At 40.5% G+C, this 144,179-nt stretch overlaps 1 long non-coding RNA gene across 2 annotated transcripts in view; it reads left to right on the forward strand.

Annotated features, from left to right (window-relative positions):
* The first annotated feature begins 142,472 nt into the window (after positions 1 to 142,472).
* The window catches only part of LOC114313093 (uncharacterized), a 4,739-nt gene continuing 3,032 nt past the window's right edge, over positions 142,473 to 144,179 (forward strand). Inside the window, exon 1 of one of the 2 annotated variants that reach the window (XR_014335759.1) lies at positions 142,473 to 142,845. This is a non-coding gene — a long non-coding RNA (uncharacterized LOC114313093). The remainder of the gene's footprint in view (positions 142,846 to 144,179) is intronic. The other variant, XR_014335760.1, reaches the window with a different exon arrangement.

Raw genomic sequence — 144,179 nt, forward strand, 5'->3', positions numbered from 1 at the left:
GTGAAGACTGAAGAAATTGATATACTCAAAGATATTTTTCATTATATCAAATTTGAAGATACACATAGTATTTATTCAAGAAGCTTTATACACGCTCTCAACTATATCTAATATACACGTGCCTTCTAATAGACTAGCCTAACTAACTCACTCTAACAACGTCTTGTACAGCTGGACTAACAGTTACATGATCCTTCTCAGCATGCTCTGGACACATTGGACGAGTCCTACTGCTACAGCTTATGAACCCTGTGATCAACTCCTTATCATGCCCCTGTAAACTGATGGGGGAAGGAAAGACCAGCTATAACTTGAGCTAAAGACTGGTATTTGGCTTCAGTGGAGGAGCGAGCAACTGTAGGCTGTTTCTTGGCAGCCCAAGAAATAAGATTAGGACCCAGAAACACATAATACCCAGAAACAGACCGGCGATTAGAGGAATCACCAACCCAATCAGCATCGGAGAAAACTTGAAGATCAAAAGAACCAGGAGTAAAGCATAAGCCATGAGAAAGAGTGCCCTTAAGAAACCAAAGAAGCCTCTTAACAGCACAGAAATGACCATTAGTTGGATTATGCATATGTTGAAAACTTGATTAACAAAAATAGCAAGATCAGGTCGAGTAATAGTTAAGTATTGTAGAGCACCAACCAAACTCCGATAAAGAGAAGGATTAGAAAAGGGAAGAGAAGAATCAACAGTAGTAAAGGTTTTGAGTGACATAAGAGGAATAAGGTTTGCAGTCAAGCATGCTAGCTTTAGTAAGAATATCAGTAGCATACTTTTCCTGAGAAAGAAACAACCCAGAAGGAGTATGAGCAACCTGAATGCCAATAAAGTATGAAAGAGGGCCAAAATCTTTTAAAGTAAACATAGAATTGAGTTGATAAATCAAAGAGGTAATATGATAAGAGTATTTACCTGTGAGTAGAATATCATCAACATAAACTAAAAGAAAATAAAGAGAAGTGGAAGTATGTTGAATGAACAAAGAAGTATCACAAGCACTATTATGAAAACCAAGAGAAAGAATATGAGAAGAGAAAGTGTTATACCAAGCGCGAGGGGCCTGTTTAAGACCATAGAGGGCTTTATTAAGCTTGTAAACATAGGAAGGATGAATGGAATCCTCAAACCCAGGAGGTTGAGTCATATAGACTTCCTCAGATAAATGGCCATAAAGAAAGGCATTGGACACATCCAATTGACGAATAAGCCACTGAAAGTAAAGAGCAAGACATAACAAAATACAAACAGTGGGCTGTTAAGCCACGGGACTAAATGTTTCATGAAAATCAACACCCTCTTCCTGAAGATATCCTTTGGCCACAAGTCGAGCCTTAAACCGAGCAATGGAACCATCAGCATGCTTTTTAAGATGAAAGATCCATTTGCAGCGAATGACATGCTGAGAAAAAGAAGGAGGAACCAAAGTCCAAGTATGCTGACCCTGCAAAGCTGAAAACTCATTTGTCATAGCATGAAACCAGTCCTTAAAAAGAAGAACAGCTTTATAAGAAAAAGGCTGAGTAACAGTAGAAGAACAGGTAGTAGAAACAAGAGCAGGGAAGGAAGACTTAGACCTGGTAACCATAGGATGTGTATTGGAAGTAGAAGGAAGAGAAGGAAGGTGAATAGAAATGGAAGAGATAAGAATTAGAGAAGGAGAAGCAGAAAGAGAAGAAGAAGAAGCAACTGGAGGAGAGAGAGCTTCAGAAGGAAGAAATGATGGAGAAGGAGACAAAGTGGTAGAAGGAGATAGAGAAAGAGGTGAAGTTGTAGAAGGAGAGAAAGAATGACGTATAGAAGAAGAGCAAAAGAAAGAAGTCAGATCAGACATAGAGGTAGGAGGAGAGGAAGAAAATGGAGCAGCAACCAAAGGAAAAAGAGTCTCATCAAAGACAACATGCCAAGAAAGATATATCTTGTGAGTTACAAGATCAAGGCATCGATAGCCTTTGACAGAATGATGATAACCTAAGAAAATACAATGAAGAGATTTGGGTTGAAACTTGTGAATAGTGTAGGGCTTGAGCCAGGGATAGCATCGACAACCAATGGCTTTGAGAAAATAATAGTCAGGTGGAGTATGAAAAAGAATTTCATAAGGACTAAGAGGAAAGGTCCGATTGCCAGGAAGCCTATTAATGAGATAGGTAGGTATGGCAACTGCGTCAAACCAGTACTAAATAGATAGACCAGACTGTTGAAGCAAAGCAATAGTAGTATCCACAATATGCCTATGCTTCATTTCAGCAACACCATTCTGAGAGGGAGTGCGAGGGCAACTAATCTGATGTAAGATGCCATGAGTTTGAAAGAAATGAAACAACTTATGGGAGGAAAACTCACCATCACCATCACTGCAAAAAATTTGAAGTGTAGTACTGAACTGCTTTTCAACAAATGCTTTAAAGACAATAATTTTATCATAGACTTCACTTTTATAATGCAGTGGATATAGCCAGGTAAAACCACTAAAATCATCCACAAACAAAGCATAGTACTTAAATAGAGAAGAAACATGAGTAAATGAACCCCATACATCACTATGAACTAATGATAAGGGCCTATTAACAGTAGAATTAGAAAGAGAGAAAGGTAGACGATGACTCTTAGCAGTATAACAGTCTTTACACAAAGAAGAAGGAAAATGTGCAGCTACTAGAGACAAGTCTTTAGCTATAGGTGCAAACTTGGCAGCAGAGGGATGCCCTAGCCTTTGGTGCCATGTTTGGGAAAAAACAGACTGACTGAGGAGAGCATATGGAGAAAAACTTGAAGGAACCTAATAAAGACCATTCAGATAATAGCCTTTAGGATGGCTTTCAAAACTTTGTCCTGAACAACAAAGGAATCGCTATCAAACAACACACTACAATGATTATCCTTGGTTAATTGATGAACAAAAACAAGATTAGAAAATATGTGAGGAACATGAAGAAGATTTGTCAGTTCAAACTTAAAAGGAGTAGGAAGAATACCAGTCCTAGAGTTATGAATTGGGAGTGTACCGCCATTACCAACAACAACCTGATCAGTTCCATTATAAGGTTGATGAAGATGAAGATTATCAAGATCATTGGTGATATGTATGGTAGCAGCCGAATCAAGATATCAAGGACCAGGTGGAGATGCCTGAGTGACAGCATAGTAAGCAGGTTAAGGAGTAGAGTAACCACCACCACTGGTTGACAGAGTAGATGAACCAAAAGAAGGAGCACCAAATAAACAACTAGACATTGGTGGTTGATAGGAAGGATTCATCCTATTGCGACATTCCAAAGCTGTATGATTGCCTTTTCTACAAATCTAACAAAACACATAAAATCTGCCTCCTCTGCCACCTCTATTTCTAGAAAATCTTCACCACCTCTAAAACCAGAGTTATAAGATCGGCCTCGATAATTGGATTGATAACCACGATTACCAGATCCAGAACCAAAAGAAGTAGGAGAAGTATGTGTATGAGAAGAAGAAACTAATTCTTTTGTGGTTGCAAAAGCAACAGTTGAGTCAACTGAAAATGATGAATGAGATTGCTATTCAATATGAATCGCTTTAGAACTCAGTGATGAAGATAATTCTTCAAGAGCAAGGCCATCTGAGTGAGTTCTAATTGAAGTTTTAAAAGAATTATATTCATCCGGCAAATCATTCAAGATCATAAGAACCAAATCCTCATCATCAAGAGGATGAGAAACTAAAGCAATTTGATCTGAAGTTTCTTTAAACTGATGCAGATAAACCTCCATAGACTGTGATTTCTTTTGATTGCTTGAAGCTTGTTCTTAAGTTGAACATGAGATCTTGACAAAGCAGTAAATCGTTTTTCAAGAGCAAGCCATACCTCTGCACTTTGTTTCAAATGCAGAACAGATGAAAAAATAGAAGGACAAAGTGTTGCTGTTAAACAACTGAGGAGATGTGCATCTATAATCTTTCACTGACGAAAATCAGGATTCTCAATTGATCTGTTACTTGAATCAAGAATTGAGGCCAATGGATATGGAATTGATCCATCAATGTAACCAAGTAACTCTGTTGCCTGAAACAAATTCTGGATCTGATTCTTCCAAATAATGTAATTGGATGAATCAAGCTTTACAGTGACAAATGAGTTCAGATTTGTGATGAGAAAGGTTAGATTAGGTGGAAGAGATGATGATGAAGAAGAGACCACCATTGTTGCTCGTTGGAGCTTACAGCAGCTCTGATACTATGAAGAAACTGATATTCTCAAAGATATTTTTCATTACATCAAATCTGAAGATACACATAGTATTTATACAAGAAGCTTTATACACACTCTCAACTATATCTAATATGCACATGCCTTTTAACAACTAGCCTAACTAACTAACTCACTCTAACGGCATCTTGTACAGCTGGACTAACAGTTACATGATCCTTCTTAGCATGCTCTGGACACATTGGATGAGTCCTACTACTGCAGCTTATGGACCCTGTGATCAACTCCTTATCAAAGACAACTTTACATTGCTCTGCATCAACATTGCATTTTGGAGAGACAGACAGACAAATGCACGCGTGTACACACACAAACACATAGAGTTGACAATAATATCACTGATAATTTTTATTTTATTTTTTTGCTTCTATAATATAGCAGTTAAAACTCCAAAGCTAGATCAATTTTAACTGCGGCAGCTATCTTGGCCGGAAAACAAACACTCACAATAGACTGATAGATGGCTAGTTAAATGCTGGTGGTTGACTGTGATGCTCAGGATCGGGTCCTCCTGGTGCAACTCTATCAGAGTTTGCAGCAAGTGACAGCCTTTGATAATTCCCAATCCCTAGTTTAAATTTAGAGGGATCGAACCCTAGGTGGCGCAAAAGAAGCTCGTTGTTAATATTCTTCTGAGTAGTGAAATGTCGCTGGCGAAGAATTCGTGCCTCAGAAGTGATGAAGATGGCCAGGAGCAGCAGTACCAGTAGCTGTGCAACATTTGATTTAGCCATGGAATGAATTTAGTTCTAACCAAAGGGCGGTTTGATGGACACTAGATAGCTTGAGCTTGCATGGTAATAAGTTTCCCAATTTATAGGACCACACAAGAGAGAGAGAGAGAGAGAGAGAGAGAGAGAGCAGTGATAGTGGAGAGCATATGTAATTTGTAATTGTTTAAATATACAGACAAACCTTCCAACGTGGACCGGTGTTTTCCATTGCCATTAGCAGGTCCTCCATCCTAATCCTAAAAAGTCTTATCTCTCTCCCTCTCTCTCTCTCTCTCTCATGATTTGGAGGCCTACTGATGTTGTTTGTATCTGTGTTTAGGACATTATAGTAAATGGAAATGAAATTAGACAGTAGATTAAAACAGCAGTGCCATAAAATAGAAATTCATCTCACGATATTTAAATTAATTTTGTCGCCGAAAAAAAAAAAAAATTCTCTTTTTAAATGATCAGCAGCATCATATATCTTGTAGTTCGCGATTTGTATTACTTTGATTTCTGACCTTTCAATTATAATGCGTTTTCAATTGTAATGCGTTTAAACTTGAATTTTAAATCTCATTCCACATAAAGATAATTGAAGACATCGTTATCTTTGCAAATAAAAAATGCTCCATTTTAATGGCAAAATCGTCAATTTGATAAAATAAAAACTAAATTTGACAAAAATAAATATCAAAAAAATATTTTTGAGTTAAAAATTATTTCTATCTACCAAAGATAAAATTATATAAAAACAATAAATCTTATATATATATATATATATATTTTTAATACTTTTTTTATCAAATTAATTTATGGTATGTGTTTAAATGATAATCATATAATAAGCGATTGTTTTTGTTGACATTTTTTGATGGTTGTTTCTATTGATATTTTTTTATGGTTATCATATCATGGATGATTGTTTTCATTTTTAATAGATATTTTTGGATAGTTATCAAGTAATGCATGGTTATTATGCTTTTAATGTATAATCGATATGTTTAATATATGAAATATTTTGTAGTTTTGAATTTTTTCATTTAATGAATTTGTTTAATAATGACATCAAAATTATTGCCATATTTGACTTGAGTTTTTGAAACTATTTTTAGAATTTTTTTTTATGAAAAAATATAAACTAATTTAACTAAAATATATATATATATATAAAAATTAATTTTAAAAAAATATTTCTACCCTCTCAAAAGATAAAATTACATAAAAAATGATAAGTATTTTTATTTTTTTCACCAATTTAATTTTTATTTTTTAGAAAAAATTTCAAAAAGTAGATTATGAAAATCAAACTAAACAAAATTTTCTAACTAACAAAGTGCCAATATTGTTTATTAAAAAAAAAAGGTTATTACATTTCAAATGACATTTAAATTAATTAACACAAGATAAGTTACATGATGGATTTGCCCTTGAAATGGAGAATTTTCCGTTTGCAAAGGAAACGACGTTTTTAGTTATCCTTATTTTGAATAAAATTCAAAATTTAGAATCAAATATATCACAATTGAAAAATGATACAAGTCTCAAACTACAGGGACTGTTAGTGAATTCGCCCTACATTGTTTTAGGGAGATTTACGTGCAAGTCTCAATTGATAGACTTATTACCCAATATATCTTGTAATAGTTAGTGGTGTTTTTATTTATATAAAAAAAAAATATCACTAATTTTTAGTTTTTAGCAATAGTTTAAAAAATTCATCATAGAAAATGTCATTAATTGTCAGTTTTTAGCAACAGAATCAGAAAATCATTACAAATTTTTTTTTAGTGGCAATTCTGATAAGACCAATTTTCAATTGACGAATTGATAAAACTTAATGAGAATTAAAGCCTCGTTTGGGAACCCTCCCATTTAGTCAAAAAGTCAAAAAGTTATTAAAAATGTCAAAAAGTCAACAACTCATACCAAAAAGTCAAAGATTATCTTTTCTCTCTACTTTTTGCACATCTTTTCGAAAAAAGCCAAAAATTCATCCCAAACATACTAATTTTTTTTAGCTCATATTTTAGCCAAATATTTAAAAAGTTACTAAATTAGCCTGTTCCCAAACGAGGCCTAAATTTAACTATTATGACATGCTAATAATTTACCTATTTTCATTTTTATCCTCATGGGAATGTTTGAGAAGTCTCATCAGACATATAATTGATACATCACCAAAAATTTTAGAGGGAATTATTTAATAGTGGGGTAGAGAAAAAAATTGCAAAAATATAGAAGATGCAAGTAATTTTGTAGTAGGATGCACGTGAAAAATTGTGGAGGTGCAAGTCTCCCTTACACACCCCGCCATATTTATGTAATTTCATTTTTTCTATCCTACTGATAAGTAATTGTCCCGAATTTTTATACTAAGATATAGTTGGAAGCCAACTTAATAATATGGACATTGAGATTTTAAATTAGAGGAGCATAGTAAGCCGTAAGCTTTGTGTAAGGAGCTTCTATTTACAACAAATTTGACTCCACTCACCCTCATTTTGATTTTATTTTTTGAGTAAATCACATTAGCCTCTCTTAAAATTTAAAATAAAAATATAGTGAGCATAGTAATTTTGACATAATTATATTGAACTCATTTAAAATTTTGATTCACATAATATTTAGTCTTATTTTTATCAATAATTTATTAATTATATGAATGAAAAATATAATCATCTCTTTTATATGAAAATGCATATTTTACATTGTTTGTTTTTATGTTTTTCAAACCACTTGCATTAGCTTTGGTTTATTTAATCTTATTAAAGAGAAGGACGATAAAATTATGTCAAAATTATAAGATTTACTGTATTTTTTTTTCCAAAACTCACAAGTGGTCCATATAATTTACACTTATTTTGATTACATTTTTACCTTTTGTGAAAATTACTTTTAAGGATTAACCTCAAAATCATTCCTTTTACATTTCTCTATACACTTTTTTCCCCATTTTTTCCCATCACTCACCACCACCTTTCTTCTCCACCAAGCACCGGCACCTAGCCACCATCCCCTTTCCTTTTTCCTCTGCCAACCACTGCCACCTTCTCCTTTTTCTCTCCTTCTCCTTTTTCTCTCATTCTATTTGTCCCTCTGCAATTCCTAACACATCTATCATAAATAATATAAAAAAATTAACAAAAAAAGAAAGATAGAAAATTTATTGTTAAAATACGTACTCCTTCTGTCTCAAAATATTAGTCATTTTTAGAAATCTATCTTTTTCTGATAGTATAATTATACTTCAAAAATACTAAATTTCCAAAACTATCTTTTACTTGTTTTTGGAACATCAATGGGAAAATTGGCCTAAGGTCCCTCCTCTACTTTTGATAGGAGGAGAGGTCCAAAATAATATGTTTTGATGGCTAAGGTTCCTCAAATTTATTTTAGGTTATAAAGTACCTAAATTACCCTTCCTTTATAGCATAAATTTGTTTGAATATTATATTGTTGACTTAACTGATAGATTTTGGAAACCGAATTTGCAATGGAGATTTCGTCGGAGCTTTCGTCGGAGATTTCAGTGGAGATTTCATGGTGGAGATTTCGTCGGAGATTTCAGTGGAGTTGACGAGAAAGATTGCTATGATCATGTAGATTTCGTTGGAGATTTCGTCGGAGATTTCAGTGGTGTTACAGTGTGTTGATCGCGTAGATTTTCAGTGGAGTTGAATCAGGTTTGTTTTCGATGGAGATACTACATGCATTTTGATTTTTGTTTTGAATTTTTGTTTAGAGAGAGGCCAGTTTGATAGAGTTGATTTTTATTTTTGGAATTAATTTTTTATTATTTGTTTTTTAATCAATTTCAAAGAGTGTTGACTGTGTGTTGATCACGTAGGTTTTTTAGTGGAGTTGAATCATGTTTGTTTTCATTTAGATTCCACATGGATTTTGATTTTTGTTTTGAATTTTTGTTTAGAGAGAGGCCAGCTTGATAGAGTTGATTTTTATTTTTGGAATTAATTTTTCATTCTTTGTTTTTTAATCAATTTCAAATAGTGTTGACAGTGTAGGTGATTTTGATGTTTAGAGTTCATTTTTCGTGCTCTGTTTTTTATCAACATGCTGATCAATGATAAGTTTTGTTCTATGTTTTTTTAAAACCAGAGAAGTTTTATTTTTTGCACTTTTGTTTGTGTAGTCCAGAGGAAATTATAAGTGCATATGGACATATTATTAGAAGTTTCTAATGCAGATAGAATATGAGAAAGTGAATGTAAGTTCATAAATTTCTCTGGACTTGTATTTGTAGTTCAGAGAAAATTGTAAGTTTGTTACTCACTTTCAGTTTGTAGTTCAGAGAAAATTATATGTTTGTAGAAGATGAATAGAAGTTTTTGTTTCTCTAAGCAAAAGTTATTTTTTGTATTTTTTCTTTCAGTTTAGATGGACAATGCAGTGTTTTTTAATATCTTGAAGGTGTATATAAGTTTGTAAATTTCTCTGGATTTTTCTATGAGTGCAATATTACAGAATGACGCATAGAAAATTGTTAGCTTGTAGTGAGGTGAAAATCACGGAGAAGCCTATAATTTCATAACAGATATTCTGTGTGATTTTTTTCTACGATTGTGTTTAATAGTTACCAGTAAATTTCTCCGTGATTTATTAATTTTCTGTGATTTTGTTTTTTATCATCTTGAAGGTGAATATTAGTTTGTAGATGTCTTTGGACTTTTATTTTAAGTTCAGAGAAAATTATAATTTTTAGAAATTTCTCTAGACTTTTATATTGTTCTTGTGAAGTGTTTCTATGTTAAACAAATTATTTTTCTTGTTTTTTGTTTCAGTTTCAATAGACCGTGCAGTTTTGTTGCTGTGCAAATATGGGAATGATACTATTGTCATTAATGTTTCATGCGAATTGAATTTTGAGGAATTGGTTGACATTTTGTGTAAAACATGGGAGAATTTGAAACCTGAGACTATGAGTATGTCATATTCTATTTCGGGCCATCAGAATTGTATGGTTCGAAATAATATTGATTTTTTGAATATGTTGAGGGTTGTTTGTGCACGCGGTGTTGATATAGTTGATGTTTCAGTTACTAGATGTAGTACTTCTGATGAAGTGGGGTCTAATTGGGTAGATGTTGTAGATGGTGAGTGTGATAGGCTGGTGGATATTGAAAGGAATTCACTCTCTAAGTTTTGTTCTCACCAAGAAAAGGTGTTATTGTTGGCTAGTTGACGGAATAATATTACGAGTGTTGGACAAAAGTTTAAGGGTGGTGTGGTTGAGTTCCGTACTTTTTTATGCAAGTATGCCATTGAGGTTGGTTTTCAGTTTACGTATGTTAAAAATGACAAGCTGAGGGTTACGGCAGAATGTGCATATAAGGAATCAAGGGGATGTATGTGCCGTGTACATGCTTCTGTTGAAAAAACAAATGGGTTCTTCTACATAAGGACTTTGAACAATGAACATACGTGTGGTGTGGCGGAACATACGTGTGGTGTGGCGGTTCATACGAGTAAACATTCGAGGATGACTTCTAACTTAGTTTCTGGGCTGATCCTTGAAGAGGTAAGTGCAAAACCTTTAACTCGTCTAGTGGATGTTGTGAAAGATATGAAAGACAAGTATGGGGTCTCAATCAGTTATAACTGTGGTTGGTTGGGTGTTAAAAAAGCAAAATGTAGTACATATGGGGATTCTTGTTTGTCATTTGATCAATTACGATGGTATTTTGATGAGGCATTGAAGAACAATCCTATAGCGATCCCGGTTTTCCTTTTCTGTATCTGTTGTTTTCCGGACTTTGGTTCCGTGATGTTGGTGGTTGTATACCTTGTTGTCATCCTTTAATTCCGTTTAATTGAGTTCTAGGATGTATTGGGCAGAGTTGTTTCAGGTTGGTTAGACTTTGGTTTCAATTCATTGTTGCCCAGTTTTTAAGAGGTCCGCTCGAGCGGGTATTCTTGCGCTCGAGCGGAGAATGCACACTCCCAGTATTTTGGTGCTCGGCGAAACTTCTGCAAGCAAGTTTTTCATGCTCAAGCGGATTTCTTTACGTTCGAGTGGTCGCGCTCGAGCGGGTACTCTGGAGCTCAAGCAGGTAGTACATTTTTTTTGGTGTAAGTTTTGGGAGGGGGAAATCTACGCTCGAACGGACTGGTTTTCATGCTCGAGCGGATGTACTTTATTCTTGTATCTTGGCGCTCGAGCTGAATTTCTAAAGCTCGAGCGGACCTAGTTTTTTGTTCTTGACGCTTGAGCATTGTGTTTTCTGGTCGAGCGGGAATGTCGTATAATAGAGGGCAGCTGGACATTTTTGAATCATTTTTCTACACTTCCGCTCTCTCTCTTACTTTTCCAAATCGCCATTTGAGAGCTTCTCTCTCTAGAAACTCCCTTCTCTCTAGGGTTTGATCTAGTTAGAGTGCTTCCCTCCCCTTTGGCCTTTGTAAAAGTTGGATTGATCGTCGAGGGCTACATTTTAATCCGAGAAACTTGTGATTTGGAGCAACTTCGTTTTCGTCATCTTCTTCTTTGGGTGTCATCTTTTGAGGTGGGGATACCCTACTCCTCTTTATGAGCTTTGTCTTTGAATTTTAGCATTTTGATATGCTGGGGGTTGTTGGGTAATTTTGAGAAAGTTAGGGTCTTTGTGTAATTTTACAAATGATGGGATTTTGTTTATAATTAAACCTATAAGCATGTTTGGTATAGAGAAATGATATAGATGATGAACTATGGATAAAAGTGGAACCTTGGGGTTGTTATGTTAATTATGGCAAAATGCCCTAATTAGTTGGATAAATTAATTTGTATAATTAATCATCAGAAATGAAGAATTGAATTGAGAGTATTCAAATTGAAAATATTATGGGATTAACGGGTGTAGTTGGATTCATTTAATCGCTCACCCAAGTTGAATGTTAATAATATATCCATTTGGTGCATTTATTTCCTGTTTAGAAATAACTGCATTGGGCTATCGGTAGAGGATAGCCTTGATTGTTGTAGACAATGCATGATGATTAGGCAAACTAAAACTAATCGATTGAGTATGCTACCGATTATAGCGGTTGGAATAATGCACCGACTTTGTGTATTGATTCTTTATGTATATGATCTATGTTTATAAACATTGTGTGTGTGGGAGGAGATAAGGGATGCACTCCACGGTTTAGGGGAAGATAGGAGATGGACCTCTAAGCCGGGTTGTGTGTGACTTTGATACAGCACTACAATGTGTATCACGTGTTGATTATGGAAGTGTTTAGATTGATTTGATATCGCACTAAAATGTATATCGTTATCAATTGTGACGTATAGAAGTGTTTCTATGTCATGTTGATACAGCACCACGATGTGTATCGTTCGTACAATATGGGGGTTGGCTTATATGTTATTGATACAGTATCAAAATGTGTATTCACCATGAATTTCGAAGTATTTATAAGATGAGTCTTATTCTCATCAAGTTATTTGGCTAAGTCTTATGCCTTGTTTTCAAACTCAAGGTTGAAAAAGAAATGAGAAATGAAATGTAACATGGACTTAAATGTCATGAAACTGGAATGTGATATAAGTGAGTGTATCGCTGATGACCATCTATCAACTGCTAATCTTTTAGTCATTGTTCATAGCTGGTTTAGCGTATTTCTGCTGGGCTGTGGTTCACCCTTTATGGGACATCATTTTTAGGTACAGGTAGCGTGCCACCTCCAAGGACATAGCTTGGGAGGCTAGAGGCAGACAGACTGCTTTTGTTGTTTGCTTTCTTTTGATGTATTACATGTAAATTCAAGCCAAGAACTTTATATGTATTGAGTTAGTACTCTTCTTTTGTAATCAAGTGTTAACCTGGAAAGCTAGGCATTTGCTTTTGTTGTTAACATGTAATACTTTTGTAAAAACTACTCAGATTAATGGAAAGATGGTTGATTTCTTTTATATCATTGTATGTCTAAAGTGATGGGTCTCATGTATTCTTTTGAAGGCGTTACAACTTGGTATCAGAGCGTACCGGGTTCGAATACTTTGGGTACGTGGGAAGTGATTAATCTCACAATGGGTTTGTCTCGCTTGTTAGAGACGTATATGTGACATTATGTGTTTATTTGATAATATGTTTATGTGACTACTTGGGTATGGGATTTAGTTTCTAGGATGTTGATTGGATCCTTGGGTTTCTGTGAGTCTTGTTGGAAAAGCACTTGATTAATGCTGTTTCTAACCGGAACTCTAGTAATGCCTCGGGGCCATCATTATCCGGAAATGAAATTCGTAAGTGCTTTTGTGTTTATGTGCTGACGTGGAGTGAATTACAGTTGTCCATGTATTAGGACGCGAGTGTTTAGTTTTGGCACATTTATGAATGTGCTAACGTTCTTCGTTACCTTTATTAGGATGTCAGGACGAGGAAGAGGTGGTAGACATGGCAGGCATGGTAGGTAGGAGATGCCCTTACTGGATGATGTTCTAGCACAGCAGGAAGAGGTTGGCCAAGCCAATATGGCCGAGCCAGCAGGTCAGGAGGCTATGGGCGCTTTAGCCTAAGGGATAGCAGATGCTTTGAGGGAGTCTGTGGGTATTTTCAGAGTTGAGAATCCAGTTCAGGCTCTAGTGCAGGCCCAAGTTGTTGAGGCAAGGCCTTCCTTCTTGAAAAGGGAGTTCTTCCGTCTAACCCGAACGAGTTTATTAGGGATCCGAACGAGCCATTAAAGGCTGACGAGTGGCTAGAGCAAATGAGTAAGACGTTCGAGATGCTTGGCATCGAGGACGGAGTGTTGAAAGTGACCTTGGCATCCTTCCAACTAAAAGGGGGTGCAGGTCAGTGGTGGAAATACATGAGGGGCCGTATTGCTGGCACGTGGGAGGCTTTTATGGAGGCTTTTCAGGAGAAGTATTTATCTCCAGCAGTCAGGGAGAAGCTGAGAGACCAGTTCTGTCAGCTTTTGCAGTTGAGTTCTTCAGTAGCCGAGTATGATGCTTCTTTTACTAGCTTGTCCAGGTTCGCACCTGAACTTGTGGCATCCGAGGAACGCCGCTGTATCGAGTTCGAGAAGAGGTTGAGGCGCGGCCTCAAGATGAGGGTTGGAGGTTCGATGATCCGAGACTATGGGCGCTTGGTTGATGCTGCAGCCCATATGGAGATCATGATGCAGGAAAATGAGGGACAGAGAGGCTCCAAGAGGAGCCAGGATGGTCAGGGTGATGGCAGAAGACAGAGGAGTGTTAACCCTTAGCAGTCTCAGGGGGGTGTTGCTAGATCGACCTTTTCAGTGCCGAGTGCAGGCTCGGGGAGAGGTAATCAAGGAGATTTCACCTGTTACAAGTGTGGTAAGTTAGGCCACAAGGCTTCAGTTTGCCCATAGAGGGGAGGAGGTCAGAGAGCTGCTTCATCTTCAGCTTGACCGCAGAACCAGAGTCAAGGTAGGGGCCAGCCCTTGTCTTGTTATCAGTGTGGTCAGCCTGGGCACCTGAAGAGGTTTTACCCACAGTTGAGTGCCACTTCGGGCGCGTCTGGTTCTAGGCAGACGCAGGGTTTTCAGCCAGTTCAGTCTGTGCAGGCCTCGAGGGCCAATCCAAGAGCTTTGTTGTCCCAGTCAGTACAGCAGTAGTTTGCTCCGAGGGGTGAGCAGTTAGATCAGGGGCCTACAGGGCGCGTGTATGCTGTTACCGCGCAAGATCTTGTACCTACTTCATCAGTTGTGAGAGGTACCTTCTTGTTTTGCAACTCGGTTGCTATGTATTGATTGATACGGGTGCATCTCATTCCTTTGTATCTGCTGCATTCGCATCTGTGTTGGAGTTGGAGTTGGCACAGTTAGGATCTCCTATTTGTGTTGTATCACCTGTTGGGGGTGAATTGATTTTGAAACACAGATGTAGAGGTTGTGATATAGAGGTCGCCGACCATAGGCTTCCTTTTTTCTTTTGTTGTCATGCCCATGAAGGGTTTTGATGTTATTTTGGGTATGGACTGGCTATCATCGTACCGGGCTGTTATTGATTACTACCGCCAGAGAGTCACGGTATGTACCTTGAGCGGGGAGTGTTTCCATTTCTTGGGGGATCGGGTTGGTAGTGTGTTGCCATCGATGTATGATCCGCGAGGGCAGAATAAACTTAGTGGTCTACTTGCTAGCTTTGTGAGTGGTGAGTGTGATAAGACCCAGATTGTATTACTGAGGGTGGTTTGCGAGTATTCGGATATTTTTCCTGAGGATCTCGTCAGTTTGCCACCTCACCGAGAGATAGAGTTCTCTATTGATTTAGTGCCCGGCACAGCGCCGATTTCTATGGCACCTTATCATTTTGCCCCAGCCAAGTTGAGTGAGTTGAACATTCAGCTCTAGGAATAGCTAGATAAGGGTTTTGTCCGCCCTAGTGTTTCGCCCTGGGGAGCACCGGCCCTCTTTGTTAAAAAGAAAGATGGTGCCTTGAGATTGTATATCGACTACCGAAAGTTGAATCGGGCTACGGTTAAGAATAAGTATCCTATGCCCCGTATAGATGATTTGTTTGACCAGTTGAAGGGTTCCCACTGTTTCTCTAAGATAAACTTGAGATCGAGTTACCACCAGTTGAGGATCAGGGAGGAGGATATTCCTAAGACGGCATTCCGTACGCGGTATGGCCATTATGAGTTTCTGGTAATGCCATTCGGGCTTACCAATGCACCAGCAGTCTTTATGGACTTGATGAACCGGGAATTCCTAGATCGATTTGTGGTCGTTTTCGTGGACGGCATTCTTATCTATTTGCCTTCTGAGGAGGAGCATGAGGAACACTTGAGAGTGGTGCTTGAATTGCTTAGAGCCCATAAGCTATATGCCAAGTTTGGGAACTGTGAGTTCTAGCTAGGAGAGGTCAAATTCTTAGGCCATGTGGTGTCCGAGGAAGGGGTGTCAGTTGATACATCTAACGTAGATGCAGTGCAAGATTGGGCACAGCCTAAGAGTGTGTTTGAGATTCGCAATTTTCTGGGATTAGCTGGGTATTACCGTCGGTTTGTGAAAGATTTCTCCAGGCTAGCTTTGCTGTTGACTAGATTGACGCGGAAAGGGGTCAAGTTTGTGTGGAGTGAGACTTGCGAAAATTCGTTCCAGGAGTTGAAGGTTAGATTGACCACCGCTACAGTTTTGATTATTCCGGAGAGAGGGTTGGGTTATGCAGTTTATTGTGATGCCTCACGAGAGGGTTTGGGTTGTGTGTTGATGCAAGAGGGGAAAGTGGTAGCTTATGGCTCACGTCAGTTGAAAATACATGAGAAGAATTACCCTACACACGACCTAGAGTTAGCAGCAGTGATCTTCGCCTTGAAGATTTGGAGGCACTACCTTTATGGTGAGAGGTTCGAGGTGTTCTCGGACCACAAGAATTTGAAGTATCTTTTCACACAAAGAGACTTGAATCTGAGGCAGAGGAGTTGGATGGAGTTCATTGAGGACTATGATTTTGAGTTGCACTATCACCCGGGAAAGGCCAATGTTGTGGCCGATGCCCTTAGTAGGAAACCTATTAGTGATGTAGCTTGTATAGCCATCCGGGAATGGGAGGTGTTGGGTGCACTTGGCAAGTTTGATTTGCTTCTGGGCGAATCCGTTGAGGCTGCAGCCTTGTTTTCTAGTGTTGCACAGCCTACACTTGTGACCCGAGTATTAGAGGCACAGAGAGGTGACCTTGAGGTAGAATCCCTCCGAGAGAAGATCTCCAGTGGGAAGGTTGAGAAGGGTTTGACGGTGTATCCCGACCAGAGTGTGAGGCACCGAGACCGTGTGTTTGTGCCGGAGTCCTGCCGAGAGGAAGTACTCCGAGAGTTCCATCATTCACGCCTTACAGTGCATCCGGGAGGCACTAAGATGTATAGGGATTTGGGTCTCCAGTTTTGGTGGCAGGGTATGAAGAGAGATGTAGCTGTTTTCGTATCAAGGTGCCTTACTTGTCAACAAGTGAAGGCCAAGCATCAGAGGCCAGCGGGTTTGTTGCAACTCTTGCCTATTGCCGAGTGGAAGTGGGAGCATGTCACTATGGACAGCGTTGTAGGTCTTTCGAGGACTCAACGGGGTAGTGATGCCATTTGGGTGGTTGTAGACCGGTTGACTAAGTCGGCGCACTTCATTCCCATGCGCGTGAGAGATTCGGTAGACCATCTCACCGACTTGTATATTTGGGACACAGTGAGATTGCACCGGGTCCCAGTAACGATCGTCTCAGATAGAGATCCTCGTTTTACTGCTAGGTTGTGGCAGAGTTTGCAGAGTGCCTTGGGCACTAAGTTGACCTTTAGTACGGCTTATCATCCTCAGACTGACGGGCAGTCCGAGCGTACTATTCAGATCCTTGAGGATATGCTTCGAGGTTGTGTCCTTGACTTTAGTGGGACGTAGTAGAGGCACTTGCCCTTGGTGGAGTTTGCCTACAACAACAGTTTTCAGTCTAGCATCGGTATGGCACCGTTTGAGGCCTTGTATGGCCGACCGTGTTGGTCTCCAGTTTGCTGGGCCGAGGTGGGTGATGTACCTTTGTTGGGCCCGGAGTTGGTGAGAGAAACGACGAAGAAAGTTGAGCTTATCCGTAGGAGGCTTGTTACAGCCCAGAGTCGTCAGAAATCTTATGCCGACCGTAGGAGGCGACCTTTGGTGTTTGAGGTAGGTGATCATGTCTTCTTGAAAATATCACCTAGGCGAGGTTTGATGAGGTTCGGGAAGAGTGGGAAGTTGTCCCCTCGGTTTATCGGTCCCTTTGAGATCCTTGAGAGGATTGAGGAGGTTGCTTATCGTTTAGCCTTGCCACCACAGTTGTCCGGGGTACATGACGTGTTTCATGTGAGTATGCTTCGGAAGTATGAGCTGGATCCGTCCCATGTGTTAGATTGGACCGACTTAGAGGTAGATGAGGGTGCCTCGTATGAGGAGAGACAGGTTCGGGTCTTGGATAGATGGGATCAAGTCTTGCGAGGCAAGACCATTCCATTGGTAAAGGTTTTATGGAAACATCATGGAGTGGAGGAAGCCACTTGGAAATGTGAGTTAGAAGTCCGCGAGAAATATCCGGACATGTTTGTTGATGTGTAAGCATGCATTGGTAATTTTGTAATATCATTGAACTTTAAGAGCATTATATATGTCTTAAGTTGTAAAACATTGTGAATGTTTTGGTTAATGGAAATTTGTTATAACATTGCATATGTTTGATGTATTGGGGAAATGCAAGCATGATGTTAATGTTGCATGTATTATGGAATTGTGGAAAATGAGTTGAAATTGGTAAATTTCAAAAGAATGCATGTTGATAATGCAGGTTGTTATGTATAATGTGATTTGCCTCTTGAAAAGAGATGGGATTGGCCGGTAATGGGTCGGATTGTTTAACATTACGTTGTAAATATGTTGGGAATGGAGAAAACTTGTTTTTGATAAACTTATATTTAATTTCGGGGACGAAATTCTTTAAGGGGGGAAGGTTATAGCGATCCCGGTTTTCCCTTTCCGTATCAGTTGTTTTCCAGACTTTGGTTCCGTGATGTTGGTGGTTGTATACCTTGTTGTCATCCTTTAATTCCGCTTGATTGAGTTCTAGGATGTATTGGGCAGAGTTGTTTTAGGTTGGTTAGACTTTGGTTTCAATTCCTTGTTGCCCAGTTTTTAAGAGGTCCGCTCGAGCGGGTATTTTTTCGCTCGAGCGGAGAATGCACACTCCTAGTATTTTGGTGCTCTGCGAAACTTCTGCAAGCATGTTTTCACGCTCGAGCAGATTTCTTTACACTCGAGTGGTCGCGCTCGAGCAGGTACTCTGGAGCTCGAGCGGGTAGTACATTTTCTTTGGTGTAGGTTCTGGGAGGAGGAAATCTACGCTCGAGCGGACTGGTTTTCGTGCTCGAGAAGACTGGTTTTCGTGCTCGAGCGGATGTACTTTATTCTTGTGTCTTGGCGCTCGAGCTGGATTTCTAAAGCTCGAGCGGACCTAGTTTTTTGTTCTTGATGCTCGAGCGTTGTGTTTTCTACTCGAGCGGGAATGTCGTATAATAGAGGGCAGCTGGACATTTTTGAATCATTTTTCTACACTTCCTCTCTCTCTCTTACTTTTCCAAATCGCCATTTGAGAGCTTCTCTCTCTAGAAACACTCTTCTCTCTAGGGTTTGATCTAGTTAGAGTGTTTCCCTCCCCTTTGGCCTTTGTAAAAGTTGGGTTGATCGTCGAGGGCTATATTTTGATCTGAGAAACTTGTGATTTGGAGCAACTTCGTTTTCGTCATCTTCTTCTTTGGGTGTCATCTTTTGAGGTGGGGATACCCTACCCTCTTTATGAGCTTTGTCTTTGAATTTTAGCATTTTGATATGTTGGGGGTTGTTGGGTAATTTTGAAAAAGTTAGGGTCTTTGTGTAATTTTACAGAAGATGGGGTTTTATTTATAATTAAACCTATATATGCGTTTGGCATAGAGAAATGATATAGATGATGAACTATGGATAAAAGTGGAACCTTGGGGTTGTTATGTTAATTATGGAAAAATGCCCTAATTAGTTGGGTAAATTAATTTGTATAATTAATCTTGAGAAATGAAGAATTGAATTGAGAGTATTCAAATTGAAAAGATTATGGGAATAACAGGTGTAGTTGGATTCATTTAATCGCTCACCCAGGTTGAATGTTGATAATATATCCATTTGGTGCATTTATTTCCTGCTTAGAAATAACTGCATTGGGCTATCGGTGGAGGATAGCCCTGATTGTTGTAGACAATGCATGATGATTAGGCAAACTAAAACTAATCGATTGAGTATGCTATCGAATATAGCGGTTGGAATAATGCACCGACTTTGTGTATTGATTGTTTATGTATATGATCTATGTTTATAAACATTGTGTGTGTGGGAGGAGATAGGGGATGCACTCCACGGTTTAGGGGAAGATAGGGGATGGACCTCTAAGCCGGGTTGTGTGTGACATTGATACAGCACTACAATGTGTATCACGTGTTGATTATGAAAGTGTTTAGATTGATTTGATATAGCACTAAAATGTATATCATTATCAATTGTGAAGTATAGAAGTGTTTCTATGTCATGTTGATACAGCACCACGATGTGTATCGTTCATACAGTATGGGGGTTGGCTTATGTGTTATTGATACAGCATCAAAATGTGTATTCACCATGAATTTCGAAAGTATTTATAAGATGAGTCTTATTCTCATCAAGTTATTTGGCTAAGTCTTATGCCTTGTTTTCAAACTCAAGGTTGAAAAAGAAATGAGAAATGAAATGTAACATGGACTTAAATGTCATGAAATCGGAATGTGATATAAGTGAGTGTATCGGTGATGACCATCTATCAACTGCTAATCTTTTAGTCATTGTTCATAGCTGGTTTAGCGTATTTCTGCTGGGCTGTGGCTCACCCTTTATGGGACATCATTTTCAGGTACAGGTAGCGTGCCACCTCCAAGGACATAGCTTGGGAGGCTAGAGGCAGACAGACTGCTTTTGTTGTTTGCTTTCTTTTGATGTATTACATGTAAATTCAATCCAAGGGCTTTATATGTATTGAGTTAGTACTCTTCTTTTGTAACCAAGTGTTAACTTGGAAAGCTGTAAGCCCGTAAGGCATTTGTTTTTATTGTTAACATGTAATTCTTTTGTAAGAACTACTCAGATTAATGGAAAGATGGTTGATTTCTTTTATATCATTGTATGTCTAAAGTGATGGGTCTTATGTATTCTTTTGAGGGCGTTACAAATCCAGGTAGTCGCTTTGAGTTAGATTTTGAAGATAACAAGCATTTTAAAAGAGTGTTTGTGGCTTTTCATGCATGCATTGCTGGTTTCAAATATTGTCGGTCATTGCTTTTTCTTGATGGAACATTTTTGAAAGGACGATACAAAGGAGTTATGCTTGCTGCAACGGGAAAAGATGGGAATGAAGGTAATTGTAAATATATCTAATTTTATCTAAGTATGTGAATTTTCTATACATGTAGGAATTAAGTGAATGTGAATTTTCTCTGGTTTTGGCCATTGTGTGGATTTTCTATGGTTGTGGCCACTGTGAGAATTTTCACTGGATTTTGGTCAGTGTGTGAATTTTCTCTGGATGTTGTCATTGTGTGAATTGTATCTGTAGGTGGTCACTAAGTGAATTTTCTCTGGATATTATAATTGTGTGAATTTTCTCTGTAGTTGGTCACTAAGTCAATTTTCTCTAGATGTTGCCAATGTGTGAATTTTCTCTGGAGTTGGGCAATAATTGAATTTTCTCTTGATGTTGGTAGTGTCAAACTTCTCTGGTTGTTTATTGTTCTATTTTTCTCTGCATGTGTATATCTAATATGCTTGTTCCTATTTGTTTTGTAGGTTTTTTTCCTATAGCTTTTGCTGTTGTTGATGCTGACAATAAAGACAATTGGTGTTGGTTTCTTGAACATTTATGTGGAGTATTGGAATCAGAAAGGGTGATAAGTTTCATATCAGATCGACATTGTGGTATTGTGGAGGGAATTGCTAGGTTTTTCCCTAACTGCTCTCATGGATTTTGTCTGGAACATCTAAAGAGAAATTTGAGGGATAAGTTGTCATGTGGAAACACAAATTTGGTTAGGGAGACGATTGTGTCCAAATTTTCAGAATGTGGATATGCTCCAACATAGGCATCATTTCATTTCAAGTTAAATGAATTAAAAAGTGAGGGAGGAGACATTGTGAGTGTTTTCTTGAGAAGTTTACCATATGAAAATTGGAGTGATGCATATTTTGCGGGGAAACGTTATGGTGAGATGTATTCAAATGTTGCTGAGTCATTCAATTCATGGATACCAGAAGCTCGACACTTGCCAATAACAAATTTGGTGGACATGATACGGTTGCAAATCATGAATATGAGGTCTGATAGGAAGCTGCTCTCTAGTAAATGGAATAAAATTCTGTGTCCTCGTATGGATAGTGTGTTGGAGAAGTCTTTTTTGGATGGGAGGACATGGAATGTGAGTTTATCATCTGATAATGTCTTGGAAGTGCATTGTTTTCCTTCGGTTATGGTTGATCTTGGGTTGAGAACTTGTTCATGTCGAAAATGGGAAATAAATGGGTATCCATGTCAACATGTTGTTGCTGCAATTTTTAGGAGTGGAAAGAATTTGAATTCGTTTGTTGAAGCATTTTTTCATGCTGATATGTATCGTCAAGCATACTCATTTTCGATTGGCCCAGTTCCAACTGTTGAAAAACCTATGTGTAGATTAAAGATGCTATGATTTTACCTCCACTGAGCAAGAGACCCGGTGGGAGGCTAAAGAAGAACATAATTTCTTCTACTGGAGAGTTTAAAAGGGTGATTAAGTGTAGTCGTTGTGAGAGTATTAGTCACCATAATAAGAGGACATGTAAGGAACCTTTGTTAAATAGTTGAGGATTATACATTTTATTAATTGAATAATACATTTGATGATTACTTTGTGCATTTTGTTTTGTGAAATGTATTTTTTAGACAGTGTATATAATAATATCAATCAAATTCATCCAGAGAAATTTTCCAATATCAGTTAAAGTATGCATTGTGTTTGTTGATATATACTATAGGCAGTAGGTTTGTAATACTTGTCAAATTCATCCAGAGAAATTTTCCTATGGCAGAGAAACTTCTGTGTATTGTGTTTTGAAGCTTCATAGTCATCTACATAAATTTGACAATGGCAGAGAACAGTACTGTGTGGATTGTGTTTTTTGAATTTGATAATTGTTTTGTACTAACACAGTGCATTAGAGATTGAATGATCATATAGGCACCTTCTTTGGCGAGATATGAGTTAAATTTCTCTGTGAATTTCTGGTAGCTTCATATCAGTCATTTGAAAAAATGTGCACACCAGACAGAGCATACAAAAAATTATTGTACAACCAAGAAACAAAATTAAGCACTTTTGAAATTTTTCTGAGTTGAGAATTTCTCTAGACAAGGAAAGAATTTCTCTGGACTCACTTCAGCTCAGAAATTTGTGTCAAAGCTAGAGAAATTTTCCTCACCAACTCGGAGAAATTCCTCCTCTCCAAATCACTCAACCCAGAGAAATTCATAACTCAGAAATTCCATTTTCTGTCACCATTCGAATCCGTCAATTTCATCCAGAGAAATTTTCCACCATCAAAGAAAACTATCTGGGCATTGTGTTTTGAAATTTGAAATTCGTGTAGTGAAATTTTCCAGTGGCAGATAAAATTACTGTGCGCTTTGCGTTTTGTTGAGTTTGATGATTGTTTTGTACCAACACAAAGTATTACAGATTACATGATCATATAGGCATCCCCTTGGGACGATAGAAGTTAAATTTCTCTGTGAATTTCTGGTAGTTCATACTAGAGAAATTTTTGCAGACAGTTTTCTCTGGCAGACAATTTTCTCTGTGAATCACAATAAAAAAAAGTATATATATATATTTAACCATCGATAGGTATGAAATTTACATTAATCGAAATAAAAAAAAAATGAAATTTAGATTAGCCAAGAAAGGATATATACATATATGTCAAGGATCATCATTCCTTCAATGTATCAACAAAAAACTGAATGGTTAATACTGTATGGATATATACATATATGTGAGACAATTTTCTCTGTGTGGATATGTACATTGTCTTCCTTTTACTAGTTTCACTATTACATTTGCGGTTCTTTTGGAGGTATTTCAATTGGTTCAGTCCATGACCGGCCTACTTCGGTCACAAATCTCTCTATGAGTTCTGCCTTCATCAACCTTATCTCTTGTGTGGACAATTTGGAGCTGATAGGTTCATGCTTGCTATATTGTTTCATTGTATAGCAGACAAAGAGGCCACAATCCAGACTGCATACAAATTATAGGTATGGTTAGTTTTAAGAAACATGCAAATCAGATTATCTTATTTATAGATGTATGAAACTTACGAATCACTTTCTTGTTGTGGAGCATTGTTGACATACTCAAAGTCGTAACTTGTGTTTTGTGAGTTTATTAATTTGAAAGAGGGTTTTGATTGAGCGTCTCTTTCAAGGCAAGCTTTTAAAAAATTCTCCACATAATCTTGCTGCAAAAAAATAATTTTTAAATAACAGAGAAATTTACGGACAAATCAATGGGATTCTATGAAAATTATCATCACATAAAGATGATGATGGATCAGAGAAATTTGCACTCGTTACCAATTGTTTTGCATCTTTGACATAGTTGTCTTCTGCATCATCCCTCCTTGGCCTCAGTGAGTTGTAGAACCTCCATAAATTGTCTTGTTTGTCCAGGACAAGCAAGGTCCAGTGATTTCCATGTGTGGACTTCTCATTACCTCGAGTATTTATTGGGAAATGGAGGAACCTGTAGTTCCTCCATGCTGTTTCAATATGCTTGTCAAATAAGGATGCTCGAAAAGTTTGATTTTTTGTCATCTTAATGAAATTCTCTGTTCAGAGAAAATCAAAAAATGGTTTTGTTATGACTAGTGACACAACTGGCTTCAAGAAGTATCTTAAGAAGAGAAAGTAGTAAGTAAATTTCAGAGAAAATCAAATAAAATAGTAGTAACATACTAAGCTCATGGATGTGAAAAAAAAATGAGGTTGGTTGTTGTCTTTCTCTCATTTGGTCAGCCAAAAGGATCTCTCCATAGCCATCAATGACCTGAAAAATATGATTTATAATTGTAATATTGGTTTATAAAGGCTGATGGAACATTGCCGAGAAATTTTGATGGAAGGGAAAGACTTACATTGTTGGCAATTTCTTTTTGCTTTATTAGGTTTCCAATGTCTTCAAAGATAATGAGATTCAACTCACTTGTCCAAATTAAAGCCCTACAAGATGACAAAGAAGGGATTAAATTGTTGTTAATGCAATATAAGTCTGTAATTTGTTGTTTGTTATCTTCTATTTTGTTTGTTGTACTTACTCAAGCCCAGACACGTTTGATATGTGCTGCAAGATGTCTTTTACATGATCTTTTATCAACCTTGAAATCAGAAGAGTTTGTGGAAAGACCCAAGATTTTCTGATGTTTATAGGTTGAGGCAAGACGTACGCATCAGCATCAAGCACTTCTTTGTCCTTCGTGCTTTGCTCAGCTTGTTTTGCAGCTTGTTTTGAAGCTCTAGTCACTTTCGCAACTTTGGGATATTGGAATTCTGGATCATGCTGCTTTTCCTTCCTTTTTTTGCCTTTAAATTTTTTATCATTGATGTTGGATCTTTTTTGACTTAGACAGTGAAAATATTAGGAAAAGTGAAATTTCTCTGAAGTAACAGATGATATTTCAATATGTAAATTTATTTGATTCAATATTTTGCAGTTACCATAGACTTTTGTCTTTTGTTTCGGTTGTTCTTTGTGTGCCATTTATTCTTGTTGGGTTGTTGGTTGTTGTTCCACTTGCATTCCAACTATACACAGTGAAAATCAAACAAGGCCCAAAAATAGAATAAGAAAATATACAAGAAAATGAAATGAGCAGTAGAAATATAACTAATGTGTTCAGAGAAATATAACGTCCAGAGAAAATTACCATTGACAGAGAAAATTATAATAAATAGAAATTTCTCTGAGTTATGTTGACACAAGGACATAAGTTTTTGTGGCTCAAGATTTTCACTGACCTTGTGGTTGAAGTTGTGTTGGTGTTCGGTATGGTTGTGTTGCTAGTTGGACGGATAGTTCTTGAACTTGTTCATGCAATTTAGCATTTTCAGTTTCAAGCTCCGAATTAGAACACCTCAACTGTTGAATTGTTTTTGTATCGTTTGCTTTTTCAACCTCCAACATCCTTAGTTTCGTTTGGATTGTGCTTTCTTTTTCTTGAAGTTCTGAGTTAAGTGATGTCAGGATTCTTATTGAAATATCATTTTCAGCAAGTAATTCAATCAAATTTCTCTCTTCTTCTTTTTTAGATTGAGAAAGTGCCTTCAGTCTTTGACATAGATCAGCAATTTGGGCATCCTTTGATTTCTCAAATTCTTCAGGCTGATGCATTGTTGAGCCACAAATGCTATCACGTTGTTGGTCCACCGGCTCATTATGTTCTTCTTCATCACTTTCCTCCTTGTTTTCTTCTTGTTGTTCATCTTCTTCTTCATCTTCTTGCTCACTGTCTTCTTCTTTCTGTTCATTTTGTTCTTTGTCTTCTGCTTCTATTTCCTCACTTTCTTCTCTGGTTTCTTCTTCTCCGCTGCTTGCTTGATGTTCTTGTCCATTGTTGGCTTCGTATTCTTCTATGTTGCCTTCTGCTTGTTCATTTCCTCCATCTTCAGATGGATCTTGTAATGTCTCCTTGAATTTGACAATTGCCCTTTTTTGATTCTTTCTTCGTCTTTTTGCCAAGACAGAACTCCTCTGATGGGTTTTTGACTAGTTGCATGTTATCTATCTGTAACAGAAGACTCTTTTATTAGAGACATGTTACAAAATTCATTGAGAGAAAAAATTCAAATAAGGAAAATAAAATTCATCTAAATGATACTAATGGGAAACAAACTTCAGAGAAAATTGTATGGGCCAGAGAAAATTAGAGACAAGGAGTTAATTTTACAAGGCAGAGAAAATTATGAAACAAGCAACATAATTTAGATATCAGAGAAAATCAATCAAGGCATATAAGTTAATGTTTTACTATAATTGTGTCAGAGAAATTTGGATTCCAGAGAAAATTCATTAGAAGGATAGAAATAAAAAGTGTTTATCAAAGATGCAAGGCACATAAGTTATGGGCAGAGAAAATTACACACAAGGAGATAAAATTTTAAGGGCCAGAGAAAATTATGAAACAACCAACATAATTCAGATATTAGAGAAAATCAATCAGGGCATATAAGTTAATGTGTTACAATTATGGTCAGAGAAATTTGGATGGTAGAGAAAATTGATTACAATGGCAGAAATAGACCAGTGGTAACCAAAGAAGAAAACATAAATTGATAGTTCAAAGAAAATTGATCTTAATCAATCAATGCACAAGGAGGGAAACAAAGTAGTGGTTAGAGAAATTTTGGAATTTCACTGAGATTTCAGTAGCAATAGGAATCTAACCTGTGGAGGTGCAAGAGAGTGGACTGGTGTCTTCTACAACTGTTTCGTCAAGGTTTGTAGGTTCCACTTGGCACATCTTGGGAAGTCAGTTGTGTTACTATCTTCCGAGTCAATGATAGTTGCATGTTCACATAGCCAATACTGTGATGAAAATTAAAGTAAATATAATTTTTTAAATGCACAAATTTCTAAGTATGATAACTGCAAATTTGAATGGATATTATACTTACCAGCAATGCAATGACACACCCTGTAACTTTTTTTGGAGTTTTGTGCAATGCCATGATAGAATCAATCAATGTTGATGTGATTGCTTCCGGCCAATCATACTGTTTCATTGATTCAAGAGGTTCCACATACTTTATAAAAACCCAACCTATTGAATTCCCACTTGTTGCAAAAAAATAGGGTGAGACACAAGTACAATGTAACGATGATTGCTACATCTTTGAAGTCAGTTGGTTGCTTGCCTTTCATTGCTTTGACAAATGCATTTTTAAGAACAAGACCAGTGAGCCTTGTGTTCTTTTGGAATCTTCTCCTGAGGAATGCAGATTTTGGCTTTTTAGAGTATCTTAATGACATGGCTCCTTTACCTCCTTCCAAACCAAAAATTAAGGTCATGTCATTTGTCGTAAAGGTCAGGTTTTTCTTACCAACTGTGAATGCTTTTGTTTTTTCATTGTAACATTGGATTATGGCAACTACATCGTCATTGGATTTCCTAGATTTCTTTGGATCCATCCTTCCAGTGGTTAGAGCTTGGATCAAATACCAGAATGGGGTCTTTTGAAGCTCTAGAAGTTGTTTTGAATTGAATTTAAGTGTTTGAAAAAAGGAGACGACAGATGAGAGGTTGGATCGGAATTGAATGCTGTAGTGAGCTCTCTTTCTGTGGAGTTTAACAGGTTTTTCCCCCCTTGAGTTTGAGTCTTTTGAAGTTGGGGTGCTCATCTGGATGCTAGTTGCATCATCACCTTGGACTTGTGTGTTTTGCTGAGGAGTTTGTGGTGTTTTGCTGCTGGTTTTTGATCTTAGATGATAAGAAGACTGAGAGAGTGGTTCTTTCTTGCTTGGTGTTTCTAGTGTTTTGCTGCTGGTTTTTGATCTTAGCCCATAAGAAGACTGAGAGAGTTTCTGTTTTTTTTCTTGGTGTTTCCAGTTTCGTTCCTTTTACGCTTTGCCATTTCTAGACAATGATTAAAACACAAAGATGTCAACATTAAATCCCAGAGAAAATTGGACATGTCAGAAAAAATTACAGAAAAGAGAAAATTGGAGATGCCAGAGAAAATTTGACATGCCAGAGAAAATTGGACATTAAAAATTAAATGTCAGAGAAAATCAACACAGCATCATAAACATGGGAGAGATATTTTCAATAATTGTTAAAATTACATATAGAAGTAAGCATACCAAAGAAAATGAATGATAGAAAAAAGTAAACATGGCAAGCGAAAGAAAATTTCCATTCCACAATTAGCAAGATAAAATAAACAAAGTAATGTAAACATGCCACTGAGAATTACACCATATTGAAACCAAGAATTGAACAAAATAAACATACCAGAGAAAAATACACATTCTGGAGAAAATTACACATTCTTAAGGAAATTTCCATTCCAGAGATAATTTCAATTCATAATATTTAAATGCAAGAGAAATTTACATACACAGCCAGAGAAAATTAACCATGATAGAGACACTCAAGGGAGGAAAGTGGTGTGATGTGGTCAGAGAAAATTATAAATACCAGAGAAACTTAGACTGAGGCAAGAGAGTAATAGACATTGCAGAGAAAAATACATATTCCAGAGAAATTTACAAAGCAGAGAAATTCATAGACAAAATCACAGAAACATGTTCAAGAATAAGATCAAAATTCAGAGAAATAACTTTTTCTCAAAATAGACATGACAGAGAAAATTCAAAGAAGAAACATTCATTCCAGTCCATAATATTAAAATTCTAGAGAAAATTAAAAATGATAGAGACACGCAAGGGAGGAAAGTGATGCGATGTGGTCAGAGAAAATTATAAAAAGCAGAGAAACTTAGACAGGGGCAAGAGAGTAATAGACATTGCAGAGAAAAATACATATTACAGAGAAATTTACAGAGCAGGGACATTTATAGACAAAATTACAGAAACATGTTAAAGAATAAGATAAAAACACAGAAAATTGTTTTTGTGAAAATAAACATGCCAGAGAAAATTGAAAGAAGAAACATACATCAAACAAAAATCAGAGAAATTCAAATGCCAGCGAAATTTACAGATAAAATCACACAATCATGTTCAAGAATAAGTTCAAAACACACAGAAATAACTTTTTCCAAATTCAGGTAGCTTTTTATTACGAAATTGAAACCCTAATTTATGGAAGGTTAATATAAAATGCTATTAACTATGTTTCCAGAGAAAATCTAGTTGTATTGTAGAAAAACTGACCAGAGTTAGGATGAAACTTGAATGGCGAGCTGATATGGCCCGAGATGAAGATGCGACGTGACGAAGATGGACTGAGATGATGTTGAGCAGTGAAAACGAAGCTTTAACCTAGGTTAGAGAAATTTGTGAGGAAGGAATGGGAATGATTTTTGGAGAAGATAACGAAGCTCTAATGTCAATGGTGAAGATGATGTTGAAACCCTAATTCTGCTATTCTCCTGTTCGTGAAGATGCCGGATGTTTGGAATGGAACTCAGACGTCGGAATGAGTTTCGTTTCTGTGTTGATTTTGGCAAGGGTATTTTGGTCCACAAAATAATTAAAAACGCGCGCCAAGTTGTTCAGGGACCTGATGCATCACTATTTTTTTGGGTGTCCTTTATCCTCTAAATTATTATTATTAGGGACCTTAAAAAAAATTCCCCAACATCAATTGTCATAATTATACTTTTTGTATATGAATTTAAAAGAATAATAAAATAAAAAATTCATATTATTTTAGTTCTTGATTTGTTATGAGTGACTAATATTTTGGGAAAATAAAAAATAAAAAATAAAATAAGGTACTAATATTTTGGGACGGAGGGAGTACAAGATTTTAACTATGATCAATTCATATGTAGTTATATGCAAGATTTTTGTTTTTAATAGATGTTTGGGCATGATTTTTCATTATTTCGGTATAGTTTCACGCTATTTGAAAAAAATGAACTCGAAATTTCTCACAGTTCTGATTTGTTGAAGAAACTAAAATTGTTCAGCCTTCGGTAGTCGAACATTTTAAGAATGTTCAGACTTCTAAAGCTGAATGTGGCTAACGTAATCAATTCTGGTTCATTCGACTGGCTAGGGCTAAACAAACATGATTTGTTTGCTTGTTTGATTGGCAATGGCTAGACAAAACAAGTTTGTTCAGCCTTCGTTGGTCAAACAAAACTAAAATGCAGGAAAAATGAAGTCCTAAAAATGTCATTTTTACTTAATAGAAGGGTCAGAGATGGGCACCCAATGACGTTGGGAACCCCAATTTAATAATTTTTTTTAATTACCATGAAGTCCAGATTTAAAATGACCAAAAAATACGTGACATTGAAAAAAGTGAAAATCAAAGTATTTTGGACATTTCATTCTTCATCAGCTCAAATATTTCTTTTCTCTCTCTTCTCTTCTTACTCTCTCCACTTTGCATCTTTGTACCTAATTCTATTTGTTTCAATCCATCATTTTTGCATTATATTTCATATTGAAATCAATAATGTACAATAAAGAAGATGTTTCCAAGAAATTTTCTATTTATAAAGTAAGTTTTCAATTGATGCTTATCGTTTTTTGTTTTTTGGTTTACAGAATTAATTCAGAAATTCAGTATGGAACAAATTCCGTTTATTTGGAAACTTGTTTCCAAACAAAACTCATATATTTGGTAGTGTATTTCCGAAATAATGTTCATTGTTTAATATTTAATATTCGAACAAATCGTCTATATTCGACTCTATTTTTTCAAACATTTAATTTTCTAACTTCTTCACACTCCAATTTTGAACAAAAAATACTATTCGATATTATATCTCCAACCAAATTGCATATATTTGGAAACTTGTTTGGTATTGAGTATCCAAATAAAATTAAAATAAAAGGCTCTGTGCTTTTGTATTTTTCTTAAAATTTGGGCAAATCACACCAGTGGTCCTTACATTTTACCCATTGTGTTATTTTGGTTTTTACACTTTTAATGGGCTTAATTTTGACCCTCAATTTTAGATTTTGTATGAATTTAGTCCAATTGATAACGTTGTTAGTGTTTTTAACGGAAAATAATCACTGAATTAGTTGAGATAATGTTATTTTGGTCTTTACACTTTCAATTGGCGAATTTTTCTCGAGCTTTTTTTATGTTCATGACGGAGATTCGTGGTGGAGATGGCGTGGACACAACTAGCTTGAGAAAGGGACAGTCATCTTTGGTGAAGCAATCATCGACGGGGTAAGAAAAGTGGAGTTGTTGTTGTTGAGACTTTGATTTGGCGTCAACTTCGCTTATTCCTCTCTCTCAAATCTCTATAGTTTCACCATCATCGGATCCAATCTTGCTTTCATTTTCGTCAGCAAAACGTTTGTTGCAATGTTGGTCTTAATCTAAGAGGTTGGATCTACCACCGCTGCCATTGAAACCCCAACATTCGTCGCCGTCCTCTCCTTCAACTCCTCTGCTGCCCATGGATACATAACTCAAACCCAATCGAATCACTTCTCCTCCAGACTCGAAGACATTTCTTTTTGGTCATTCTTCCCAATATCCTCGATTAGACCACTGAATCTTTCTCTTTCAACTCCAAGGCCATGGACGCCTTGTAGACACCCCATTTGACCATCCCCAAGACTTTGGTGCTTTCTTTTGACTACGCGATGATGAAAAAAAGAATGTGTTTCTCACATAATTCTCGGTAAGAAAGATGAAATTTGTGCTTCATTTCTAAACTTAAGCCTATTTTGGCCAAGTGTTTAAATCCCATTCAAAACTCTCTTTCGAAACTTTCTTTCCGCGCTATGTTTCGAATATTTTTATAGTGTTTCGAGGCTCACTTTTAAACTTCAAAATAAAATATTTTCTCAAGAAATTGAGTAAAGAATAGTGTGGAATGAGAGGAAACGATGAAAATTAAGTTGAAAAATCCTGTTTCATGCAAAACAGTCAACCCTAGCCATTGTTTTGGCTGGCCAGCCAAGAAAGTGGCCATAAGACCAATGTTTTAACTAGGTGGATCATGTTTTGGCTGGGCAAGCTAGAAATTGATCAACCGGCTAATTTTTCCAGAAGCAGGGTAATTTCAGCAGAATTCTTGCCAAAAGAGTGTGGAACTTGCTATTCTAGGTATTTCTTGGTACATACATGCACGAGATACATCCTCCCTCACCCTCCATTATCTCCCTTTGGCCTCCATTGTTAAAAGGAGGTTTTTTCTCTTCCATAAGGTTGTATTTCTTTCAACCACCCATCAACCTTGTCCCCTCACCTTGTCTCCTACCTCTTTGACTTAGAAATCATCTCTAATTTCTTAAAGAGATAGAGAGGTTTAGATTGTATCAAGAAGAATGAAAAAAAGAAGAGAATTGAATTGAGAGATATAGAGAGAGAAAGAGAGAAGAAGTTAAGCTTTGAACCAAAACTTCCATTAATTCAAAAAACACACCGATTCTCCATCTTCCATACAATAAAATCATCCATAAATTCTGAGATAGCCTAATTCTAGTAGCTTTGATCAAAAGAGAGTGAGTGTTTTCAAATTGAGAGAAAAACAAAGTAGTACAACTCTTCCCCCACACATACTGTTAAACCACCCAAAAATACCATTCTAACTAGAATTTCAGGCTTTCAATCTGAGAATTGATAGCACACTTTCATAAGTTTGAGGATAATCAAAAGGAAGTTTGGAAATCAAATCCTTCCTTGGAAGGTAAATTTCGCACACTCTTCATTTTCTAGTATTTATTCCATTTTTCTTTCTTGTATTATTTTTCTTGCTTTAATTTCATGTTATAAACTTTTTGCAAGCTAACTGGAAGTGGTTATGTCATGACTCGAACTCACCCCTATAGTTTAAGGTCATAACCGGCCAGTAATCATAAGATTACCTACGGCCTCAAACGAGATTAAACATATCTTAATAATAATAAGTGGCCAAAACAGAAGCAAATTTAAAAATTTTGTCCAAAGAGTTGTGCTTACATGGCATATCAAAAACATTTTCCAAATACTTGATAATAATTCACACCACATGAACAAAATTAATATCTTGTACACCGAAGACCATTCGAACATATAGTCAGCCATACAAAAGCTTATGTGCACAAAAGGTTTATCATGACCAATAGAAGTAGCAAAAGAGGAAACAAAAGATCAGAAACAAAGCCTCTTACTTGAGGCACTTGGGCTGACTCCACAAAAACTCGGGTTCCTTTCTGAACTCCAATAAGGCTAGGGTTGAATGTCCCTTTGCTCACCTAAATACATATAAATAAGAGCGAGCGAAAGTCTAGTGAATAATACCAAAATAAAGAGGTTGTACGAATGAGATTCATTTTGAGGATATCGAACAGTGAGTTTCATATATAAACGGCCTTAGGCCCATTCTGTGTTTTTGTTGTACATGACAAACGGCCTCGGGCCCATTTTAGATCCTCATCAAATGTATCAGACGGCCTCGAGCCCATTGCATAACTTTGTTGGATTCATCAAATGGCCTCAAAAACAATTTAAATACTTCAAACGTATCAAATGGCCTCAGGCCCATTATTTTCGATATTCATACTTATGCACATTTCATATTCATGATCATGATCAACATTTTATTCAAATGTCCTTTGGCCCATTACATTCATATTCAAACGTATCAAACGGCCTCAGGCCCAATTCAAACATATCAAACGTATCAAACGGCCTCGGCCCAATTCATACATATCAAGTGTATCAAATGGCCTCAAGCCCAATTTATACGTATCAAACGGCCTTGGGCCCAAATCATGTTCTTTATAGAACCTTATACAAAATTAGACATATCGGATACTCATTCATAATTCAAATCAACAAATCCATGAAGCTTGTATAGAAATAGCATTTGGAAGATAACATACTTGAAAATATCTTTACTAAGATATTACTCACAGTGTTCCATCGATGGATTTGCCCTCGCGCTTGACCCCACACATTTCATAACACATTACGTCAAGCAATTCAACTCGTTCTCAACTTGTTTATTTCTCTTAGGCCTCTTTCTTATTTTTTTGGCTCATTTACAATTCTCAATGCATGCCTAAGAGTACTTAGAAATGAAAGAGAATGGAAACGGAACATGAAATAACTTTTCAAAATTTCTGAAACAGGGCACTCCACTCGAGTGCAACTTTGGTCGCTCGAGCGGTCTGTAAACTCTATAAAAGTACTAGTTACATGATTTTTATGCTTGATCGAGGCTTCTGCCGCTCGAGTAAGGAGTCTTGCAAAATAGGGTTCGCTCGAGTGCAAGATTTGCAGCTAGAGCTACCGTGCAAATCTCTGCAAATCTTTTGGGAGCTTGATTTTTAGGCTCGAGCGGACAGGTCGAATTCTGGAATTTCTAGAATTTTGTTTGAAGCTCAAAACACATTTCCAAAGGTCCATTTCATGCACAACTCAATCAAAAACACAAGAATACTCCCAAAAACATATATTGAAAGATAACTTTCAACCTTAGTTCAAAATTCCATGGATTTAACAAATTTTAAACCATAAACTTTATATATACACATTCTATTTTTTGTATCTTGCATAGACAAGCTTCAAGGCCTGAAATTAAGCTCGATACATGAAAATTCTTACATGCATGTGTCAAACAACCTACAACATATCATAATCAACATGCCTTACATTCAAATATGCAAAATTATGGCCAATTCTTACATGCATGCATCTAATGATCTCAAATTTACTAAACTTAGCTTAATTCATGTACTTTCCTCCATTTATACTTTCAATGCACATTTTAATGAACTTAAACTCATGAATTTGAGTTCAATTACTCACCTAGAAGCTTCAATCTTCCAAATTCTAGCTAGTTCTTGAGGTAATCTTCTCAATCTTCAAGCTTTGAGCTAGAATCTTCAAATTGAATTCTCTCTCTCTCTCTCTCTAATCGGCTCACTCACTCTCTCTCTCTCTCTCTCTTGAGTGTATTTTCAGACCTTTGAGCTCATAATATGAGCTTAAGTGTGTTTAGCCCTTATATATACTAGGTGATTAGTTTAAACTAATCAAACTCAATTAAGACTAACTAATTGTACTTAACTTAATCAATTTAATCTAATTATTTTGATTCGAATTAATTTTTAATTAAATCTCACCGTAGATTCTAAAAATCATGCGAATCATAATGACACAGTCAATTTCAGTTTCTGTCGCCTCCACGGCCTTCAATTTAAATTTTATAATAAAAAATCAAATAGATTTTCCTACGGTGAACATATAAAAATTCAAAAACACATATAATCATATAATTGGCACTCAAAATCATAGAATGCACATAATTATAGGTATAATTAAGATTAATTAGCATAACACAGGACATGGTTATCACAATCTTCCCTCCTTTAGGAAGTTTGGTCCTCCAAACTTATTTTACCTCAGTCTAGAAATAAGTGTGGATTGTGTAGTCGCATTTTATCCTCCTTTTCCCATGTAGCGTCCTTCCCATAGTGTTCTTTCCATTCTACCTTCACCATTGGGATGGACTTGTTCCTTATTTGTTTCACTTCTGGTCAATGATCCGTTCTGGCTATTTTTCGTATTCTATATTTTCATCACGTGGAATCCAGTGGTAGTCTATCACATGAAATGGATCTCGAAGATAATCCCTCAATATCGATACATGGAATACATTGTGCATTTGTTCTAGTCCCGGTGGCAAGGCAACTTTATAAGCAACTGGACTAAGCCTTTCAAGAATTTGAAATGGCCTAATGTAATGGGGTGACACTTTTCCTTTCTTACCAAATCTCGACAGGCCCTTCATCAGAATCACTCGAATAAATACATGGTCGCCAACCTCATATTCTAGTGGCCTTTTTCTAACATATGCATAATTCCTTTGTGTTATGTGCTGTCCGGAGCCTTTGCTGGATAATTTTGATCTTCTCAGTGGTGTCTTGCACAATCTCAGGCCTGAGTAAAGCTCTATCCCGACTTCTATCCAACAAATTGGTGATCTACACTTTTTGCTATACAAAGCTTCATACGGTGCTATACTGATACTAGAGTGGAAACTGTTATTGTATGCAAATTCTACCAATGGAAAATAATTTCCCAACTCCCTTGAAAATCCAAGGCAATACATTCTGAGCATATCTTCCAAAGTCTATATAGTCCCGTTCTGATTTCTTGTCTGTTTGTGGATGGAATGCAGTATTGAAGTTCAATTCTGTTTCCATTGCTTTCTGCAGGCTTCTCCAAAGTCTAGACACAAATTTTATATCTCTATCCGATATAATAGATACCGGGACTCCATGTAAACGAACAATCTCATCAATATATATAGTGGCTAATCCATGAAAATGTGCAGATTTAGTCAGTCTATCAACTATAACCCAAATAGAATCCATACCTCTAGGAGTCCGAGGCAGGCTAACAACATCCATGGTTATGTGCTCCCGCTTCCATTCCGGAATAGGGAATGGTTGAAATAGACCGGCTAGTTTCTGATGTTCCACATTAACTTGCTGACATTGAAGGCACTTAGACCCATACTCTACAATTTCTTTCTTTATATTTGGCCACCAATAGGTTTGCCGCAAATCCTGATACATCTTGTTGTTACCCGGATGCATAGCAAACTTAGACTTGTGAGCTTCATCTAGGATTCTCTTGTTTAACTGAAAAATGTTTGGAGCACACAATCTACTTTGGAACTTTAATACTTCACTATCAATACTGAAATTTGGTTTCAAATTTGTCTTGAACTCAGTAATTAGTTTCTTGAGATATTCATCCTCTCTCTGCCTTTGTCTAATTTCATCAATTATTGTTAGCTCAGCTGAAATGCCAGCTATCATTCTGTCCTGCTCATATGGTATTACTTCAAATTCAAATGTCTCAAAGTCTTGCAGAATTTCCTCTTGTTGAGTGAGTAGATAAGCCAAGTTTCCCAATGATTTCCTGCTCAAAGCATCGGCAACTGTATTAGCCTTTCCTGGGTGGTACTGAATCTGAAGATCATAATCTTTTATCAATTCAAGCCATCTTCTTTGTAGCATATTCAACCTTTTTTGTGTAAAGAAGTAATTTAGACTTTTGTGGTTTGTATAAACATCACATCTCGCCCCATAAAGGTAATGTCGCCAAATTTTTAAGGAAAATACAACTGCAGCTAACTCCAAATCACGCATCAGGTAGTTCTTTTCATGTGGTCTCAATTGTCGGGAGGCATAAGCAATCACCCTTCTATTTTGCATTAATATACAACCCATACCTTCGTAAGAAGCATCATATATATCACAAATTTTTCCATACTTAAGGACAATGTCAAAACTGATGCAGTGGTTAGTCTTGTCTTCAACTACTGAAAGGCAGACTCCCTTTTATCAGTCCACTCAAACGGTTGTCCTTTACGTGTGAGCTGAGTAAGTGGTATGGCTATTTTTGAAAAATCTTTCACATACCGTCTGTAGTACCTAGCTAAACCCATGAAACTGTGGACTTCTGTTACATTTGTGGAGTAGGCCAGTTCATAATTGCCTCTATCTTCTATGGGTCTACGAAAATTCCCTCTTTGTTGATGACATGCCCTAAGAAAACAACCTGTGTTTGTAAGATGGTTCTTAGATGTTGTTCATGTTGAAGTCTACTCTTTGAATATATCAAGATATCATCAATAAAAACTACAACAAACTTATCAAGGTAAGTCTTGAAAATTTGGTTCATCAGATCCATAAACGCTGCAGGGGCATTAGTCACTCCAAATGGCATAACAAGAAATTCATAGTGACCCTACCTTGTCTAGAACGCAATTTTCTTAACATCTTTTGCTCTTACCTTCAACTAGTGGTACCCAGATCTCAAATCAATTTTGGAAAATATTTGTGATCCCTGCAACTGATCAAACAAGTCATCAATATGAGGTAACGGGTATTTATTCTTTATTGTTACCTTGTTTAGTTCCCTGTAGTCAATACACAGGCACAAGGTTCCATCTTTCCTTTTCACAAACAATATCGATGCGCCCCATGGCAAAGTACTTGGTCGGATAAACCCTTTGTCAAGTAAGTCTTGTAATTGCTCTTTCAGTTCTTTTATTTCAGAGTAGACATTATGTATGGGGGTTTTGAAATAGGCTGGGTGCCTGGGTCAACATTAATGGTAAACTCTATTTCTCTATCAACCAATCCTCCTAGCAATTCATCAGGAAATACATCTGGAAATTCTCTAACAATAAGGATACTATTCAATTTGACATTCATAGATTATTCAAAGAATACACTACACAAGTAACCCTGGCACCCTTTCCTAATCAGTTTACATGCTTTCATTGCAAATATCAAATAAGGTGGAGGCACTACTCCATTACCCACAAACATAATTTCTTCTTGCCCTGGTGGTCTAAATACAACTTGTTTCGTTACACAATCGATGGTGGCACAGTATTTAGATAACTAGTCCATACCTAGAATTATATCAAAATGTCTAAAGTTCAAGGGTAACAAATCTACATACAATATAGTACTCCCAATACGCACATCACAAAACGATACACAGATGTACACAATTCAAATTCCTTGGATGAAGCAGATACACATAACAAATATGGCAATGATTCTAGAGGTCTATTCAATCTAGATGTAAATGCATAAGTTATGAAGGAGTGTATTGAACCAGAGTCAATTAGCACAAAAGCATCTTGATCACATATAGAGATAGTACCTGAGACGACAACTTTTGTGTTCCGTATATAGCTTGGAACAAGTGCAAAGACTCTCCCCTACCTCATTGTGTCTCTGGTCGTAGTAGGCCCCGTAGTGTTTCTTGGTTTTGGAATTGATCCAGTTGAGCTAGCAGCTATTTTTCCACTGGTTTGGTTACAATCCCTTACCATATGCCCCATTTTACCACATTTAAAGCAAGCCCCTAAAATACAGTAACAAACCCTGGGATGTCTCTTGCCATATTGATTACACCCTGGAGATGTATCCCTGGAGGAATTTGAAGTACTTGAGGAGCTCATATTTTGTTTCTTTGAAAGTCTTTTCTTTGAAAAGAAACCTTGCCTTTTACTTTTCCAGTCCGTTGATGGTTCACTCTGCTTGGCTATGTTAGCTTCTGATATTATAACCCGATCTAGTACATTAATATAGGTTTCTAGCTTTAGTACATTCACCTTCTCCAAAATATCATCTCGAAGACCACCCTCAAACTTCCTCACTTTTTTTTAGTCGGTATCGACCATGTGTAGTGCAAATCTAGCCAATTTAGTAAACTTGGCCTCATACTCGTCTACTATCATGCTGCCTTTCTTAAGTTCCATAAATTTTGACACTTTTCTGTCACAGACACATTGTAGAAAGTATTTATCGTAGAAGATTTCCAAGAACCGTGCCCAACTAATATCTTTATTGCTTTAACGCATCAACATCCACCACCTTCTTATTTCATCTTCCAGTGTAAAGGTGGCTAGCAGTACTTTCTGTGTTTCAAGACATGGAAACACCTCAAATAGTTTCTATATGCCAAGGACCCACGCTTTTGCTTTCAATGGATCCAATCCTCTATGAAATTGTGGTGGTTTCATCATCTTAAATTCTTTTGTGAGCGCTATTGTTTGGTCATCATTTTGCAACTCTTGTATAGGCTATACTAGGGTGTGACTGTTGCCACTGTTGCTACCACCGTTGTTGCCTCAATGTTTCTGCCATTTCCTGTACTAATCTTTCCATCCTATCCATTATGGCAGTAAAGGATTCCTCTAATTCATCAACTCTTGTTCTCACCGTTATATGATTAAACTTGCATTATTCTTTATACAAAAATGTATGCAAGTATGCATATACAAAAGAGCATACATATACAAGCAGGTACCAATGCATATGTCACACAGCCATTCATTTCAAAACATTTAAACATATTCTCAATGCATTCAAATTCATACTTATCACATGAATGCAACCGAGATCTCTTCTAGACATTTATTGCTCATTTGGACAAGTGTGTGAGTTATTAACTTGTACTTTGATACCACTCATAAGATTACCTACGGCCTCAAATGAGATTAAACATATCTTAATAATAATAAGGGGCTAAAACAGAAGCGAACTTAAAAATTTTGTCCAAAGAGCTATGCTTACATGGCATATTAAAAATATTTTCCAAATACTTGATAATAACTCACACCACATGAACAAAATTAATATCTTGTACACCCAAGATCATTCGAACATATAGTCAGCCACATAAAGGGTTATATACCCAAATGGTCTATCATGACCAACAAAAGTAGCAAAAGAGGAAGCAAAAGATCATAAACAAAGCCTCTTGCTTGAGGCACTTGGGCTGAATCCACAAAAACTCGGTTCCTTTCTCAACTCCGCTAAGGCTAGGATTGAACGTTCCTTTGCTCACCTACACATATCTAAATAAGAGTGAGTGAAAGCCTAGTGAATAATATCAAAATAAAGAGGTTTTATGAATGAGATTCATATTGAGGACATCGAACAGTGAATTTCATATACAAACGACCTTAGGCCCATTGTGTGTTTTTGCTGTATATGTCAAACAACCTTAGGCCCATTTTAGATCCATACATCAAATGTATCAGACGGCCTCAGGCCCATTGCATAATTTTGTTGGATTCATCAAACGACCTCGGGCCCAATTTAAATACTTCAAAAGTATCAAACAGCCTCGGGCCTATTATTTTTGGTATTCATACTTATGCGCATTTCATATTCATGATCATGATCAACATTTTATTCAAATGGCCTTTGGCCCATTACATTCATATTGAAACGTATCAAATAGTCTCAGGCCTAATTCAAACATGTCAAACATATCAAATGGCCTCAGGCCCAATTCATACATATCAAGCATATGAAACGGCCTCAGGTCCAATTCATATGTATCAAACGGCCTTGGGTCCAAATCATGTTCTTCATAGAGCCTTATACAAAATTAGGCATATCGGATGCTCATTGATAATTCAAATCAACAAATCCATGAAGCTTGTACAAAAAGAGCATTTGGAAGATAACATACTTGAAAATATCTTTACTAAGATATTACTCACAGTGTTCCGTCAATGGATTTGCCCTCGCACTTGACCCTACACATTTCATAACACATTGGGTCACAAGCAATTCAATTTGTTCTCAACTTGTTTATTTCTCTTAGGCCTCTTTCTTATTCTTTTAGCTCATTTACAATACTGAATGCATGCCTAAGAGTGCTTAGAAATGAAAGAGAACGGAAAACGGAACATAAAACAACTTTTCAAAATTTCTGAAACAGGGCACTTCGCTCGAGTGCAGCTTTGGTCGCTCAAGCGGTCTGCAAAACTCTGTAAAAGTACAAGTGTTATGATTTTTACACTCGAGCGAGACTTCTGCCCCTCGAGCGGGGAGTCTTGCAAAACAGGGTTTGCTCGAGCGCAAGATTTGCCGCTTGAGCTACTGTACAAATCTCTACAAAACTTCTGGGAGCTTGATTTTTATGCTCGAGCGAGACTCTTTTTGCTCGAGTGGATAGGCTGAATTTTGGAATTTCTAGAATTTTGTTTGAAGCTCAAAACGCATTTCTAAAGGTCCAATTCATACATAACTCATTCAAATACATAAGAATACTACCAAAAACATATATTTGAAGATAACTTTCAACCATAGCTCAAAATTCCATGGATTTAACAAATTTTAAACCATAAACTTTATATATACACTTTCTATGTTTTTTTATCTTGCATAGACAAGCTTCAAGGCCTGAAATTAAGCTTCAATACATGAAAATTCTTACATGCATGTGTCAAACAACCTTCAACATATCATAATCAACATGCCTTACATTCAAATATGCAAAATTATGACCAATTCTTACATGCATGCATCTAATGATCTCAAATTTACTAAACTTTGCTTAATTCTTGTACTTAACTCCATTTATACTTTAAATGCACATTTTTATGAACTTAAACTCATGAATTTGAGTTAAATTATTCACCTAGAAGTTCCAATCTTCCAAATTCTAGCAAGTTCTTGAGTTGATCTTCTCAATCTTCATGCTTTGAGCTAGAATCTTCAAATTGAATTCTCTGTCTCTCTCTCTAATCGGCTCACTGTCTCTCTAGTGTATTTTCAGACCTTTGAGCTCATAATATGAGGTTAAGTGTGTTTAGCCCTTATATATTCTAGGTGATTAGTTTAAACTAATCAAACTCAATTAAGACTAACCAATTGTACTTAATTTAATCAATTTAATCTAATTATTTTGATCTAAATCAATTTTTAATTAAATCTCATCGTAGATTCTAAAATCATGCGAATCATAATGACACAGTCAATTTCAGTTTTTGTCGTCTCGACGTCCTTCAATTTAAATTTTATAACAGAAAATCAAACAAATTTTCCTACGGTGAACAGATAGAAATTCAAAAACACATATAATCATATAATTGGCACTTCAAACCATATAAGGCACATAATGATAGGCATAATTAAGTTTAATCAACATAACATAGGACAGGGTTATCACAGGTTCACAGGTTAGTTGAGCTACATGCATATTTTTCGTTTATTTTTCTAGTGTTTGAACAAAATGGAGCTTTTGGCTTGACCTTATTGGCTGGCTGAACACTTTTTTGGTTGGCCAGCTCATCTTTTGCCCAACCAGCTAGTATTCTCCTGCACAGATCCCAGCAGCCTCTGGCGATGAGCAGAACAGTTTCGGATGGTCTCTGAGGCCCCTTACAACTTCTGTTTTTATTATTTTTAGTTTAATTAGAGAGTGATTGTGAAGATTTTATTCTTGTTGTAATATTTTTCCTTTCACTCTCTATTCGGATTTGTAATATTTCAAAGCGATATAATAATTCCCCATCTCCATTTCTTTCTATCCCGTTCTTTCAATTGGTTTCCCTATCTATAAATATGTTGTATCCCATGCTTGTCATCATATCCATGCCTTGCATCCATACTTTATGCCTTAAGATCCGCCTAAATTTGCATATGTGAGTTTAATCATTAATTATGTGAATTTGTGCGCTGCCTCATGTTTTGGGATAATTCACATGTCATATAGTTTAGAAGCCGGATCTGTAGTTTCATTTCATGAGTGAATTGCATTAGAATCTTGCATATAGAATCATACATGTTTTTACTAATTTTGTTTTGTACCTATTTGCGGGACGCTAATAAATATGTAAGTTTTTGTGTTTTACTATCTCGCCTGTGTGTGATTTTCTTACTATGTTTAGCATCCTACCATGTGGCCATGTGCTTATTTCATATAACTCTATGCATGCCACTGGGTGAAGGTTGTGTTATTTAATTTGGAATAAAATTGATTTTCGTGATTGCACTATTCAAAATATTTTTGGAATAATGAAATCAAATTGTTCTAAATTGACAACACAGTCTAAATTTGTTTGCTTCACATAGTAAATTTTCAAGATTTATTAATAATCGGAATATGAAGAAATAAAGCTAATAAAAATCATATCATGGCTAGTAAAAGCCGATCTTTTGATCGGGTGAGCGGGGTTATTCAAATAATGACCTTCCCCCTTCAAACATAAGGTTCCGAGCCAAGCATCCTTGGTTACGACAAACGATGGCCTTGGCATGAGTCACGAGTTTCCTAATTCTCCCAAAATAAATATTGACTCTGAGATTTGATGATGCAGTCCATTTCTGGCAAATGTTTTTGCAATAAAATGAACTTTCTAAAAGTGACCAAACCTGGACTCTCATCTACGCTTCACATTACACTCTGTAGCTCGATTTTTTTGCGCCCCTTTTGGAAAGCGAAATATAAGCCCTACAGCTTGGACTCCTGCGGTTCTGAATCTAATCTCACAAGTGTAATGTGAAATCGATAAACACCAAATAGTCCAAATCTGGCAAATCTTTTGAAAAATAGATTTTGAATAAAATTTCCAAAATTGGACTGCTTTGCCAGATACAAATTCGTCACCTAAATATTTTTTGTTTTGGAAAAATTTAGGAAACCCATGACTCGTGCTAAAGGCCACGTGTCCATCATTACCAAGATTGTCTCAGTTCGGGAACTTAGGTACGAGAGGGGAAGGTCATAAATTGATCAACCCCGCTGGCTTGATCAAAGATCGGCCTCTACTAATCATGATATGATTTTTATTAACATTATATGCTCTTGATCCGATTTATTAGGCTAGCATTACTATGTGAATCCCACACACAAGTATAGACTAACTTTGCCAGACTTGGAACATTTCGATTCATGTTTGGTTTGAAAATTGTTTCGAAATATGTACCACTTGAAAAAGTGATGGCATTTAAACATTACTCAAATTATTTTAATTCAAGCAACAAGCCTTCATCCACAGGCATTAAGAAGTTATAGCGTTTAAGCAATTAGCCTCATGGCAAGCATGCTGGACATGGCAACAATACACACATGCAAGATGCTAAAGCGAGTAAAGGCTCACCTAGTACTCCAAGCCAAAGTAAACATGAGATTTAGAAAAATGCATGATTCCTAACTTATGCAATATGACTAATGCAACACATGCGATATATCTAAATAGGCTCGGCTACTTAATATAGCATATGAAGCAATTTGATAACATGTGATCTAAGCATGTATTCAAAGAAGTATTGAAACGACAATGCATTCAGAATGATGAACCGAGCCTCGGTGCATGCAATACAAATGGATGGAAACATGATGAATGCTAATTGAAACATGATGTCCCTAAACTAACCATCCTAAGCAGTTAAATAAAAAGGAGAAAGACGTGGGGTTGGAAGACATACACATTATTACATTGAGCTCTCACGAAGGGGAGTCCGAATGAACTAAGCTGGCTAATTAACTAACTAATTAAAGCTAAGCTAATTATTACAAACCGGAATGAATAACTAGCTAAACTAATTTAACTAATTATTGCAATGACAAATAAATTAACTAACTATTCTAGTTAACTAATTAAATAATTACAACACAAGTGCAATTAAAGATTAAATTAAATAATTAACTACTTCGCCTCTGGAAATGAGAGGTGTTCATGCGCATGCACAGTTTCCACCCAAAAACACCACTGTTTTGCTTCTAAATGCCTTTGTTTGCACAGTTGAACACCAACACTGCTGCTTACTCTGCTCTACCTTATAACCTCACTGCTGAATTTTACACCAGTGGCTGGCCGGCCACTGGTAAGGATTGTCGGCCACCAGCTGGCCATGGATGGTGGTTTGCTGGCCACCTACTGGCCATGGAAAGTGGCCTGCCGGCCACTGATGCACAGGTTTATCTTGCTGGAATAGAGGACAAATAGAGCATATACAGGGTATTTCTAGGGTTTGTTTGCACAACTCACCTCTCCTTTTCATGGACAAATCCAAGGAGTGGTGTACTTAAGCCATAAACCACCAACTCAAGCAATATCATTGCATTATGGCTTGTGACTCAAGATGTGCAATTTCAATAAATGTTAAACAAGTCACAAACCTCCTCCCTTTCATGAATGATCAAGGGAAGAAGTTGACCTTGGAGACTTGAATCATTTTATCACTAACAAGTATGAAATGGTTCAAGCTTCCATGTATTTAATTAAAGTCCGATTGAACACAACCAAATTATTATCTTTCTCACTTTTAGTTCCAAGTATTAGTTACTCATTTTAATTTACCAACCATTCCTTAATCCAATTAAGTCCAAAGGTGAATTAAAGTCCTCTAATGGAAAGCAGGCTCAAAACATAAATTGCTTTGGGTATGAAAGAAGCATCATACCGTTAGTAATGAACCCCCTAAGGGATTAAACCATTAAGTATGAAGCCTCAATTTCATACTTGGGTAAGCAAGTAACTTGAAACCACTTTGAAAATTAAGAAGCCAAGAATGGAGGGAGATTGCAGAGATTATTAGTGCTGAATGAAGTATGAAAAGCCCAAAATAAGTGCTATCAACTCAAATAAGTGATGTCTAAGACTTAAAACATCAAGCTTATAAAACAAAGCTCAAATGTAAACAACTGCCCAAAACAGTGCTAAAATAGATTAAAACAAGTCCTAAAACATGCTGGAATGAAGCTAAAAATAGGTAGATTAACATGCTCAAATATGGCACAAACTAGGCTAGTAAACAAGACACAAGGAGGGGAGGCTAACCCATCCAAATTTGGACTTCAAAACAGGATTTTGCCCACTGAAAAAGCTCTGAAAATCAGTGTTTAAAGCTTGGAAAAAGATAGTAAAAGGGTGACTAACACAAGGGCAAAGGCCTCTAATGCAAAGTACAAGGAAGGGCTATCAACCCCTCAACCTTTAATGGCCTTAAACCCAAGCTTCAGTCCAAAAAACACAGAGTTTTGACAACCCAAAACAATGAAAAAACAGTAAGAAAAAAAGTAGAGAAAGCAGGCAAATAGGTGGAGCCTTATACCTCTTGAAGAGAAGATGCAATTCCAAGCAACAAAACCAGCAAATAACACCCTCTAGAGCTCAAACCAAGCTCAAAAGTGCCTCAGCTCAAAGGTGAAGAGATTTGGTTAAGGGTGTATATGCAAAAGTTGAAGAATTGTAGGCAAAAGTATAGAGATTTGGTAGAGAGAGGGAGACAGAGAATTGTAAAGAGAGACGAAAATTTTTGAGCTCAAAATTTTCTAAACCTTCGAAACAATATGAGAGGTCTTCTATATATAGAGAACCAAGCAATTCCCTCAAAAACTTCCAGCTCTACACATGGGTGAAGATGCATGTATCTGTGCAAATAGCTAGCATAGTTGGCATAAAATATCTACAAAATACACTGGTGGCTGGCCGGCCATCACTAGTGGCCAGCAAGCCACATCAGTGGCCGGTAGCCTAAAAGGCTGCAGGCTGGAAAATTTGGGCTTAGTTCAAAGCACGGACAACAAAGGTACAGGGTTTGAAAGGCTCAAAGTTGTGGCATTCCACTAAGGACTTCGTGCACTTGGAAAGCGTATAAACTCATCATCGGGTGTCCATACGAGGGCATCCAAGTCATAAGGGCTGTCAAAAATAGGGTGTCTACAGTTGCCACTCTTTGATAGAACTCGGGGTCATGAAATGATGTGAGTGAATGTCAAAGGCCGAAGACGTCCCATTTTGACAAGGCCGTAAGACTTGGATAAATAATCAAGATAGAAACAAATGGTTGCACCCACAGGCTGCCTACGTATCCCTTTGCAAAGAGTCAAACCAACGTAGTTCTGGGGCTGCAAATGATATGCACGATACAACTTTGAAAGTCGGGCTCACATGCTTCGCGAAGCCAACTATTTTGAAAACTTATGGTCATGCAAGATGATACAATAAGCAATAACAAGATGCGATAAGCAAGATAACAACATATGAATGAGCAGCTTCAAGCTTAAAGCCAACACAAGTTTCATGCAAAAGAATAAAATAACACTCTAACCACGCCAAAAACAAGAGATGAGGAAAGAAAACGCTACTCAGGGTTACGTTTCACGCATCCTGAGAAACTGAGAACCATTGAAGGTCGTATTTCACACGTTTTGAGAAACAAGAGAAACCACTCGGGGTCTCGTTTCACGAGTCCCAAGAAACAAGAAAATCACCAGGCTCGTGCTTCGCACGTCCTGAGATAAAACCCGTCTAGGGCCACGCGTCACGTGTCCTGAGAAACAAAAACTGCTCGGGGCTGTGTTTTACACGTCCCGAGGTAAAACCCATCCAGGGCCGCGTTTAACGCGTCCTGAGAAACAAAAACCGCTTAAGGCCGTGTTTCACACGTCCCAAGGTAAAACCCACTTTGGGCTGCGTTTCACGCGTCTTGAGAACAAAAACTGCTTGGGGCCGTGTTTCACACGTCCCGAGGTACAAAAACCGCTCGAGGCCGTGTTTCACACGTCTGTAAAACCTACCCAGGGCCACAGTTTACGCATCTTAAGAAACAAAAACCCCTCGGGGCCATGTTTCACATGTCCTGAGGCAAAACCTACCTAGGGCCGCATTTCACGCGTCTTGAGAAACAAAAGTCACTTTGGGCCATGTTTAACATGTACCGAGGTAAAACCCGCCCAGGTCCACGTTACATGCATCATGAGAAACCAAAACCGCTCGGGGCCGTGTTTCACACGTCCCGAGGTAAAACCTGCCCAGGGCTGCGTTTCACATGTCCTGAGAAACAAAACCCGCTCGGGGCTGTGTTTCACATGTCCTGAGGTAAAACCCGCCCAGGGCTACGTTTCACGCATCTTGAGAAACAAAAACCGTTCGGGGTCGTGTTTCACACGTCCCAAGGTATAGGAGAATGGTGTGCGATAGCTGCACGAAGGTAAACAAGTGCGATAGATGCACAAAGTGAATGAGTGCGATAGATGCACAAAGTGAGTGGGCACGATGGATGCACAAAGTGAATGAGTGCGATAGATGCACAAAGTGAGTGGGCGCGATGGATGCACAAAGTGAATGAGTGCGATAGATGCACAAAGTGAATGAGTGTGATAGATGCACAAAGTGAACAAGTGCGATAGATGCACAAAGTGAATCCGTACACACAATATCATTTTTCTGTGTTGACAAAGGGAGAAAGAAAAGAATTTTTCTATTTGTGAAAACAAAACTAACATGAACAATGTGCGACACAGCGAGAATGCATATTCTATGCAAAATAAACAATTGAGATATGAAGTTCAACAAAGGTATGGGTTAGCATGTTCTGTGCAAGGTACTAAAGCATATTCTATGCATGAAGTAAGAACAAGAGCATATCCATACGTGAATCACAATTGATGTAAGACGTGCATGCAATATATACGTGAAGTGAAATGCATATTCTAAGAAACAACGTGAAATGCATATGCCATGCGACAAAGTGAAATGCATATTCTGTGTAAGGAACAAAAGCGTAGTTTGACAAAATGAATTCAGTAGCGAATTTTGATTTACCTCTTGGAGGAAGTGCAATATATTTAAAAAGGATACACCTCGTTCATGTTGACAAGTGATGAACATCATGCGCTGAAAATACAATTTTGAGTTTATGTAGAGACAATTTAAACCCAACAGTGAACTTTCCTTGCAACTCTTGGAAAACCAAGACACAAAATAGAATCAGGACTCAGAGGGAGTCCACCGGCCATTGGCCGGCCATATGTGGAGGATTCCAGCCACTGGCCAGCCACTGAACGGCCTTGTCGGCACCAATGTGCCTTGCCGGCCCCTTACCGACCATCGACGGCAATTCGGGGCAATTTGGTGATTTCACCCTCGGGTCTTTAAATATAAGCCACTAGGGCTCATTTTCTCACAACTCCATGTCCGAAAATACCCTCTCTCTCTCTCTCTAGGTGCTCTTTCTCTCTAGATTCGAGCTTTTTACGCGTTTTCCAACGCCCCACGCAAACTTTATTCGCTAAACCCTCTTAGCCCTCGTCACTTCGAACCGATTGGAATTTGATTTCGACACACTTTTCCTCATTTTCACCTTTCTAGTTTGTTCCCCTCGTGTTTCTCTCGAGTTCTATGCACTTTTCGTGGCTTTGACTTTTTCTTCCATTTTCTCTCTGCTAGGGTTGACTTTTTCCAAGTTTACCCTCTTTTCTTCATTTTTCTTCATTTTTCACCCACTTTACACCCATTCTTCAGATGGCAAATGGTTCACCACATGATGAGGCCACTCTAGAGGTTTCCTACGTATTTCTACCTATTCCTGAGGCGGATGAGCCGGTCTTTACCGAGGCGGCTGGAGGTATTGAGGCTGACCTCAACGCAAAGTTTGAGCCTGAGCCTGTGCTAGAGCCACTACTAGTGAGGGTATGGCCATTTGATTCGGAGAGGTACCACCCCCGCACACACATCCTGCCAGTTGGTGGCATTAGGCACTTCAGCGACTTCATTCTCGATGTGCCGGAGGATCTCCTACTGAGGGAGCCGACTTCTCACATTTTATCCATCGTAGTTGAGGTATGAGCTCTATTTTTCTGCATTCCTGCCTACCTTTACTTGCATTTCTTGCACTGCTTTTTCTGACTATACTTTCATCACTACCATATCTGATTCATTTGTTCTTTGCCACAGGGTGAGTCTCGTGCCTTTAGAGGGTACTGAGTTACTACCACGCGAGATTGGCATGACAAGCTTCCCGTAGGAGTTTGTGACATCGTAGATGAGACCGGCTTCAGCCTATTATGCTCTGGTCTGATGGAGGTTATCTCAACCCGTCCACTTCTAGGTGCACTTGTAGAGAGGTGGTGGGACACCACCAACTCCTTCCACTTTTCTACTACAAGGGAGATGATGATGACTCTCTATGACTTCGCCATGATCATGGGCTTAGACGCAGCGGGTGATCCGATCCCGTTTGATACAGACATGGAAGAGTGGGAGGCGGCTTGGGTTGAGCTACTGGGAGCGCATCCATCCATATACCGGACATGCATGGTAAGATATACCTAGTTCGCTGAGCAGTTCAGAGAGAGTGAGCCCAAGACAGTATAGGAGATAGAGCAGTATGATAGAGGCTTTCTGATGTTCATTTTCGATACCACCTTGTTTTCGAATAGGTGGAACACCGTAGGCTTATATATGCTGAGCGCTCTGGTGACCCTCCCTCAGGTGCGATTTTATGATTGGGGTGGAGCCTGCCTTACCACCCTATACGGATACATAAGCTCAACCTCTCGTCTGAGCGGAGACTTGATTAGAGGCTACTGGTGAGCCTGGAGGTATGTATCTCAACTCCCTCTTTACACTTTACATTTTTTGCTTTACATCTGTTCAATACCTGTGCATTCTACTTTGCACTTTCTGCGTCTGTTCACATTGCATTGAAAAATATCGTTGTATTTTCTCCATAGCTATGGGCCTATGTATACTTTCCGACTCTAGCTCCCGAGCCGATAGAGGAGCTCCCACTGGCAATCCTTTACTCACAGAGGTATGACGGCCGGCTCTAGCGTAGGACCCGCGAGACCTTCACATTCTTCCAGCATTACTTCAACACTGTGGCTGCTCATGAAGTAACCCAAAACACAGTCATTCTTGCTTTACAGCTGTTCTGATTCACATTTAGCACCTGACAGGCAATTAATAATCTATAAAACCTCTATTTGTAGATCATGTGACAGCCATGGGCCATGTTGTCGGCCAGGATTTGGGACCAGTATGCCGGGGCTTGGGCCACTTAGCGCTTCCATATCCTACTCGAGGGCCCAGTCTATCGGGCTTGGTTCCTAAGCGAGCGATTCGTACGTTAGACTGTGGGCCTGCCCGACTCGATAATCCCGATGGCCCTGCCAGAGTCCCTGCAATCAGCAGATAGCCTATCCATTGATGAGGTCACTCAGTTTAAGGTGAGCCTGGATCCCGACTACTTCTGAGCAGAGGGTGACTCTGCGGCCTTCATCTAGACACATCTCATGCCACCTTTGATCGGTGCTCATATAGGTGAGGAGGCGAGAGCTCCTGCTGCGAGAGAGGCACCTAGAGTGACCAGGGCGACTAGGGCCCGTGCTCTCTAGGCGAGGCAGAGGACCGGCTGGCTTGAGCTTCCTATCATGCTGACATGCTAGCGGCATACTGGGGATGCTTACTAGGTCCCGATTGAGCCTGCAGCATCTGGGTACAAGCTTGTTGAGGTTTAAGGCCTAACTTAGGTATGGACCACACTTTACGATTTGCACCCCACATCTCATTTCAGATATATTCACTGCGAACACTGATCATCCAAATGCATTTGTAGGCATCCATTGAGTACACAGGAAGTGCTCTCGAGCTAATAGCCTCCTTGATGGGCATGGTACAGAAGAGGGAGATGTTGCTTGGTCTCCATGACATCCTGGTAATTTCTTCAGTTCACACTTTATGCTATCTACTTTCCACTGATGCACTAGCATTTCAACTGTAGTCTGTTTTAAACCGCATTGATACACTACATTGGCACACTGTATTCACAGACTATGCTTACACACTATATCTGACTTATGCATACACTCATTCTGCATTGCACACTCACATCTGATACACACACTACATACTATGCTTGTATTTGATACACACACTGAAACTGATATGTTGACAACAGTTTTTTTAGATCCCACCCATATCGATGGCTCCGGCGACAGCAACGCCAGCAGTAGGGAGGAGAGGCAGAGACAAGAGTACTTGAGCCTGTAGTAATCCTCCTGAGTCCATCTTGAGGGATGACGATGTTGAGACCAGTGACTCGGAGGAGGCAGCGAGTTAGCACTCTAGGTTGTCTGAGAGCGAAGATGATGACGCTGGCTCAGGTTCTAAGAGTGGAAGCGGCGATGCCAAGGAGGGCTCTGGAGCAGAGAGTGGAGACGATGGCGGCTCTAGTTCCGGCTCAGAGGTAGATTCAGATAGTAGAGCTGATGAAGACAATGCCCTAGAGTCCTCTCCTCCGAGGAAGAGGATGATGAGGGCCTCTCAGGCATGAGGCTACTGGCGTTGATTTTTTTTTTTTTTTTTTGCTTACTTTCTTTTCTATTGGTAGCATTAGCACATTGTATAGCTTCAGATAGGTTTTATTTGCTTTAAAACTTGTACTCCTCTTTTGTAAAAAACAAACCATGATCGAAATAAAACCTCATAGTTTTTATGAAAAAGTTTGTTACCATTTTTGCATCATGAGAACCAAATTTGCATGAAATGGACATGGAATTGAAACGGCCAAGAGCACTTGATGGAAACAAAAGTCTTAATCGGGTAATGAACCGACCAACAACTGAAATACAAAATGAGCAACATTCAACTCAATAAACAACACAACAACAACTCAATAAACAAAATAACTCAAATACAACTTAGCAAACTTGCTAAAAGCAAAAAGAACTCAAAACAAGACCTTAAAACACACAAAGAGCATAACAAAACACATGCTTTTAGCATTGTTCAGCACAAAGGTTGACAGGAGGCCTGAGTGGAAGGCTGCCAGCCAGAAAAGGAGTTTGCCGGCCACAAGAGATGGCCTATCGGCCACCTACTGGCCATCAATGTGCGGAACCTCCAAATTGTTGACAGCTAGCTTCCACTCACTACCTTATCTTCTACAAAAGGTTGAACTTCGGGAATTTTTCATTTCAGTTGCAAATTCTTCACAAATGGAGCCATTTTTCGCCAAAAGACTCTTGGATTGGATAACGACTATGGACGGCTCGAAAAAGGTAAATTTTTGGGGTATCGGCATAAATGTACTTTTTCCGTTGAGCCAAACTCCACTTTGTTTTTCATTCCTTCATGTCGTGGCTAGATACTGGAACTCGATTACACACGTCTTTAGCTTCGAGGGACAAGAAATGTGCCCGACAATTGAAGAATTTTAGGCATTAATGGAATCCCGATGCGATGAGGAAATCATGCCTCAATCCCATTTTGGCCACGTGCAAGCTTTGGGATGGATGTGTGGGCTCACTCTACACGAGGCTCGATCCTTGGCCCACAACGGAGAGCTAGACGTTCCCAGTTTGATTCATCGATTTTATGGCATTGGTGACCGAGGTGTCCTTCTTTGGCACGGTGTAGACACCCCATTTTTGACCGTCCTCAAGACTCGGACGTCACCGCTTGGAACACTCGGTGATTATCCATGTTTGTGTTCGTTTGGAGTTCCCGGAGGTCTCGGCTCACGCGCCTTGCCTCAGGATCTCCGAACTCGACTGTTTAGTGTCTGGTTTTGCACCAAACACTTGTGTTTTGCCTTGGAGGGGCAGGGAATGTCTTGTGAGGCATCCCCACATACCACCGGCAGTGGCTAGAGGCCACTGGCTGGTTTTTGATGCCATCGGCAATGTATATTGCCGGCCGGCACTCTTTGTTGCCGGTCGGTACTCAATTTTGCCAAAATGGCATTTTTGGCCGGCCGACTACTGTGCATCTACTTTTGCAGATATTTTAAGACAGCTGTCTTGCATTTGGCTCCCCTCCATACACGTGTATGGAGGGATCTCTCTCTTGGAAGCTTGTCTTGTAAGCTTTACAAGACAAGAAGCTCTATAAGAGAGAGCCTTGTATCTTAGCTTTAGGGTTAGACACTTGAGACATTTTAGAGATATAAAAGACAGAGGAGAGCTCTGGTTTTAGGGTTAGGGTTTGATACATATCCTATCTCTCTTTCCCTCTCTTTAGTGTTCTAGGTGTTTTAGTCCATACTATTGCACACAAACACCTAGTGTTTCACCTTTCTTTGGTTACTGAGGTTCTAAGGGACGGGTTTTAGTATTTTGGAGCTGGATTCAAGCCAAGGAGGGATATTGGAGCACCATTGTTGAAGAGGTCTACAAGGGTGAGAAACTTCCCTTTTATTCCCCATTTTTGCATCTTGTTTTTGCCTATCTTTGAACTATTTTTGTGCTTAGTGTATAATACAAAAAATTTCTGTTTTTTAGCCCTCTTGATTGTTTATTAAGAGTGTTTTGTGGTTTGAGGGTGTTTGACCCCTCTTAGGCCTTGAAAGGCCCCATTTTGAGCCATTTTGAGCAAGTTTCGAGACTTTGATGTTTGGGCCTCTTCACCACTGAAATCTTGAGGGATTTCAGTGGTGGAGATGGTGCCTTGAAGTCTCCAAAAGGAGAGGGCCACCCCCTCTCATTGTTGTCCTTGAAAAGGACCATTTTTGGCCTCTTGAGGGAGCACCTAGCTAAGCTTCATGTTGACCATGCCTTAGTTGTTTTTTGTGCTTATTATGTCATAACATGCCTCTATTTTTCATTGGTTTTGGTACACCATGCATGCTTAGCATACCTACCATGTAATGCCATGTTATTGCCTTAATATGCCTTAGGTTGTTAGCCTTTGTTCAAGCATGTTTTAGGCTTAGTCTTGTGAAGCTTTTGTGCATATTTTGCCATGTTTTAGGTCTGTCCATAGTTGTTTGGGTCGAATTTGGCATGCTTAGTATAGCTCCTTTGCATTCCGGCTTGTTGGCCTTAAGTGTATGAGTGTATAGCATGACATTTTTGCATTGATTTGGCAATTCGGAACTATCCATCATGTCATTTCTGACCTTATAGTATGCTTGTATGCTTGCTTTAGTTACCTCTTTGATGCCTTGAAGGTTTGTGTAACATGTTCCATGTTTTGACCATTATGCATGCCTTTGTTTTTGAGCCACTTAGATGCCATCTAGGGGGTCCCCTTTGCATGGTCTAGGTCTGCCTTGAACTTATTTTAAGCCCCCTTAGCCTTGTGAGGCTTAGTTGGCTTAGCCATGGTTCAAGCCCCTTTGACTTGCTTCAAGCACTTGGGCCATTTGTTGCATGCTTAGCTTGACTTGTTGCTTGGTTTGGCACCATGTTTTAACATGATTTTCAGAGCTTATGTTGCATGCTAATTGTCCATGATATTCTTCTTTCAAATGTGTTTGACAGTTGTCCCATTGGTGCCTAAGTGTTGACCTTTAATCATGTGTATGTATGCATGTGTGTTTGGTCCCTTATTATAGCACTATGGCCACTGTTTTAGGCCTATTTAGAGTTGCCTAAATTATGTGTAAGTCCACCTTTCCATTGATTTGCATTACCTCATGTTTGCTTGTATGCTTGCATAAGTGTGTTGCCATGCCATGTTGCACCCTTAGCTTGCATGCCTAGGTTGCATTGCATCTTGCATGCATGCCTTATTCCTTGACTTGGTGATAGGAATTGGGCCTTGGTTTGTTTATTTGGTTTGCATTTCATTTGACATGAAAGTTGCACACTTGCTTCTTTGGGCCATCATGCATGGAAATGCGTGATTGGTGGTTCGAAAATCGAGACACATGTCCCTTTGAGTCACAAACATGATAGGGGGCATGATTGGTGCATACATAGTTTGAATTGCATTGCCATGCAAGTGCTGTCCTCTGCTGCTGTGAGTTGCAGGTTCTGCAGGCATTCTTTGCCGACCGGCAGTGTACATTGACGACCGGCAATTATTCTTCTGCCGATAGCTTCACCTTGTGCCGGTGACTATATACAATTGCCGGTGGGCATTTTACTCAACCGGTGGCACTCCCTGGTACCCAGAGAAGCAATTCTGAGACTTTGACAGTCTCGAGAGGAGCATAACAGGGAAAACAGAGGCAGACCATGCATGGCGGCGCACTTCCGAGCAGGACCCGAGCATGCGCTGCATCTGGCCCTCCTCCCGAGGCGATTTACTGCTTTTCCTAGCTTAATTAGTTTGTTAGCTAGTTAGGAAATTTGTAATATTTAATTAGCTTGCGTAGTTAATTAATTTGTATTATTTATTTGGTCCCTCCGGGTGAGGGCAAATCTGTAATAAGTGTGGGTGAGTAGTGTGTATGTCTTCCAATCCCCACTTCTTTCTTCCCTTTTATTTACCTGCTTTGATGGTCAGTATTAGGGCACGTTTAAATTAGCATACCTCGTGTAATGCATGCGTGCATTCATACATTTGCTTTGCATGCACCGGGCTCGGCGCATCATTCTAACTACATTTGTATTTCAAATTCCAAACCGAATACATGTTAGTTGTGCATTTTCATATGTCATTCATTGACTAGCCGAGCCTACTCTAGTGACATTTTGTATGCGATGCATTAGGCACTTAACATGGACTAGGACATGCATGTTTGCCAACTAGTTTATTGTTTTGGCGCGGAGTACGATGTAAGTATTTTAGCTTTAGCATCTCGCATGCGTGTAAGTGTTGCCATGACAGCATGTTTACCATGTGGCTAAATGCTTATGCGATAAACTGCTTGAATGCCTGTGGATGAAGGTTGGATTGTTTGAGTTGGGAAAAACTCGTTGAAATCCGTATTTTAGCCTACTTGCGAGTAGCAAATTCCAAAGTACTTTTTAAAACAAACGGATATGCAATGCTTATTTCCAAATTAGGCAATCTAGTCTATACTTGTTTGCTGTGCGCATAACATAGTAATTCTAGGCTAATAACCGGAATAAGAACACATAACGTTTTCAAAATCGGATATCATGGTTAATAGAGGCCGGTCTTCGGACCGGGCGAGAGGGGGTACTCATAGCTGACCTTCCCCAATCGTACCCTAGCTCCCGAGCCGAGACAACTCCGGTGATGACGAACATGTGGCCTTCGGCACCGAGTCAGGGTTTCCTAATTCTGCCATTTTAAAATATTTAGGTGGCGACTCTGTATCTGGCAAAGCAGTCCATGTTTGGCACTTCTTTTCAAAAAATTTGTTTCTCAAAACGATTTGCCGGATTTGGACTCTTTGGTTCAAGATTAAGATCCGCGACACAAATCGAGTCCGAACTGTAGCGGAGGCCCCTCGCGGGACGCGTCTACACACTATTTTCGGCAACATGCCCTCTACTTATGTATGCTGGCTTATTTCCTTCTTGCCTCTAGTTTTGGCAGGTTCAATATCCGACTGATTGAAATGGCCCGAGGTTTGAAAGAAGGCAAGAGTTGCATTGGCTTGGCGTTGGCCGAGACTTTGATGGGCTTAGACGCCTTTCATCGGCGAGAGACTACCAGATTTGCTGGGAGTCCACTACTTCTTTAGGTAATGTTTCCCATACTTTCTCATATGCGTTTCTTATATCGCTCGACACTCATGCTCTATTTTTCTCTCAAAGCCCTTTTCTCACTTTTCTCTCAACATACATCTCTCTATTCTTTAATCTCTCTTTTCTTTCATCCCTTCCCAGGTGTGGCTCATGGATAAGCTGAAGGTAGTGGACTCTTGCCCTGAATACTTAGCTTGTGGCTATTTCTTCCACCACCGATTAGTGGATTTCCCGAATAAGGGGTGGTGGTGTGAATGGATATGCAACAGGTCTGCTGCTGACATAGCCTGGCATTGCCCCTAGCTTAATCTAATCGAGATGAGCTACGGCATGGCTGGGCAACGTGGCATTCAGCTGATCGGCCTTACACACTGTGTGTTTTACTTCCCTTTCCAGTTCAGACGTTAGTTTGGGCCTGACCAGATCTGCCCAGGTAAGGGGGTAAAGTACCTAGTTTCATTCTCTATCGGAGGTTCAAACTTGGTTAGGTACCTCACTGCTTGGAGGACGAGGGAGCTTCTGGCCCTTTCCCCTAGTTTTAGTTGCGCCCTTTCTAGCGACTGTTTGGCTTGGCTTGAGGATGAGACACAAACCAGGCCTACTTTGGCTTCAGAAGCTTCCACAAGCACGAGTAGGGGACGCAGGAGCACCTCACTCATCTATGCCCTTAGTTTATTGCTTTGATCTTTCTTTTCAAATTTATTTATTTATTTATTTATTTATTTATTTTTGTTTTTGAATGTAATAAAAGCAACTTTGATTTATATTAGAGTTGGAGAACTTTGTGTTGAAATTAATGAAATTAAAGTTGTGACCACTGAAAATTTTCCTTTTGGTCCAATAATGGTCTAAGTTGCAAAAGGTAAAATTTGAACAAAATCAACTTTTATTAAAACTTTCCAAAACTATTTTCGAAAAGGATCACTACTTGACACACACGGAGTCAGTCCTCGAGATGTACAACCCCGAATCCAAAGATCAAAAATTGCCCCTTGATTGAATACCATTGCTCAGCATTGTAACCAACTTTTCTCTCAGAGTAGAGATCACAACTGACTATTAGGTCAGACAAAGATGACCTGATTAGACATATGGACAAGACAGTTGAATTGGAGGTGTTTATGCTAGACTTCAGGATGAAGTTGCCTATGTATCCCGAAGATGGGAATCAGGCCTTACGTAGTTCGGTTCAGGTTTACTCGAGTACTAACTCTCTCCTTGTGCGCTCTAATTTTTGCCAAGGCCGCTCTTTAGGGTTTTCAACCTTGCGAGCTCAGTTTTTCTTTATTTCTAATTTTTCATGCTCTAACTTTTGCCTAGGTCACCCTTCCGGGTTTTCGGCATAGTGATCCTCTCAGGGATAATATTTCTTCAACTTGCCCATGTTGATCAGTTGAGAAAATTCTAGACCATCTAGGTCCATGAGAATAACAGCTCCACCCGACCAGATAGTTTTGATGATGTAAGGATCAGTCCAATTGGGTCTGAACTTGCCTCCAGGACCATGGATGGGAGCTCGGTTGTCTTTCAGCACCATATCTCCTTCTTTGAGATTCCGGGACTTAACCTTCTTGTTAAAAGCCCTAATAATTCTGCGTTGATAGCCCTGAAGATGATACAATGCTTTTAGCCTTCTCTCATCAAACATCATCAGTTCTTCAAACTTGCTCTGCTGCCAGTTCCCCTTTGCTATTTGACACTTAGCCATAACCCGCAGTGACTAGACTTCTATTTCGATTGGTAGAATAGCTTCCATCCTATAGACAAGAGAGTAAGGAGTTGCCCCTGTAGATGTCCGGATTGAAGTTTTGTAGCCCCAAAGTGCAAACGGCAATTTATCTGGCCAGTCCCTGTAAATTTCAACCATCTTTTGCAAAATATGCTTGATGTTCTTGTTGGCAGCCTCAATAACTCCGTTGGTTTGCGACTGGTATGTAGATGGCTTGTGAAAAGCCATACTGTATTTGTCCAGCAAGTTGATCACTTCTTTCTTGAAGTGGGAGCCATTATCTGAAATGATCTTGTTTGGGACTCCATATCGGCAAATGATATTGTTTCTGATGAACTTAGCCACATGCACTGCTTTTAACACTGCGAAGGACTGAGCTTCCACCCATTTTTTGAAGTAATCTGTTGCCACTAGAATGTATACATGCTTATTCAACCCTTTTGGTGTGATTGCCCTGATGACGTCAATTCTCCAAACTGAAAAAGGCCATGGTGAAGTCATGTTTTACAGTTTTGACGGCGGGATTTTCATGCGATTAGCATGAATTTGGCATTTGTGACATCGCCGAACAAAACCAATACAATCTTTCTCCATAGTAGACCAGTAGTAACCTTGCTTGAGAATCTTCCGGGCTAACATTACTCTGTTCATGTGCGCTCCGCACTCTCCTCCATGGATGGCCTCCATTACGCGCTTTGATTCTTCTTCTTCGACACCCAACTTGTGCATTCCCAGATGACCTCTCTTATATAGTTTACCTTCGTAGATGATAAATTGGACGACTATTCGCCGTATTCTCCTATTGTCTATGGCATTTTCCCTTGGTGGATAAATCTCATTTTCCAAGAAATTCCAAATATCGTAGTACCAAGGGTTTTTGTCTTGCGCTTCACCTATTGCGGCGATAGTCTCATAGGCCGGTGTGTATCTCTGCTCAATGATGATCGGATGCATCTAGACTCCAAGCGGGATGTCTATCATAGAAGATAGAGTTGATAAAGTGTCAGCGAACCTGTTGTTCTCTCTTAGTAGATGCATGAACGTCAGCTTTTCAAACCTAGGAATCAGAACGTCCAAGGTCTGGTGATAAATATTCATCTTTTCTTCTTCAACCTTCCAGTCTCCATTTGCTTGAGAAAAAATTCGGTTCAAGTCCCCGATAACATCCATCATTTTTGCCCCTAGTTCCAAAGCGGCTTCCAAACCAGCGATACACGCGTCATATTCTGCTTTGTTATTGGACACTTTGAACTAGAGTTTGAAGGCTAAAGGTATATGGGAAGTGTTGGGTGCTATCAGTAACACACCTATCCAATAACCATATTGATTGGACGCCCCGTCAAAGTACATTGTCTAAGTCCCCTCCTTGACTTGCAGAATAGCTTCATTTGGGAATAGGTATTCTACCGCTTCATTCCCTTCTACTGGGTGATCTGCCAAGAATTCCGTTACAGCTCTTCCATTGACGGACTTGAGATCAAATTCAGAGAGAAGAAGCAACTAACGGGCTAGCCTACCTGTAAAGTGCTGGTTTCTCAAAGAGATATTTGATGGGATCTAATCTTGAAACCCGAATTACGGAGTGAGCTAACAAGTAGTGCCTCAACTTCCTGTTAACCCATGCCAAGGCTAACCAAGCTCTCTCCAACGGAGTGTAGTGGGTCTCATAATCCAGCTTTTTCTTACTTAAATAGTAGATAGCTTTTTCCACTCTACCCTCAAATTCCTGAGCAAGCATGCATCCCATTGTGGTGTCTGTTGCTGACAGATATAGAATCAAAGGTTTCCCTAGCTCTGGCGGCGACAACACAAGCGAATTCTGAAGGTACTATTTGATATGCTGAAAAGTGAATTGTCATCGATCATCCCATCGGAATTTCTTTCCTTTCTTCAGGAGACCAAAAAGTGGTTCACAAGTTAAGGTTAATTTGGAAATAAACCGTCTTATGAATTGCACTTTACCCAGAAAGCCCCGCACCTCCTTTTCAGTCCTTGGTGGTGGCATTTCTACGATGGCCTTGATTTTGGAAGGATCTACTTCAATGCCCCTCTATGTGATCAAGAAGCCCAGCATTTTCCCTGCTGTTACACCGAAAGTACACTTCTGTGGATTCAACGTCAGTCTGTATTCTCTGATCTGTTGAAAGAATTTCTTCAAGGCGGTGTAATGGCCCTCTCTTTCTTTGGACTTGACAATCATGTCATCCATGTAGACCTTAACCTCTTTACGGATCATATCATGCAGAATTATAGTTGCAGCCTTTTGATAGGTAGCCTCGGCATTCTTCAGCCCAACCGACATCACCTTGTAGCAATAGATACCCCACGGCGTAGTGAAGGCGGTTTTCTCCCCGTCTTCTGGAACCATAAAAATCTGGTTATACCTAGAAAATCCATCCATGAATGAGAGCAATGCACGGCCTGCAGTGAAGTCTACCAACTCATCAATATGCGGCAGGGGAAAGTCGTCCTTCAGACTAGCCTTATTTAGATCCCTGAAGTTAACACAAACTCTGATTCTTCCATCATTCTTTGAGACTGGAACAATATTGGCTAATCACGTTGGATACTCAGACACAAGCAAGAACCCTAGCTCAATTTGTTTGGTAACTTCTTCCTTAATCTTAAAGCCCAATCCTGACGTATTCTCCGCAACTTTTGCTTGACGGGTCGGGCCTCGGGGTCAAAAGGGATCAGATGCTGTACAATCTTAGGATCGATTCCAGGCATGTCTTCCTAGGACCACGCGAAAATATCTTTGAAATCTTTTAATAAAGTGACTAAGTGCTCACACTCCTCCGAAGACAACTTGGACCTGATCTGGACCAGACACGGATCCTTCTCAGTACCCACATTAAAAGCAATGATTTCAGCAACAAGGGGTTTTGCAAACCTCTCCTCTCAGATTAATCAAACTTTTCAAAACCAGAGGAATTCCTTCCTCATCGTTTTCATTAAAAATTTGAAAATCTTGGTCAATGCAATAAACAGGCGGCATAGAGAAATACTCAGAATCAACAGTGGCATTCTCATTTAAAAAGTTCAGCTCATCTAGCTCTTCAGTTGCAACCGACTCAAAATCAAAAAAAAAAAAAAAGAACTTGGACAAGACCCTCGCATCTGGGTTATCACTCCCAGGAATACCGGACTTAGACTCAGAAGAACCAGAATTTGATTCCGACTCCACAGACTCTATGGAATCGGATTCTGGCTCACTACTCGACTCAGAACTAGACAGGTCGCCCTCCTCCAGTTTCCAAACGAGAGATAGTGTTTCAGATGTATCCAAAATGCTGCTAGATGGGTTCATACCCGGTTGATCCCCGATCATGGAGATGGTCAGGTCATCCCCCAAGCTCTCTCGGTCGGCCGGAGGATCTGAAAGGAGACATGCCAGTGCTGCCTCTACTCCAAGCTCGCTACTGTCCAAGTCACTTTCCACTTTCTGTTCAGCTTCAGCACTTGGTTTAGCCTTTTCCTCGGCATCATTGTCTCGCAATTGTAGGTCGAAGAAGATTTCGAAGCCAGGGGCACGCTGCTTGGCAAAATTCAACCAGGGCTCGGGAAAGCCGCAAAATGGAAAATCTTCTCCCTCCCAAACAAAGTGGCCATTCAGCGTTCCCCTGATTGACCTATGAACAAGCTCATAACGTTTCCGAGCCTACTTGGCTCTAGCTCTGCCTGCCATCTCCTCCCTTTTTTGGACCCAATCCTCTTTGATGGGCATATAGCCAAAACCAAAGGCATACAAATTATGCGGCACCTCAGCCAATGCTGTGACGCCTTTTCAGCCACTTCTTCCCAATCCCATTCCTGGTACGTATTGGAGTTTGTTCATGAAATACACAGACTGGGCACTGACATACAACCCTCATCAGTTAGCAAGACGTTCTGCACCACTCGGGCTTTAGCCAGAGTGAACCCTGATAGGAATACATCCTCCTCGCCATAAACGATCTCCATTATTGGTATAGTTACCTTTGGCAGAGGATGTATGGATGAATTCCCAAACACAATAGCCACTCCCTTACCGTGAGGGTATTTCAGCATTTGGTGGAGGGTAAAAGAGACTACTTTCTCAAGGTGCAGCCAGGGCCTCCCTAGGACATGGAACTCAACATCCTATTGCATTGGGCCCACTTGAACTCGGATTTGTGTGCCCATCACCTCCCTGCTGGTATTATCATATGCCCGGATCACTTGGGTTGTGGGCACGAAGTCTGTTGGTTTTAGGCAGATGGCATAAGCCGTACAAGATGGACAAACATTGATAGCTGACCCAGTATCGACTAACACCATTGGCACGCATTTTTCTCTACACTCAACAGATATGTACAGAGGTTTGTTGTGTGCTACGCCTTCCGGCGGTAGTTCTTTCTCGGAAAAGGTTAGGGTTGGGCTGGCACCACCTGGGAAAACTAATCCCACAGGCTGTTTAGGGGTCGTGTCAATGGATAGTTTGGCTTTATCCATTACTGATAATACATCCTGTCGATGTACTCGAGAAGCCATGAGTAGCCCCCAGATTGAGATATCTACTTGGATCCTCTTTAGTTGTTTAAACATTACCTCTTCCTCTAACTGCTTCTCTTTCAGCTTCTCAACCTTTCTATTTTTCCTAGAGGCCTCAGCTTGGTCCAAGTGCAGTGGCTTGAAATACCACCCACTTTTAGTCATATAGTCTATCTCTTCAGCGTACCATGTGTTATCTCGAAGGGACTCATCCGAGTCTTCATCAGTGTAGGCCAGATGTAGATCGTCGTCCTCCCACCATGCACCTCCAACAACCAACAAACAATTGTCCGGCTCCGTTCTTATCATTCTTACATTAGAAATATCCCCCGTAGGGTGTTTGACTTTTCCAGCTTTCTAGGTGTCTTCAACATTTTCTTGTTCAAACTACTTCAATGCAACTTCCTGTTCTGTATCCGTAGTATTCACAGTGCCCAATTCTTGAGCTAAATTCTTGACGCTGGTGTTCTTCGGTAGTTTCTCGTTTTCATCAGCCATTCTGGCCACTGCAGCTATTCTTGCTTCCTTTTCTTCTGGTTTTGTTTCAGTTCCCTCCTTCTTGTCAGGTTCATCACTCAACCACCCAGAGTTGTCCATCGACCCATTCAAATTGAACCAGTCAATTTGCACATCCACTTGATCTTGTTTGTCATAGAATGACAGATTGTCTGAGTCCTTCTCTAGCTCAGGCAGATCATCTAAACCTTGGCTCGAGCCATCCTCCCACACCACATTGACCTCCGCTGCTGTTGGAAATACCACTTCTGGCTTGACTTGGTCAATTGACATGATGTAGCAGCTTGGATCATACTCCATATCAAATAAGTCCTTAGAGCACTCAGGCCGCAGACTCGTGCTCTCCTCTAAGGCCAGCTTCCATTCTTCTACCACTGTCACCACCACGGGTTTAGGTTGAAGTGTGGACGTGCCCATCATGCACTAATTTGTGCTTTTAGGAATGAACAACATCAATCTGGGTAGGTGGGAAGGGGTAATATATACGCTGGGGTCGTATAGGAGGGCTAGCGTATGGGTTAGGTTTAGATTATGAGGTGGATGAACCTGATCGTGGGCTGAGAGATGGTTGGTAGTCACATTTGGCTTTTGGGGTGGTGCAATCACCTTGTTGTCGATGAGGTCTTGAATCTCATGATGTAGCCTGAAGCATTGGTTGGTGTCGTGATCGTGCTACTGGTGAAACGCACAGTACTTGGCTGGATTGTGTTTCAGTTGTAAAGGATCGGGTACTAGGCGAGGCTCTAACGGCTTGAGGTGTCCCTTTTTGATCAACACCCTCATGACTTGGGATAAGGGAATGTAGAGTGGGGTAAAGGTCCTTTGGGATCGGGGCTGGTTGTTTGAAGTTTGCGGGGTTGTACTGGCAAAAGAATTGGCGGTCTTGGTTGTGGTGGTGAGAACACTCACATCAGATGGCCGCGCAGTTGTGCTACCACTAGTTGTTCATTGGAACTGCGTACAAAAGGCCTCTTGGCCTGCTCTTTCTCATCAGTGATTAGCCCCTGTTTTATGGCGTCTTCAATCTGAACTCCCATCTCACGGAGCTCGGTGGACGTGAACAAGGGTAGGACTATCATTTTCTGCAGCAATTTCCCTTGCAGATTGTGAACTACCATTCTTATTTGATCTTTCTCTGAAGGTCGTGTAGTCATCATTGAAGCCTTGGCCTTCCACCTTGTCACAAAATCTGAGAAGCCCTCCACTGGCTCCTGGTGCGTTGCCTCGAGATCACGAGTTGTGACCTCGATTTATGTGTTGTAGAAGCACTGTGCAATAAAAGCCTTAGCCATTACGTCCCATCCCTGTTTTATAGAATCCTCCAGCTTCGCATACCATATTGCGGCTATACCAGACAGGGTCCAGCCAAAGAGTGAGACTTTCTGCAATCTGGTTTGGCCCATTGGCCGTAAAATATTTGAAAATAGCTGAAGATGAACCATAGGGTCTCCGGAGCCATCGAATCTATTGATATGTGGCATTTTGAACCGATCTGGCAATGTCACCGTAAAGTCGATATATCAGGAATAGAATTAACACCCCTTGCCCTTTTGAATAGCTTCTCCAGCTTGTTGCTTTTAAGCACAGTCGGGCCAATCTCAAACTCAAATGGAGCCTCGATTTGATACATAGGCACTTTGGAGGCTTATGATAGGATCGGCTCCGCCGAGTTGCCCTGATTCTCAGACAGGGCATTAGCAGTATGGGCTGTGGCTCTAGATGCTAGGATACCTACGGGAGGTGCATGAGAAGCGGAAGCCACTACCGGCTGTGGCTGTTGTTATTACAGCCTATTAATGACCTCAGCCTAGCATGCTGTGACCTCGGCCTGATGAGTAGCGTCATGCTGCATGGTTTCAACCATTTGCTGAAGGTGGTGGATCAGGTCCTCCATGCTGACTCGGGGATATTGTGCCATCAAAATGAGTGAATGATCTTGTACTGGACCGGATGTGGCCATGTGACTCGTAGCCCTATAACTATAAGTCCTTCGACTAGTCTTGCCACGTCGCTTCGTCTGTCCTGTAATATCAATGTAATTCTTGAAACGAGACAAAGTTTGTTCCTGGGCTGCCCTTTTCTGCCTCCTCGTGTTCATAAAGGCTCTTTTATCTTGAATTAGGAAATCTGAAACATGGGATAGTCCTGATCCCATAAGGCGATTTCATCATTTAAGCAAGCATAATTGTGACGACCCCGACCTCCATATTATTCTTATATGTAATTTCATTGAGCAAATATGCATAATTATGTGCTTAATTGATGCTTATCTATTTGTTTGTGAATTATTTGTTAGAACACCGACTTAGAATTCAAAATTGAAAGCATAAACAGAATCATAAATCAAAATTGACTAGTTCAATAGGCTAATTGAAATATTTAGAACCATATGGCAATTTTAATTAAAATTTGATTCGGATCAAAATAATTAGAATAAATTAATTAGACTTGTTTAGAATTAAGCTCAATTGATTAGCCTTAATCTCATTTAATTAGCTTAGCATTAATCCACCTATATAGCTTAGCACTAATCCACCTATATATATGACATCAAGGTTAAGAGTTCACTTTGAGTCATCTTCTTGAGCTAAAAATTAGAGATAAGGAGAGAGAAAACACTTGCAAAGAGAGAGAAGAGGAATTCAAAGGAATTGAAGAGAGTTTGAAAGGGATTAAGCTAATTTAAGGCTAAATTAAAGCTCTAGGTATGATCCATAACCATAATTCATGAAGATAATCCATGTAGGAAGATGAATTCACTTAGTATAGAATCATTTTGCATGAATTTGAAACAAAAGAGTAAGAATCACCATGAATATAGTGAGTTTAAGTAAATTAAGTACATGCATTCATAATTCTCCATCTTTGAACATAGTTTTCTACACATTCATACATGCATGGGACTTACACATGTTATTTCTTAAAGTTCGTCATGATTTCACACTTTTAACATTTCATATGATCATGTTTTGTAAAGAAAATAGTTGAATTTGACACATACATGGCAAGAATATTGAATTTGGAGTTTTGTCTTGAAGAATTGAAAAAGTATTTGAGATCATGGTTGCATAATTTTCAAGAATCCATGTTTTATGAAGAGTTCCTATGTTTTTGAGTCTAGCCATGCAAGCTTTGAACATGGAAAGTGTGTTTTTGAATTTCAAACTCAGTTATGGAAAACCTAGAATTTTTCTAGTTCGCTCGAGCGAAGGATCTATGGCTTAAGCGAACATTGCATGCATCTAGTATTTTTGCAGACCTTTGGAAGTTGGCTCGAGTGACCGAGTGTGTGCTCGAGCGAACTCAACTTTGTTCAGCACTTGGCTCAAGCAACCATCGGGTGCACATTTTAGGCATCCAGTACTGTTGTAGTCAAGTCGCACCGTTTGGGCGACCAAAGGTGCGCTCGAACAAAGACCCTCTTTTCTTCAAATTTTAACTAACACTCTTAAGTGCATAATTGCATCCTCATGCCTTTTTAGGCATTCTTAAGCATCATTTAGACATCCTTAGGCCTCGTTTGGGAACAGGCTAATTTAGTAACTTTTTGGCTAATTGGCTAAAAAGGTAGGTAAAAAAAACTTGTATGTTTGGGATGACTTTTTGACTAATTACGAAAAGCTGTGCAAAAAGTAGAGAGAAGCCGTAATTGTTGACTTTTTTGTATGACTAATTGGCTAATTGGCTAATTTAGTAACTTTTTGACTAATTGGCTAATTTAGTAACATCCCAAACGAGGCCTTAGTCATGGAATAAGCTAGAAACACACATAAGAAAATCAAATTAAGATACGTCATTTGTTATAAACATGTGTTTCAATGTGTATCTGTGTTATGTGTTTGTGTAGGTAGTCAACTAAGGTCTAACATCAATACCAACCCACTATGAGTAGTATCTTAGTAAAGATATGTTGTTAAAGTGTATTTTAATTTACCGCAAGAATATTATTTTGAAATGCTATTTCGATAAGAATGATTGGTTGCCTCTTTTGAAATGTAGTTGTGGCATTCTTAGTGTAGCCCTCGCTTGGGAGTAACAATACCATGGCCCTTTGCTATAAGGCCCTCGCTCAGAGGAAACAATACAGTGACCCTTTCTTAATAAGGCCCTCACCCGGGAGAAATAATACCGTGGCCCTTTGTTATATGTGCACAGAGATCTGTGATGTTGACCTATAGGGTCCCTTTGTTAGACTCGTATGGTTTCTTTGTTATGCTTTTGGGCCCTTTGTTTACATTATTGGATGTACCGCATATGACTTTGATTTGTGAGCTTTGATACCACAAGTACTCAGTTATGACTTGCTTCGAAACCCATGCGATATGATTTTGTATTGCAATAGACATCATTCATTTAGCCTCTTTATACTGGTATTACTCACCGGACTTTAGCTCACCCCATTCCCCTATATATATGTGGGTGAGCAAGTGAAGCGTCAAGTTTAAAGCAACCTCGGGAGTCCACCCTTCTGTCAAGCTGCTTTGGAGTGCCTCCTTAATGAGGTGATTTGGGACTCATGTGGAGCCAAGTTGTGTTAACCCTACTGCTTTGTTTTCTTTTGTTTTTGGAACTTGTTATGTAATGATATTTTTGTGTAAGTGTTTAAGATGTTTGAAGTAACTATGTGTTCATATCTATGAGGAAGACTGAAGTTTTAATTACTTGTGAATTTTCATGTATGAGCCACTCGATGGACATGGTTGTATATTAATATTGCTTCCGCAGTGCCTTGATATTATTTTTAATCATCAGTTCTATCTTTGAGGCCAGAGGAAATCTAGGATTATTGGCCGGTTACAGCCTAAACCTCTAGGGACGGGTTCGGGTCGTAACAATAATACTTCATCTGGTATCCTTTCTGTTTGGCAGTGGTAAAGATTCGTTCTTGGGAATACGTAAACTACTAGTAACATGGCTAGTTTCCCCTGCCTTTTATGTCGATATAGGTCTTTAATGTGTTTTAGAGTGATGCTTTCCTCTGAACTGGTGGGAAAAGCATGTGCCTCTCTTTATCTGTTGTCCACGTCTTGCTTAAGGACTCTGACTTGACAACCAATTCCTTAAGCTGCTATCCATGATGTTAATGACCTGATCACACTGAGCTAACTATTGCATCCAAGTACTTCCTTCTGAGTATTCAACAGTGGGCAGATCATATACTTCCCTATCACGTTATTCTTGTGATGTTTCAATGTCTACTAGATGTCTCTGTTGGTTTGAGGAATGTGGACCATCTGGTTCCTCTCTGGTTGGGAGGTTTACATTTTTTGCCGCCATGAATAGATTGGAATTTTTGACAGGTAAAGCAAAGCTTTTCACTACAGAATTTCCACAGATGACGCAAAATTGTGGTGGGTAAAATTGAACCACTTGGTTGCGCCAGTGCTTTGATGAGAGTAAAATTGCTTGAGATATGAAAATACACTCACAAAAAGACAAATGAGTGTTTGGAGAGCAGCCTGGGGACTCTCATATACCTAAATTAGTAAAACAGTAGACAAATAAGCAAAATGTGAGAGTATAGGTTCATGAAGTGTATTGAATTGAGTGTATCTTAGCCTTTGTTTGCCTTCTTTATTTATACTCTGCTGCCACTAGCCATTGTGGATGGTTATGCCTCCTCCCACTCCTCACGTCTACCCTTTCTCTCTAGAGATCATGAACCAGATTGGCGCGTTTATCTAGGAATTAGTTAGGCTATTATTTTAGGAAGACGCATTTGATCGAGTCTCACCCTTATGGGCACGCATCCTGTATGCCCTAGTCCTGATCATTTGGACCCCTAATTCCTAAACTCAGAGATCTCTGGTCCTATGCCTCTAATATCCTGGATCCAAATTTCTGATACTACTTTATGGTTTAATTTGTGCTCTCACAATTCCATAACTTAATCCCACCAAACAAAAACACCTAATGGTGTTAATTTTACTAAAGATTTGTTTATAAATACTACACTCTCCTTGACTCCGGTTGAGCTGCTCCAATTTGAGAAGCCTGTGAAAATTCGTTTAGGGCAATCAATCGTCAAGGTTCTTCAGCCAATTAATGTCTAAGACATTCAGTTTGAACAATCAAACAATCAACCAACTAGGTTTGTTGACAAAATGTCATTACTCCCACCAATTTCATATTATGAATATATATATATATATATATGTGTGTGTGTGTGTGTGTATGTGTGTGTGTGTGAGAGAGACTAAATTACAACAAGAGAATTGGTCTAGTGTGTAGCTATCTCTTAGACAGTGAGAAAATCAGAGGTTTAGGCCTCGTTTGGGAATAAGCTAATTTAGTAACTTTTTTGCTATTTGGCTAAAATATAAGCTAAAAAAAACTAGTATGTTTGGGATGACTTTTTGACTTTTTACAAAAAGATGTGCAAAAAGTAGAGAGAAAAGAGAATCTTTGACTTTTTGGTATGGGTTGTTGGCTTTTTGACTAATTTAGTAACTTTTTGACTGTTTGACTAAAAAGAAGGGTTTCCAAACGAGGCCTTAAGATTTGAGTCAATGCAGCGACTACTTTTTAGATGTAATCTAACTCACTAACATTTTATTTATTTTTTCAAATATGTATATAATTCGGTTAAAAATAAAATGTTAGGTTGTGAAATTGGGAGTATTTGGATTATTGTGTGTTTTAATTAGCAAAAAATATATGATTATGATAAAAATAATTTGAGTGTAACATAAGAGAGAGAAAGATAAGATAATAGAATAGTAGTAATGTCATTTTGTACCTGGTAGATGGGGCCTCTTCGAAAATTTTTTAATTTGACTATTTTTTGGCTACCAGAAGTGAAATGTTTCCAGGCCAAAATCTAAGGGGTGAAGTAAATTTTGTCCTAAATATTTTCTTATTTTTTGGAAAGCTTAGTAGGCATGAGATGAAATAAATTGAATATTACCATAAAAATATGTAATTTCATTTTTTAATCACAAAATGCCATAACTTATTCTAAACAAATATACAACATTACCATAAAAGTACAAGAAAATAATAAAAAAGTGACATGATTTCATTAGATGAACACATGACCACGCGATTTTTTCGACCCATAGAGTAATTTCTTCTAGTATTATAGCATAGACTGTCTAGGTGGGAAAAATAAGTACGAGGCTCATGGGACTGCTACACAGCATTGCTCGAATATTTGAGCCTTTAAAAGTCTCCGGGAAATAGGGGCTTCTTCCCTCTCGACGTTAACCTCTAGCTCCACTTGCCCTAGAATATTATTAGCCTTCACAAATTAACCTTACAAATATAATTTACTAATATGATGCTGATCCAAATCTTAATCCAGCTTGCTTAGTTTCTTTAAATTCTTTTCCGCCTTTTGTTTGGCTTTAGCTTATGGATATGAGGATGTTAACATGTTAGTTCAATGTGATAAACACAAATAAAGTTGCACTCCAGTGGACGAGGCGGCCATCACTATAAGTTTTCAATAGAGTACACGTCTTTTATCTCAATGTGTAAAGAGACTATTTGCATGAAAGCAAAAAAATAAGAAGTATTATTAGCAATCAACTTGTGGTCTCCACCCAGGCCCCTCTATAGGTTGTTAAAATATAGTGAGGGTTATTTACATGAAAATTCTTTAAACTATTAAAAAGTATCGTTTCGATCTCTTAAATTATAAAAATTTATAAATAGACTTCTAAACTATTGAGAAGTATCAGTTTGTCTCTTAAATTATGAAAGTGTACAAATAGACCTCTTAAACTATAAAAGTGTATACATTGGACTCCCTAACGGCAGGGGTCAAAGTGAAAAATATCAATAATTTAGACAGTCTATTCGTACGCTTTTATAGTTTAAAATTAAAATAATAATTCTTAATAGTTTAAGAGTTCTCTATATGAATAATCCTAAAAGCATGTGATTGTTAGTTACACAATTATACTGGCTGTGGCAAATCATTTTTTCGATTTATTTTTTAAAATTTAGAATATTTTTTTTGAATTGCTCCTGACTAATACATTGTAAAAAATTAAAAAAAACCAAAATAAATCAATACTAAATTTTTGTTTTCTAAAGACGAAAATAAGTCAATTTGTGTAATTAGTGAAATTTTGTCCCGCCCAAAAAAAAAATACAAAAATTGATTTATTTAAATTCAAAATTTAAAATTTTTAGGATCTACTAATCTAAACCATAAAATAATTTGAGTCAATTTAAAAAGAAAATAATTGACTAAAAACAAAAATAAATTAGAATTAAAAGAATAAAAAAAACCAACACCCCGAAGAAACCCGAACATCTCATGGAAATAAGTTTTATTGGTTGGTCGGTGTCTTGGATGGGCAGTTGTCGGGCATTATCTATGTTTTGTTTCCATCATAAATTTAGATAAAAATTTATAATAAGAAAGAAAATAGAAATATATATATATATATATATATATATATATATATTTTGTAAAATTTTATTTAAATTTATAAACTAAACATAGAAAGTATAGTTGGGAAGTGAACAATTTATCCATTTGACTTAAAAGCTTTTTGTTTTTATATCAAAAGTTGAGATTTACATCCTATATCTCTGACATGGTTTTTATCTTAATACTTTATATGATTATAAACCAATGAATTCGTTCCTGAAAGTGGAAAGCTTGTTGTACCCCATCCATTAAAAGATCAATGGCGCACCTTCATCTGAGTCATTACTAGCTTCTTAGCTGAAAAACCATTCTTTTAATTCGCAGATGTATTTTATGTAATTAATTATAACAAATTAAACAATCCATAATGCGGTGGCGGCGCACATTTGTTTGTGTTAGCTTAAATTTTTATTTTAATTTTTTTATCCTTAATGCCATACGCGTGTAAGGTTGTCAACGTTTTTCTTGTTTTAATCTAGTGAGGTTTATGTGGCATGTTGGCAGCTTTCAACTTTTTTTTTTTTTTTTCCAATCCTTTTTTGACTTGGCTACTCTTCAGATTTACACTGGAAAGTGTTATCATGACTTGTAAAACTCATTACAAGTTTCGTTTTTATAATTCAAACAGTTTATTTATACAGATTTCATGTATATATCATTCATACGAACAATGGATCATTAGATAATTAATCATATTTGTAACCAATAAAATGAATAATTCATTTTTTAAAATATACTTATCATCCAATGTTTTTTAGACAAATGAAATAAATTGAATAGGTTATGCCTATTGAATTAACTTAATTTTTATCTAGATAATATATATAAATTTTTTTTTTATAAAATAAATGATTCAAATCATCAAAATGGGACTAATAAATCTCATGAATTAGAAAAGCATCATCCGATTTAATAATGGTCGAAAGGTTTAATAACGATTTTAGTGAGAGAGAAAGTAAGAACAAAAACCCGTATATGTTGTTTTTATCTTAAAACACCTTTATCATTAAACATTTGATCATGGAATGCATGGTCTTATATACATAGCCCCAGATGGAAACAATTTTGGTGACTCATTGTTTTGTCCTTCTTAAAACTGTGGATTTGTGGGGCACAATTTTACATGTCTACATGTGTCAATGCATTTTTAATTATATAATGATCGTGAGTCTTGAGAATATCTTTTTACATTATGCGTTTACGAGTATTTTTAGAGATAGTGATAGAGATATTTTATAATACACAATCCCAAAAAAAAATAAAAAATAAAAAAAAATAAAAGAGAAAGAAATGAAAAAAAAGCAATGGATCCCTCTACAATTCTGTGCTTGATCATCAATTGAAACGAGCTGCTTAATTTCTATCATCCCAATTCGATTGTTGGAATTCTTAAATTCTTCCCTCAAAGCATTATCTTAGCAAGGCGCCTGTGTAACAAAAGTAATCTAATTTCTGTGAATTTTCTTGGACAAATTTTAACAGTTTAGATGAGAGTTTTGGCAACTAAACCCAAAAGGTCAAGAACACACAGATTTGGGCCTTCAATCCAATCCACACACTATTACATCATAAATAACATCAGCAGAGCAGCACAACTGTCATATTTGTGTGACTATGATTTATACCAATAGTTTTTGTTTGCTGTTTTCAACGGAGTTGCCACTTGCAAATCCTATTGGGCCATTGAATGGCAACCTATGTGTAGGAATGGAGATACTTAAGGGCTGGCTCTATTCACTGGATTTATTTATATATATATTTATTTTTTCAAATATCAATGTCTTCAAAATATTTTCACTTTATCTCATTTAGCACTTCAACTATAACACTATTGTCATGACCCTAGTGTCACAAATTATCTCCAGTCACTGACAACAACCTTTGACCTATGGTGGCCGCCTTCGATTGTCGTCTTTACCTACCGGTAATTACCTCTAATCTCAGCAACTGTTGGTGATATTTTTCCGACCATTTTTCAACAAAAATAATGTTCATCTCCACCACATCATTACCTCCACCATCTTCTTAGTTCTAGTAACACACACACAAAGAGAGAGAGAGAGAGAGAGAGAGAGAGAGAGAGAGAGAGAGAGAGAGAGAGAGAGAGAGAGAGAGAGAGAGAGAGAGAGATATATGAGCAAAAAAATAAAGTCTTTTACCCAAAAAAACAGCTCACATTAGTCTTCACTATCATAAATCAACACAAGATCAACAAAAAATTAAAGATACATTCAATAATAAATTTATCACAGACGTTAATTTGTAGTAAACATATTAGTAATAAATTTATCACTGAGTGATTTGTAAAAATTACAGACACTAATTCATTCACTAACATTCACACTTACACTCACTCACAAAACATTCGCATCCTATATACGCATACATAACCAAAGACTGATAAATTTATGGCTAAAAAGTAATTTTGCAGTTGATCTGGTTTGAAAAATAAAATGACATAGAGAGAGAGAGAGAGAGAGAGAGAGAGAGAGAGAGAGAAGGGAAAGATCTAGAAAACACTTTCTTGGAGTCATTTGGACTTGATTTCATCATTGAAACAACTAGGTCAATGTAGATCGGGAATTAGATCAGTGGATCAATGACAGTGGAGTAGAGATTGGAGATAATGGAATGAACAGTGGTAGTGGATTGACAATAGTGGAGTGTAGATCGATGGCGGTAATAAATGAATGGTGACGGTGGCTTGTGAAAGATGACAGTAGCAATGGCAAGTCAATGGTAATGATGGCAGTGGTTGGTGGATGACCATGGTGGCAATGGTCAGTGACAGTAGTGATGGTGGTGGTAGTGTAAGGCTTTTGGAGAAATGTTGTAGAAAGAGTGGCAAGGAGAGAAAACAAAAGAGAATGAGGAAAAAACAGAAGAATGCTAGCGTTTATTGGTGCATTCAAAAGATATGTAGGAGCTATAGTTATTTAAGTTCATTAAATAGGATTGGACAATAATTATCCCTTAGGAATATGAATGTTTTGGACAACAAAACCAATATTCTAAATATGTCTTTTGAATAATAAGTGTAGACACCCCATTTTTTACTGACTGACTTCGGGCACTTGTAAGCTTCCCAATGTTGAAATGGTAAATACTTCGTCCTTAGAGATGCTTATAGTTGATAAGAGCTATTGTGTAATCCCGTTTTGGTCAAAAATCATCTTTTTGTAAAGAAGACCATTTTACCTCTGAATTTGTTTTCATCCAAAACCCAACTTTTTGATCCTCGAATTGATGAACATTTTCAAAGCATTAACTTATCTTATACAAAAGCGTCAATTGGAAGTCAAACAGACCAACTTAATTAGAAGGTCTAAGAGCTAAAAAACCATGTACTTGTGTATGCACACATGGCTTGCATGCATCGACGGTATGTGCAATTGAACCTGAAAGCTTGACACCATGTACGGTCGTGCATGGTGTGCGCGTTCGCACATGGAACCTTGGCGACCTATGAGGCCGCACGTCCTATCGGCATGGAATTTGGCTTTAAAGTGCTATTTCTTCGGAAGGTTTAAGGAGAAAGTGATGGGCAACCCTAGGACGACGTAGTGTGTTCTAGAACCTCTCCTTAATGCCCATAAATTGGTCCCTCTCCCTCCTCTTGAAAAAAAATCAACTTTTTACCAAGCTTTCTAGAGTTTGAGTGAGTACGCACTTCCTATTTCTTCCTCTAATCCTTGGCTCCGAAATTCAAACCCTAGCAGTAGTCTTTGACAACTGTAAAGTGCATTTAAGCTTGAACAAAGCAATTAACATGCACGAAAGCCTAAAGGAAGCTTACAATTGAGGATTTTAAGGCGTTTGTCGCCTTTTCTTGTTTTTTTGTTTTTTGCGAAACAACGAGTAAGTCTTCTATTTTTCTTACATTTCGGTAGTTTTAATCTTTATTTTTTAGTACCTAATCACGTTAGGGTGCTAACTTTTCATATCCATCTTGTAGTTTCTTAGTTTTGCATGCTTTGCAACTTTTAATAGAATATATGAGAAATTGAGTGTATTCAATAATTTTTGGGGTACAAATAAAATCTCCCTTAAGATGGCTAGTTTAGTCCTGACAATGGACCGGGCTAGATTTGGGATGACAAACATACTGAGAAGCGGCCCAAATCGATGTATATCCACCCCCAGCTTTTATCAATAAATATTTTTTGGAAGACTTATATTTCATTTAATCTTGTTAAAATTCTTGTAACTTATCTATTTTTTTTAATTATTATTATTATAATTATCACCAATTATATAGATAGTAATAAATAAACATTAATATTCTTACTTAAACCTAATGTGAAAAATTAAAAATACTAGCTGTAATTAAATAAGAGATTCTTTATGAATTTAGCGTTAAAATACGAAAATATAATTGTTTTGAAAAACATATCTAACTAGATAAACAAAGTGTTGATCATGCTTTATTTTTGAAATTTAATAGCAGTATTTAGACACTCAGGCTAGAGGTTCATTTTTGAAACTGTTAGGCCAATATGCCCAAGCTTAGATCGTTTTGGGTTAAAAGGAGATTATTTGTCCCAAAAGGCACATATTTGTTGAATGTTTAGATATTTGTCTATATGTTCAAAGTTCATCATTTATCTATTCAAAATTTAGCTATCTGTTTATCTATTCAAAAGTCACATATCTGTTCACTTGTCACCTATCTATCTAACTATTTGTTCAAATGTACATCTATCTGTTGACCTATCAGTTCAATGTCACCTATTTGTCCACGTCACTGCCGCCGTCTATATTTAAGAATATGATTTTTTTTGAACAACCAAATGAATGTTCACAAAATGTCTCTTCATCAAGTATGCATTTTTACTTTAAAAAAAGGCACAACTTTCAACAAAGAAATATTTCCAATTTACCTAGAAAAATAGCCTAAGCATGCCATGAATCTTCTCTTGTATTTTTTTTTTTCAAAGAACTTACAAAATTTTGTTAATTAGTGTTAAATTCTATCAAATAGTCTTCTTTAAAAATAAATTTGCGTTTGCTAAAATGTGACCACTTAACCAAATCTAAAAAGATTGCCTTCTCCAGAATATTTGGCAACATTGCTGATACTTGAAAGATGAATTTGCCGAGAATCTACAAGACACAGAACCGTTAGTGTCCTGTCCATCCTATGCCGGACGGGCATCCCGATAATCTGTTCCAGGCTAGATAGGGCACTAAAAGTTCTCTGTCTTGTAGATTCTTGGCAGATTCATCTCTTAAGTACCAACAACATTGCCAGATATTCTTGATGAGGCAATCCCAAGGGTCGAGGTATGCATATGTTGGGAGTGTGCTCTTTCTATAGAAGTGCACTAGCTCATCCAATGGTTTATTGCTTTTTGTTTTTGTTATGTTTTGTCCCCCCCCCTATCTAGGACTCTACTTGCTTGGCAAGTATTCATTTTCTAGAATTTCATTTCCTAATTGGGTTGTTTTTATCCAATCAAAAGTCCCATTATTACCCAACTTAATAGCATCCCAAATGGGATTGCATTACCTAGAAGTCATACTTTGACTGGGGTTTGACTAATGTCACGACCTTGACCAATACTATTACTGTGATAACCTAACCTGTAATAAACTTAATTACGCATGTGATTATGTGTTTGATATGAATTTGTATGTTACATTATGTGAGTTCTTATGTGATTATGAATTTACATATGCTGGGTATAGAAAAATCTATCGCAATTGGAACCATGAACGGAAAACTTATAGCCTTAGAGGCGCCAGAAACTAAAACCGATTTCATATCTGTGTTTAACATGATTTTTGGAGTCTACGATGAAATTTGGCAAAATTACGATTCGTAATAAATTAATTGAGCTTAATTAGCATGAACCTTAGATTAAGCTAACCTCATTATGTATGTGATTTTATGTTTAATTAATTAAGGAGATTTGGATTCGAATTGGCGATTACTCTAATGTAAGTTGGGATTTATGAGAATTTTGGAGTCTGATTCGTATTTGATTTTAATAACAATTTATTTCGGAATTAGAAATTAAGGTCCAAACGGCTTAAGGAAGTGAAATTAATTCGTTTAATTTTAAATACGGACCCATTTGGGAGTTTAATTAATACTCGATTCAATTTAGTAAAATTGAGATTTTGTTAATAGGGTCCGAATTGGAGTTGATTAAGTTATGAAGATTGGAAATTTAGATTATTATGAATTAAATCTATTTCTGAGGTGTCCAATTTAAACATACTTTTTATTTATAAGGATTTTGGGTCTGATTTGAAATTGAAGGCCTTAGCAATTTGAGACACTCAAATTGATAATAGAAATAAGTTTAATTTGACATTTGGAGCCTTTTTGGGAATTTAATTAAGGATCTGATTCAGATTAATAAATTAAATTATGATTGGTTAGGCCTTAATTGAAGTTAAATTGACTAATCGAGTTAGAGGAATTTGTGATTAGTTATGATTAATTCTGAATGAATGGATTTAGACATGATTAACTAATTAGAAGTCATGTAGCGATTCGTTTAATTAGGGATTTTATTATGGAATCAATTTAATAGTAGAGCCTTATAAGAGCTTAATTAAAAATTAAAGGAGTTTTGATGTAAATGATTTAAAAATTGATCATATTTTCTTGATTATTTAAGAGTTGTGTGTTTTTAGACAAGCCATGTATGAACCCAAGTCTTGAAATTATTTTGAAAGTTCAATTCATGTTTTAGAATTTGTGGGTTTGAAATTGGGCTTGATATGAAGAACATTAATTAAATTTAAAGTTGGACAAATATGGAAATAAATTCTAATTTATATTTGAGAATAAAAAATTAGTTTGATTTTGGATTAAATTTCATACGTGCAAATATTTTTGAAAGGGCTTTATAGCTTCAATTTATGTTTCATAAAATAAAGAAAGATGACTTTTGAAACATGGAGAATTTGGCAACAAATCACACATGCATACATAATTTTGTTGAATCTCATGAATTTGAGTGTCATTTCTACCATTTGAGATGAAATTAGTTTTTACATTTCACATACATGTACAATCCATGAAAATGTAGAATTTATGTGCATAAGTTATGAAATTTAAGGAAATGAATTTGAAATAATTTGGGCTTGTATGATGAATCCTTGGAGATTTGAACTTCAAATCTTGTAGAATTGGCATTATATCAAGTTAGAAATTGTATGGTTGATATATATAGGACAAAACATGTAAGTTGTATCATTTAAAGTTATGTTTTGAAGCACAAACAAAATTTTAGAAAACCCATAAATCTATTTCATCGCTTGAGTGGAGAAGTTGCTGCTTGAGCGTAAAATGCAAGCAACTAGTATTTTTGCAGACCAAGAGGTTCACTCGAGCGACTAATGTTGCACTCGAGTGAGGAACACTGTTTCAGAAAAGTTTGAAGAGTTGTTTCATGTCCCAAATTCCATTCTCTTTTATTTCTAAGCACTCTTAGGCATACATTGAACATTATAAATAAATTAAAAGAGTAGAAAAGAAGCCTAAGAGAATTAAACAAGTTAAGAACAAAATATATTGTATTGTGACCCGATTTCTATATGTATTATGAATTGTGTAGGGTCAATTACAAGGGTGAACCAGGCATCTGAATGCTGTGAGTAATACTTTAGTAAAGATATATTCATGAACACATATGCTATTTTTAAATACTACTCATGTGTAAGTTTTATGGATTTGTGAATTCGAATTATGAATGAGCATTCTATTTGTCTAATTGTGCTAGACTCTGTAATGAAATTGAATAGTACGAAATTATTTGATTACCTGGACCAAAGGTCGTTCTGAATAAATATGACATGGGCCTAAAGGTCATTCTGTATATTTGATTACATGGGCCAAAGGTCGTTCTGAATGAATATGAAATGGGCCTAAAGGCCGTTCTGTATATTTGACAAAGGATATGTTTGATAAGAAACGGGCCGATGGCTGTCTAATATGCGTGTCAAGGACATGAAATAGGCCTAAGGTTGTCTTAATCGAATGCGATCATGATCAATAGTCTAAATATGTGCATAGATATGAATATGGAAATGATGGACCTGAGGTCGTTTAGTATAAATATGCACATAGAGATGAATATGGAAAAGATGGACCTGAGGTCGTTCTGTATTATGATTGGGCCCGAGGCCGTTTTGTAATATCATTGAACAAGTATTTTGAACCCGAGATTGTTCTGTATAAATGAGTATTTTGGACCCGAGGTCATTCTCTATGAATGAGAACTTGGACCTGAGGTCGTTTTGCCCCTCTGATACACCTTGAACATGATGGATTGAACTTGAAGTCGTTCTGACTTAGATTCACATGTATTATGCATAAGCATGAATTACTTAATTAAGAATCTCATTAATATAACTTCTTTACTTTGGTATTATTCACTGGGTATTAGCTCACTCTTTATTTATATATATGTAGGCGTAGGTGAGCAATTGGAGGATCAACATTAGAGTTTGCCCAGGAGTCCACCTCTTTCTTAAGCCACCCAAGAGTGCCTCTATGTAGAGGCTTTGTTCTATTTTGTTTTGTCAGGCTTGGGATATTCTTTGTACTTGGTTAGAAGTCCTTCATGTACTGTGTGAGATATGATATAAAATATGTCTTCGTACATGTATATATGAAAGTGTGTTCAAAATGTTTTAATTACTACAGTTGATCATATACGCACAACTCGATGGACATCATCATTTTTGTTTTACTTCCGCTTCAGGCCCCGATAAAGCTAAATATTTTGAAATTTTTTCTTTGAGGCTGTAGGTAATCTACGGATTACTACCCGGTTGCGACGCTAAACCTATAGGGGCGAGTTTGGGTCGTGACAATTACACCACATGGCACATTGGCCTGAGGTCATGCTACATATCCAAGATCCTTGATCCGCATGGTCTTACTAAAAAATAAATCACTACAAATCTCATACAAAAAAGTCTATTACTTTATATAGTCCCACAAGAAACTTATTTTATGAGATCAAATCTTGTTTTTGTATACTCCTATTTACACCACAAAATTACTTCATTATACACTTCATTTTCAATTTTATGTTATAATGTTATTCCCATGTAAAATTACCCATAAAAGTCATAAATTTTAAAAATTTAAAATCTAATTTCTCATTACACCCACAGTAGAAAAGGGGAATATGCTTCTTTAACATATAACCTTCTTCTTGCTGGTATTCGACCATTAGTTCCGGTCGTCACATTAAGCAATGTCCAAAGACTACTTTCTGGGTTAGTCATAATCTGTTTTAGCCGACTATTACCAGTTCGTTATTTCTTTGTATGACTTTGATATGAGAGGCTGCTGATTACCTAGCTTCCTTTTTGGTTGTCATTATAGTGATTTTTTGTTCAGACTAATTGTAGACACCTCACTTTGATTTACCTTAAGAGTTTGGGTGCTTGCAAGCCTCCCGATGATCAAATGGTACTTAATTCATCCTTGTAATATTTAAAGTTGTTTGGGATTGCTGTATAAACCTGTTTTGGCTAAAAATGCAAAAATAACCATTTTACCCCTACACCCATTTTTAGCAAAAAACCAATTTTTTTAACCCCGAAAAAGCGATAGAGGCCCGATTGTACTTCAATCAAACATATATTCCAAAATTAGTGATCAGTCTTATCAAAAACATCGATCGAAAAGCAATTCAATTTTTCTTGAGCCATAAGCAAGCCAAGGGCATGGGTCCCTACACTTGTGCATGAATGCATAGCATGCATACCTAGGCAAAACGTGGGCGTGCACATTAGTTGTGCGTGCAGACATCTAAGCGTGACAGAGTTATTTTTGGTAACTTAATCTTGGTGCATTTCTGGTGGAAGGCAGAAGAGAAATGTAGACACCCCATTTTTGATGGCCTTTACGACTTGGATATCTTTGCAAGTACACCAGATGATGAGTTTGTTTGCTCACAAAGCGCTCGAAATCCTTAGCGGAATGCCACAATGTAGACCGCCCCGAACTCTCTTCGCGCGCCCCCTCTTTCGAAGAGCGCGTGAATTGAGTTCTAGCTATTACAGTTCAGACTCCTGTCACGGTTCTGAATCTAATCTCACAAAGTGCAATGTAAGACTAATAAATCACCAAAGAGTCCAAATCCGGCAATTGGTTTTGAAAAATCAATTATTAATAAAAAAGCGCCAAACATGGATTGCTTTGCCAGATTACATAGTCTCTACCTAAATATTTTGTTTTGGAAAATTTAGGAAACCCTGACTCGTGCCAAAGGCCACGTGTCCGTCATCACCAAAGTTGTCTTGGCTCGGGAACTTAGGTACGAGAGGGAAAGGTCATAACATGAGCACCCCCGCTCGCCCGATCAAAGATCGGCCTCTACGAAACATGATATGTTGTTTTTTAAAACACATGTATTCTTATTCCGGTTATTTAGCTAACTTACTACATGATGCGCACAACATACAAGTATAGACTAGATGCCTAAATTGGAACAAAACAATTCAATGTTTGTTTTCGAAAATCGTTTGAATTTGCCACTCTCAAGTGGGCTTAGAAATGCAGATTTTCCACCAAACAAGGTGGGGTTAAAACATGATGATTTGCCACTCCATATGGGCTTAAAACTCACATTTTGATGAATTGTTCCAATTCAAGTAATGAAGCCTTCATCCATAGACATTCATGCAGTTTAGCATTTAAGCAAATAGCCTCATGGTAAGCATGCTAAATATGGCAACATACACAACGCATGCAGTATGCTAAAGCGTAAATACTTACAGTGTACTCCAAGCCAAAACAGGAAACTAGTTAGAAATCATGCATGATCCTAACTATGTTAAAAAGAAATACCTAATGCAACACATGAAAAATGCAATAAGATAGGCTCGGCTATTTTAAGATGACATGTGAATGCTACACTTAATAACATGTATTCAAATAGGTATTGAAATACAATGAAATTTGTATGATGCGCCAAGCCCGGTGCATGCAATAAAAATGAATGATGCACACATGCAAAGCATAAGGTATGCTAATTGAAATATACCCTAAACTAACCATCAAAAGCTGATAAGTAAAAGGGAGAAAGAAATGGGATTTTAAGACATACACACACACACGCACCCTTATTACAACATTGTGCCCTTTCGAAGGAGGGTCTGAATAAATAGGCTAAGCTACTCTAAGCTAAGCTACTTATTACAAACCAATTAATTAACTAACTTAGCTAATTAATTACAAACCGAATTGAAAACCAGCTATGCTAAGCTAATTTAGAATATTACAACGCTTTAATTGAACTAACAACAAATAACTAACAAAGCAATAAAGAGGCCTCGTAGGCGAGGGAGAGATGCATGCTCGATTGGCGAAAATGCATTGCCTTGTCATGAGTTGCTTCCGTTTGCACTCGCGGTGATTTCAGAACATCATACACACTTCCAGGTTGCATCTGCCCCAAAACAGGAAGATTTTGGACAATTTTGCTACAGGTGGTCGGTCGGCCACCTCAACAGGTCAGTAGGCTACCTCAACTGGCCTGCTGGCCAGTGCAAGTGGTCGGTCGACTAGTGTAAGTGGCCGGCACCTTTCCTTCCAGAATCCCACTTTTGCTGCAACAGAGAACAACAAAGGCACATCAATGTATTCACAAGGAAATGTGTGTGCAACTACTCTCCTTATCATTTCTCAAGCTCAAATGAGCGTAGTACTCGGCTCTCAAGCCACCAACCACGCATCTCAATGCATGATGGCCAAAGAGCCAAGCTTGCACAATGTTAGTGAATGCACAAACAGGACTTGAAGAGCCTCCACCCTATCATGCATGATCAAGGGTGTCAGCGACCGAGAAACATATCACATTTCATCACTACGAGTATGAAACCTGCCACATTTCTTGTGTTTGGATTAACGTCTGATCCAAACACAATGCAATGCAAACAACACGTGTTATCTTGACATGTTTTAGTTGACTCAATTCTTGCTTACACATTTTACATTACCAATCCATTCTTTAATTGGTTAAGTGCAATGTGCAAGTCCTCTAAGGAGAGGAGGTCAACCAAAAGAATGGTTTCAGGCATAGCAAAGCCCATGCCTTTGACTAGGAGGAACCCTTCAAAAGAGGATTAAAGCCATTTAAGCACAAGCCTCAATCCCAAGCTTAAACACAAGCTTAAGACCAAACTACCCTCAAATCAAATTGAAAAATGAAGAAATGGGTGGGGAGGGGGGGGGGGGGCGCAGATGTTCAACGTTGATATGGCATGAAGCACAAGACTCAAACATGCAAACAACGCATGCATAACATGTTAAGGGACTTAAGCATTGAAACTAGTGAAGGACACAACACTAGAACCATGCCATGCAATGCTCAATGAACTAAACTAGCCCTAAACAGACCTCATGCATGCTAAAAACGTGGCCAAAATGTGCTAAAACTTAAGCACAAGAAGCAAGAAAAGCCTGCTCAACTTATGGCTCGCAAGCAAGGCACAAAGCTCAACTTTCAATCACATTAATAGAGTGATATATATGAGAGTATGGCAGGGATATAAACATTGAAATTACATGCCAAATGATGAAATATCCTGAAAACCTCACAAGTATAACATGCAAGAGGCCCTAAAACTCAAAGCTAGTTAAGGCATTCACACAAGAGGCATGCAATACATAGCCTAAATAACCAAAGCAACTCTAGATAGAGCTCAATCATGTCAGAATAAAGGCCAAAACATGCAGAGAGGGAAGTTCATGAGGCAATAAAATCATGCTCAAGCATTGGCTCAGAAACAAGGCATAAGGCACAACTCATAAAAGCTATGAAAGAGTAGAATATGTGAGGTTGTGATCATGCTATATACACCGAAATCATGTGAGAAATGAGGCTAAGGCATGCAATCATCACATACAAGGCATGCTAGGGACTTTGAAACTCAAAGCTAGTCAAAGGCGGGAGGAGAGGGGAGTGAATGTCAAAGCCCCGAGACGACCCATTTTTGACAAGGCCGAAGACTTAGACAAACAAGTAAGATAACAAAACAGATGCACTCCCAGGTAGGGGCAAAATGCAAATGACATGCACGATGCAAGAGCATAACTTATGATTATGCAAAGAGGGTTGTAATGTAACATCTAGATGCGAATGTTATGCAAAGAAATGCTACAGCAAACTCGTACATAAGCAACTGAGTAAACATGCCACATGTGAGAATTACGGACCGAACTACATTTTATGTAGAAAGGATGTAAGAAAATTATGTAATCTCCACTGCGCCTCACGCAGGAAAGGCTAAAAGCGACTGTTGGGCACACCCAAAGTCTCAAACAAGATTTCGACGCGTTGCACGCAAAAGGAAAAGGAGTGGTACAAACATTAGTACATGTTCCAAACGCTCTTAACCGAAGAAGGTCTAGCCCGTCGCATGCGCAAGGAGAAAAAACAACAATGCCCAAGTCATACGAGATTAACGACGATAGATACATAGAGTGAACATGTGCGATGGATGCACGAAGTGAGTATGTGTGATAGATACACACAGCGAACGTGCGATAGATATACAAAGTGAGCATGTGTGATAGATACACAAAGCGAACGTGTGATAGATACACAAAGTAAGCATGTGTGATAGATACACAAAGCGAACGTGTGATAGATACACAAAGTGAGCATGTGTGATAGATACACAAAGCGAACGTGTGATAGATATACAAAGTGAGCAAGCATGTGCGATAGATACACAAGACATAATCAATCTTAAACAAAACTTCTCCGAATGAACCGTACATACCTTATCGTCTGGTTACGCCAGTTTCAAATGAACCCTACATACAATATCGTGCCTCTATGAGAAAGAAACTCGATAGATACAATGCAATATCATGCGTGTCTCCTACGAGACGAATGACAACAATGCACATGCAATGCAAGATAAACAACAGTGCATATTCAATGCAAGATAGTCAACAGTGCATACTCAATGCAAGATGCATGCCCCATGCAAACATGGTAATGCATGTTCAATGCAGCATGGTAATGCATGTTCAAGGCAACAATTCAAAATGCATGTTCACTACAATAATGAAAGCGATGTTCATTCTATGCAACGACAAAAGCATATGATAGAGACAACTCAAAGGTAACTCCCGATTTACCTCTCAGAGAGTTGCACCATGTTAAAAAGGATGCACCTTACTAGTGTTGAAAAGCGATGATTGCCGCGTATGAAGAACACGATTCTAGCTTCCGCGAAGGCATTTTCAATCAAACTTTGAGCATTCCCTGCATTTCTTGGAACCTAAGGACACATAACAGTCTGAAATAGCTCAGGGGGAACAGTGGGAACCTGTCGGCCACCAGAATGAGCTACTGGCCACTTGCCATTTATGCTGGCCACAAAAACTAGCCGGCCGGCCAGTTGCCATAAATTCGGGGCAATTTTGGGTTTTTACACGGGCAACTTTAAAAACACAACCCCAAACACTTTTTCTCACAGCCACAAGGCCGAAAACCTTTGTTCTTCATCCCAAGACCCTTTTCTTCCTCAGATTTGTGCTTTTCACGCATTTTCCAGCCCCCCCCGGCGAAGTTGATTCACGAAAAACTTCTGATTCTCTTCATTTTGAACCAAACAAAAGTTGTTTTCGAAGCTTTTTCCTCCATTTTCACCATGTGAGGTTTGTTTCTCTCAATTTTTCTTTGAGTTTGGCGCCCTTTTCCTGGGCTTTGACTTTTTTGACTTTTTCTCTTCACAAGAGTTGACTTTTTTGCATTTTCGCCCATTTTGCTCATTTTTTCAACCTCTTTGCAGATGGCAGACGACGTGCTACACGAAAGGGGTCCTCCGAGGATAAAGGGGGAGCCAGAGCAGATCCCATTACCGCCGAGGATCCGGCCATTCGATCCAGCGACGTGTCATCCTGCGGTACATATGCTTCCACCTAGTACAGTGTGCCATTTCACAGGGTTTGCGCGGCGCGCGCCCATAGATCTGTTGCTACGGGAGCCTGAGTCCCATCTATCCCACGATGCGCTAGAGGTACACACTGTACTCTTATATTTCTTGCGATGTACTTTACATTTCTTGTATAGCTTGCGTTTTTTGCCGTACATCTCATTTGCTCATTCTAAACATTTCCAACATTGTATTTCTGCCCATTCTGAACACAAATACAAACCGTACTTCTGCTTCGGCTCATTCATACACACTGTATCTCTGCTCATTCTGACCATTCATATACACTGCATCTCTGCTCATTCTAAAAGGTTGACTCCCATTTTACCCATGGGTACGGGTCCGTCACGGCGAGGGACTGGTACTTGGAGCTCCCTGACGGTGTCCAACAGATTATCGACGAGGCAGTGTTCGACCTATTCTGCTCAGGGCTCTCACGTCTCTTTGCGAGCAGGACTCTGCTAGGAGCATTGGTAGAGAGATGGTGAGACACCACCAACTCCTTACATTTCTCTACCACGGGAGACATGACCATGACTCCTTATGATTTTGCTATGCTGACAGGCCTAGAGGTAGGAGGCCAACTGATCCCGTATGATCACGACATGGGCGAGTGAGAGGCTGCTTGGACCTACTTGTTGGGAGTGCACCCGCCCATTCACCGCTCATCAGGCTTCGCCCGGTATACCTGGTTTGCCGACCATTGCAGAGGGAGAGAGCCCGCAATGGTTGAGGCTATAGAGCAGTACGCTCGAGGCTTCCTTATGTTCCTCTTCGGCACTACCATGTTTTCCGACAGAAGGAACACAGTGGGGCTATATTTGCTGAGTGCTGTAGTGGACCTGTCCTAGGTGCGACACTATGATTGGGGCCATGCCGGCCTCGCCACCCTCTATTGTTATATGAGCTCGACCTCCTGCGGGAGCGAAAACCGAGTGGGCGGCTACTGGAGAGCCTGGGAGGTATGTGTTGCTGTTCAGCTTTACATTCTCTACCGTGCTTTCTGCTTTGCACTTTCTGCACATCGCACATACTGTACACAGCACACTACACATACAGTCTCATTTCTATTATGCACTTACACTTTCTACATTATCTGTGTTTATCTATATTCTCACGGCCACCCTTTTGCTTTGCATAGCTATGTGTGTACGCTTATTTCCCAGCCCTTGCCCCTGAGCCGGAGGTTGAGACACCTCCTGAGGTACCCTACTCACGTCGATACGACGGTCAGTATCGACTGAGGCCCTAGGAGTCCCTCCCATACTTGCGTCATTACTTCGACACCGTGAGGACGATTGAGGTAAATCAAAGCTCAAAGTTTTTCCTATTTTCGGCTTTACTTCATTTTGTATATCTACTGGCAACTAATGCATTTGCTGTCTATAGATTACATGCCAGCCTTGGGAGGCGATGCCGGAGTTTGCTCGATTTCATTTTGTTGGAGCTCGGGGTGCCTCCTGATATCGGATCTTGTTCGAGGGACCAGTGGGCCGAGCTTGGTTGTTAGGTGAGCGCTTCATGCGCCAGACATTGGGCTTGCCAATACAATGTATTCCTCTGCCACCCCTACCGTCCATGCGGGACACAGAGAGTATCTCCCCTTAGGAGCTTATTGACGTCATGCGAGGCTCAGACATAGACAGATTCTTTGGAGAGGGGACTTCACGACCTTCATCTAGGCATACCTCATGCCTCCATTGGTAGGTGTTCATGCTCCTACGGGGAGGACAGCTGACATCGCTTCGTCGAGAAGGGCTCGGGCGGCAAGCACTCCCTTGACGAGGAGGGCTTGGGCACTTAGGAGTGAGACTAGAGGGATGCTTTCTACTAGGCAATGCATCGGACGGCCTGATCCCCCGACTGAGTTGACAGGTTGGCGGTATGGGACACCTTATCAGATTCCATTGGAGCCCCCGTTGCCTGATCACCGATACGTCAGGACACCTGGCTCACCACCAGTATTCTTTACAATCTTTATGCATTTCATTTCAGTTTCACTCAGATTCTTATGCATTCATGTACTCAAGATTTCAACTTGCATTTGCAGCCCTCTGTAGAGTATGTCGAGAGGTACTCCAAGTGATGGCCTCATTCGAGAGCATCATCTTGCAGAGAGAGACGATGCTCACTTCGCATGGCATTCTGGTACTCTTCAATTTTCTTGCATTTATAATACTTCTGCTGATACATTGAAACTGACAGCTTGCTGCACTGATGCACCGCATGTGTAGATCACATTTGACACGACGCACTGCATGCACATACCGTGTCTGAGTTCTGCATATACTCTGCATAACATACTTGCATCTGATACATACACTCTAACTGATGTGTTCAAACTGCCTTTTCAGGTCACACCCTTGCAGACAGGACCCTCTAGGTCTTCTCGAGCGGCAGAGAGAGAGATTTTGGTGCACAATCGAGGGAGACGTCGGGGGCCTATCGCGCGTGTTGCCGAGTCCAGCGAGGATGAGGACGAGGGGAGTCCCCGGTTAGAGTCATCCGATGGTGGAGGCGACGCCGAGGAGGGCTCCAAGGATGGGAGTGAAGGCAGCTCTGGTTCAGACAGCGGTGCCGACGGTGATAATGTAGAGCCTGCTCAACCGAGGAAGAGGATGAAGAGGACCTCTCGATCCAGAGTTGGATGACACCGATTCAGATGCTTTTTGCTTTATTTCTCTTTTTGCTTTAGTATTTCCATATTGTACAGCCTTAGGCAGTGTTATTTTCTTTAAAACTTTGTACTTTTGTAAAGAGAAACCATGGTAGAATGAAAACAGCTTTTTGATTAAAAAAAGGTTGCGTTTTACATTCTAAGCATCGCATCGCTCCATTTTGCACAAAAATGAGATTGATGAACATTTGTGTATTGTAAAGTCAGGTAGTGAACTAACACAACAAACAAAACGAAACAACTTAAAGAACAACTTGATAAGCAAAACAACGACAACTCGATAAACAAATTGCAACAAACTCGATAAGCAAATTGAAACAACTTGATAAACAAATACAACTATTAAACAGAACAACAGAACGCATCCGAAGTGGAATCAAACTCAGGTTTTCAGCATCTTCAGCACACAAGAAGACTAGAGGCTCTCTGTTGGAGACAAGGAGTGGCTGACGGCCACTTAGGATGATTACCGGCCACTTTTCGTCACTGCCGGCCACTTGAGGTGGCCGGTTTGTCGGTAAGGGTGGCCGGTCGGCTGCCTGAACTGGCCGGCCGGCGGGTAATTCTAGGAATCTCCAGATTCTTGCCACCTGGCCTCCTCTCAATGCCTTATCTTCTATAAAGGTTCCAGCTTCGTGGTTCCTTCATTTCAACTCCATTTTTGCCCCAAATGGAAGCATTTCTCGCCCAAAACCTCACAAATTGGATTGCAAGCTTGGATGGCTCGAAAAAGTTGAATTCTAGGGTTTCAAAATAAATGCACTATTCACGCTGAGTTGCACCCCGCTGCGTTTTCCATTCCTCCATGCCACGGCTAGCTGTTGGAATCCGATAACTAACATTTTTAGCTTTGGCGGACAAGAGATATGTCCCACTTTTGAAGATTTCCAAGCTTTGATGGAATCTCAGCGCGATGAAGAGATCTTGCCCCAATTTTGTTTTGGCGACATCCAAGCTTTAGGAAGGATGTGTGGGCTTACTTTGCATGACGCTCAGTCTTTGATTCGAGACGAAAAGTTGGACATCCCCATCGGTTTTTTGACGCCGGTGACCGCAGCGATCATCTTTGGCAGAGTTTTCGGCGACACGCCCTCTGCTTGTGCATGTTGTCTCATTTCTTACTTGCCCCAAGCTTCAGAGGGTCTAGCGTCCGTTTGATTGAGGTTGCCCAGGGCTTGAAAGAGGGCAAGAGCTGTGTTGGTATGACACTAGCTGAGACTCTGATGGGTTTGGATGCTTTCCGTCACCAGGAGACGACTACATTCGCAGGGAGTCCACTACTCTCACAGGTAATGTTTCTCGCCCTCCTCACATGTGTATTTCTCACATCACTCGGCCCTCAGGCTCTGTTTTTCTTTCAAAACCCTTCTCTCACTCTTCTCTCCACGTACACCTCTCTATTCTTTAATCTCTCTTATTTTTCATCCCTCCCCAGATATGGTTGATGGACAAGTTGAAAGTGGTTGACTCATGCCCAGCATGTTCAGCACGTGGCTATTTCTTCCGGCAACGACTAGTTGATGCCCCAGATGAGGGATGGTGGTGCGAATGGATGTGCAGCCTATCTGCTGCCAACATTGCTTGGCGTTGCCCCTGGCTTAATCTGCCGGTGATGAGCTACAGCATGTCTCGCCAGCCGGGCATTCAGTTGGTCGGCTTAACACACTGTGTCTTCTACTTCCCATTTCGATTTCGGCGCCAATTTGGACATGATCAGACTTGCCCGAAAGAAGGGATAGAGTACCTTACTGCATTTCCAGTTCGAGGCTCACATCTGGTTCAGTATTCCACAGCATGGAGGACGAGAGAGCTTCTGGCCCTCGCTTTCACTTTTAGTTGCGCCCTTTTTGACGAGTGCGTAGCTTGGCTTGATGACGAGGCACAGACTAGGCCTACTTTGGCATCGGAGGGTTCCACAAGCTCTGGGAGGGGACGCAGGAACACCTAACTATGCCCCAAATTTATTGCTTTAATCTGTGCTATCAAGTTTTCTTATGAATGTAATAAAAAACAACTTCAATTTGTATTCAAGAGTAGGAGAACTCTGTACTGAAATCAATGAAATTGAAAGTTGTGGGTACTGAAAATTTTTCATTTTGGTCCAAAAATGGTCTAAGTCATAAAAAGATTAATTTGAACAAAATCAACTTTTATTAAAACTTTTCAAAACCATTTTCGATATGGATCACAATTGGACACGCCTGAGATCTATCCTCGAGATGCACAACCCCGAACCTAGCAACTAGAAAGTTTCCCCTAGTCTGAATAGCACTGCACTGGAGATCACAACTGAGCTTTTGAATGCAAGAATAGACAAAGATGACCAACATGATCACACAGACAAAGTTGATTTTGGAAGTGTTTATGGCTGGACTTCAGAATGAAGTTGCCTACGTATCCCAAAAATGGGAATAAAGCCTTATGTTGTTTGGTCCAGGTTCGCTCGTATATTAACAATCTCCTTTTGCGCTCTAACTTTTGCCAAGGCCGCCCTTTTCGGGTTTTCAACCTTGCCAGTTTAGTTTTTATTATTTCAAATGTTCTGTGCTCTAATTTTTGCCTAGGTTGCCCTTTCGGGTTTTCGGCCTAACGAACCACTTAGGGATAGTATTTCTTCAGCTTGTCCATGTTGATCGGCTGGGAGAACTCAAGGCCATCTAAGTCCATTAGAACGACAGCACCACCAGACCAGATTGACATGATGATGTAAGGACCAGTCCAGTTAGGTCTGAACTTGCCTCTAGGGTCGTAGATGGGAGCTCGGTTGTCTTTAAGCACCAAATCCCCTTCTTTCAAATTCGTGGACTTAACTTTCTTGTTGAAAGCCCTGGTAATTCTTCGTTGATAACCCTGGATGTGATACAATGCTTTCAGCTTTCTCTCGTCAAGCAGCATGAGTTCTTCAAACCTGCTCTGTTGCCAATCTACCTCAGCTATCTGGCACTTAGCCATAACCCACAATGACGGAACCTCATTTTCAATAGGCAGAACAGCCTCTATCCCATAGACCAAGGAATATGAAGTTGCCCCAGTAGAATTTCGAATTGAAGTCCGGTAGCCCCAAAGAGCAAATGACTGCTTATCTGGCCAGTCCCTGCAGGTTTCCACCATTTTTTGCAGGATGTGCTTGATGTTCTTGTTGGCGGCCTCAACAGCTCCGTTGGTTTGCGGCCGATATGTGGATGACTTATGAAAAGCCACATTGTATTTCTCCAACAAGTCGACCACCTCCTTCTTGAAGTGGGAACCATTATCCAAAATAATCTCATTCGGGACCCCATAGTGACAGATGATGTTGTTCCTGATGAACTTAGCAACATGCGATGCCTTCAACACCGCATAGGATTGGGCATCAACCCACTTTGTGAAGTAGTCTATCGCTACCAGAATGTACTCATGCCCGTTCGACCCCTTTGGAGTAACTGCCTCGATCATATCAATCCCCCAGACTAAAAACGGCCACGGTGAAGTCATGTTGTATAGCTTTGACGGCGGAATGTTCATGCGATTTGCATGGATCTGGCATTTGTAGCATCGCCGAACAAAGCCAATAAAATCCTCCTCCATGGTTGACCAATAATAACCCAGTCTAAGGATCTTCCGGGCAAGCATCACCCCACTCATGTGCGCTTCGCACTCTCCTCCGTGGATGGCTTCCATCAGGCGCTTAGATTCTTCAGCATCAACACACAATTTGTGCATCCCAAGATGACCCCTCTTGTACAGTTTACCCTCGCAGACGATGAACTGAACAACCATTCTTCGAATTGCCCTCTTATCTTTGGCATTTGCCTCTGGTGGATACGCCTCATTTTCCAAGAAGTTCCAGATGTCGTAATACTAGGGGTTCTGATTTTGTACCTTATCTATGGCAACAATCAGCTCGTAGGCCGTCACGAATTTCTGTTCAATGATGATTGAACGCATCTGGACTCCAAAAGGGATGTCTATCATAGAGGATAGAGTTACTAATGAATCAGTGAACCTATTGTTCTCTCTTAACAGATGGGCAAAATTCAGTTTCTCAAACCGAGGAATCAGAACGTCCAAGGTCTGGTGATAGATTTTTATCTTTTCTTCTTTAACTTTCAAATTTCCTTTAGCTTGAGATACAACAAGGTTCGAGTCCCCGATGACATCCAACCATTTTGCCCCTAGTTCTAGGGCAACTTCTAGTCCAGTAATACATGCCTCATACTCTGTCTCATTGTTCGATACTTTGAATTGGAGTTTGAAAGCTAAAGGTATACGGGAATTGTCGGGTCCTATCAGCAACACCCCTATCCCGTACTCGTATTGGTTTGACGCTCTGTCAAAGTACATAGTCTAGGTTTCTTCTTTAACATACAGAATGGCTTCATCTGGGAACAAATATTCAACTGCTTCATCTCCCTCTACCGGGCGATCGGCTAGGAACTCCGCTACCGTTCTCCCTTTCACAGACTTGCGTGTCATATACTTCAGATCAAATTCGGAATGAAGAAGTAGCCAATGGGCTAGCCTACCCGTAAGTGCTGGTTTCTCAAACGGATATTTGATGGGATCTAATCACAAAACTAGTATTACGGAGTGAGCTAACAGGCAGTGCCTCAACTTTCTGGTAGCCCATACCAAGGCCAGACAAGCCTTCTCCAGCAGAGTGTAGCGGGTCTCGTATTCCAGCATTTTCTTGCTCAGGTAGTTGACAGCCTTTTGCACTTTACCCTCAGATTCCTACGCAAGCATGCAGCCCATCGTCGTTTCAGTCACTGATAGGTGCAGAATCAACGGTTTCCCTGGCTCTAGCGGCGACAACACAGTTGGGTTCTATAGATACTGCTTGATCTGCTCGAAAGTAACTTGGCATCAGTAATCCCATTGGAACTTCTTTCCTTTTCTTCAGGAGACCAAACAGTGGTTCACAAGTCAAGGTTAATTTTGCAATAAACCATCTTATGAATTGCACTTTACCCAGAAAGCCTCGCACCTCCTTTTTAGCCCTTGGGGGTGGCATTTCTAAGATGGCCTTGATTTTGGAAGGATCGACCTCGATACCCCTTTGTGTGATCAAGAATCCCAGCATTTTCCCTACTGTAACACCAAAAGTACATTTCTGAGGATTCAGCCGCAACCGATACTCTCTGATCCGTTGGAAAAATTTTCTCAAGGCGGTGTAGTGGCCCTCTCTTTCCTTGGACTTAATAATCATGTCATTCATATACACCTCAACCTCTTTGTGGATCATATCGTGCAAAATCGTGGTTGCAGCTCGTTGATATGTAGCCCCTACATTCTTTAAACCGAACGGCATCACCCTATAACAGTAAGTTCCCCACGGGGTAGTGAAAAATAGTTTTCTCCCTGTCTTCGGGTGCTATCAAAATCTGATTGTAGCCTGAAAAGCCATCCATGAATGAGAAAAATGCATGCCCAGTAGTGAAGTACACTAATTCGTCGATATGAGGCAAGGGGGAAGTCGTCCTTCAGACTAGCTTTGTTCAGATCCCTGAAGTCCGCACATACCCGAATTCTGCCGTCTTTCTTCGGCACTGGAACTATATTGGCCAACCAAGTTGGATTCTCAGATACTAATAGGAACCCTACATTGATCTGCTTGGTGACCTCTTCTTTGATTTTCAGCGCCAAGTCCGGGCGTATCCTTCAGAGGTTCTTCTTAATAGGTCAGGCCTCTAGGTCAAGAGGGATCTGGTACTGTACAATCTCGGGATCGATTCCAGGCATGCCTTCGTAGGACCACGCGAAAACATCTTTGAAATCTTTTAATAAAGTGACTAAGCGCTTTCGTTCCTCAGAAGACAACGTGGTCCCGATCTGGACCAGCCGCGGATCCTTCTCAGTACCAACATTAATTGAGGTGACTTCATCAACCAAAGGTTTTACTAAACTCTCCTGCTCTTGATCATCAAATGTTTCAAAGCCGGAGGAATTTCTTCCTCGTCGTTTTCATCAAAATTTTGAAAGTTCTGATTAATACAATAAACTAAAGGCACAGAAAAGTACTTAGAAGCCACAGCTGTACAATTCTCATTAACAACATCCTGTCCATCTGATCCTTCGGTTACAATAGACTCAAAGGAAAACGAAAAAGACGATCGGGACAGGACAGTGGCATCCGGGTTATCGCCCCCAAGAGTACCTGACTCTGACTTAGACTTAGAAGAATTGGAATCTGATTCCGACTCCACAGACTCTGTGGAATCAGATTCTGGTTCACTACCTGACCCAGAATTACTCGATAAAAAGCCCTCCTCATACTGCCAGACAAGGCAAGGTGCAATGGATGCATAGAGAATGCTAGAAGGTGAGCCTATATCCACTTGACCCTCGGTCACAAAAACTGAGAAGTTATCCCCTAAGCACTCTGGTACGATCTGAGGATCTGAGAGGAGACAAGCCAGCACTACCCCCATCTCAAATTCTGTGCTCTCGGACTCTTCCTCCTTGCATTGCTCAGCCTCAACTGGTGGGTCTGTCTGCTCTTCGGCAACTTCATCCCCTGACAACTTAAGGTCAAAAAAGATTTTGAAGCCAGGTAAGCGCCGCTTCTCTGAATTCAGCCAGGGCTCCAAAAAGCCGCAAAATGGGAAGTCTTCCCCCTCCCGAACAAAGCGTCCGTTCAGGGTCCCTTGGATAGGTCTTTGCACTAGCTCATAGTGCTTCCCGGCTTGCCTTGCCTTGGCTCTTCCGGCCATCTCCCTTCCTTTCCTTGCCCAATCGTCTATGCTAGGCGAATAACCTAAGCCAAAGGTATATGGGTTATGTGGCACTTTGGCCAACACTGCGACGCTCTTCCGGCCACTTCGTCCCAATCCCATTCCGGGCATGTGTTGAAACTTGCTCATGAGGTAAACAGATTGTGCACTGACGTATAGTCCCTCATCAACAACCAATATATCTTGTACAACCTGAGCCTCAGCTAGGGTGAATCCCGACAGAAAAACATCCTCCACACCGTGCTCAATCTCTAGAACTGGCGTAGAAACCTCTGGCGGTGGGTGTATGGACGAGTTCCCAAAAACAATTACCACCCTCTTCCTGTGGGGATACTTCAATATCTGGTGTAAGGTGGAAGAGACGGCTTTCACCTGGTGCAGTCACGACCGCCCAAGGAGTAGATTAAAAGTGGCTGGAACATCCAAGGCATGGAACTCGATGTCCTGTTGCCCTGGGCTGACCTGAGTCTTGATCCGTACCGTCCCCATCACCTCCCAGCTGGTGTTATCATAGGCCCGTATCACCTGGGCTGTAGGCACGAAATCCACGGGCTTCAACCCGATAGCGTACACCATTCTTGACGGACATACATTGATTACAGATCCTGTGTCGACCAGGACCACCGGTATCCATTTCTCTCTACACTCCATAGAGATATAAAGCGGCTTGTTATGATCTGAGCCCTCAGGAGGTAGTTCTTTGTCTGTGAAGGTTAGGGTCGATGAAGCTTCGCCCGGGAAAACCAACCCCACCAACTACTCAGGTGTGGTATCAATTGAAAGCTTGGCCCTGTCCATGGTTGTAAGGACGGCTTGTTTGTGCAACCTCAAGGCCATAAGCAGTCCCTAGATGGAGATATCTGCTTGAATTTTCTTTAGCTGTTTCAGCACAACTTCCTCTTCTAGCAGTTTTTCTTTCTGCCTCTCTACTACTTTGCCTTTCCTAGATGCCTCCGGCTGGTCCAAACGTGGGGGCTTGAAGTACCGCCCACTTCGGGTCATATGGTTTACTTCTTCGGTGTACCAAGTGTTGTCTGTTTGGTTCTGCCCCCAGTCCTTGTCGGTGTGGGCAAGACGTAAGCCGTCGTCTTTCCACCACATCCCATTGGCAACCGACAGACAGCTGTCCGGTTCCGCTGTAGCTGTTTCTGTGCTCACAATACATTTTGCGCCCTCAGGTGCCTTGGCTTTTCTAGCCCTCTCAAGATTCTCGATCTTCTCCTGCTCAAACTGCTTCAGTGCGGCTTCCTGCTCCGTGTCTACAGTACACAAACTGCTTGAATCCCGAGCAAAATTCTTCACACCGGTGCTCTTCGGCGATTCTTCCTGATTTTTGGCCATTCTGGCCACTGTAGATATTCCCGTCTCTAACTGACCTTGTTCTGATTGAGGCACCTCAACAACATCTGGCTCGTCACTGAGCCACCCTGAATTATCTGCCGACCCATTCAAGTCAAACCAGTCGATGTTCACATCCCCCGGGTCCTGCTCGTCAAAGAACTACAGATTAGCAATGTCGTCCTCCAACTCTGCCAAATCATCCAACCCCTGACAAGGTCCATCATCCTGGACCACACTGACCTGTGCCTCGGTTGGTAACTCTACTCATGCCTTAGCCTGATCCGTCGATACGATATAACCACACGGGTTGTATGCTTCCTCAGTAAAGCTCCCAGATCCCTCAGGTTCTGAACCAACAGTCCCATTCTCCCCCGCGGGCGCCTGGGCTTTGTCTTCGACAGTCACCACCGCTAGCTCGGGCTAGGTTAGGGAGGTGCTCATCATGCACAAGTTTGTGCTGTCTGGAATGAACACCTCAGGCTCGGGTAGGTGGAATGAAGTGATGTATATGCTAGGGTCATAAGGGATGGCCACGGTTTGGATCAGGTTTATCTGCCTGGGTGGTGGAGCTTGGTTATGTGGTGGGAGTGGGTTGGCAGTGACATTTGGTTTGTAGGGAGGCGCAATCACCTTGTTGTCTATGAGATTTTGGATCTCATGACGTAGTCTGAAGCAGAAATCGGTGTCATGACCTTGCTGCTAATGGAAGGCACAGTATTTAGTCGAGTCATGCTTTGAAGGGAGAGGATCGGGTAAAGGTCATTGTTCTAATGGTTTCAAATGTCCTTTCCTGAGTAGGACCCCTAAAGCTTTAGACAAAGGCATATAAGGTGGGATAAAAACCCTCTTGGCTTGGGGTGGATTCTTTGCTTGTTGCGAGCTGGTTCCAGACACACTGGTGAAGGGTGTAGCTGTTTTGGACGTGGTGGTGACCATGCTGACGTCAGAAGTCCTTGCGGCTGCAGCGCTACTCGTGGGTACATTTGAACCGCGTGTAAATACCCTCTTGGGCTGTTCCCTCTGTTGGTCAATCAGACCTTGCTTCATGGCATCTTCAATCTGTACCCCAATCTCGTGCAAGTCGGCAAAGGTGGGGAGAGGTAAGACGATCATTTTCTGCATTAGCTTGGGTTGTAGGTTGCGCACAACCATTCTTATCTGATCTTTCTCGAGTGGCTGAGTTGTCATCATGGAGGCCTCAGCCCTCCATCGAGTGACAAAGTCAGAAAAGCCTTCCTTCGGCTCTTGCCTAGTCGCCTCAAGATCACGGGTGGTGACCTTGATCTGGGTGTTGTATGGATATTGTGCGACGAAGGCCTCGACCATCTCCTCCCAACATCTTTTCACTGAGTCCTCCAGTTTGGCGTACCAGATGGCCACAATACCCGACAGGGTCCGACTGAAGAGTGATAGTTTTTGGAGTCTTGTTAAGCCCATTAGGTGCAGAATATCAGAAAACAGCCTCAAATGAACCATAGGATCGCCTGAGTCATCAAAGCGATCTATGTGAGGCATCTTCAACCTGTTCGGCAAGGTCACCGCCGAATCAGTGTATCCATCTTCTATGTCCGGGATCAAGTTAACTCCCTAGGCTCGCTTGAATATCTTTTTGAGCTTACTCATTTTCAGAGCGGTTGGATCAACCTCAAATTCAAGGGGCGTGTCGACTGGATTAGCGGGTGCTACATCTGAGGTGGGATTGGCGGTGGGACTGGCCTTGTTGGAACGTCCGTATTCTCTTGGACGTTTGCTATTTCCCCGGGTGTTGGAACCCTAGATGGGGGTGGGGGTGGGGGTGGATGCGACGCAGATGCTCCACCTTGTTGTGGTTGCTGCTGTTGTTGAAGCCTGGTAATCAGTTCTGCCTGTTGAGCTACAACCTCTGCCTGACACGCGGTGACCTCCGCCTGACGAACAGCATCCTGCTACATGGTCTCTTGGAGTTGACGCATCATTTCCTCCATACTGACTTTAAAACATTGATCTGACTGAACAGATGTATGTTCCCTCTCTGAGGTAGAAGCAGATATCTTAGCCCAACTGTGCACTGGTGAGGTGGATAATGACCACTAATCTGGTAACTGATGTACTGATGATCTGTGCCTGGATGACCTCCTTCTTGAAACCGAGGGTAATGCAGCAAACACTGGTTGTCCGTCAACTAGATCCTTAGATCGATGAATTCTTCAAACTCTGGTCCAGAGTGCTCTTGGGGGATCTGCCTCTTCAGAAGCAATGATGCAATACTATCTTGCAAAAAGACAAATAAAACAAAATAAGGAAACAACAAGCAGAAAAATGGGCACCATTTTGGCTTAAACAAAGACAACACATAGTTGATATCATAAGCTGAACGAACTGCTCTGAAACACTAATCTCTGTCCCCAAATCACTGCCTCAAATTTGATACCCCCAAATATTGATATCTGCAGACTGATACCAGACTTGTAACTGATACATACAACTTGTAGAGATACACTCTGACAGCACATATCAAGCAAGTAAGAGCCAAAACACCCCTATGGTGGGGTAGGGTTTCCCTATCCTATTTTGTCAAGAGCTAGGGTTTCACTATGCACACATGCAATTTCAAACAACCTGTAATCGGGTAAACAACTTGTCCTAGTTTAGAATGGTCTCTATGGCTTCCGATATGCGACTAGGTTGAATGGTCGAAAAGGGTGCCTCGGTAGAAACCGAGGTTTGTGTTTCCATCGTGGCAGAGCCTGTAACCGGTCAGCCTTGTGGCATGCTTTTCCAAGCAAGACTCCGGCAAACCGTTCAAGAATAGCAGATGGCAAACACTGCTACTTAAGTGCACGAATGCAAATACAATGCAAAGTAACACAAAAGTGTAGATAAAATAACATATCATGAGTTTCGAGTCAAGTACTCTAAGTCCCCAGCAGAGTCGCTAGAAACTATAGACCGCCCCGAACTCTTTTCGTGCCATCTCCGAAAGGGGGGGCGCGCGAAGAGAGTTTGGGGCGGTGTGAAGAGAGTTCGGGGTGGTCTAACCGCCACGAACTCTCTTCGCGCGGCCCCCCTTTCGAAGAGGGCGCGAATTGAGTTCTAGCTATTACAGTTCGGACTCCTGTCACGGTTCTGAATCTAATTGTCATGACCCAAACCCGCCTCCGTGGGTTAAGGCCATAACCGGCCAGTAATCTTGAGATTACCTACGGCTCCAAATCAAACCAAACATAACTCATCAGAGTAAAGGGGTCAAACGGAAGCAAAAATTTAAAACTTTGTCCATAGAGCTATGCTTACATGGCACGCTGAAACAAACTATACGTACATACATTAAAAACTCACAATAGAAATATAGTACCATGAAGTTCTGTACATACAGGATCATCCAAAACTATGTCAACCCATGAAAACTATATACAGACATATATAAAGACTTCGCCAACATGACAACAAAGAACAAAATGACAAAAAGGCGAAGGCGAGCCTCGTGCGTGAGACACATGAGCTGACTCTCTAAAATCCTGTTATTCCATCAGACTTCACTGGGGCTGGGTCTGGACCTCTCTTGGCTCACCTACAAAGGCAAGAATGAGCGTGAGCAAAAGCTCAGTGAATAATATCAAATAAGGAAAATACATTGGAACATTATACATCAGACGGCCTTGGGCCCAATTCATTCATGTCAAACTGGCCTTCGGCCCTTTTCGAACTTTCATATGAAATTGGCCTTTAGGCCTTTCAAACTTTCATATCAGACTAGCATTTAGGCCTTTCAAACTTTCATTTCAAACTGGCCTTTAGGCCTTTCAAACTTTCATTTCAAACTGGCCCTTAGGCCTTTCAAACTTTCATATTAGACTGGCCTTCAGGCCTTTCAAATTTTCATTTCAACTGGCCTTTAGGCCTTTCAAACTTTCATATCAGACTGGCCTTCAGGCCTTTCAAACTTTCATTTCAAATTGGCCTTTAGGCCTTTCAAACTTTCATATCAGACTGGCCTTCAGGCCTTTCAAACTTTCACATCAAACTTTGTCCACCATTGAAATTAATGAAGTTTACAAAACTTACATAGAAGTAAGCAATTGGACAACAACATATTTTAAATGTTACTCACAGTGATCGGCTTGTGGATTTGCCCTGGAGCTTGACTGTGATACCCCTGTCCCGTAATATGTTAATTGGTCCTCAACCTAAGTATGATTATGTGTTTAATATGATTTTGTGTGCCATTATGTGAAAACATGTGGTTTTGAATTTCTATCTGTTCACCGTAGGAATTATCTGTTTGATTATCTGCTTTGGAAATTGAATTGAAGGCCCTATCGGCCACCGAAACCGAAATTGATTACGCCATCGTGATTGGCATAATTTTTAGAGCCTACGGTGAAATTTAATTGAAAATTGATTCGAATCAGATTAAATTGATTAAATTGATGAATTAGGGCCTTACTATTTATTATTACTATATTGGACTTAGTGGGATTAGTTGTATTGAGTCACTACACCCTCTCTTTCCCTCTTTTAGTCTGTTTTGGCTGATCATAAACTCAAAGGAAAGAAGAGAGGGCCGACCATAGAGAGATAGTGTAGGAGATTGAGGTTTTGGTCTTGAGGCTTGGAGATTTTGGAAGATTACTCAAGAATTTGCTATAGATTGGAAGAATTGAGCCTCTAGGTAAGTAAATCCATGAGCTTAATGTGTAATTTTATGTATTCAAGGTGGATTAATGATCAAGAGTAAGGATTGAAGTGGAATTGAGTTGTTTATGTTGAATTGAAGGTTAATGTATGCATGCATGAATATAATTGTCTTGAATTTGCATAATTGAGCTTGAATTACATGACTCATGTTGAATCTTGGTTGAAATCCATGTATTTGACCATCTTTTCATCATATGGGGTGAGAATGAGGGTTATATGTCACATGCATGTACAATCCATGGCAGTAGAAGCTTTGGATGCATGAAGTTGTTATGTTATTGATGAATGTGGTGGAAAATGAGCGATGCATGGATTTGATTTATGAAATTGAGCTCCAAAATGTTGTAATTTAGTGTTTGTATCATGTTGGTACACATATATATGAAGTTGGAGTCGAAATCATGCATTTGGAGCCTTTGAATTCGAACTTGGAGCTCAAAAACACATTCTGGATTTTCCAGAAATTTGATGTCCGCTCGAGCGGGGAAATCGCCGCTCGACCGTGAATTTCGTGCTCCCAGTATTTTTGTGCAGGCATGATGTCCGCTCGATCGGGGAAGTCCACGCTCGAGCGGGGAGCTATGTAGGATGAACTTCCGCTCGAGCGTCCAAGTTCCACGCTCAAGTGTAAAAATGGCATAACCAGTACTTTTGCAGACCTCATGGGTCCGCTCAAGCGGGCAAGTCCACGCTCGAACGGGGACCCTGCCTTCTGAAATTTTGAAAGTGTATTCTGTGTTTCGTTTTATGTTGTCTTTCACTTGTAAGCACTCTTAGGCATGCATTAAGCATTGTAATTGAGTTAAAAAGATAAGAATGGATCCTAAAGTGGAATGTGTGAATTAAAGAACGGATTGAATCGGTTGTGACCCTTATTTGCTATATGATGTGTAGGATCAAGCTCCAGGGAAAATCCACAAGCTGATCACTGTGAGTAATATCGATATTTTGAAGTTTGTCAATTGTCTAATTGCTTATTCTTTATAAGTTTACTAGTTTGAATTATGGACAACCGATTGATATGAATGATTGGGCCGAAGGCCGATTGACATGAATGATTGGGCCGAAGGCCGATTGATATGAATGATTGGGCCAAAGGCCGATTGACACAAATGATTGGGCCGAAGGCCGATTGATCCAAGTGATTGGGCCAAAGGCCGTCTGCTGTAACTGTTTCAAAGATTGCTTCTGTATCCACTTTATTTGATATTATTCACTGGGCTTTCGCTCACGCTCATTCATGTACATGTAGGTGAGCCAAGGGACGTCCAGAACCAGCCTCGGTGAAATTGTGAGAAACAGTCAGAGTTTTGAGGAGTCAACCCAAATGTCTCACGCACGAGACTCTCTCCGCTTTTGTCCTTTGTTTATAGTTTTGTTATGTTGGCGAAAGCATTGGACTACTTTTGTATATAAGTCTTGGGTTCGACTGAGTTAAACTTGTATGATCCTGTGTATACAATGTTTTGTGTTAATGCACATTTTGATGTGAGTTATTAACGTACAAATGTTTAGAATGTTATGGTGTGCATATAAGCACAGCTCTACGGACAAAGTTTTAATTTGCTTCCATTTGGCCCCTTTACTCTAATGAGTTTTGTTTTAATTGATTTGAGGCCATAGGTAATCTCGCGATTATTGGCCGGTTATGGCTTTAACCCATAGGGGTGGGTTCGGGTCGTGACAGAGTGGTATCAGAGCATGAGTTAATAACTCACACACTCGTCCAAAAGAACAATAAGCGTCTAGAAAAGACCTAGGATGCATTCATGTGATAAGTATGACTTTGATAGTATTGAGAATGCATCTGAATGTTTCAATGTGAATGACTACGTGTTATAAATTTGTGAATTGCTGCTTTGCCAATTATTTGAATATGTATGCTCTGTAATATATGCATACCTGTGAATCTTTTATACAAAGTATAATGTAAGTTTAATCAGATGGTGAGAACAAGAGGTGATGAGATAGAGGAATCTTCTACTGCCAGACTAGATAGAATGGAAAGACTGATTCTGGAAATGGCAGAGGCATTGAGGCAACAACAGGAATGGCAACAACAGTGGCATCAGCCACATCCTCCACCTCCACCTCCGGCACCTCCTGTGCCAGATAATCAGAATGATGACCGAATCGTAGCCCTCACCAAAGAGTTCAAGAAAATGAAACCACCACAGTTCCATGGTGGATTAGATCCTTTGAAAGCTGAAGCTTGGGTCCTCGGCATCGAAAAACTGTTTGAAGTGTTCCCGTGTTCGGATACACAGAAAGTGCTTCTAACCACCTTTATGCTAGAAGATGAAGCAAGAAGATGGTGGATGTTGATGCGTGAGAGTTATAAAGATGCTGATTGGGCAAAATTTTTTGAAATTTTCTAAGACAAGTACTTCCCGCAATGTGTCTGGGATAGAAAAGTAGCAGAGTTCATGGAACTTAAGCAAGACAGTATGACTGTAGCTGAGTTTGAGGCCAAATTTACTGAATTGGCCACGTTTGCACCACACGTGATTGATACAGACTATAAGAAGGCGAGACATTTTGAAGGCGAGCTTCGAAGCGACATTCTGGAGAGGGTGAATGTCTTGAAGCTGGAAACCTACATTGGGGTACTAGACAGGGCCATAATATCAGAAGCTAATATAGCTAGACAAACTAAGCCGACAACTGACTGGAAGGGTAGTAAAAGGCAGGGCTTCTTTTCAAAGAACAAGTTTTCAAAGAAGCAAAACACGGGCTCCTCGAACACTTCTAATTCTTCCCGAGATACAACCCCGTTGTGTACCACTTGTGGTAATAGGCATCGTAGGGTTTGTTACCGTGTGATAGGAGCTTGTTTTAATTGTGGTAAACAGGGGCATATGGCCAGAGATTGCAAACAGAGCCGAGGAAAATTTGCCGCTAGTTCGACAGCATCACTCCCAAAACCAGGAAATGCTACGAGATCTACTCTCGTCGAAGATACCGTGAGACAAGAGAGAGTTTTTGCGCTTGTTCTGGCGATACCCGGAATGCCAACGCAGTTGTCTCAGGTACCATTTCTATATGTAATCAGGATGCCTTTGTGTTAATTGACTCTAGATCAACACAATCATTTATAACATGTGCATTTGCATCTAGACTGAGTAGACCTCTAGAATTATTGCCATATCTACTATGTGTGTTTGCTCCATCTGGGGAATCTGTATTGTGTGAAACTGTCTATCGTTTTTATGACATGTGAATTGGAAATGCCATTCTATATGTGGACTTGTTGCCCTTGAACTTTAGGCACTTTGACATAATTTTGGGCATGGACTGGTTAACTAAATATTGCCCCACCATTGACTGTGTGACCAAACGGGTTGTGTTTAGACCACCAAAACAAGAAGAAATTGTGTTTGTGGGTAACGGGGTAGTGCCTCCACCTTATTTGATATCTGCAATGAAAACATGTAAATTGATCAGGAAAGGGTGCCAGGGTTATTTGTGCTATGTGTTATCTGAACAATCTGTGAATGCTGAATTAAATGATATCCCTATTGTTAGAGAATTTCTAGATGTGTTTCCAAATGAATTACCAGGGGAATTGGTAGATAGGGAGATAGAGTTTACTATTGAAACTATGCCAGCCACCTAGCCCATTTCTAAAGCTCCCTACAGAATGGCTACAGCTGAAATGAAAGAATTGAAAGAACAGTTGCAAGACCTGCTTGACAAGGGGTTTATCTGACCTAGCACTTCACCTTGGGATGCACCAGTTTTGTTTGTGAAAAAGAAGAATGGGACTTTACGTCTGTGCATCGATTACCGGGAATTGAACAAGGTAACAATAAAGAACAAATACCCTTTACCCCGTATTGATGATTTATTTGACTAGTTACAGGGATCACAGGTGTTTTCTAAAATTGATTTGAGATCTGGGTATCATCAACTGATAGTTAAGGCAGAAGATTTTGAGAAAACCGTATTCAGAACGAGGTATGGACATTTTGAGTTTCTTGTTATGCCATTTGGAGTGACTAATGCTCCGACAACATTTATGGACCTAATGAATTGAATTTTTAAAACCTACCTTGACGAATTTGTTGTGGTTTTTATTGATGACATTCTGATATACTCTAAAGATAGACTTGAACATGAACAAAATTTGAGAACTGTCCTGCAAATACTTAGGGAAAGGAAATTGTTTGCTAAACTAAAGAAATGTGAGCTTTGGTTGGATGATGTTGTTTTCTTAGGGCAAGTGATCAACAAGGAAGGGATCTTAATGGAGCCTCAGAAAATAGAGGCAATTGTAAGTTGGCCTACACTGACCAATGTAATAGAAGTCCGTAGTTTTATGGGTTTAGCTGGGTACTACAGGAGGCTTGTGAAAGATTTTTTGAAATTAGCTATGCCTCTTACCCAACTGACACGCAAAAGGCAACCTTTTAAGTGGAACGATGAAAGAGAATCAGCCTTTCATGAATTGAAAACAAGATTGACCACTCCACTGATTTTGACACTACCATCAAGTACGGAAAATTTTGTAATTTTCAGTGATGCATCTTATAAAGGTATGGGTTGTGTGTTAATGCAGAACGAAAAGGTTATTGCTTATGCCTCCCAACAGTTGAGACCGCACGAGAAGAACTACCCAACACATGACTTAGAATTACCCGCAGTTGTTTTTGCTTTGAAAATCTGGCGGCATTATTTGTACGAGGCAAAGTGTGAAGTCTACACGGATCACAAAAGTCTGAAATACTTCTTCACACAGAAGGAGTTGAATATGTGACAGGGGAGATGGCTGGAACTGATAAAGGATTATGATTTAGAGATTCAGTACCACCCTGGGAAAGCTAATACAGTTGCTGATGCCTTAAGCAGAAAATCAACGGGGAGTACGGCTTGTTTGCTTACTGAACAGAGAGAGATCCTGCAAGATTTTGAGAAGTCTGAAATTGAAGTGGTAATGTGTGAGCAGGGCGGATTGATAGCCGCTATTACAGCCGAGCCGGCAATCATTGAAGAAATCAAGCAGAAACAAAAAGAGGATGCATTCCTCAAGAAAGTGACTGATGAATTTGAGTCAAGTCCAAAAGCGGAGTTCAGTATTGAAAACGAAGTGTTGAAATTCTGAAATCGAATGTGTGTCCCTGACATCCCGGAACTAAACAAGATGGTTTTAGATGAAGCCCACAGATCCGTATTTGCTATGCATCCGGGCAATAATAAAATGTATCGGGATTTCAAACAAACCTATTGGTGGCCTAAGATGAAGAAAGAGATTGCAGAATATGTGTCCAAGTGTCTTCAGTGTTAGCAAGTCAAATCTGAACATCAGAAACCAGGCGGTTTACTCCAACCTCTCCCTATTCCTGAATGGAAGTGGGAGCATGTGACTATGTATTTTGTTGTTGGCCTACCTTGGACTTCTCGAGGTATGGATTCTATTTGGGTTGTAGTTGATAGATTGACTAAATCTGCACATTTTCTGTCTGTCAAAACTACATTTACTGCTTATAGATTGGCTACTATTTATGTTTATGAGATTGTTTGTTTACATGGAGTTCCGGTATCTATTGTGTCGGATAGAGACCCGAAATTTGTATATAGATTGTGGAAGAGTTTGCAAGAAGCCCTGGGGATAGACCTAAGATTCAGTACTGCATTCCACCCACAGACGGATGGGCAATCAGAACGAACAATACAGACTTTGGAAGATATGCTTCGAATGTGTGCTTTAGATTTTCAGGGGAGTTGGGAAGACTATTTGCCGCTTGTAGAGTTTGAATACAATAACAGCTTCCACTCCAGCATCGGTATGGCACCATACGAGGCTTTGTATGGTAGAAGGTGTAGATCACTGTAGACGTCCCCGAATGCCCCGGGAGGATGAGTCCCCACATGCTGTTCATATTGGGCTCACTACAGTTCAGGACTCTCAAATTGTCACGGTTCTAAATCCGAACCAAAAAGTCCAAATCCGACAAATCGTTTTGAGAAAACAGATTTTGAAAAAGAAGTGCCAAACATGGACTGCTTTGCCAGATACAGAGTCGCCACCTAAATATTTTGTTTTGGAAATTTAGGAAACCCTGACTCGGTGCCAAAGGCCACGTGTCCGTTATCACCAAAGTTGCCTCGGCTCGGGAGCTTGGGTACGATTGGGGAAGGTCAGCTATGAGCACCCCCTCTCGCCCGATCCTAAGATCGGCCTCTACTAACCATGATATTCGTTTTTGAAAACGTTATGTGTTCTTATTCCGGTTATTAGCCTAGAATTACTATGTTATGCGCACAGCAAACAAGTATAGACCAAATCACCTAAATTAGAACAAAACATTTCATGCTTGTTTTGAAAATGGTTTGCTACTCGCAAGTAGGCTGAAATGCAGGTTTTGCCACCCTCAAGTGGGCTTTAGAAAAGATGGTTTTGCCACTATCTAGTGGGCTTAAAACTCACAGTTTTAATGCATTATCCCAATTTAGTTAATTCAACCTCCATCCACAGGCATTTAAGCAGTTATATCACATAAGCAGCTAGCCTCATGGTAATCATGCTGTTATGGCAACACTCACACGCATGCGGTATGCTAAAGCATAAATGCTTACCGAGTACTCCAAGCCAAAAAAGAAACTAGTTAGTAATCATATGCATGATCCTAGTTTAAGATGGCTAATGCAACACATGCAAAATGCAACTAGAAATGGGCTCGGCTATTCTAAACATGGCATGTGAAATGCTACAACTAACACGTATTCAATTTGGAATTGAAACACAATGCAGTTAGCATGATGTGCCGAGCCTGGTGTATGCAAGACAAATGTATGAATGCACGCATGCATAGCATAAGGTATGCTAATTTAAATATGCCCTAGTCTACCATCATAAGCGGGTAAATAAAAGGGAAGAAAGACGTGGGGCTGGAAGACATACACACACTCACGCACACTTATTACACAATTGCCCTCGCTCGGAGGGTCCGAATAAATATTACAGTCCGAAATAAATAATGCTAAATTAATTATTATAGAATTTCTAATTAATTAATCAAATTAAACAAAGAATTAAAGTGGCCACAGCCCCTGCCTCGAAATGCGTGGATGATGCATGCTTGACTCGTTTTGCCCAAAAATTCGTACCATGCCACTGTTGCCTCTGTTTACACTGCCTTGCTCCTCCGAGGACTGCCAAAGTCCAGGGATATGCTCTTTGGATGCTGGGGGGTATCACCGACCAAGTAGAAACGCAACCAGCCGGAGGGGATGATCACCGGCCACTGAATAAGCTATCGGCCAAACATGTTTTGCCGGTCGGCACCCAACTCGGCCGGCCACCCAATTCTTCCTACTGACACCTGCAGCTGGCAGTAGCAGTGGGCAAGTAGTGTATGGCATGGAATTTTCAAACAAATGTGAGCATGGACACACTCCCTATCATGCAATGGACTCAAGGAAGCATGGCCCTCGACCTTCGGGCCATCAATCACGCATTTCAATGCATGATGGCCCAAAAGCCAAGTGTGCAACTTCGATATCAAATGAAATGCAAGCACAAAACACATCAAAGGGCCCCAACCCCTATCATGGTTGATCAAGAGGCAAGGGATGCATGCTCAATGAAATGTAACCTAGTCATGGAGGCTAAGTATGCAACATGAACATGCAAATGAGCAATGTATACTAGGCATGCAACCTAAGCATGTAAGCAAACATGGCATGCAACAACATATGATGATGGACTTAAACTAACATGGATAGCTTGCAAGCATGCCAAAATTAGTGGCCATGTGATGAAAATGAGGCAACCAAGATGCATGCAAACATGCACAATGCAATGGCCCCGAGTCTAAGGCACAAAACACAACTCCACAAAGGCCTTGAAAGGATGAATTATGGCATACAACAGCATATGTTTCAGCACTGAAGTATGATGCTAAACAGCCCCGAAACATGAAAAAATGGCACCCGATGCATGAGATGAACCCCGAAACTCGAAACTAGGCACACAGAATGACTTATAGCTATACAAAGCATGCATTATTTGATCATGAAGCATGAAGATAGAACCAAGGTAGTCCCAAAATATGAATATTTCTAGTTCAAAGCATGGCCAAAAAGTTCTAGCAAGATGGACTAAAGTAGCATGCAACTTTGACTAGCAAACACGGTTTACATGGAAAGTGTGTGAAGCATATGGAATCTCACCAAATCAACAAAAATCAGTGAACAAAACATGTGAAAATAGGCCCAAATAACCACTGAAATGAAGCCAACACATGCAAAAATGATGAGTTCCTTTAGAGGGCTATGCAAAGGATTCTTAAGCACATACAAGATGGACACTTAGCATAGCCAAATCAACTCTGAAAATCAAATATGATAGTCCCAAAAATCACCAAATTGACCCTGTAAAGTGACTTTGAAGGATACAAGGTAGGGTCTCTTTGGAAGGCCCAAAAGGCTACCAAATAAGAGAAGGAGAGAGGGGGTCATCCCCCTCTAATCTTGGCTCTCAAAACAGTGTTCTAGCCACTGAAAATCCACTGGATTTCAATGGCTATAAGGCTAAACAAAGCATGCAATTGGGGCTAAGGCGTAGGACTCAAAATAAGGGACAATCAAGCATACAAGGAAGCATATGGCCTCAAATAAAATAATGACCTTAATAAAACATGAAGATGATGTCAAAACATGCCTTTTTCAATTTTATAACAAGTCTAAAAAATGATCAAAAATAGGGCTAATCTATCATGCAAAAATGGCCCTAAAAGAGAGAATAGAAACATGGGACAGAAGCTGGCCTCAAACAGTGAAAAGCCCTTCAACAAAGATGAAGAGGGGCTCAAAATGAAGCACTTTAAAGTTTATCCCGAAGCCCAGAAATGCTTACAAACAGTGCTAACATATCATGCAAGAAATAGCCCTAAAAGAGAGATTAAGGGAAAGGGGTAGCAGGTGGCTTCAAACAGAGAAAAACCCTTGATCAAACATGAAGATGAGCTCAAAATATGACTATTTATAGTTCGGGTCAGAGCCCAAAAATGTAAGCAAAAGGAGCTAAAACATAGAGCAAAATAGTGCAAAAAAAGGGAACATAGGAGCTTACCCTTGTTGAACAACAACACAGCAGCTTTTGGTCCAAGGAAATGAGCTGCTAGCCTCTGGAAATTAGCCTCAAGTTGCTGGAATGGAGTATGGAGGTTGTAGGCTATGAGTGGTAGTGTAAAGGGGGGCAAGAACCTTAAGGTTTGAAGGGTTTGGAAGAGAGAGATAAGGAGAGAGTTGAGAATTTTAGAGAGAAGAAAATGTTTTTTCTCTTCTTTCAAGTTGTATCTCTCCTCTCCTTCCTTGTATGTCTTCTCCTATGTGAGAGAGCTTGATTGATATAGAAATATATCAATCTGCAGCTCCTCAGAACTCCCATGTCCAGGCATGGGCTGGGGTATGGCCTGGAATGATAGCTGCCAGCTATCTACAGAGATATCTATTGAAAACCACACTTGGCTGGCCGGCCATAAAAGTGGCCGACCGGCAGTCAAACTGGCCGGCTGGCCATCACACTTGGCCGATTGAAAATCAAGGTGGCCGGTGGGCAGGAGACATGGTCGACAGGCCCCCCCTTTTCTCATGAACACATCCACAAGCTCTTGGTGCAAAACTAGAAACAAAGCAGTCGAGCCGAGAGATTCTGAGGCAAGGCGCGCAGCCGAGGCCACCGAGAACTCAAGACGAACACAAACAAGGAGGATCACCGAGTGTTCAAACGGTGACATCTAAGTCTTGAGGACGGTCAAAAATGGGGTGTCTACAATCACCTATTTGTTGGACAGAAGTCGGGGATAGAGCTTTACTTGGGCCTGAAATTGTGCAAGACACTTCTGAGAAGATCAAGATCATTCGGCAAAGGCTTAAAACAGCTCATGACCGACAAAAGAACTATGCAGATATTTGGAGAAGACCTCTTGAGTATGAGGTTGGTGACCATGTGTTCATTCGCGTATCCCTAATGAAAGGCCAAGTCAGGTTTGGAAAGAAGGGCAAGTTGTCGCCCCGTTACATCTGACCGTTTCAGATTTTGGAAAGGCATGGCCCAGTTGCCTATAGAGTTGCTTTGCCACCGGGATTCGAAAAAATCCATAATGTGTTTCATGTGTCGATGTTGACGGGTTACCTCCGAGACCCGCTTCATGTGATTGATTATCACGGGGTAGCTTTGGATGAAAATATGAAGTACGCTGAATGGCCGGAACGAGTTGTTGACCGACAAGTGAAGCAACTGAGAAACAATTCCATCCCAATGGTGAAAGTTGAATGGAAAGAACACAATGGGGGCGATGCCACGCGGGAAAAAGAGGAGGAAATGCGACAACGCTATCCACATTTGTTTCTCGACGAAGGTAAATTAAGTTTGGAGAACCAAACTTCCTAAAAGGAGGAAGACTGTGATACCCCTGTCCTGTAATATGTTAATTGGTCCTTAACCTAAGTATGATTATGTGTTTAATATGATTTTGTGTGCCATTATGTGAAAATATGTGGTTTTGAATTTCTATCTGTTCACCGTAGGAATATCTGTTTGATTATTTGCTTTGGAAATTGAATTGAAGGCCCTATCGGCCACCGAAACCGAAATTGATTATGCCATCGTGATTGGCATAATTTTTAGAGCCTACGGTGAAATTTAATTGAAAATTGATTTGAATCAGATTAAATTGATTAAATTGATGAATTAGTGCCTTACTATTTATTATTACTATATTGGACTTAGTGGGATTAGTTGTATTGAGTCACTACACCCTCTCTTTCCCTCTTTTAGTCTATTTTGGCTGATCATAAACTCAAAGGAAAGAAGAGAGGGCCGGCCATAGAGAGAGAGAGAGGGAGAGAGAGAGAGAGTGTAGGAGATTGAGGTTTTGGTCTTGAGGCTTGGAGATTTTGGAAGATTACTCAAGAATTTGCTATAAATTGGAAGAATTGAGCCTCTAGGTAAGTAAATCCATGAGCTTAATGTGTAATTTTGTGTATTCAAGGTGGATTAATGATCAAGAGTAAGGATTGAAGTGGAATTGAGTTGTTTATGTTGAATTGAAGGTCAATGTATGCATGCATGTATATAATTGTCTTGAATTTGCATAATTGAGCTTGAATTACATGACTCATGTTGAATCTTGGTTGAAATCCATGTATTTGACCATCTTTTCATCATATGGGGTGAGAATGAGGGTTATATGTCACATGCATGTACAATCCACGGGAGTAGAAGCTTTGAATCCATGAAGTTGTTATGTTAGTGATCTGTTTGGTGGAAAATGAGCCATGCATGGATTTGATTTATGAAATTGAGCTCCAAAATGTTGTAATTTAGTGTTTGTGTAGATGCGCCCGCGAGGGACCCCGCTACTACAGTTCGGACTCGATTTGTGTCACGGTTCTTAATCTTGAACCAAAGAGTCCAAATTCGGCAAATCGTTTTGAGAAACAGATTTTTGAAAAGAAGTGCCAAACATGGACTGCTTTGCCAGATACAGAGTCGCCACCTAAATAATTTTTATGGGGGAATTTAGAAAACCCTGACTCGGTGCCGAAGGCCACATGTCCGTCATCACCGGAGTTTCTCGGCACGGGAGCTAGGGTACGATTAGGGAAGGTCAGCTATGAGCACCCCTTCTCGCCCGATCCGAAGATCGGCCTCTACTAACCATGATATCCGTTTTTGAAAACATTATGTGTTCTTATTCCAATTGTTAGCCTAGAATTACTATGTTATGCGCACAACAAACAAGTATAGACTAGATTGCCTAATTTGGAAAGAAACATTGCATATCCGTTTGTCTTTAAAAAAAGTACTTTGGAATTTGCTACTCACAAGTAGGCTAAAATACAGATTTCAACGAATTTTTCCAACTCAAACAATCCAACCTTCACCCACATGCATTCAAACAATTTATAACACATAAGCATCCAGCTACATGGTAAGCATGCTATCAGGTTAACATTCACATGCATGCGAGATGCTAAAGCATAAATACTTACATCGTACTCCGTGCCAAAACAATAAACTAGTTAGCAAACATGCGTGATCCTAGTTCATGTCAAGTTGACTAATGCAGCACACGCAAGATGCAATTAGAGTAGGCTCGGCTAACCTAAACATGGCATGTGAAATGCAACCAATTAATGCACGTATTCAATTTGGGATTGAAATACAAATGCAGTTAGAATGATGTACCGAGCCCGGTGCATGCAGAACAAGTGGATGAATGCACGCATGCATTACATGAGGTATGCTAATTTAAACGTGCCCTAATCTACCATCATAAGCAGGTAAATAAAAGGGAAGAAAGACGTGAGGTTGGAAGACATACACACACTCACTCACACTTATTACAGATTCGCCCTCACTCGGAGGGACCAAATAAATAATACAAATTAATTAACTACGCAAACTAATTAATATTACAAATTACCTAATTAGCTAACAAACTAATTAAGCTAATAAAAACAGTAAACCGCCTCGGGAGGAGGGCCGGATGCAGCGCGTGCTCGGGTCTTGCTCAGAAGTGCACCGCCATGCATAGTCTGCCTCTGTTTTCCCTGCTCTGCCCCTCTGAGGACTGCCAAAGTCTCAAAGATGCTCTTCTGGATACTGGAGATCACTACCGGCTGAATGAAATTACCACCGGCAGTGGTATATAGTCACCGGCACAAGATGAAGCTATCGGCAGGAGAATTACTGCCGGTCGGCAAAGAATGCCTGCAGAACCTGCAACTCACAGCAGCAGAGGACAGAACTTGCATGGCAATACAATTCAAACAGTGTATGCACCAATCATGCCCCCTATCATGTTTGTGACTCAAAAGGGCATGTGCCTCGATTCTCGGACCGCCAATCACGCATTTCCATGCATGACGGCCCAAAGAATCAAGTGTGCAACTTTCATGTCAAATGAAATGCAAACCATACAAACAAACCAAGGCCCAATTCCCATCACCAATTCAAGGAATAAGGCATGTATGCAAGATGCAATGCAACCTAGACATACAAGCTAAGGATGCAACATGGCATGGCAAGACATTTATGCAAGCATAAAAGCAAACATGAGGCAATACCAACCAATGAAAAGGTGGTCTAAAACATGATTTGGGCAGCTCTAAATAGGCCCAAAACAATAGCTAAAGTGACCAAAACAAGGGACCAAAATACACATACACGCATGCACATGTTAAGGCCCAAATGCTTAAGCATCAAAGGGCTATTTCTAAGCATGTTTGAATGAGGCAATCATGGACAAATAGCATGCAAGGTAAGCATTGTAAATCACGTTAAAACATGGAGCCAAATCAAGCAACAAATCAGGCCAAACATGCAACAAATGGCCTAAGTGCTTGAAGAAAGTCAAAGGGACTTGAACCATGGCGAAAGCCAACCAAGCCTCACAAGGCTAAGAGGGCTTAAGATAGGTTCAAGACAAACCTAGACCATGCAAAGGGGGTCTCCTAGATGGCATCTAAGTGGCTCAAATTTAAAGGCATGCACAAATGCCAAAACATGGAGTATGTTACGCAAGCTTCCAAAGCATTAAAGATGCGTCCAAGGTAAACATATAGGCATGCAAATGGGACTGAAATGACATGATGGATGGTTCCAAATCACCAAATCAATGCGAAAATGTCATGCTATACATTCACATACTTAAGGCCAACAAGCCGGAATACAAAGGGGCTATACTAAGCATGCCAAATCCGACCCAAACAACCATGGACAGACCTAAAACATGGCAAAATATGCACAAAATCTTCACAAGACTAAGCCTGAAACATGCTTGAACAAAGGCTAACAGCCTAAAGCATATTAAGACAATAACAAGGCATTACATGGTAGGTATGCTAAGCATGCATGGTGTACCAAAACCAACAAAAAACAGAGGTATGTTATGACATATTAAGCATGAAAAACAGCCAAGGCATGATCAATACATACTCTAACATGATGCTCCCTCAAGAGGCCAAAAATGGTCCATTCAAGGACAACAAGGGGAGGGGGTGGCCCCCCCCCCTTTAGAGACTTCAAGGCACCATCTTCACCACTGAAATCCCTCAAGATTTCAGTGGTGAAGAAGTCCAAACACCAAAGTCTCGAAGCTTGCACAAAATAGCACAAAATGAAGCCTTTCAAGGCCTAAGAGGGGTCAAACACCTCCAAACCACAAAACACTCTTAATAAACAATCATGAGGGCTAAAAAACAAAACTTTTTTGTATTATACACTAAACTCAAAAACGATTTTAAGATAGGCAAAAACAAGATGTAAAAATGGGGAATAATGGGACTAGATTCTTACCCTTGAAGACCCCATCACAAATGATGCTCCAATGGCTCTCCTTGGCTTGAATCCAACACCAAAACACTAAAACCAGTCCCTTAGAACCTCAGTAACCAAAGGAAGGTGAAACACTAGGTGTTTGTGTGCAATAGTATGGACTAAAACACCTAGAACACTAAAGAGAGGGAAAGAGAGATAGGATATGTATCAAACCTAACCCTAAAACCAGAGCTCTCCTCTGTTTTTTCTATCTCTAAAATGTCTCAAGTCTCTAACCCTTGCAACAAGAGAGAAGACCTCTCTTTATAGAGGCTTTTTGTCTTGTAAAGCTTACAAGACAAGCTTCTAAAGAGGGAGATCCCTCCATACACATGTATGGAGGGGAGCCAAAAGCAAGATGCACAGTAGTCGGCCGGCCAAAAATGCCATTTTGACAAAATTTAGTGCTGACCGGCAACAAAGAGTGCCGACCGGCAATATACATTGCCGGTGGCAGCAAAAACCAGCCGGTGGCCTCTAGCCACTGCCGGTGGTGTGTGGGGATGCCTCACAAGGCATTCCCTGCCCCTCCAAGGCAAAACACAAGTGTTTGGTGCAAAACCAGACACTAAACAGTCGAGTTCAGAGATCCTGAGGCAAGGCGCGCGAGCCGAGACCTCCGGGAACTCCAAACGAACACAAACACGGATAATCACCGAGTGTTCCGAGCGGTGACGTCCAAGTCTTGAGGACGGTAAAAAATGGGGTGTCTACAGTTGCCCCTCTTTGACAGAACTCGAAAGTCATAACAATGACGGGAGTGAATGTCAAAGCCCAGAGACGACCCATTTTTGACAAGGCCGAAGACTCAGACAAACATGCAAGACAAGCGCAGAGCCGGACATAACTTATGATCATGCAAAGAAAGCTGTAATGAAGCAAACATGCGACAGTTTTAAGCTAGCGTACACCGAACTACACTACAATGCAGAAAGGATGTAAGAGAATTATGCAATTCTCAATACGTCTCACTTGGAGGATACAATACCTGTGCGGCTCGTCTGGTTACACTAGCCTCAAATGAACCGTACATACAATATCGTGCCTGAAAAGAAAACAAACTTAACAGATACAATATTGTTAGCAACATGCATGATAATGCAAGAATGGATGCAAAATGATTATGCAATATATACAAAACAATGTATGAACAATGCAAATGAAGATGCAATGTAATTGAGACAATGCAAACTATATGCAAAGCAATTGAATCACGATCCAATCACGAGTGGTTCGAAACCACACCTATGTCAAATAGATTAATGGAGGTAACAAGTCTGTCTACCATAGAACGGTCAACTGAACTATGAGCATTGTAGACAAACTCAAGAACGAGTATTGGGGGGGGAATGACATAAGTGGGGAAACGACCCGCTGGAGAAACGACAATGATCCTAATGCCGGATGCGATAATTACACTGCAATGCAATATATATATATATGGAGATGCTGGGGAAATGGCAATGGATATGGCACGCGAGCCAAACCAAATCTTGCCTAGGTAAGGCATGTACGCGTACAAGCCATGTCTAACATAGAACGGTCTACTGAACTATGCTTCGACACGAGAAGTATGGGCACATACCAGACCAAGCTCAATCATGGAAAGGCGCAAGCCATAGATGGAAGGTGATGCAATGAATGCATGTAAGCTACAATGCAATGGATATGGATATTTACAATGGATATGGCACGCGAGCCAAACCAAATCTTGCCTAGGTAAGGCATGTACGCATACGAGCCATGTCTAACATAGAAAAGGTGCCGCAACCCTCAAACCAACATACCAGCGTGGAATAGGCGCGTACACATGCAGAACTGTGCTTTAACGTGAAAAGTAAGGGCACATACCAAACCAAGCTCAACATGGAAAGGCGCAAGCCATAGATGGAAGTAATGAGGTGGATGCATGCAAACTACAATGCAATGGATATGGCACGTGGGCCAAACCGATCTTGCCTAGGAAAGGCATGTACACGAACAAGCCGCGACTAACATAGAACGGTCCACTAAACTATGCTTTGACACGAGAAGTATGGGCACATACCAAATCTAGCTCAATCATGGAAAGGTGCGAGCCATAGATGGATGTAACGCAATGAATGCATGCGATCTACAATGCAATATCTACAAATATGCAATGGAATGGATATTTACAAAATGCATGACAATGCAGTATGATGCGATCTACTGGGGAAAATGCAATGGATGCATGTAAGCTACAATGGAAATGCATGACAATGCACTATGATGCAACGACTATGATTGCGACTTTCCCTATCTTACCAACAGGGCGATATACTAGGTTGGTTCAGTATCCAGAACTGAGGCGCCGACGTGCTGCCTCAATCTATGGGGCTTCCATACAGATTTCAAGCCGAGGATACACTCCTGGGTATTTAAACCAGACTTTAGTCTCGGAACTCCCGAACCTTTGTGTTCTAGGCATAAGCCGTTCGAACTCTAGCTTCCACCGTCCCAGTTGGTCTTCTAGGAACTCACCGCAAACATAGGCGGGTGGCTTTACCAGACCACCAAAAGTCGTTCAGGCACGACAAACACCAAAGGAATTGCACCTTTAGAGGATTTAGGTTCTCCTAGACCGGGATGCAAAATGTATGCATGACAATGTAGGCGGATTTGAAATGCGCAACACGTGCGGCTTAAGACATGCACGGCAATGCAAATGAACTGTGCACACCAATGCGCCGAAGGTTTCGCACCTTCCAAGGATTTAAGGTCTCCGAGACCGTGCGTGTTCAAGGTCTCGCCAGACCGTGCGTGTTTAAGGTCTCGCCAGACCGTGCGTGTTTAAGGTCTCGCCAGACCGTATAGCAACATGCATGATAATGCAAGAATGAGGCACGCATGCTAATGCTAATGTCGACACACATGCCAACAAAAATGTGACACGCATGCCAATGCAAATGAAGCGTGATGCAAGATGATACAAATGAGACACGCGTGCCTCATAAGATGCAAAATGATACAAGTGTGACACGCATGCCACACGGAATGTAAAATGAAACAAATGAGACACGCATGCCTCATAAGATGCAAAATGATACGAGTGTGACACGCATGCCACACGGAATGCAAAATGAAACAAATGAGACACGCATGCCTCATAAGATGCAAAATGATGCAAGTGTGACATGTATGCCACACGGAATGCAAAATGAAACAAATGAGACACGTGTGCCTCATGAAATGCAAAAATGATACAAGTGTGACACGCATGCCACACAGAATGCAAAATGAAACAAATGAGACACGCGTGCCTCATGAGATGCAAAAATGATACAAGTGTGACACGCATGCCACACGGAATGTAAGATTTTGAAAATTGGGCTTATACGCTACGCGAAGCCGGTTCATATTCAAAGCAATGCAATGTAATAACAAGTACAAGTAAGGTGCGCAAGATAGCGCGATAGGATACATGCAAGATGCAAGTAAGGCGCACAAAACAGTGTGATGCGGTGCGCAAAATAGTGCGAGTGATTTTGAAATGCACAAAATAGTGCGATTGATTTGAAATGCACAAAACAGTGCGATGCGCTAAACAGCGCGATTGATTTGCAATGCAAAAAACAATGCGATGCGCTAAACAGCGCGAGTGATTTTGAAATGCACAAAACAGTGCGATGCGCTAAACAGCGCGAGTGGTTTTGAAATGCACAAAACAGTGCGATGAAGATGCGATGCACGTGGGGCAACTTCTGATTTTAAAAGGATACAAAAAGGATACACCTTGCATGAATTCGAGTGCTACGCACAGAAGACACGAACCGAGGTCAAAACGGAGGCCGGTTGAGCGTCGGAGATGCACTTTCTTGCACTTTCTTGAGCTATGAAGGCCAGAAACTACTCATATGGCCTAAACAAGGCTGTGGGAACACCACCGGCCGGAAGGGGAGGCCACCGGCTGTCCACCGGCTGCAGAATAACTCCATTGGCACAATATAATGCCGGTCGGCACAAAATATTGCCGACCGGCAAAAAGTTGCTGAGTCGGGGCAGTTTCGACAATTCACCTCGGGCGTTTTAAAATAGGGTTCCAAACCCTATTTTCTTACTTCCTTCACCGCCGAAAATCCACTCTCGTTCTCTCTAGAGCGTTTCCCTTTCCTTTTTCTTCCGTTTCTTCGCGTTCTACGCCCGTTTCGTCGTCGGATTCGCGATTTCCTTCGCGTTTCGGACATTTTCAACCGAACAAAACTTTGTTTCGGTGCCTCGTTTGCCGTTTCCACTTTTTTGGGGTTTGCTCCCCTCGCTTTCCTCTCGATTTTCGTACCATTTCCACATCCCGGCCTTTCCGGCCATTTTTTACCTTCTCGGGGGTTGACTTTTGGTTGACTCTTCGTATTCTAGCCCGGTTTTCCTTCCTCCGGCTATTTTCTCATCATTTTTGACATGGCGGATGACATTCCACGTGGCGAGACTCCCCCGGATCACGAGATGGAACCCGGGGTCGAGCTTCTACCTTTGAGCGAGCGCCCGTTCGACCCGGCGACCTACCAGCCGGCGATCCATGTTCTGCCCCCCGACGGACTCTGCCAGTTTCGGAGCTTCGAGAGGCACGTGCCACCCGAGCTATTGCTGCGTGAGCCTACCTCCCACCTGTCCTTCGACACTTTCGAGGTAACTCGCTTTCCACTGTTTTACTTTCTGCAATGTAGGATGCAAAACTGTCGTAGCTAGTTGTGCTCTTTAATTGCTTTAGCTCAGATACCATGTATACTGTAGTTAATTGTAAACATTCGTACAACTGATATCCGCTTGAGACTGACACGTGCACACACACTGCACTAGCCCTGAATCACCCGAACACACAACGCACACTGTATTTCACTGCATACACGCTGGTACCCCGTATTTGCTTGAGTCTATCAAATTTGCACGCATGCTACACTGTACTGAACCACCCGAAGATGCTGACGCATCACACGTTGTAGTTCACTGTAAGCACACTGGCACCCGGTATTTGTTTAAATCTGTCAAACTTGCACGCATGCTATATCTCGCTCTGAACCACCCAAACACACTGACGCATCACACGCTGTAGTTCACTGTGAGCACACCGGCACCCGGTATTTGTTTAAATCTGTCAAACTTGCACGCATGCTATATCTCGCTCTGAACCCCCCAAACACGCTGACGCATCACACGTTGTAGTTCACTGTAAACTTCTTAAAACTGCATTTTGAATATTGCCTTGTAATTATTGTTTTCTGTTTACAGGGAGATTCCCATACCATCCGTGGGTATGGGAACACCGGCGCCCGGGACTGGTATGACGAGCTTCCTGATACGGTCCGTCGCATTGTGGACCAGGCGGGTTTCGGCGCCTTCTGCAGAGGACTCTCCAGGCTCACTACATGCCGACCTCTCCTCACCGCTTTGGTGGAGAGGTGGTGGGACACCACCGATTCATTCCACTTCTCCGCGGCAGGGGACATGACGATGACCCCTTACGATTTCTCGATGCTCACAGGCATCGGGGTAGGGGGTGATCTGATCCCCTTTGAAATTGACATGGACGAGTGGACTGCCGCTCAGATCCATCTACTCGGTGAGGCGCCACCTCTCGCTCGTCCAGGCTTTGTCCGGTATTCCTGGTTCGAGGTGCAGTTCCGGGTCCAGCCTGCGCTTGTTGACGCAGCCCCGATGACCCCGGAGGCCGTGGAGAGGTACGCTCGCGGCTTCCTCATGTTTTTGTTCGGGACGACTATTTTCGCCGACCGGGCGAACACCGTGCCACTCTGCCTGCTCAGCGCACTGGTGGACGTCAGGCGGATCTTGCATTATGACTGGGGTGGCGCCGCTCTGGCCACTCTCTACGGATACATGAGCTCGGCTTCCCGCGGCAGCGGACAGTTGCTCGGAGGCTACTGGCGGGCTTGGGAGGTACATTTCTTCTCCGCTTTTCATTTCTGTTTTTCTATATTTTCTGTACTCTGTACACTGCACACACTGTAGTCTGCTTTATACTTGCTGTGTACTGTACACACGGCACACACATACACTCTGCTTTACACTGACTGTACACTGCTCACACTGCACATTCTGCATAATACACTGCACAACACATGGCTCCGCCATTTCTGCTTTATTCTGTATTCTGCTTTATCTGATAAATGCATTGGTATTTACCTTGCAGTTGTGGGTTTACGCCTACTTTCCTAGGCTCGCTCCCGTACCAGTCACAGAGACTCCTCTGGTTGTCCCGTTCTCACGACGCTTTGACGGGAGATGCACCCGGCGGCCACGAGAGGCATTCAGCTTCTTCCGCCGATACTTCGACACCATTACCCCCACCGAGGTATGTTTTACTTACAGTTTATTTAAGCTTTGCCTTTCCACCGCATATTTCAAAAATAGTAGATAACCAACTGTATTGCATTTTCAGATCACTTGGCAGCCGTGGGCTCCGTTGCCAGCCGTGACGCGGGATCGGTTTGTCGGTGCCGATGAGACCTCGCATTTTCGGATCTTGCTAGAGGGCCCGGTCTGTCGGGCTTGGTACCTGGGTGAGCGTTTCCTACGCCAGACCCTGGGGTTACCTGAGCAGATAGTCCCGGTTCACCCTTCTGCGGACATGAGGGAGACCGAGAGGCTCACCACCAAGCAGATGGACGATTTCACTATCAGCTGGGAGGAGACCCGCTTTAGAGGCATTGGCGATTGCAGAGAGTACGTGCAGACGTACCTTACGCGGCCTCTGAGCGGCGGCCGTCGAGCGGAGGGAGCTAGGCCCGTGGCGCCAGCGGCTGGGGCAGGAGTAGGAGCTGGAGCGGGAGCTTCGAGGAGGGCCCGAGTCCGTGGCAGGGGCGGAGTTCAGGGAGGACGGGGGGCTGGTTGGCCCGCCCTGCCTGCTGTACTGACTTTCCGGGGGCAGGGTGGGGCGACCTATCAGATCCCCTTCGCCCCTCCGCCAGCTGATCACGAGTTCGTCGGTGTCCTCGACTTACCTCCGGTATGTATTACTACATTTTTCAGTCATTTCATTTCTGTTTATTTGATGTTCCACAGAATATTTATGCATCTGATACTTTTGCAGGCTTCTTCTGAGTATACCCGGCAGTCATTGGAGATGAATGCCTCCATGATGGGGATGCTCCAACGGACCTTTGATCTCCTGGCCCTCTACAGCATTCCGGTATGTTTTCCTGATCACGGCCTCAAATCACTCGCAAGCTGATTCACGTAATCTGATGCACGACACACCCGACGCACTGATCTCATAGCATCTGATACACTGCATACACTGCATTCTGCACTGTGCTCTACACTGATAAACTGCTCACGGCATTCACACACTGTACTTATACACTGCATTCTGCGCTGATAAACTGCTCACGGTATTCACACACTGTACGCATACACTGCATTCTGCACTAATAAACTGCTCACAGCATTCACACACTGTACTCATACACTGCATTCTGCACTAATAAACTGTTCACAGTATACTGATGCATTTCCCTTTTTATGAACCTTTTCAGCCTCCTTTTCAGATTCCCATGGCAGGAGGTGCTCCAGCTGGACCTTCCGTCCCCGTCCGAGGGAGAGATGAGGAGGGTCGAGTATTTCCCCGCTCCAAGGCGGGGCGCACTCATGTCGGGAGTAGCTCGCGAGCTCCAATCCCGGATGATGACGATGACGAGGAGTTAGAGGCGGAGGCAGAGGCGGAGTCCGAGTCATCGGAGGAGGAGACCGGAGGCGGTTCTAGCTCGGGCTCTGACGATGATGCTGATGATGCTCCTGGACCCTCGTCCAGGAAGAGGACTAGGACAGACTGATGGCCCCCCGGAGTGCTTGTCATGGATACAGATTTTTGTTATTTTTCTTTCTTGTATTTTTCTCTTTTGTTGGTAGTTAGATTACCTTGTACTGCCGCAGACAGATTTTGTTTTCCTCAAAACTTTGTACTTTGAAAGAGATTATGAAATGAACAAAATTTTTGCTTAAAAAGTGTTACATTTACATATCTCATGCATCGCATTCCATCATGTTACACCTCAATGTAAATGAAATTGATTGGTTGTCTGAAAATTGAACACTTGCACTGTAATAATCATATAACTAAACAGCTAACAGCAAAATAACCCAAGCAACCCACTGCCTGATTCTGGACACACAGCCCTTACTCTGTTGGGGACTAATCTGCATACAGCCCATAACATAGCATTCGGTTCATTCTGCACACAGCAAACTTTAAACAAAATAGCCCAATCTGACAAGACGAAGCTCAAAGACGGAACCGGTTGGAGTTGAAGCATGCTCAAATATAGAGAATGGCACAGCATTCTGAGCATAAACGATTTTTGAAATTAAATAAGGGTTTTTCAAACCGGGGTATCGAGCCTACAACTGAACACAGCGGGGAGGACTCGAACAAAAAGGTACACGACCTAAACATAACGAGACACGCTCGAAAAAGACCTAAAGCAAAGGATGAAACCAACAAATCAAAAAGACACAACATACAGACGCGTTAATGAAGACGGGGGACCTCGGATCACGAGGAGCCAGTTCAATCTGGGTACTGTTTCCCACCCTGTCTGATTTGTGATTCTCACATCACTCGGCCCTCAAGCTCGGATTTTCTCTCAAAACCCTATTCTCACTTTTCTCTCAACTTACACCTCTCTATTCTTCATTCTCTCGTTTTTCGTCCCTCCCCGGGGTGATTGATGGATAAATAGAAAGGTGTGGGTTCATGCTCAACACCGTTAGCTCACGGCTATTTCTTCTGGCGGGTAGAGCGCTCTTCTGGCAAGTACGTCGATGACAGGGGAAAGACAGAACGCCTGACTCAACTAAGCCCCTAGTTCATCATTTTAACCATTCTTTTCATCTTGGTTTTCTACTAAAACAAGTTTGATCAAAATGAGAGTCGGATTAACGTACTTGTTTGATTTTTGATTTGAAAACCATGCAAGTCAGGCTGCAAGCACTGAAAATTTTCCTCTTTTGGGGTCCAAGAAAATGGTCCAGTTTTGGAAAATGGAATAGTTTTTGAGAAAATAGTCCACCTCAGTAAAAATTTTCAAAAACTATTTTTGCAAACGGCTGATGCTCAACGAGCATGGAACTTACTCTTTGAGATGCGCAACCTCGGATCGGAGGCAATGGAAAATTGCCCCTAGTTTGAAGAACGCCGCATGGCAACGGAAAGTTGCCCCTTGTTTGGATGATGCCGCAGCAGTCCGTAGACAGTCTTCATTGGCGGCGGTCGAATTCTTGGACACAGAGATGACGAAGACGGTTATAACGGATATATGGACACAATCACCTTGGAAGGCGTTGGCGACTAGACTTTGGGATGAAGTCGAAACCATTGCATGGACTGAGACGCTATGAAAGCGTTGGGGGCTGGACTTCATGATGAAGTTGCCTACGTATCCCAAACATGGGAATCAAGCCTTACGTAGTTTCGGTTAAGGTACACTCGGGTATTTTAACCTTTACTTTTCAGGCTCTAATTTTTGCCAAGGTGCCCGATGCGGGTTTTCGACCTTGCGAGCTTCTTTTCATTTTTTTTTTTTTTTTTTTCGTTCATTCTCTTTCTTTTTCATTCTTTTCCTCTCTTTTTTTTCGCTTTTTTTTTTTCCTTTTTTGCTTCTTTTATTTTCTTTTGCTCTAACTTTTGCCTGGGTCGCCCTTCCGGGTTTTCGGCCCAGCGAGCCTCTCAAAGGGGTAAAAGCGTAACAAGTCCATGCAAAATGGTTTTTGAAGTCGGAGCCTCTCTGTGTCTAGGAGAACGACTGTTGCAATGATTTGTAGGAAACTCCGTCGTGGCTGCTCCACGAGCTCTTTCAGGCGAGATCTACTCTTTTGATTCGGCTTTGTTGCCTCTTGTTCGAGGGCTGTTTCTGATCTGGCCATACAGACCTTACATGACGTTTGACCGTTGAGCTTTCTGAACGGGTTTGGGGTTTGAAAGTGAGGGGGGTTGAATCTTGAGGCTGAGAGCGATCCTAGGCTGCACAATCTCAAGAGTGGTTCCACACAGGTCTTCACAGGGCCGTGTAAAACAATTGTTTTTGAAAGTTTTTAAGAAAGCGACAAATCGCTCACGCCGAAGATAGTGTGGAACCAATCTGGATCAAGCCAGGGTCCTTCCCAGTACTCGCGCTGACAAGCATGATTTCGTTCATAAAAAGGCTTAGCACGCCTCTCTTTTTCTCAATTTGATCAAAATTTGCAAAACCTGAGGAATTCCTTCCTCTTCGTTTTTATCACCGCAGTGTTTAAAAGGGGTTTTTGAAAAACTTAGGCTAATGCAATGAGTTTGGCACACAGGAGAGCAGGCGAGACGTACTGTCAACCCAATCAAATCCTCTGGCACTTATACTGAAAGCAGGTACGAAAGTGAGATAGCAACAGCTGTTTGATTCAGATTTGCTGGTGTAACTAGCCCCTCGGCAGAAACAGACTCAAAAACAAAACAGGTAATTACAAGACAAAACGGTGTTCGGGACAACAACCCCAGAATCACCTGGTATTCTATATAAAGAGGACTGACTCGTTACAACAAGACAGACCCTTAAGCAGAAAAAAGACTGACTCAAGACAAAGAGACAGACTCAAAACAAAAGACTGACCCGATACCCAAGCCAGGATTTACAAAGCTAGCGTTCATAGCCACTCAAAAATGCGTGCCAGACGCCACATTCAAAATACATCCAGATGCCGCCCACAGGTGGTTCACTTTCTGATTACATACTTGCAGTATTTGTGTCCTCAAAATCCAATAATTGGGTGGTAACGGACTTGGCTGCGGTGGGTGGGAAGATGACCTCGTTGTCAATCAAATCTTGCACCTCATGATGGAGGCGGAAACAATTGTCGGTGGCATGGCCTGTCTGCTGGTGGTACGCGCAGTACTGAGCAGCATCATGCGTAGCGGGGAGATTCTTCGGGAGAGGCCGAGGCTCCAAGGGTTTAAGGTGTCCCCTCTCGGCAAGGATCTGAAGTGCCTTGAACAGAGGCATGTAGAGAGCATGAAAGGTCCTGTGCCCCCAGGGCAGGTACTTCGGAGTCTGAGCGCTCTTACTAGCCGCACAAGCAAAAGGGTCGGCAGGCGCCACCTTGGCTTTCTGATCTTTCCCGGGTGCAGGGGCGGGAATAGGAGGAACTGTCTTGGCATGACGGGGCCTATCCCGATTTTCTGACTGACTTGAACTACCCTCAGGTGGAGTGGGGAAAGCATCCTCCACAGTTTTTACCACAACTGCGGATATCTGTTGCTTGTTCATCCCCCCGGCTTTCAAAGCCTCGACTGCCCACAGCAGTTGTTCAACGGGATCGACGTCTACCTTCGCTTTGCCTTTTCCTCTGGCCTCAGCCTGATCGAGGGTTTGGGTTGATGTCGGCATGTCATTACCGTAGATGGAGGCCATCTCCGGTTGGCTAAGCTCAATCACAATGCGTCCCAACAGCGGGGGCTCCTGGGGTACCAAACTCCCGGCATATGGTGCGGTTGGAGGTGAAGCTGACATTCCGTAGGCGAGATCCGCCACAAACCTCTGGAGATTACCTATCATCCCCATTAGTTCAAAGGTGGTGGGCTCACGAGCCTGATACAACTGGGGGACCCAGACCGGGTGCGCAACAGGCGACCTGGGTAGATGCGACATATCAATGTTGGTCTCACTTTGCAGAGTGATCCCTTGATCCAATGCAGTCGTCATAACCACGAACTCTTCTGAATTCTGCGTCGTCAAAAGTCCTGCCTCAGCAAAGGGGGAACACTGGCTATTCTGCACCAATTCTCTGACCCTCTGAACCCCCCTAAAGGAAAAACAAACAGCATTTCAGCCCCAAACGGATCAAACACAGGTGTGGCCGAATAACTGTACTCCACTACTGATAACTGTTTCCCAGAGTCACTGTCCCCAAAACTGAACCCTGATACCCGCAGATAACTGATTCTCAACAACACTGATACTGGTGCCCTCGGGCCTGATACTCAAACTTGCAAACTGGTATGTACGTTCCTGTAGAGATACACTCTAAAAGCACATAGCAAGTAAAGAGAGCCAAAACACCCCTATGTTGGGGTAGGGTTTCCCTGTCCTATTTTGTCAGGAGCTAGGGTTTCACTACGCACACAGCGGTTTCAAACAACCTATAATCGGGTAAGCAACCTGTCCTAGTTTGGAATAGTCACTATGGATCTGAATATGCACTAGGTCGAATGGTCGAAAAGGGTGCCCCGGTAAACCGGGGTTTGTGTTCCCATGCTGTCAGAGCCCATAACCGGTCAGCCTTATGGTCATGCCTTGACAAGACAAGCCTCCGGCAAACCGTTCAGGAATGGCAGATGGCAAACACTGTGTTCCTAGGCGCACCAATGCACATGCAATGCAAAGAAACACATAAGTGTAATCAAAAATAGGATATCACGAGTTCGAGTCAAGCTCTCTAAAATCCCCAGCAGAGTCGCCAGAAACTGTAGACGCGGCCACGAGGGACCCCGCTACTACAGTTCGGACTCGATTTGTGTCACGGTTCTTAATCTTGAACCAAAGAGTCCAAATCCGGCAACTCGTTTTGAGAAACAGATTTTTTAAAAGAAGTGCCAAACATGGACTGCTTTGCCAGATATAGAGTCGCCACCTAAATATTTTTTATGGGGGAATTTAGGAAACCCTGACTCGGTGCCGAAGGCCACATGTCCGTCATCACCGGAGTTTCTCGGCTCGGGAGTTACGGTACGATTGGGGAAGGTCAGCTATGAGCACCCTTCTCGCCCGATCCGAAGATCGGCCTCTACTAACCATGATATCCGTTTTTGAAAACATTATGTGTTCTTATTCCAATTGTTAGCCTAGAATTACTATGTTATGCGCACAGCAAACAAGTATAGACTAGATTGCCTAATTTGGAAAGAAACATTGCATATCCGTTTGTCTTTAAAAAAAGTACTTTGGAATTTGCTACTCACAAGTAGGCTAAAATACAGATTTCAACGAATTTTCCCAACTCAAACAATCCAACCTTCACCCACAAGCATTCAAACAATTTATAACACATAAGCATCTAGCCACATGGTAAGCATGCTATCATGTTAACATTCACATGCATGCGAGATGCTAAAGCATAAATACTTACATCGTACTCCGTGCCAAAACAATAAACTAGTTAGCAAACATGCGTGATCCTAGTTCATGTCAAGTTGACTAATGCAGCACACGCAAGATGCAATTAGAGTATGCTCGGCTAACCTAAACATGGCATGTGAAATGCAACCAATTAATGCACGTATTCAATTTGGGATTGAAATACAAATGCAGTTAGAATGATGTACCGAGCCCGGTGCATGCAGAACAAGTGGATGAATGCACGCATGCATTACATGAGGTATGCTAATTTAAACGTGCCCTAATCTACCATCATAAGCAGGTAAATAAAAGGGAAGAAATACGTGAGGTTGGAAGACATACACACACTCACGCACACTTATTACAGATTCGCCCTCACACGGAGGGACCAAATAAAAAATACAAATTAGTTAACTACGCAAGCTAATTAATATTACAAATTACATAATTAGCTAACAAACTAATTAAGCTAATAAAAACAGTAAACCGCCTCGGGAGGAGGGCCGGATGCAGCGCGTGCTCGGGTCTTGCTCAGAAGTGCACCGCCATGCATAGTCTGCCTCTGTTTTCCCTGCTCTGCCCCTTTGAAGACTGCCAAAGTCTCAAAGATGCTCTTCTGGATACTGGAGATCACCACCGGCTGAATGAAATTACCACCGACAGTGGTATATAGTCACCGGCACAAGATGATGCTATCGGCAGGAGAATTACTGCCGGTCGGCAATGTACACTGCCGGTCGGCAAAGAATGCCTGCAGAACCTGCAACTCACAGCAGCAGAGGACAGAACTTGCATGGCAATACAATTCAAACAGTGTATGCACCAATCATGCCCCCTATCATGTTTGTGACTCAAAAGGGCATGTGCCTCGATTCTCGGACCGCCAATCACGCATTTCCATGCATGACGGCCCAAAGAATCAAGTGTGCAACTTTCATGTCAAATGAAATGCAAACCATACAAACAAACCAAGGCCCAATTCCCATTACCGATTCAAGGAATAAGGCATGTATGCAAAATGCAATGCAACCTAGACATACAAGCTATGGATGAAACATGGCATGGCAAGACATTTATGCAAGCATACAAGCAAACATGAGGCAATACCAACCAAAGAAAAGGTGGTCTAAAACATGATTTGGGCAGCTCTAAATAGGCCCAAAACAATAGCCAAAGTGACCAAAACAAGGGCCCAAAATACACATACACGCATTCACATGTTAAGGCCCAAATGCTTAAGCATCAAAGGGCTATTTCTAAGCACGTTTGAATGAGGCAATCATGGACAAATATCATGCAAGGTAAGCATTGTAAATCACGTTAAAACATGGAGCCAAATCAAGCAACAAATCAAGCCAAACATGCAACAAATGGCCTAAGTGCTTGAAGCAAGTCAAAGGGACTTGAACCATGGCCAAGCCAACCAAGCCTCACAAGGCTAAGATGGCTTAAGATAGGTTCAAGACAGACCTAGACCATGCAAAGGGGGTCTCCTAGATGGCATCTAAGTGGCTCAAATTTAAAGGCATGCACAAATGCCAAAACATGGAGTATGTTACGCAAGCTTCCAAAGCATTAAAGATGCGTCCAAGGTAAACATATAGGCATGCAAATGGGACTGAAATGACATGATGGATGGTTCCAAATCACCAAATCAATGCGAAAATGTCATGCTATACATTCACATACTTAAGGCCAACAAGCCGGAATACAAAGGGGCTATACTAAGCATGCCAAATCCAACCCAAACAACCACGGTCAGACCTAAAACATGGCAAAATATGCACAAAATCTTCACAAGACTAAGCCTGAAACATGCTTGAACAAAGGCTAACAACCTAAAGCATATTAAGACAATAACAAGGCATTACATGGTAGGTATGCTAAGCATGCATGGTGTACCAAAACCAACAAAAAACAGAGGTATGTTATGACATATTAAGCATGAAAAATAGCCAAGGCATGATCAATACATACTCTAACATGATGCTCCCTCAAGAGGCCAAAAATGGTCCATTTCAAGGACAACAAGGGGAGGGGGTGGCCCCCCCCTTTTGGAGACTTCAAGGCACCATCTTCACCACTGAAATCCCTCAAGATTTCAGTGGTGAAGAGGCCCAAACACCAAAGTCTCGAAGCTTGCACAAAATAGCACAAAATGAGGCATTTCAAGGCCTAAGAGGGGTCAAACACCTCCAAACAACAAAACACTCTTAATAAACAATCAAGAGCGCTAAAAAATAGAACTTTTTTGTATTATACACTAAGCTCAAAAACGATTTTAAGATAGGCAAAAACAAGATGTAAAAATGGGGAATAATGGGACTAGATTCTTACCCTTGAAGACCCTTTCAAAAATGATGCTCCAATGGCTCTCCTTGGCTTGAATCCAACACCAAAACACTAAAACCAGTCCCTTAGAACCTCAGTAACCAAAGGAAGGTGAAACACTAGGTGTTTGTGTGCAATAGTATGGACTAAAACACCTAGAACACTAAAGAGAGGGAAAGAGAGATAGGATATGTATCAAACCTAACCCTAAAACCAGAGCTCTCCTCTGTTTTTTCTATCTCTAAAATGTCTCAAGTCTCTAACCCTTGCAACAAGAGAGAAGACCTCTCTTTATAGAGGCTTTTTGTCTTGTAAAGCTTACAAGACAAGCTTCTAAAGAGGGAGATCCCTCCATACGCGTGTATGGAGGGGAGCCAAAAGCAAGACAGCTGTCTTAAAATATCTGCAAAAGCAGATGCACAGTAGTCGGCCGGCCAAAAATGTCATTTTGGCAAAATTTAGTGCTGACCGGCAACAAAGAGTGCCGACCGGCAATATACATTGCCGGTGGCAGCAAAAACCAGCCGGTGGCCTCTAGCCACTGCCGGTGGTGTGTGGGGATGCCTCACAAGGCATTCCCTGCCCCTCCAAGGAAAAACACAAGTGTTTGGTGCAAAACCAGACACTAAACAGTCGAGTTCGAAGATCCTGAGGCAAGGCGCGCGAGCCGAGACCTCCGGAAACTCCAAACGAACACAAACATGGATAATCATCGAGTGTTCCGAGCGGTGACGTCCAAGTCTTGAGGACAGTCAAAAATGGGGTGTCTACAATTTGTATCATATTAGTACACATATATATGAAGTTGGAGTCGAAATCATGCGTTTGGATCCTTTGAATTCGAAGTTGGAGCTGGAGAACACATTCTGGATTTTCCAGAAATTTGATGTCCGCTCGAGCGGGGAAACCGCCGCTGGAGCGTGAATTTCGTGTTCCTAGTATTTTTGTGCAGGCATGATGTCCGCTCGATCGGGGAAGTCCACGCTCGAGCGGGGAGCTATGTAGGATGGACTTCCGCTCGAGCGTCCAAGTTCCACGCTCGAGCGTAAAAATGGCATAACCAGTACTTTTGCAGACCTCATGGGTCCGCTCGAGCGGGCAAGTCCACGCTCGAGCGGGGACACTACCTTCTGAAATTTTGAAAGTGTATTCTGTGTTTCGTTTTCCGTTCTCTTTCACTTGGAAGCACTCTTAGGCATGCATTAAGCATTGTAATTGAGTTAAAGAGATAAGAATGGAGCCTAAAGAGGAATGTGTGAATTAAAGAACTGATTGAATCGGTTGTGACCCTTATTTGCTATATGATGTGTAGGATCAAGCTCCAGGGCAAATCCACAAGCCGATCACTGTGAGAAATATCGATATTTTGTAGTTTGTCAATTGTCTAATTGCTTATTCTTTATAAGTTTGCTAGTTTGAATTATGGACAACCGATTGATATGAATGATTAGGCCGAAGGCCGATTGACATGAATGATTGGGCCGAAGGCCGATTGACATGAATGATTGGGCCGAAGGCCGATTGATGTGAATGATTGGGCCAAAGGCCGATTGACACAAATGATTGGGCCGAAGGCCGATTGATCCAAGTGATTGAGCCAAAGGCCGTCTACTGTAACTGTTTCAAAGATTGCTTATGTATCCACTTTATTTGATATTATTCACTGTGCTTTCGCTCACGCTCATTCATGTACATGTAGGTGAGCCAAGCAACGTCCAGAACCAGCCTCGGTGAAATTATGAGAAACAGTCAGAGTTTTGAGGAGTCAACCCAAACGTCTCACTGTAGACGCGCCCGTGGGCCTCATGCTATAGTTCGGACTCAAATAGTCACGCTCTTGTATCTAATCTCGCAGAGTGCAATGCAAGACCAATGAATCATCAAAGAGTCCAAATCCGGCAAATCGTTTTGAAAAATTGATTTTTTAGAAAGAAGTGCTAAACATGGACTGCTTTGCCAGATACAAAGTCGCCACCTAAATATTTTATTTTGGGGAGATTTAGGAAACCCTATCTCGTGCCTAAGGCCATGTGTCCGTCATCACCAAAGTTGCCTCGACTCGGGAACTTGGGTATGATTGGGGAAGGTCGTCTATGAGCATCCCCGCTCGCCCGATCAAAGATCGACCTCTACTAACCATGATATCTAGTTTTGAAAACATTATGTGCTCTTATTCCGGTTATTAGTCTAGAACTACTATGTGATGCGCACAGCAAAACAAGTATAGACTGGATCGCCTAAGTTAGAACAAAACATCTCATGTTTGTTTTTGAAAGCGGTTTGCTACACGTAAGTAGGCTAAAATGTGGATTTTGCCACCCTCAAGTGGGCTTAGAAAACATGGTGATTTGCCACTCACAAGTTGGCTTAAAACTCGCAATCAATGCATTGTTCCAACTCAAATAACCCAACCTTCACCCACAGACACTCAGGCAGTTATATCACATAAGCACATAGCCTCATGATAAAGCATGCTACCATGGCAACACTCATACGCATGCAAGGATGCTAAAGCATAAAAACTTATCGAGTACTCCAAGCCAAAACAGAAACTAGTTAGTGAACATGCATGAATCCTAACTATGCTGAAATGCTTAATGCAACACATGCAAAAATGCAACCTAGATAGGCTCGGCTATTCTAAACATGGCATATGAAATGCAAAAACAAAAATAACATGTATTCAACTTGGAATTGAAATACCGTGCAGTTAGTATGATGCGTCGAGCCCGGTGCATACAATACAGATGAATGAATGCACGCATGCATAGCATAAGGTATGCTAATTTAAATATGCCCTAATACTAACCATTCAAAGCAGGTAAATAAAAGGGAGAAAGAAGTGGGGGTTGGAAGACATACACACACTCACGCACACTTATTACACAATTGCCCTCGCTCGGAGGGTCCGAAAGAATAATACAGGCCAAATAATAAATCTACTATCCTAGCTAATTAATTATTACAAAACCTCTAATTAATTAACAAATTAATTACAAAAACAGCCTAAAAATGAAACTAAAGAGACCGCCGCAGCTCTGGCTCGGAATGCGTGGATGATGCATGCTCGATTTACATTGCTCGGAAACCCGTTACCATGCCACTGTTGCCTCTGTTTGCACTGTTCTGCACTTCTGAGGGATGTGAAAATTCTTGAGGCACCTCTGAACCATTCCCTAATCATTTTGGAATGCCACCGGCCAATGAAGAGAACCACCGACCATGTAAATGTGATCATCGACCATAAATTGGGTCACCGGCTGGACTCTGATGGTCGGTCGGCACTGAAAGTGGCCGGCCGGCCATTTATTCCTACAGAATCCTGTTTTTGCTGCAGCAGTGGACAGACAGTGCATGGCAAGGAAATTTCAAAGCAATGTATGCATGGCCACACTTCCTATCATGTTATGGACTCAAGGGAGTGTGGCCCTTGGTACTCGAGTCACCAGTCACGTATTTCAATGCATGATGGGCAAAGGCACCAAGCTTGCAAATCAATGTAAATGCATGCAACAAAACAAATGAATGCTTCACGCCCTATCATGTTAGCATCAAGGGCATCGGCGACCGAGGGTTGAGACGTGTTTCGTCACTTCGAGTACGAACACACCTCACTCCTCAAGTTTTGTTTGACACCCCAAACTAAATGAAATGCAATGCATGCACGCCCTATGGAATGCAAAGTAATGCAACTAGTGCAACTAGTGTAATATGAGGATGCTAACTCAATGCAATGTAATGCTACCTAAACATGCAAGTTAAGCTAATGCAGTATGAACATGTCAAGCCTACAACAAGGTTATGTGATGCAACTAGTTAGACATCATGCAATGTACTAAGCATGCAAATATGATGTAATGCAAACATGCAACAATACACAAATGCAACTTGTCAAACATGCAATTATATACAAAGATGGACTTAAACCGAAATTGGGAGACCTCAGCCCATCCCAAAATAGTGGCCAAACGTACTAAAAATGATGGACAAATGCCCATGTAAACATGCACACCAATGGGCCTAAAACTAAGTCATAAAAGGGAGCATTCCATTACAGCTATCATGACCACACATGGCATGGATTATGCAACCAAAAGCAGAGTTTTAGTGCATCAAAATACACCCCAAAATCCACACGAATGACATCCCAAATGACTTAAACAAATGGCATGCACTATGGCCCATTTCAAGGCACAAAAGAACGACTCTTCAAAGCATGAAAGTGATGATGAGTGCAAGCATACAAGCATGGATCATGGACTGAAATAGTATGAGAAGTGATTCCAGATCACTGAAACGACCCAATTAATGCGTGCTAATGACTCACACACTCAAGGCTCACAAGCCAAAATACATGGTGACTATACCAAACATGGAAAATATGACCAAATCAGTACCAAACAGATCTTAAGTATGGCAAAACATAACTAAAAGCTTCATGAAGTCAAGCTAAAGTATGCAAGCATGATGGCCTAAATGCATGATGCACTTCTAGACAAAATGAAGGAATGCAATGCAAGTGTATTATGCATGCAAGGGGTCAATGAACCAACATGGAACAGAAGTAAGACATGCTAAATAAACACCAAATAACCTCTGAAATAAGACCAAACAAAGTTAGGCATGCATGCTACCCTTATGAGCCAAAAACTCAAGCAAAAGAGAGACAAAGGGAGAGGGGTGTCCCTTCCCTATGCAAGACCTCAAAACCTCTTCTTCACCACTGAAAATCCTCTGGATTTTAGTGGTGAGAAGGCCAATACACGAAGGTTCCCAAAGCTCAACAAAGAAAGCATAAAAAGGGCTAAACAAGGCCAAAGAGGGGGTGGACAACCCCCAACACCAAAGTGACCCTAATGAAGTATCTTAAACACAAAAAAAAAAAAGAACTTTTATATGTTATACACAAAGCTCAAAACAACATGTAAAGTAGGTTAAAGGCTAGTGCAAGAATGGGGAATATAAAGCAATAGTGCTCACCCTTGAAGAACACTTGAAGAACCAAAACTCTAGCCGCCTTTTCTTTTCAAAACCAACTCAAAAGCTCCAAGAACAACCTCTCGACACCTCAATAACCAAGGCAAGGTGTAGCACTAGGTGTCTTAGTGTAAAACTAAGAACAAAACACACTTTTAGGCCCTCTGACACACACAAATGTAGAGAGAGAGAGGGAGATATATATAGAGAGAGTGATATATATCATATATCAGATGTATATGTTTGATTTTGCTGAACCTCCTCAAAGGAGAGGGAGGTCCCTCTTATATAGACAAGGCAAAGGCCTAAGCTTCCAAGAGAAGCTAAACAAAAGGGGTCAAGGCTTCTTAAAGAAGCTAAGGCTAAGGGGCCAAGGCTTCCTGAGGAAGCTGAGATAGGGGTCCAAGCTTCTTGAGGAAGCTAAGACAAAGGTCCAAGCTTCCTCAAGAAGCTAGACCAAAAGGGTGCAAAGGGTGCAAATTCCTCCATACACGTGTATGGAGGACAGGTCCGTGCACTCTAGCTGGCACAGCTGGCATGCACAATGCCTAAAAAAGGCAAAAAGGAGGTATCGGCCAGAGAGAGAGACTATCGGCCAACCACTCAAAGAGCCGATACACCTAACAGAAGTGCCGACCGACCAAATATTTGGTCGGTAGCAGAAAAAGCAAGGCCGGTGGCTTCATTCCACGGCCGGTGGCTTTTAGGGGATGGCTAACAAGCCACCTCCTGCCCCCAGGTGCAAAAACAAATAAGTTCCTGGTCCACAACCAAGCACAAAATAGTCAAGTCGAGAGATCCTAAGGCAAGGCGTGCAGCCGAGTCCCTCGGGATCTCAAAACGAACAAACGGTGACGTCCGAGTCTTGAGGACGGTCAAAAATGGGGTGTCTACACTCATGCACGAGACTGTCTTCGCTTTTGTCCTTTGTTTATAGTTTTGTTATGTTGGCGAAAGCATGGGACTACTTTTGTATATAAGTCTTGGGTTCGACTGACTTAAACTTGTATGATCATGTATGTACAATGTTTTGTGTTAATGCACATTTTGATGTGAGTTATTAATGTATAAATGTTTGGAATGTTATGGTGTGCATATAAGCACCGCTCTACAGACAAAGTTTTAATTTGCTTCCGTTTGGCCCCTTTACTCTGATGAGTTTTGTTTTAATTGATTTGAGGCCGTAGGTAATCTCGCGATTACTGGCTAGTTATGGCCTTAACCCATAGGGGCGGGTTCGGGTCGTGACATTGACCCTACATATCACATAACACATATGGGTTACGAATAATTCAATCCGTTCTTTAATTCATATTTTCCTCTTTAGGCTTTATTCTTATCTCTTTAACTCAATTACAATGCTCAATGCATGCCTAAGAGTGCTTACACGTGAATGAGGACGGAAAACGAAACACAGAACGCATAAACAAAGTTTCAGAAAACAGGGTCCCCGCTCGAGCGTGGACTTCCCCGCTCGAGCGGACCCTTGAGACCTGTAAAAGTATTGGTTATATCAAATTTACGCTCGAGCGTGCATTCTGGTGCTCGAGTGGAAGGCCTCTCTACATGGCTCCCTGCTCGAGTGTGAACTTATCCGCTCAAGCGGACACCATGTCTGCGGAAAATACTGGGAACACGATTTTCACGCTCGAGCGGCGGTTTCCTCGCTCGAGCGGGAATCAAAATTCTAGAAAATCCAGAACATGTTCTTGCGCTTCAATTCGACATTCAAAGGTTCCAAATGCATGCTTTTGGCTCAAACTTCACATATACATATTCTAACATGGTATAAACATCAAATTACAACACAATGCAGCTCAATTTCACAAATCAAACACATGCATGTCCCAAATTGACTCAAACTCATCACCAACACACTTAATTCAAACATGCAAGACTCAAACTCCCATGATTTGCACTTGCATGTTAAATATACACAATGTCCTCAACTTAATTGATGAAGAGATGATCAAATACATAGACTTAAACCAAAAACTCAACATGGATCATACACATTATGCTTAAACATGGAAATTCATAGCAATTTCCTACATGCATGCATCTATTGGCTTTAAAATTCAACAAAATCAACTTAATTTCATGCCAAACTTACTCTTGATTACCCAACTAGCTTGATTACACAAAATTACATACTAGAATCCATGAAATACTCACCTAGGAGCTTTGATTCTCACAATCTATAACAAATTCTTGGGAAATCTTCAAGGTTTCCAAGCTTTGAGCCAAAATTGCACAATCTCTCCCCCTTTCTCTCTCTATGGCCGGCCATCTCTCTCTCACAATTGTATATCTTAGATTTTGAGTTCAAAAGAACTAAAGGGGAGTGTATATTGCCCTATAAGTAAAAGTCCCACTAACCAAAATTATAATATTAAATAATTTGAGCACTATGCCATTAATTAAATCAATTTAATCTAATCCGAATCAATTTCCAATTAAATTTCACCGTAAGCTCTACAAATTACGGTAATCACAATGGCGTAATCAATTTCAGGTTCTGTGGCTGATAAGGCCTTCAATTTAATTTGCAAAGCAGATAATCAAACAGATATTCCTACGGTGAACAGATAGAAATTCAAAACTGCATATTTTCACATAATGGCACACAAAATCATATTAAACACATAATCATACTCATGTTAAGGACCAATTAACATATTACGGAATAGGGATATCACACTAATCTCATAAAGTGCAATGCAAGACTGATAAATCACCAAAGAGTCCAAATCTGACAATTGGTTTTGAAAAAGCAAATTTTAATCAAAAAGCGCCAAAACATGGACTGTTTTATCAGATTAGAGAGTCGCAACCAAAATATTTTGTTTTGGGAAATTTAGGAAACCCTGACTCGTGCCAAAGGCCACGTGTCCGTCATCACCAAAGTTGCCTCGGCTCGGGAACATAGGTACGAGAGGGGAAGGTCATAACATGAGCATCTCCGCTCACCCGATCAAAGATTGGCCTCTACTAAACATGATAAGTTGTTTTTGAAAACACATGTGTTTTTATTCCTGTTACTTAGCTAACTTACTACATGATGCGCATAGAATAGAAGTATAGACTAGATCGCCTAAATTGGAACAAAACAATTCAATGTTTGTTTTCGAAAATGGTTTGAATTTGCCACCCTCAAGTGGGCTTAGAAGTGCGGATTTTCCACCAAACAACGTGGGCTTTAAACATGATGATTTGCCACTCCAAGTGGGCTTAAAACTCACATTTCGATGAATTGTTCCAATTCAAGTAACACTACAACAAAAAAGGTTTATGGTGACGAAAACGCGTGACGAAAAAATATTTTGTCTCCAAATATGCATGTTTTAGTGATGAAAATAAGATTTCGTCTCCAATTGTACTATTTTTAAAGACGAAAACCAAATTTCGTCACCAAATGCTTAAACAATAAGTGACGAAAGTTTTATTCGTCTCTAAATTTTATTTTTTATCACAAAACAATTTCCCGCCCTTGAAAAATTTGGCAGAAGATTTGGCGCCATTTTGGAGACGAAATTTTTCGTCACCATTGTAAAAAAATTTAGAGAGGAAATAATTTTGTCTCCAAATGTATTATTTTTAGAGAGAAAAACCAAATTTCATCACCAAATGCTTAAAATCAATAAAAAATAAAATTGAACCATAGATATTTCTCTCTGTCACTCCCTCACCCATACATCTCCGTCACACCGTTCGTTTATCTTTATCGCACCAGTTAACCCACATGTCACCGGCCGGCGCTCTCTACAACAAACCTCTCTCTCTCTCTCTCTCTCTCTCTCTCTCGCTCCCTATTTTCGCCTCACTCTCTCTCCCCCTGCCCTCTTCTCGCTTTTCTGAGCGCCCTCTTCCCTCTTCTCACTTCTCACTTTTCCAACCTCCGTCTCCATTCTTCTCTATCTCGCTATCCCCATTCTCGTCTCTCACTTTTGTAACTCATTTTCCCCCAATTTGAACGCTAATTTGTTGGATGCTTTGCTGCCTGCGTCCTCTTCACTTGGTTTTTCTCTAACCCTAACTTGGTTGCTGTCTCTCTCTCTCTGGTTGTTCCCAATTTCTAACCCTAACTTTTTCCCATAAATGTAAGTTGCTATGTAGAAATTAGTTAGTGATAGTTGCTGATGACATAGTTCTAATTTGGGGTGCAGAATGGGCTGCCAATTTCGGGTTTTTTGTAGGCTTACTTGTTAATTTCGGTCAAGTTGAAATTCTTTTACATCTTCTAATGGAAGAGATTTTATAGAAATTCTTAAATATGTGGTGATTTTTGTTTATCTATTATTTGATAAATATCTTATTACTTGCTTTATCCACTACTACAAAAATAATTAAAAATCACACTTTAATGAATGAAAATATCTTACTTTTATTGGAAATGTAATAAAAAAAATTAGATTAATATTTTAATCACACTTGATTTGATTGAGTGTAATAATATTTATTTTTTTATATCACTTTTCAATTAAGTATGATTATTTATATTTTTTAATCACACTTTCTAATTAATATATGATTATATTTATTTTTTAATAAATATCTTAGTACTTGCTTTATATTTATTAAGATTTTTTATTGTATCTTTTTTTAGATTTTATTCTCTGTATGTATGATACATACACACAGAACAAACCAAACAACAAACAGGCCGTCGTTTGCTCTCCTTCTCATATCCCCAATCGCTCTCCCTCTTATCAACTGACCATTGCCCATCGCTTATCGTCCCTCTCATCGACGGTGATCACCGTCCCTCACTGTGTCTCACCGTCTCATCGCCACGGTCGGTACACTGTCTAGCCTCCAATCGATTTTGATTCAGCTCTCTCTCTCTCTCTATTTCCCTATTTCACTCTAGCTCTAGGGTTTTTATTTTGTTCTCTCTCTCTCTCTCTCTCTCTCTCTCTCTCTCTATCTTAAGAGATGAGAAGCAATTTCTCAAACGTGAGGACAGAATTTGTATTTGCACCTTTCACGGTCCGTGCCCTTTCCCTCTTTCCCTATCCTTTCTCTATCTTTCTCAGTCTAGGTTTGTTTGTTGATGATGATTTACTCTCCATTGATTTTTCTGTCAATCAAGGTAATAAGGTTTGAGTACCAATGATTGTCTTCAATGTAGGTATTGGATTACTTTCTATGCTGAAAATAAATAATGTGATAGATTTTTAGAACTTGGGCCAAAATATTTCATTATTAATCTCCATTTGGTATTTTCACTGTCTTACCTCCTCTGAAATCACTGTTTATTGTTAAGGCGATACCAGAGCGATGAGGTAATTATTTGGGTATTTTGGGATTAATTTGGTGGTGTTCACTGTGTGTTTTGATTTGGGTTTATGTGTTTTTTTTTTTTTAATCTGATTTGTAGTTATTTGGTGATAATTGATTTTGGGTTTTGGTTGGATTATGTTTTTTTTTATTCAAATTCAAAATCTGCGTTTTTTCTTGCTTTGCTGTGTTTTTTTGGGGATTGAATTTCTGGAGTACCAAACAGCCTGTGTGTTAGTAAACTTTATGATCTATGCATGCACATGTGTAGGTGTTTATGGAGTTTATTACACAAAAATTTAAATTCAGCTTTCCATTGGTTTATAGCATTTGTTGTGGCTTTCTTTCATTAGCAACTATATTAGGTTCATATGCGGACTCTTAAGTACTGAAGTTATCATTTGGTTGCCCCAATTTTCAACTCTTAATATACTTTCATGAGAATTTGAATGTTTATGGGTGAATTTTCGCTTATGTTCTCAATAGAACTTCATTGTTTCACATGAATTATTACTTATTTTATTAGTATTTTTTTTTTCTAGTGTAGCTTGCTTATGTATATGATTTGGAAGAAGCTAGAGCATGTCTAACGGTTCATCAAAATTGATAAAAAGTTTGATCTAGTATCATGCATTCCAATGGTAAATTTAAAATTTTCATCAAATCTTGTTACAAGCCCAATTGTCTCGGAGGACATCCGGGTGGACGTTCGGTCATGGATGGAAATTGATGTTCAGATAAAGAAAGGCCGGTTGTCCGAGTGGATGTCTGGCGCAACGACCACCTACAAAATTTAATGAAAGGATAAACTCCCTTGATTTGATGAAAAATCTGATGAATGATTAGACATAGCCTAATGAAAGTTTAGTTCATCAATTTTGGGGGTTATCAAGATTTTACATTTTATTTATTTATTATTTGTTTCTCTGTTTTCTGTCTTTTGTTTATATTGGATATCATAACTTTTTTTTCCTGGGGAGAGAGAGGTATATTTGTCTACGTTATCACTTTGCCTTGCATTTAATTGATCTCTTTATTAAAAA

This window comes from Camellia sinensis, chromosome 7 (genome assembly GCF_055761805.1).
Source record: "Camellia sinensis isolate YWXY chromosome 7, ASM5576180v1, whole genome shotgun sequence".
Lineage (NCBI taxonomy): Eukaryota > Viridiplantae > Streptophyta > Magnoliopsida > Ericales > Theaceae > Camellia > Camellia sinensis.